The sequence below is a fragment of the Chenopodium album genome, chromosome 16 (assembly GCF_948465745.1).
Source record: "Chenopodium album chromosome 16, dcCheAlbu1.1, whole genome shotgun sequence".
Taxonomy (NCBI): domain Eukaryota; kingdom Viridiplantae; phylum Streptophyta; class Magnoliopsida; order Caryophyllales; family Amaranthaceae; genus Chenopodium; species Chenopodium album.
In genome coordinates this window covers 39,134,557-39,278,735 of record NC_137849.1, presented here as the reverse complement: position 1 = coordinate 39,278,735, position 144,179 = coordinate 39,134,557, and the positions used below count along the sequence as shown (strand labels likewise).

General features: G+C 37.3%; 8 protein-coding genes and 9 pseudogenes across 8 annotated transcripts; 10 read left to right on the top strand and 7 right to left on the bottom strand.

Moving 5' to 3' along the window:
- Positions 1-143: 143 nt before the first annotated feature.
- Positions 144-7,638, bottom strand: LOC145584261 (uncharacterized; annotated as a pseudogene).
- A 294-nt stretch (positions 7,639-7,932) lies between these two features.
- Positions 7,933-10,953, bottom strand: LOC145584259 (heat shock 70 kDa protein 18-like). The gene is made up of 3 exons (XM_081641142.1): positions 10,945-10,953; positions 10,616-10,844; positions 7,933-9,747 (listed from the first exon to the last, which is right to left on the bottom strand). Exons 1-3 carry the CDS (start codon positions 10,951-10,953, stop codon positions 8,084-8,086), a joined length of 1,902 nt encoding a protein of 633 aa, XP_081497268.1. The 3' UTR covers positions 7,933-8,083.
- Positions 10,954-18,429: 7,476 nt separating this feature from the next.
- Positions 18,430-19,821, bottom strand: LOC145584258 (uncharacterized). Its single transcript, XM_081641141.1, has one exon. The coding sequence runs from the start codon at positions 19,819-19,821 to the stop codon at positions 18,430-18,432; it is 1,392 nt and encodes a 463-aa protein (XP_081497267.1).
- Positions 19,822-23,681: 3,860 nt separating this feature from the next.
- LOC145584257 (heat shock cognate 70 kDa protein-like) lies at positions 23,682-27,356 on the top strand. The gene is made up of 3 exons (XM_081641140.1): positions 23,682-23,898; positions 24,283-24,366; positions 26,269-27,356. The coding sequence occupies exons 1-3, from the start codon at positions 23,682-23,684 to the stop codon at positions 27,354-27,356; spliced, it is 1,389 nt and encodes a 462-aa protein (XP_081497266.1).
- A 1,181-nt stretch (positions 27,357-28,537) lies between these two features.
- LOC145584256 (heat shock cognate 70 kDa protein pseudogene) lies at positions 28,538-35,331 on the top strand (annotated as a pseudogene).
- Positions 35,332-44,252: 8,921 nt separating this feature from the next.
- On the top strand, positions 44,253-46,763 carry LOC145584255 (heat shock cognate 70 kDa protein-like; annotated as a pseudogene).
- Positions 46,764-48,725: 1,962 nt separating this feature from the next.
- Positions 48,726-55,326, top strand: LOC145584254 (heat shock cognate 70 kDa protein 2-like). Its single transcript, XM_081641139.1, has 4 exons — positions 48,726-48,942; positions 49,802-50,772; positions 52,892-52,928; positions 54,662-55,326. Exons 1-4 carry the CDS (start codon positions 48,726-48,728, stop codon positions 55,324-55,326), a joined length of 1,890 nt encoding a protein of 629 aa, XP_081497265.1.
- A 2,637-nt stretch (positions 55,327-57,963) lies between these two features.
- On the top strand, positions 57,964-60,757 carry LOC145584253 (heat shock cognate 70 kDa protein-like). The gene is made up of 2 exons (XM_081641138.1): positions 57,964-58,180; positions 59,106-60,757. The coding sequence occupies exons 1-2, from the start codon at positions 57,964-57,966 to the stop codon at positions 60,755-60,757; spliced, it is 1,869 nt and encodes a 622-aa protein (XP_081497264.1).
- A 10,341-nt stretch (positions 60,758-71,098) lies between these two features.
- LOC145584252 (uncharacterized) lies at positions 71,099-73,027 on the top strand. Its single transcript, XM_081641137.1, has one exon. The coding sequence runs from the start codon at positions 71,099-71,101 to the stop codon at positions 73,025-73,027; it is 1,929 nt and encodes a 642-aa protein (XP_081497263.1).
- An 8,167-nt stretch (positions 73,028-81,194) lies between these two features.
- On the bottom strand, positions 81,195-106,397 carry LOC145584250 (heat shock 70 kDa protein 18-like; annotated as a pseudogene).
- A 150-nt stretch (positions 106,398-106,547) lies between these two features.
- On the bottom strand, positions 106,548-108,198 carry LOC145584249 (heat shock cognate 70 kDa protein-like; annotated as a pseudogene).
- A 1,260-nt stretch (positions 108,199-109,458) lies between these two features.
- On the bottom strand, positions 109,459-112,272 carry LOC145584248 (heat shock cognate 70 kDa protein-like; annotated as a pseudogene).
- A 6,862-nt stretch (positions 112,273-119,134) lies between these two features.
- LOC145584247 (F-box protein At2g17036-like) lies at positions 119,135-120,298 on the bottom strand. The gene has a single exon (XM_081641136.1). The coding sequence runs from the start codon at positions 120,296-120,298 to the stop codon at positions 119,135-119,137; it is 1,164 nt and encodes a 387-aa protein (XP_081497262.1).
- Positions 120,299-124,305: 4,007 nt separating this feature from the next.
- LOC145584246 (heat shock cognate 70 kDa protein-like) lies at positions 124,306-127,946 on the top strand (annotated as a pseudogene).
- A 2,398-nt stretch (positions 127,947-130,344) lies between these two features.
- On the top strand, positions 130,345-134,397 carry LOC145584245 (heat shock 70 kDa protein 18 pseudogene; annotated as a pseudogene).
- A 2,740-nt stretch (positions 134,398-137,137) lies between these two features.
- Positions 137,138-141,564, top strand: LOC145584243 (heat shock cognate 70 kDa protein-like). Its single transcript, XM_081641135.1, has 4 exons — positions 137,138-137,351; positions 139,424-140,416; positions 140,789-140,854; positions 141,428-141,564. The coding sequence occupies exons 1-4, from the start codon at positions 137,138-137,140 to the stop codon at positions 141,562-141,564; spliced, it is 1,410 nt and encodes a 469-aa protein (XP_081497261.1).
- A 2,346-nt stretch (positions 141,565-143,910) lies between these two features.
- Positions 143,911-144,179, top strand: part of LOC145584242 (heat shock 70 kDa protein 18-like) — an 11,284-nt pseudogene continuing 11,015 nt past the window's right edge.

The following is a 144,179-nucleotide window of genomic DNA, read 5'->3' as shown; positions in this document are numbered from 1 at the left end:
TCTCAAACTTGCTTGAAATATTGAAGAAAATTTAACTATTAAACAATAACAAAGGATGTAATTAAAAAATCCTTGAATTTGAGACTTTGCTATTTAATTGCTACTTTTTTTATTCTTCGAATCAAAACATTACTCGAAAATTAAACTTCTACATGGTTATGTTGAAATAAACATTATAATATTCATCCCTCATTTCCAATAATGGTTCAAGAATATAACTCCTTCTCAACCCTTTAGCCACAAAGCTGATAGGGCTGTACTTCTTGAGACCTTCGTTCCACACAAAGCTCACTGCATCCCTAAATGAAGGATCTGAAGTCCCATTTTCGCAACTTAACTTCAAACTTAAATCAGTTTTGGAGCTACTATCACCATACACAAAGCAACCTTCTTTGGTTTTCAAAGATACCGTTCCAACTCTGCCATTCAACCCTTTCTCTATTAAAAATTCAGCAGATTGCTTATTATGAGTTGCCCCTGTAATAGTGAGTACTTTGTCTACCCCTTGATGAGCGACCACCAAGCCTGGAAGATCAAAAGGCTCTAACATGACCACCTTACCAATAAGACTTGTTGATCCCGTACTTTTTATCTGACTCAGAGATGGGTCTGTCAAGATGAGTCTAAATGTAGACTGAACATAAGAATCATTCATAGCTTGATGAGTCCTAACATTGTCAATGCTTGGTTATATTTCGAGACGAAGAATGTCGTGTTTCCATTCTCTTTAGCGAAATAAACCAGATGGGAATTATAGTCAGCTGGAATAGGGGTTATCCAGTCTGAAATAGATTTCGCTGATCTTGTTTGAATGTCATAGTCACCATTTGATAGACCCACCAACAAGTAAGGTCCATATAAAATTGCTTGAAGTGAGGCATACTCAGGACGATCATCTGAAATGTCATTGAAAACTATTAGTCAAAACAAACTAATCCATTTCCTTTTCCTTTGATATGTGAATACGCATAAGAACAATTTTCTTAACAGATCAGTTTTCATACTTAGAGTCTAGTTTTGATCAGTATTATAAATACGGCTTAAAACACATTCTCATATTTTCACCTTTAATTATTATTCAAAAGTACGAAAGATATGGTTTTGCAGGACGGAAAAAAATGTTGTACATGCAGAAAGAGGACGCATGTTAAAAGCTTAATTATATGTAAAGAATTACCTTTAAGAAACTATGTTCTAAGTATTAGCGGAAACTCCAGTATAATTTCATCGCCATTGACCCAACTCTTAGATATGTTTAGAAAACTACATGGCCAACAGAAGAAAACATTTGAGCAGGAAATAAAAAGTATGTTTCCCTTTCTTTGATGTACTCCATTAAAAAGTCAGTCTCCCCTTTCTTTGATGTAATTCATGATTTTGCATTATCTAATATAATGATCAGTAATGATAAAGGGTATAACATAATTAGACCTGGACTTGGCAAAGGCAAATTGTTTCCATTGAGTGAGGCTTTTGAACAACTCGATGATGTCCATGAAGGTATCCGCAAATTTAGAGTAGCTATCTTTGAAGCCTGAATAATGGAATCTGAATTAGAATGTCTTTCATAGTGCTAAGAAGTTGATACAACATAGTGTTGAATTTTTTTTTTTTTTTTTTTCAGAATATGATGATACCTTTTTTGCAGAAACTGTGAGTTTTACTTTGAGGCTTTGATTCAAGGAAGTAACATCATCAACAACTTGGATTAGGGAGATTTGTGCAGCAGTCCAATCGAGTGAGCTAGGTATGTACTGAATAACATAGAGCCCAGGTACATTCGTCGTCTCCTTTAAGTATATGGAATCTCCTAACTTAGAGAATGACTCAATTCCTACGCAAAAGATGGGCACAAAGAAAATCACATTAGTTAACCCTTTTGTAAAAAAATTCACAATGAAAGCACTTTAAAAGTTCGTACCTGTTCCATAGCAGCACCAGAAAGAATTGAACTGATCACCCCAACCGTGCAAACTTTTTCCTTTGGAAACTCCATGCCCTAGAGGAAGCATATAGATCATGACACCAGGCTCGGTTCCTTTTTGAATACCCAACACACCATTTGTGAGTGCTCGTTCATAGTAATCTGCATACATCACTTGTTTGGTCCATCTAAACAGATTACGCGAAACCTAAAAATCAAATTCCCAGAGAGAATTTTAGAAAGACTAGCATTGAATTGATTAAAGCATTGAGTTGCTACTGATGTCCACAAAAAGCTAAAGAGCACTGTATTACACAAAGAATACCTTTAGCATATTATAAGTTGTACAAGACTCTTCATTCTCAACGTTTAAGATGTCACCTAACCTCATTGGGTCTTGCCTGGTGGTAAGGACAAATACTACTAATAAGAAATCACCATTTTATGAATAAGCAATTATTATGAATATGCAATTATTAAAGAAAGACAAAGGGATAGCACGTGTACCAGGCCTCATTATATGAAGTTCCCCAGCTGCATAACTGTGGGTAGAGTTTACAACATCCAAAAAAAATGTCCCCATTTCCTAAATGATCAAAAAATTATTGATATTAGAAACGAGCATTGCCAATAAATATATCATGCTCTATGCTCAATGGAAAGCAAACCTTTCCTTATAAGATATCTAGTAACTAAGTATAGCAACCAACTGCAATGCACGTAGCCACTAACCTTGTATAGTTCATCACCGGTAATTTCATACCGATTTTGAGCCCCAACAACAATCGGAATATGAGTATTTGAATGAAAACCAGAGAGATCATCAGCCTACACAACAAAAAATAGGAACAGTGGTGTGAGCAATCTATTCAATAGATAAATGCACACAAGATAGAGAAAACCTCTAACAACTTATTTAGTACCTTCATTGCAAGTAATCCTAAAGAGCATGGTTTATCAAACAGATGAGCCAGCAATAAGTGCTTCTGATCATCCTGTAAACAACCCGAAAAAGTTAAAGAGTTAAGATCCGAGCAGCAACGAGTGAAGAAATGGATTGTAGAACTTCACAACAACTTTAAATCTGTAATATACAAACGTTATGAGAAACCAACTTTCAATAATTAAATTATCTTACTTAAAATTAAATTATCTTAGCTTAACATTTGTATCCTTCTCACTCTTTGTAAGGAGTATATGTCAGCCACAACAAATAATCAACAAATTATAGTCGAAGCAAAATTATAAGGCACATTATTGTTCTAATAAGAACGCTCCTTAATAAACATCAAAAACCATGTTAAGCTTAATTTTGCTTTATGTTTTCTCTTTTAGTAATAACTTGTGCAAAAAAAATCAAAAATAACCAACCGTGACGGTGTATAGCTTGTAAAGGACATCATTCATGCCACCGGTCTCTTCATTTTGTGCATCATAATGCCGTTCAATAGTGTACTGCTTTACTACATTTTGAACCCGAAGGTAAAAGTAATTGGCCATCGACGTGACCATCTGTAGGGCTTGAGTGTTATTAGCAAAGTTGTATTGATCCAAGAGCCCTGCCATAACCTGTCAATGATATAAACAATTATCTACCGTTAGGAGGGATTAAATGAAAGAATTTATATCATCTTATAAATCTATAAGAACATGCAATCCGTACCTTGTGAATAGTGTAGTACGGTGCCCAAACGTATTGCAAAGCTTCATATCTGTCAAAGAATTCAGTTGGAAATGCCGAAAGATATCCTGTTTTCATTGCATCTTGACACTCCTTAAGGGCAGACACTAATGCACCCATATTTGCTCTAATAGTCTCATTATGAGTGCTTGCCCACATATGCGCAGACGCGCAGTTGCACTCAAGTAATGACCTTCACTATGAATATCAAAAATTAAGATATAATGGCCTAAAAATTTCAAAAACAATCTAAAATGTAAATAAATATTATATGACAAATTTGCTTTATTTTGTAAGTAATTGTTCATGGATTAGTAGTGAGCCCATTTGTCAAATTTAAAATCCAAAGGGCCCTAGATTAGGAGTTCAATTCACTTCACCCTTTTTTTTTTAGCTCCCATGTTATATTTTTTTTGTAATACTCCGTAACTTGATTTGGAATAATGGCAATTTGGCAAACTGCTTACATGACAAATAATTTATATTGTTAATCATGATTGAAAGGTATGTAACACCCCCTAATACTCATCCGAAAATTTCATCAAATTTTAATAAATGCACTGTTTAATAAATTATTTATTTATTTAATATATAAAAATAAAAATAAAAATAAATAAAAAAACTTTAGATAAAGACATTTATCATATAGTCTTTCTAACAAGTTTTCAAGGTAAATGGTTAAGCTTTATGCATATTTTAAATGGAGTATGTGGCTATTTCATTTGGCAAATATTTTACGCAGTATAATAAGAGTTTTGATAGGGAAGTGAACCTGAAAGTAAAGTTATTTGGCAAATATTTTACGCAGTATAATAAGAGTTTTGATAGGGAAGTGAACCTGAAAGTAAAGTTATTTCGAAGTAAGTTTTGTTTGATACTGTTAAGTATGGAACTTATTTATAATATTTCAACTCGATTATATAGAATGTGGTAAAACTTAATAAGGGTCATAATTTCATAAAGCACTCGTTAAAATAACCGTTTCATATTGTAAATGGAGAAACAGGAAATTCGCCTTGTCTTTTGTTTTGCCGGGTCCATAAAATGTCCCCAGATGATTAGTAACGAAATTACTATTATAAACTCATGATTAATGATATGATAATATGATATATATACATTACCCTTTATAATAATTAAATTCTTCCATTCCTCCACATCATTCAGTTATTTACATAACCATTATTAAATTAAAAAAGGTGACGTAACTTTCATGGACATTCATAAAAGAAACGTGACTATTAATTCCGTACAAAGAAAATACTAGTACTAGTATATGATAATATTATAACATGTTCAAATTACTCTGTGCTCACACTGTCAAACACACACATTCATCACTCAAAATTGGTAAATCGAATCATTGTCATTAATGACTATACCACTTCAGTAAAAACAACTTATCATACATATAATGAATAACAGATTCCAAAAACATATAATTAATAACAGATTCCAAATGAACAAGATGAAGATAATATGAAATCATATACTGACCTACGAAATGGCCTCGAAGCTCGCTATTAGGTGCTTCCCAACCACCATAAGGAGTTCCTGGTGTAGGCAAACCAGCAGTTTTTCTGAAACTCCATACCAAGCTATCGACATTCAACAGCAACAAATACTCCAAATTCGTTTGTTGTGCTCTCCCATAAAACGATTGAGGGTCTAATCTCACATTATGAAGTGGAATTTCGTTAAGAAAATTACGGAAAATTCCCTGTTTCTCATGGTGAGAAACAAAATTTGTTTCTCATGAGGGCATTTTCGTGAATAAATCAACAACTTTTTCAATATTGTGGGCTCCACAGTTGAATAAAGTTGTTGATTTATTCACAAAAATGCCCCCATGAGAAACGAATTCGTTTCTCACGGTGAGAAACTAGGGCTTCCTCGAAAATTACCCTTTAAATTATGTTTAGAGTACTTAATTTTCTTATACAAAACATTCCAATTAAATTCATCTTCTTGCCTCAATAATAATTTCCTAGGAATCAAATTAGACCACGCAACTTCATCAGTTGGGGTTAAATGATTATGATCATGATGATCATGAGACATAATTTCTCGCTTCCAAGTCTCATTTTTTGATGTTAAAAATTCATATCTTAAAGTTTTTGTTGATAAATTGGTGATAGAATTACCACACTGCTTTACGGAGCTAAAGCTAAACCCAGGTAACAAAATCAAGAAACAAGCTAATAAAAAGTGATTTTTTAACAAAAAAACCCATTTTTTAAAAAATCAAAATCAAAACTAAGATATTGAATTTCAAAATGAGATACCCAGCTGTTTATTTATATAAAAAGATTTGAACTTTAATTGAATAAAAACAAAATATGACGACAAATTCAAGCCAAAATCCAAAGAACAGTCACCCAATTGGGATAATTGCAGTCCCGTGAAAGCTAAGAATGATTTCTTGTGAAGAATTATAAGAAAAAATAAAAATGGGAAGAAAAACAAGAGCAGTGGTGTAGAGAAGAGAGAAAAAGAATCACGGATCACTGTTACTTTTTGATTAACTAAAGTAATTTTTCAGTAGAATGTTACAATACATCACATTATTTGGTATTTATAGTATAACCAACTGATTACATTACAGTAGTGTTATTAGTTAATTTATCTTATCCTTTTATCTAATTTATCTACTAACTTAATGAGTATATGATGACATGTAAAATAGGGAAATGCTATCTATATCTATAAAAAAAAAAAAAAAAAAATTATATATAAAAAAAAATTATATGATGGATAACATGGATTTTTAAAATGTTTATTCTATTTTTTAAAAATATATGTATCTTGAAGATAAAATAAGTACAAATCATTTTAATGGATAAATACATAATTTTATTTATTTATTTATTTATTTTTTTTTATAGATGACACTATTTTATCTCATTTCTTTCATAATTCTTTCTGTGAAAATTTATCTACATTGATTTAAAATATCTTAGATATTGGTATATTAGTTAGGAAAATGATATTTTCTTAATATCTTAATTGATAGTGTTAATTTTATTGTACAGAGTAGATAGACTCAAGATGAAATAAACTCACCCAATATTTAAAGTAGAGTAAGAGAGTGAAAAGATGGAGCTTAATAGAGTTAGCCCGAGAGATTGTAAACATACATTCTGTATACTTTTGGTTCAATATCAAGAATACTTTGGTACTCTTAAATAGAGCTACGAGTTAGCACGAGAGATTATAAACATACGTCCAATATACTTTTTGTTCAATGTCAAGGGTACTTTGGTACTTTTAAATAGTATTACTAAATTCAAACTTGAAGCTTACTAGCATTATTATTGTATCGTTGTGTCTCTTCCCTCAATCATGCACCACTGAAGTTGACATCCTAGAAATATCACAATCTTCTTCTCTCTTTGCTTGAAAGAAATGATTTCTTAAATTCCTATCTAATGGCAAGTTTTACTTTTTAGTTTTTACCCCTTTAGATCGAGATTGATAAAATAAATAAAGTAATGTGTTTATTGAATGTCAATGCTTCGTATATACGTAGTAGTTGAAGATGAGCTCGAAAGAAATGACCGGAAGATTCTAGAAATTCCTCACTCATTATTGATCCATAATATTCTATTCACGAGCAATGTATTCTAGATGCTTTCAATTTCAATTATTCTCCGGAATATTTAAATAGATAATTTTAGAGAAAATATGGCTTGATTTTCCCGAAAACTCCTAAAATGTGCACAAATACTCCATCAAAATAATAGGTCTACTAAATTTGGAGCACACCCAATATTTGATACGGAGTAATAATTTCCTCAATTAATAGTTAAGCTAGTCGTATAAAAAAATTCCGCAAACAAGGAGTATGAATCGTGTGATGATTTAGCTTTAACCAAATAATGAGCTCTAATAGTTAAAACTTTTCTTCAAAAGTGATTAAATTTTAACATACTAATATTTTTTTGATCATTAAGCAGCATAATAGAAATGCATCTTTAAAAAGGTAGGAAAAAGCAGCAATGACGACTTACCATCTATTTAATTGCCCTTTCATCTTATTTTCACTCTTAGCTTTGATTGTTTCACAGTAAAGTGTACTCAAATATAGCAGTGTAATGCTTTAGGGGCTGCTGCCTGCTGGGCTGTGAAAATTCAAGCCAAGTTGTAAGAATACAGCATATCTGCCTGAATGTGATGAAGGAAATTGATCTTAATTCCATAGCAATTATTTATAATAAGACACGTAAGAATGTGTTTTATTATACAAATATAAGCTTTTATTTATTTTTAGGCATATGAGATTGTATGTTTCATATCAATCTGTCTGATTGGGTAAGGTGTTAAAATATTAATTCTACAAGCTCCTGGTAGTAGCTTAAATTCGGAAATGGGTGTTAAAAGTCTTGTTTTAAACGCAGGAAAATAATTCTAGCCTAGGAAACTGGCATACTGCCTTGTTCAGCCACTAAATTATAAGTTTGCAATTTGCATTACAAAAACTAGTTATGAAGGGACATCTTTGAAGCAAAATGTCCGCAAATACTTTCTAGCTCCACCAATTGTTCCTCGAACTCAGTAACCTCAGCAGTATCAGCATTTAACTCCAGCCATTGCAATGTTTGGTCAATGGCTTCTTTCATCTTCTTCTTCTCCTTTGCTCCAATCTTGATATTCCCATGGTTTTGCAATGCGCTCCATATATTACTGGCATAGTACTCTAACGTATTCTTAGCTTGAACCATTTTTCTACGCTTCTCATCTTGAGCTTTGTACATTTCCGCTTCTGTAACCATCCTCTGTATCTCCTCCTCTGAAAGCCGTCCATGGTGATTGATAATTGTAATCTGATTTCTCTTTCCAGTACTCAGCTCTTCTGCTGACACGTTCAAGATGCCATCCACATCTATTTCGAAGCAGACATTGAACTTAGTGTCGCCTTTGGGAGCAGGAGGAAAACCAGAAAGCTTAAATTCTCCTAGGAAATTATTGTCCTGTGTTAGGGGTCTCTCACCTTCATATACAGGGAATGGAGCAACAGTCTGATTATCATCCACAGTTACAAATCTCTTATTCTTTTTCACTGGGATGGTAGTATTTCTTGGAATTACAACGGACATATAGGAACCATCTACCCATATACCAAGCGATAATGGGGTAATGTCTACAAGAACTAAATCTTTAGTACTACTACCAACACCACTTAAGGCAGCAGCATGTACAGCAGCACCATAGGCAACAGCCTCGTCAGGGTTAATGCTTTTGGAGAGTTGCTTTCCATCAAAGAAATCCTGCAGCAGCTGTTGAACCTTAGGAATTCGGGTTGAGCTACCAACAAGGACAACATCATGAACATCATGCTTTTCCATCCCTGCATCTTCTAAACACTCTTTGACGGTGTCCACGCAATTCTTAAACAAATCCATATTCAGCATCTCAAACCGTGCACGAGTTACTGTTGATGTAAAATCAATGTTGTCAAAAAGAGAATCAATTTCAACTGTGGTTTGGAAATTCGAGGAAAGTACCCTCTTAGCTCTCTCTGAAGCAACCCTCAGTTTTCCAAGAGCTCTGGCATTCTTACTAATGTCTTTCTTGTGCTTCTTTTTAAACTCGTCCACAAAATGACTCACTAGTCTTATGTCAAAGTCACCTCCACCAAGGTGAGTGTCTCCACTTACTGCTTTGACATTGAATTCACCTTTTTCAATGGATACCAAGGAAACATCAAATGTTCTACCACCGAGATCAAACACTAAAATGTTCTTTTTGCCGGCATTGCTGCTTGTACTGTCTGTGTCAAGACCATAAGCCATGGCAGCAGCTGTTGGCTCGTTGATGATACGAACAACATTAAGCCCAGCAATAGTCCCAGCATCCTTGGTTGCCTGACGTTGGGAATCACTGAAGTATGCAGGTACAGTAACAATAGCATTTTTTACAGTGCTGCCAAGAAAAGCCTCAGCAATATCTTTCATCTTCATAAGGGTCATCGAAGAAATTTGCTCCGGAGTAAATTTCTTCTGCTCACAATTGTAAGTGACCTCAAACACAGGCTTATCTTCTTGGCATGAGTCAGGGTCTGCAATAATCTTAAATGGCCAGAACTTCAAGTCTTTTTGTACCGTTTCGTCACTGAATCGTCGACCTATTGGCCTCTTTGCCTCTGTGATCAATTAGCACATAAAGTGGGAAGTTAATTTACAAGAGCCAAAACATGGCTGTATACTACAAGTCTACAACAAGTCAACAAGCACAAAATCTACAACAAGCACAGAATCAGTACAATATTTTGCTGTAAAAAAGTAACAAAATTGACAAGAAAAATGTTTTAAGGTATCCACAAAACTTATAAATAAAAAAACAAGTAAAATGTTCTAAGTTACCCACAAAATTAAAGGTAGTTGCTTGAGTCCTAGTATATGAATTACCCACAAAATCGATGATATCAAGCAATGATTGATAATTTTGATTAATTGTTTCATAGTTTTGATTTTATGTTGTCTTTAGGACAAAATTATGTGTTACAGAGTTGTCTAAATGTGGCTGAAGTACCCTTCTATATATCTAGAGCATATTAATAGGTGATTGAATTTATTTTTGTACAATATATTAGTATAGCAAATTACCATCCCAAAGCTATATACTCCGTATATACTTACTACAACTCTAATGATAAAACAAGAATTGGAGTATAGCTTATTTTAATGTAATCAATATCACATCTCTAACTGATGTGATCATTCACCTTTAATAGATCCGTCTTAAAAAAAAATAAAAATAAAAAATCTTTTATAGATCCATTAATAGAATAGAATATAATAATGTGACGAGCTCTATATATTTAATTTAATTTCATGGTCTAATTTAAAAACCTACCATTCAAATCATCTAACAAAAATAAAACTGTTAAGTCTGTTTTTATAAATTATAATCAGAAGAACATAAAAAAGCCAAGTGAAACAAAAACAACTAAAAAGCAATAACTAAGTACGAGTGAACTTTAAATTGTACGAGTAGAAATGAAATCAAACCAAAGATGGTGTTGGAGGGATTCCTGGTAGCTTGGTTGAGTGCAGCTTCACCAATGAAGCGCTCCGAGTCGTTAAACGCAACCCAAGACGGGGTGGTTCGGTTACCCTGGTCATTGGTAATAATCTCTACACGATTATGCCGCCAAACTGCTACACAAGAGTAGGTTGTCCCGAGATCGATTCCTATCACCAAACCATATTTTTCCAAACCGTAAACCAAACCAAACCGCTAAAATGCGGTTTGGTCTGGTTTGATTACGGTCCAGACCAAACTGTGTACAGCCCTAGCAAAGAGGGTACTAATGTTTCAAAAGTTGCAAAAAGGACACCGAACCCATTATTGTAGGTAAACATCCCGGTGGGACTTGCCTGTAACCGGTTAATACCTTTTTTCAATTAAAAAAAAAAACCTTATTAAAATGCTCCGCTGTAATTTGGGAAACGAAATTCATCATTACACTGACGTTGGCGTGAGAATTGAAAAGGTACTCTTATTAATTTGCTCCTAAAAAATTCTTCATTTCTTCTCAATTGTATCTTTCAGTCTAGTTCTTGCTTCTATTTCTCCCCATTTAATGGGATTAATCAATTTTTAAAAAAAAACCCAGAAAAACCAATGCAAAAAAAAAAAAAAAAATCAATTAAAAATTAAAATGACTCAATAAGCAATAAAACAATAACAAATAGATCTCTCAAATTCAGATCAGAAGAAATAAAATCCATTTGAAGAACAACAATTGGGTTAGATCTGCACACTTCAAGAATAAATAATCAAAAAAAGAGATTAGAAGGAAAGAGACAGGATTTACGAATTGGATTAAGAGAGAAAGAAACAGAGGAATAAGGTTTATTTAATTGGACAAAATAAACAAGAACCCCAGAAGAATTAATTTGGAGCAAATTCAAAATCCAAACAAAGTGCTGTGATTTGATCTGAACTTCATTTTCTTCAGCGAATATGTCGAATTCTTGGGGCGAATTATGGAGAGGAAGGCAAGGAATTTGGAGTTTTGGGTGGCAATGGTGTTTGTCATTGGATTTGACGGTGAGGGGGTGACGGTGAAATTGGTGGTGGTCTAGTTGTTTAGGCAAATCTCAACAAGGACATATGAGAATCTGCTAGGTTTGAGGGGTAACAACAATCATACTACCAAAAGCGCATAAAATAGCAATAAAGCAATGATAAAGCAATAGATAAGCAATGAAACTACAATAAACAAACAGAATGAACTCTACTATGAAAAGAGTAAGTTTAGAGATACAATACTGAATAAGGACTAGCCTCCTTCTTCAGTAGGGACGAAGCTCCGTAGATGAATGCAGAGTAATTCTATTATATTCAGAGTATATGTGCGTACATGTGTGCTAAAAATGTCTAATTACACTTATTTATACCTAGGGATCCCTAGGGTTTACAAATATTTTCAGAATATATTCAAAACGAAGAAGATCTTCTTGATTTATCTTCTTCCCTGTTCTGTAGGTGTATTTTTGGCAAGTATCCTCTTGATTGATACGTATGATGGTGCTTTCCTTGTTTACTCCAATCAAGCCGTTTTGCCTATTTTTGCTGAACCATTGATCTTGGACTGATGCCCTAGATGTTATGGATCGTATTACAATACGGGCCCAACAATTGCCCCTAATTTTTATTTCCAAGTATTTGGAAGTGAAAATTACCTAAAGAAAATTCTAGAAATTATTTTGAAATTCAGAAATTGCTCCAACGGTTAGCAACATAGAAAGTGGTGGCGGTTTTAAAGCAAGTTCCTCGATAACTGTGAAGGGCGGTTTTATTTCCGTCTTTGGTATTTATTGGGTGTGCAGGCTGTTGTCTAATCACTTCAATTGCTTTGCCCCTAATTTCAATTTCATCAGGTATTTTCTCTCTCCTCTCTGTTTGCTCTGTTTTACTTTGTATTTTTCTTTTCTCTTGTTTTTGCGATGGATGATCATGTGAGAGTGGTGTTTGCTGGGGTGGATGAGGGTGTGAAAAAGCCGAACTTGGTGGCGCAGAATGTCTTTCCTGTCAAGGATACCTATCCTTCCACTGTTACGAAGGAGGAAGTCCAGAACATCGCTGCACTTGCACGTTTTCCTGATGGGGTTGTGGTGAAAATTCCGTCAGCCAGGGAGAGGGCTGACTGGATTGCCCCTGGTTGGGTGTGTTTCTTTGAGTACCCTTTTGTAATTGGGCATACGTTTCCTTTTTCTGCTCTTGTTCGTCAATTTCTTTCTAGAGTTAGGGTTTCGCCTTGTCAATTATTGCCCCAAACTTGGAGGGTATTGAGAATTCTGGATTTGCTGAGTGTGAAATTGGGTATAGAACTTGATGTGAGGGATTTGTGTTACCCTTACACTATCAGGACCAGTGGTAAAGGTCGGGTTGGTCTTCGCCTGAAGGATGGTGTTGGTCCTTTGGTGACTGATTTGGAGAAGGCGTTTGACAAGAAGTGGTATCACAAGTTCTTCTTTGTGAGGATTGATTCGTTGGGTGATGATTGTGATTTTTTGATTGACACTGTTGAGGCCGAAGGTATTTTGTTTTCTTATTCCTTTATGTTCTTCTCTCCTTCTTTGTTGATTTGGGCTTATTTGCCTGTTGGTTGCAGTGAGTAAATTGAAGCAACGCTCTCATTCTCCCTCTTTGATAGACAAGTTATACGAGTTGAGTGCAGACGAGAGGTCTTTCATCAAACTGACGCAGCCTGAGGTAGTTATTCAAATTAAGTCTTTGGACGAGTCTGATTCTGAACAGAAAGTTGCTCCAGCCATGTCTCAAGGTTTGTTTTCTTTCTCCCTTGTGAGTTTCGATGTTTTGTTGCGCTTATGCTTTTGTGAATGCGTGGTTGGTTTTTAGTCTGTGTGTTTTTGTTTTTGAATTGGCTGTTTCCTTGTTGGACATATTTGCGCGTACTTGTTGGTCTTGGTTGTTTGTTATTAGCGTCCTTGCTGTATATATTTGATGTGATCCTTGTACAATTTTTGAACTGACTGTATTCCTTGTAGATACATCAAGGTCACCGAGGTCTCATGATCTTCTTAGCTCATCTTCCATCTTGGGCCGTCTTAAGTCTCGTTCGTCCCCCCAGACTTCTGAAGCTGTTCCCATCAAGATGGTTGCTCCTAGGGGTGCTGCACCTCCGCCTCCGCCTCGTGCTGGTCTTAAGAGGAAGTTGGAGATACCCATTGATGTTGACGCTGCTGAGTTTTCCTTTGATTCTCTTGCTCCACATGTGGATACCTTGTTGTTTCCTTCCTTCAAGGATCGCCAGTCTTCAATGACTTTTTCTGATCTTTCACAAGAAGCGACTGTACAGTCCTTCCAGGTATAGTGTACTCCAAAATTTTTTTTGCATAAAACCGACCTTATTGAAATATGCTTCTTACACTTCATCTTTGTTGTGCAGAGCCTCCAGTCCTGCCTTGGTGTTTTAGGCAAGGTGTCAGAATTTTCTCGGGTGTATGAGGCTATGAAGAAGGAGCGTGATGCTCTGTCTGACAAGTACAAGGCTGCTACTGAGGCTTTGAAGTCTGAACGGGCTAAGCATCGGGACTGCATTTCTGAGCGGGACGGGTTGAAGAGTACCCTGAAGGAAGCTTCTAATGAGTCCATTGATGCTGCTACGTACTATTATGGGAAGGCACGTCTTGAGATGATGGAGGAGTTTCAGCAAGGAAAGCATGAGGCTTGGGATTATGATGGTGACAAGGCTTCTTTTGAGAAGGCGTTTCCTAAAGGGACTGCTGCTCCTGGTTCCCTACTGCTGAGCTTTGCTGATGAGGAAGTGAGTTCTCCTCACAATGAAGAAGTGAAGGATGCCCCAGAGGTGATGAAGCCTGTAGCTGAAGAAGCAGCCCCTGCTGACAACACGGGAGAAAATTAGTTTAGCTGGTGTTGTGTCGCCTTTCTTTTTAATCAAAAATGTACTACTTTGGATGCTGTTTCTGTTTACTGCCTTAGTGCAGTCTGGATAATTTGTTTTTATTTTGTGCTACGCTTCTGTAGCTGGATGCTTTGTTTAATTTTGTTGCAATGCAACTAAGTATTTCTGTCTTTCTTGCTGTGTGATTGTCCTTTCTGCATAGTGTGGTGTGTTTGCAGTTGTATCACGAATGTATTACAGTTGTATTACAGTTGTATTACAGTTGTATAGTAATGGTGTTACTTACGTGTGTTTGTAAGTTTTGTGAGGGTAGTAGGTCTGTTCTTTTCAGGAATGCCTTGCCTTTGTTCTATAGTGAAGGGACTTGTCGCATCCTTGTTCAGTAATGTCAGTCGTGTTCCTTGCAAAACAGAAGAAGGTGAGGGGTGGCCGTGGGTTTCCCCAACGGCCCTCCGATGCCAAAGTCAGTACTCGTAATGATCATAAAGTAAATTGACAAAAGATAAAGATAGATGAGTACCTTTCGTGCTGAATCTGGCTGTTAGAGATTTTTGTGTTTTTCTGTTTTTTTTTTTGCGTTTTCTTGAAATACAAAATAGAAATAACAATTGCGTACCTTCTTCAGAAATGATATAATTTTAAATGTGCTGCGTTCCAGCTTCGCTGCACTTCTTTCCCTTCTGCATTCCTGAGTCTGTATGCTCCATTACCTACTACCTTGGTGATTTCATAGGGTCCTTCCCAGTTGGGTGCTAGCTTTCCTGCATTAACTTCCTTGGTGTTTTCGTATACCTTTCTGAGGACCCAGTCTCCTAGCTTGAAAGCTTTGACTCTAACGTTCTTGTTGAAGGATCTTGCTACTTCCTGTTGGTATGTTGCCATTCTCATTTGTGCGTCTTCCCTTAGCTCCTCTACTGTGTCTACATTGTGAATTAGTTCTGCTTGGTTTCTTTCTTCTGTCATCAGTCCGTACCTTGCTGTAGGCACTTCTACCTCTGTCGGTATTACTACTTCACACCCGTACACCAGTGAGAAAGGGGTGTGACCTGTAGCGCCTTTAGGAGTTGTTCTGTCTGCCCACAATATGTTGGGTAGTTCGTCTGCCCATTTCCCTTTGGCTCCCTCCAGCCTTTTCTTCATGTTGCCTATAAGAACTTTGTTACTTGATTCTGCTTGTCCATTCGCTTGTGGGTATCTTGGTGTAGATGTGATAAGGGAGATGTTCCATTCCTTACAGAACTTGGTGGTTTTGTTGCTGATGAATTGAGACCTGTTGTCTGTAATGATCTCCGCTGGTACCCCGAATCTGCTTAGAATGTTCCTCTTTATAAATGAAATGACGTGCTTATCTTTGATCTCCTTGTACGCTTCTGCTTCAATCCATTTGGAAAAGTAGTCTGTCATTGCTAAGAAGTACACTCTCTGCCCTGATGACGGTGGTAATTTTACTATATCCATTCCCCACTTCATAAATGGCCACGGTGTCAATGTTGGGTGTAACTCTTCTGATGGCTTGTGTGTCAAGGGCGCATGTTTTTGGCATGCTAAGCATTTCTTGGCGAACTCAACTGCGTCCTTTCTCATACTGGGCCAGTAGTATCCCATTCTGAGTGCCCTGTTGGCTAAATTTCTTCCTCCGGAGTGATTTCCGCATTCTCCACTGTGTAAGGATTGTAAGACTTGTTGAGCTTCTTTTCTTTCCAGGCATCTTAAGAACGGTCCTGCTGCAGATTTCTTGAAGAGTACATTGCTGATTAGGCAGTACTTGGAGGCTTTCTGAGCGAGTGCTTGAGCTGTTACTTTCCCTGTTGGTTTCGTGTTGCCCAGGAGGTATTCCTTCAGGGGTGTTATCCAACTGTTGTCTTCTTCTTCTGTAGGGCCTGTTTGAATTTCGTAGACACTCATGGTTGATTCCTTCTCTATGGCTGGTGAGAGTACATGTACTAGAGGGATTGCCCCAAATTCTTCTGGATTGATGTTTGATCCCAAATTTGCCAATGCATCTGCTTCGGTGTTTAGGTTCCGGGGTACTTGTTCTATCTTGACCTCCTTGAATTCCTTGATGAGCTTCTTTGTGACTTCTAGGTAGGCAATCATTCTGGTGTCTTTCGCTGCATACTGCCCGTTGATTTGGTTTACCATGAGTAAAGAGTCAGAGATTACTTCTAGGTGTTGTATCTTCATATCTCTTGCAACGGTTAGTCCTGTAATGAGCGCTTCATATTCGGCTTCATTATTGGTAGCCTTGAAGTTGCACCTTATTGCCTGTGCTATCTTGTCTCCTTGGGGTGATGTCAGTACTACTCCTAAGCCCACTCCTCGTATGTTTGCTGCACCATCTGTATGGAGTGTCCATTTTTGTGCAGCCTTTGGTTCCTGTAAGGCTAGTACTTCCTTTTGTGCTTCTTCTTCAAGTGTAGGGCTGAAGTCTGCCACGAAGTCTGCTAAAGCTTGAGATTTGACTGCCGTCTTGGGTTCATACTGTATGTCGTACCTGCTTAGATGTAGGGCCCATTTTTCCATCCTTCCTGACATTTCTGGTTTTCTCATGATAGCTCTGATGGGGTAGTTGGTCCGTACTTGTATGGGATGACTCTCGAAGTATGGACGTAGCTTTACTGAAGCAGTGAACAAGGCTAAAATGATTTTCTCCAGTGAGGCGTATCGTGTTTCCGCACTGAGCAGGGTCTTGCTGACATAGTAGATTGGAAATTGTTCCTTTTCTTCTTCTCTTGTGAGGACTGCGCTGACCGTCCCTTCAGACACTGCAAGGTACAGCTGGAGTGGTTCCCCTTCTTTAGGTTTGGAGAGAATCAACGGGTTGGCTAGGTATTCTTTCAGCTTCTGGAATGCTTCATCATGTTCTTGTTCCCATTTAAACTCCTTGTTCTTTTTCAGTACCTCGTAGAAGGCTCTGTTCTTTTCTGAAGACTTTGAGATGAACCTGTTTAATGCCGCGATTTTCCCTGTTAAGCTCTGTACATCCTTCTTGTATTTTGGTCGTTCTAGATCTAGGATAGCTTTGACCTGTTCTGGACTGGCTTCTATTCCTCTTTGCGTAACCATGTATCCCAAGAATTTTCCTGACTGTACTCCAAACGTGCACTTTGTAGGGTTCAGCTTCATGCCATATTGTTTCAGGATGACGAATGCTTCTCTGAGGTCTCTGACATGATCTTCTGCCTTCTTGGATTTAACTACCATATCATCTATGTAGACTTCTATCGTGTTCCCAATTTGTTTTTCAAACATCTTGTTTACCAACCTTTGGTATGTTGCTCCTGCGTTCTTCAACCCGAAAGGCATCACCTTGTAGCAATATATTCCTTGACTGGTAATGAAGGCTGTCTTTTCCTGGTCGTCCTTGTGCATGAGGATCTGGTTGTAACCACTGTAGGCGTCCATGAAGGATAACAGTTTGTGTCCTGCTGTGGCGTCTACCATGGCATCAATGTGAGGTAAAGGGAATGGGTCTTTCGGGCAAGCCTTGTTGATGTCTGTGAAATCTATGCAAATCCGCCATTTCCCATTCTTCTTTCTTACTACCACCACGTTGGCAAGCCACTCCGGGTACCTTACTTCTCTGATTTTTCCAGTCTTCAGTAGGTTTTGAATTTCTTCGTTAATGATCTTGTTCCTTTCTGGCGCGAATTTTCTTCTTTTTTGCTTCACTGGTGTATGCATTGGGTCTACGTTTAGCTTGTGAGTGATAACTTCTGGGGGAATGCCTTTCATGTCCTCGTGGGTCCAAGCAAACACATCTTTCTCTTCTTCTAGAAAGTCGTGAATTTGTTGTCTGATTTCCGCTTTAAGCTCTGACCCTATTCTGACTTTCTGATCTGGATGTAAGGGGTTCAGCTGGACTTCAGTAGCTTCTTGCTCTTCTGATATACTCAACTCCTCTTGGCCCAGCTGATCCTCTGATTGCTATGCTGAACTCTTTTCCGCAGATGTTGCTTTCAGTGCTATCTTGTAGCATTCTTTGGCTTCCCTAGGATCTCCTCTGATTTCTTGAATTCCCCATCTAGTAGGAAACTTGATGACCTGATGGTACGTAGAAGGGATGGCTTTCATTTCGTGTATCCAAGGTCTTCCCAAAATCATATTGTATGAGGACAGGGTATCGATTACTAAGAATTTGACTTGCAGGTTGATCCCTTTTGCATATGTTGCCAATGTAATCTCTCCACTTGTCTTCTTGGTTTCCCCACTGAATCCCACTAGCATTGTTGACTTGTTAACTATATTCTTCTCATCTATGTTCATGTGCTTCAGGGTATCCAGCATGATGATGTTTGCAGAACTTCCATTGTCAACTAGGATTCGCTTAATCATGCAATTTCCAACTGGGAGTGAGATTACTAGGCCGTCATGATGACCTTCTACTGCGTCGCTTTCTTCAAACATGATAGGGATGTCTATCTTTGATTTTTCCCTCTTGTCTGATTGCTCTTTATTACTTTCCTTTGCGTGCCGCTTCGCTGCTGAATATGTTAGGCCGCATACTTCTGACCCTCCTGATATGAAACAGATGGTTTTGACAATTGGAGGTGGGGGTGGAGGACCTCCTTGCTTGGACTCTCTATCCTTCCCTGAAGCTTTAGATCTGTCTGACAAGAGTTCTTTGAGGTAGCCCTTCTTTAATAGGTATGCAACTTCCTTTCTGAGCGCGACACATTCGTCAGTAGTGTGACCAATATCTGAATGGAAATCACACCATCTGGATGGATCCTTCTTCTCCCCAGGCCTATCACTCCTTCTAGGCCACTGAACAGTATCTCTCATCTTGTTCAAGGTCCTTATTACTCCTGCAGGATTGACATTGAAGCAATACTCGTGCAACTTTGGTGGGAGCTCAGGATCTTCTCTCCAATCAGAAAACTCTCCTTCGACAACGTTGACTGATCCTTCATCAAAGCGGGAACGCTGATACGGCTTGAATCGATTATCTCTCCTGGGGAAGTTGTTGTTCCTTCTTGACGGGCGATCTTCATCCTTTCTGAGCTCTGGAGTCTTTCTTGCATATGCATCTTCTTCGAATCTGACTTGAGCCATTGCCTTAGCTTGTACATCTTCAAAGGTTGTGCATGGATATTTGGTCAATTCCTTGTAGAGCTCACTGTGATCTAGCAATCCTCTTCTGAACGCTTCAATGGTTGTAGGAGCATCACACTTGTGTATTCCAATCTTTTCCCTGTTGAACCTATTAAGGTAATCTCTCAAGGATTCACCGTGTCTTTGCACAATACGGTACAAATCCGATGACTGCTTTTCTATTTTCCTGCTGCTGGCGAACTGGATCTTGAATAGGTTTACCATTCCTGCAAAAGATCGAATTGTCCCATTATCTAAATTAATGAACCAAGTTAAGGCTGGACCTGATAATGTGGCTCCAAAGCCTTTGCACATGATGGCCTCCCTGATGTCTCTAGGGATTGAGCTGGTCATCATCTTCTGCTTGTAAAGGGATACATGCTCATCAGGATCTGTTGTTCCATCGTACATGGCCATGCTGGGTGTGCTGAACCTCTTTGGCACTTCTACCATGTGATAAGTGTTTTATTTGTCCACTTATCATGGCTTTTTAAAACACAATTTTGTACTCTTTCCCCTACTTCAATCCCTTTTTCTAACTCTTTTTGTGCATACTTGCATCTTTTGGGTTTCCCGTTTCTTTTTATGTGTGTGCTCGTGTTTGTAGGTTCAATGAGATTATGGTTAAGTAGCGTGAGCATGAAGACTTTCTCGAGGGAGCAATATCAGGCAGGAGCGGGCGTGCACCCTTAGAGGAGCGGCCGCTCCTCATCCCAGCACCACATTCTGCCTCCCCCTGCACATATAGGAGCGGGCGTGCAGCCTCCAAGGAGCGGGCGCTCCTCCCCGATCCTCTACAAACTGCCTCAAACTGGTGCAAGAGGAGAGGGCGTGCAGAGAGCCCAGGAGCGGGCGCTCCACGCCCAGGAGCGGGCGCTCCACGCCCAGGAGCGGGCGCTCCTACTTACTGGAGCGGGCGCTCCTCCTGTTCTGAAGACTAATTTTGACGGATTTTACGATGTAATTTCTGGGCATATAAATAGGACGACTTAGCTTCAGTTTTGGATCTTCTTTTGCCCTCTTAGTTTTCCTAGGCCCTTAGTTCTTCTCAACCCTCATTAATTAGCTTAGATCTTCTCAAACTCAATCATTGTAGTAGAATTATTGGAAGTTTGTTCCATCAATTTCAACAATTTTCCCAACTTTGAAGTTTATTAAGTAATCTCTTTCCTCTATCTCTTGCTCTTAATTTTTAATTTTAATTGCTTTGAGTTGATAATTTCTCCCTTAATCTTGTTTATTTGTTCTTGCATGTTTAATCCATCCTTGTTTCATCTCTTTCCTAGCTTATTTGAATTCATGAAAACCCTAGATTTAATTGTTAGAGTAATTTCCACCATGTTTAGTGAGTAGTCTTTTAGTTAGGGGTTGGGTGAAGACCCAACCAAGCTATGGTTAATTGACTTGGAATTATTCATGTGCTACCTTGGATTGATAGTTGTTTATGCTTGAATTGATAATTGCATGTGTATTTTGTTGGCCACATTATGCCCATGTGTTCATCCCTTTTCTCACATCGAAAGATGGGGCTTCGGAGTGAGTCTTTTCTTGTGTAATTAGATTATGCTACTTTCATGATTTTGGATGTTTGGTTTCATTGACTAGGTTGCTTTAGTATGGTAATTAGGTGAGAAATCCCAATTATCCGAGCTTCATGCTAGTTCGGAGCGATCGAGAGACAAACTCGAGCTAGAAACCCACTTCCTATCCTTGAGACTTAATCCTTATCGTGTTAGTGCTTAATCTAGGGAGTACTTATGTTGTGACTTTGAAAGAAGGCAATGTTAAGTTCCTTTTCTATCCTCTATGTGTATTCATGATTTGTCCCTGTTATTGATTCCTTGGCTTTGGTTGGTGTTGAATCCCGTTTCCCCTAGCGTTCTTTTATATAGTAGCTTACCATTCAAAACCCAATTTGTGACCGAACTAGATTGCAACCGTTTCATACTCTCGGTGTACTTACCCATTCCCTGTGGATACGATCCTCTACTTACCCTAGACTTGTTTTAGGTTGGTTTAGGTAGAAATATTGTTGGTTTTAGGGTGATCGTCCAACGACCGAATATCCCTCTACCACCATGGCGATCTCTTCTGAGAAAGGGGACTCTATATAGCCATCTGATGCTTCTTCCTCCATGGGCTTTGGCATTCCAGGGATCTTGGCGATCTTGGCTTCTATTGCCTTGAGGTACTCTTTGACTATCTTTTCTATCTTTCCCTCCTCAGATCCTTCTTGTCCATTCTGCTTAGGGGTTCCTGCATTCAAAGAGTCCAGATCTAGGGTTGTTTCCCTAGTGTTAGATCCTTTTTCCCCGTTAGGGGTATGAAAGACACCTGACATATCGAGCTGCATGGCTATACTTTCAGTGTTTTTTCTGGTATTAATGGTTTTGGAAGCGACTGACTGTATTTGGCTACGGAGGGCTTCATTTTGCTTGGTGAGACTGGTAAGCTTGGCTTCAGTTTGGACTTTTTGGGCCAACAATGTTTCAATTTGGCTTTTTTGTTGGTCTAAGGTTTGACGGAATGCGTTCATTCCCCCATTGATTTCGGCCATGGTAAAGGGTACTTGGTGCCCAGACATGGTGTTTGTATTGGTTTTTTGGCGAATTGGTAGGTTTATCGATTATCAGCCCCACGGTGGGCGCCAAATTATTTAGGCAAATCTCAACAAGGACATATGAGAATCTGCTAGGTTTGAGGGGTAACAACAATCATACTACCAAAAGCGCATAAAATAGCAATAAAGCAATGATAAAGCAATAGATAAGCAATGAAACTACAATAAACAAACAGAATGAACTCTACTATGAAAAGAGTAAGTTTAAAGATACAATACTGAATAAGGACTAGCCTCCTTCTTCAGTAGGGACGAAGCTCCGTAGATGAATGCAGAGTAATTCTATTATATTCAGAGTATATGTGCGTACATGTGTGCTAAAAATGTCTAATTACACTTATTTATACCTAGGGATCCCTAGGGTTTACAAATATTTTCAGAATATATTCAAAACGAAGAAGATCTTCTTGATTTATCTTCTTCCCTGTTCTGTAGGTGTATTTTTGGCAAGTATCCTCTTGATTGATACGTATGATGGTGCTTTCCTTGTTTACTCCAATCAAGCCGTTTTGCCTATTTTTGCTGAACCATTGATCTTGGACTGATGCCCTAGATGTTATGGATCGTATTACAATACGGGCCCAACACTAGTGTTTGTTTTTGAGTGAAGAATAAGATGTGAAGGGAGGAGAGAGAAGGTGAATTAAAAAGGTTGTGAGGTTATAATTGGAGTAAACATCAATACCCTCTGCATAAAATGTCAGAATTTTATTTTTCCTTTTTTTTTTAGCTTGGTTAACCTGTTGTAGTAGGTTGATTTTGTGATGAGTACTCTGCCTGCAACTTTTGAAACTTGAGTACCTTAACTGCAACTTATGTCAAACATTAGTACTCTCAATTACATATTACTCCATACAAAATACCCCAACATATAAGAAATCCTCAAATGACAGATTCATTTATTCATTTAATTAGTTATCTACTATGCTCTAATCAATTACGCACTCCATCCATGTAAAATTGATAAACCAACACTATATTATTGTGGGATTGAAGGAAGTAATTAACTTCGAAATACCATCAATGATCTGGTCTTGCTTAATTACACGTACACGTAAAATTGATAAACCAACACTCCATATGTGTTATTGCTGAATGTACGAAGAGACACTCAAATTTGTTGACTATGTATTTTTTATTGGACTCCAAATTGTACTCGTAAATCGTAAGTAGGATTAAATTAAAGTTGTTTTACTTTAAAAGTTATTTACTTCAGTTTACGAAGAGACACTCGTCTTTTCCCAATCTTTGTGAAAGAGAAAAAGACAATTTTATCTGCAAATCAAGATACAGGGAATTTCAGCGGTCACAAAATTAACTTTTCTTGAGATATTAACAACCTTACTTTGCTATAAAATGGCAACTTAACCAATATTAAGAACTTCAGAACTCAAACTTCATTCAAAAACTTTATCCCTTGTTTTCATTTCTGCTTTTCTTCAGAATTAAAATTACACAAGTGAAAATGGGAGGAAAAGGAAAAGAATGGCCTGTGATCGGAATCGATCTTGGCACAACTTACTCTTGTGTTGCTGTTTGGCGTAATGACCGTGTTGAAATCATAACAAATGATCAGGGTAACCGTACCACACCATCTTGGGTTGCTTTCAATGACTCAGAGCGTCTAATTGGTGAAGCTGCCCAGAACCAAGCCTCTGTTAACGCCTCGAATACTATCTTTGGTTTGTCCTTAATCTCTTTTCCTGCTCTTGTATTATGTTTACTTGCTGTTAATTGTAAATAGAGTGAAAGCTTAACACAAATAAAAGTATTTAGTAATTATGTTTAGTATATGATTAACTTAATCAAATAGATCAGATATGAAAGTGTTTGAACAAGCATGCTAATCGGTGTTTAAATTAACTAATTAAGTATTGATGTTAAAGATGCTCTATAGATATTGAGATGCCGTCTTATTTTATTATTCATGTGCTTGGATTTTTTTCAGACACACTGTAGTATTATTATTATTCGGTCCTTTTTATTAAGGAATTGTATAATTATATAGACTCTTATTCTAAATTATTCACTTCTAACAAAATTGTGTACATGCTGATTAATGGCAGATGCAAAGAGGCTTATGGGTAGGAGATTCAGCGACGAATCTGTACAAAATGACATGAAACTGTGGCCATTTAAGGTAAAACCTGGTACTCGTGCAGGGAAAAAAGATAAGCCAATATTGTTCGTATCATCAATGAGCCAACGGCTGCTGCCATGGCCTATGGTCTTGACACAGAAGACTCTTGTAGGAATACTGGTGTGAAAAATGTCTTAATTTTTGACCTTGGTGGTGGGACATTTGATGTTTCCTTGGTTGCTATTAAGAAGGGTGAAGTTAAAGTCAAGGCCGTAAATGGAGACACCCATCTGGGTGGAGGGGACTTTGATTACACAATGGTGAATGATCTTGTGCAGGAGTTCAGGAGGAAACACAAAAAAGATATCAGTGATAATCCTAGGGCACTTGGAAGATTGAGAGCTGCTTCTGAGACAGCTAAAAGGCAACTTTCTTCAACTACCCAAACAACTATTGTTGTTGATTGTCTTTGTGATGGAATTGATTTTATGTCAACTATAACTCGTGCACGTTTTGAGAAGCTGAATATGGATTTGTTTCAAAAGTGTCTTGGCATTGTTGAGAATTGCTTAAGTGATGCCAATGTGAAAAGGCATGAGGTTCATGATGTGGTACTTGTCGGTGGATCAACTCGAATACCAAAGGTTCAGCAGTTGTTGCAGACCTTCATTGCAGGAAAGAAGCTCTGCCAAAGCGTGAACCCAGATGTGGCTGTTGCTTATGGTGCAGCAGTCCATGCTGCTGTGTTGAGTGGGGTTGGTAAAAGCAATAAGGATATTGTTCTTGTTAATTACATTCTTTCCTAGGCAGGGGTAAGGGAATGGAATACCATGTAGGGGATTTAGGTTTGAACACAAATTTCTTGCATGAGACTCACTATTACTCATTTTTTGATACTTGAGCTGCATGAATGTGGCATAAACTTGACATCTTTGCTTTTCAGTTAAAGTAGTATATGGAAAGCTTGTGTAAATTTGCACAAGTGAAATTTATAGTTTTTAATTATGTTTAAACAAAGATGCATAGTGTTTTTAAATAATATTTCCTCTGTTATTACAACATGGGTGGGGGAGTGAGGGACACAGATTTTAAGAAGAGGAGAGAGATATAGATATGTACCCATGTGAAGAGGAGAGAGATATAGAGAGATAAAGATATGTGTCCATGTGAAGAGGAGAAAGAAGGAGAAACATATGCAAATAGGAAAATAGGGAAATGTTGCAAATATTTGTGAAACTATCTACAATGATAATTTTTGCAATATTTGTGGAACGGAGTAAGGGCCTGTTCATATTCACTGAATTGAGCTGAACTGAACTGAACTGAACTGATTGAAGCTGAACTGAACTGAACTGAATTGATTGGAACTGAACTGAACTGAATTGAGCTGAAATGAATATTTTATGTGAGAGGGAAATTAAGAGTTGAACTGAACTGAACTAAACTGAACTGATTGGAACTGAACTGAACTGATTGGAGCTGAACTGAACTGAACTGAACTGAAATTAAGTAAATGTGAACAGGCCCTAAGTATTAATATGTAAGAGGTTCTTCAGAGAACATAGGTTACTGCAGTTAGACACTTTTGGTTTACCATTCACTAGGTTTGTTAATTGTTAGGGACTCTTTCAACATTTGGATGATCTTTTAAAATATCTTTACATGTAACATATATTTTTATTTAATTTATTTACGTTTGTGTGTGTAATTCATGACTACTCTAATAGTTAAAATTAACTCCTTTGTGCGTATTTCTTGACTGCTTTAAACTTTTAAGGCTTAGATAGTTGAAATAATTCAAATTAATTCAATTTAATTGCAATTGATTGCTCTCATTTCAACTTACTCTTTTTCCCTGCACGATAATCAATGACAGATGCAAAGAGGCTTATTGGCAGAAGATTCAGTGATGAGATTGTACAGAAAGACATGATGCTGTGGCCATTCAAAGTTGTAGCTTCCACTGATTCAGGAAAAGATGCTAAGCCTATGATTGTGGTCACCTATAAGGGCGAGGAGAAGAGATTCACACCCGAAGAGTTATCTGCAATGGTCCTGATGACGATGAAAGATATTTCTGAGGCTTTCCTTGGCACCTCAGTGAAGAATGCTGTCGTCACAGCTCCAGCATATTTTAATGATTCCCAACGTCAGGCAACAAAAGATGCTGGTGCCATTGCAGGGCTCAATGTTGTTCGTATAATAAATGAGCCTACGGCTGCTGCCATGGCTTATGGTCTTGACACAAAGGCTAATGGTAGTGACACCGCTGAAAAAATTGTTTTAGTATTCGACCTTGGTGGTGGAACATTTGATGTCTCCTTGGTAGCCATAAAAAAGGATGAATTTAAAGTTAAAGCTGTCAGTGGTGACACCCACCTTGGTGGAGGGGACTTTGACAACATATTGTTAAGTTATCTGGTGGAAGAGATTAACAAGAAGCACAAAAAAGACATTAGTGGTAATCATAGGGCTCTCCGAAGATTGAGAGCTGCTTTGGAGAGAGTCAAAAGGGAACTTTCGTCAGCTCCCCAAACAACTATTGCAATTGATTGCCTTTTTGAGGGTATTGATTTTACTTCAACCATAACTCGTGCAAGGTTTGAGAAATTAAATATGGATTTGTTTAGGACTTGTGTGGATACAGTTGAAAAGTGCTTACAAGATGCTAAGGTGGAAAAGCACAATGTTCATGATGTTGTCTTAGTAGGTGGATCAACGCGTATACCAAAGATTCGGCAGTTGCTGCAAACATTTTTTGATGGCAAGGAGCTCTGCAAAAATATCAATCCAGATGAGGCTGTTGCTTATGGTGCAGCTATCCAAGCTGCTATAATGTGTGGTGTTGGTAGCAGTTTTAAGGATATCAGTCTTGTGGATGCAACACCTATTTCCCTTGGTCTTGAAAATTGTGGTGATGGTCAAATGAAAGTACAGGATGCCATTGAGCAGACACTCCAATGGCTAGAAGAGAATCCTGATGTTGCCGAGGCTTCTAAATTTGAGGACAAGCTAAAAGAGCTAAAACTCGTATGTCAACATTTTCCTTCAAAGACTTAATGATTGGCGCCAAGTTATGCAGCAACGTTAGTACTCTGATATGATCTGGAGATCCAAAAGTGATTGGTATATCAACTTTTGTCTTTTTTATTTGGAAACTTACTAATATTTGAACTACTACTAGTAGTTGAAATTGGAAATCTGCAATGTGGCCTAGAATTTTACATTCCATTATTTTCTGAGCATTACTTGTCAGCTTGGAATTAAGCCAATATCTCACTAATTACTGCTTCTTGTGATTTAGTAGCTTGGTAAAATTTGGTAATGTTGGTTTTTGTATGTTCAATCACGCAACTCTGTTTTCATACTTCTCTGTTCCAATAATTGTCATTTACAAAATTTCATTGTAGTACATTAATTCGACTTGTGTCAGTTTCTTCCTCGCTACACAATTAACTCCTTTTTTGCTTCCCTGTAACTAGTTTTTACTTCTGGATGCGCAGCAGTATTTCATGAATATCTGATAATTCCATTTTCTTTATTATGATCAACACTCACAGCATGAATATCAGATATTTCCATTTCCTTTTTATGATCAACATTCACAGCATATGATACTTTTATTTTTGAAATTGTATTCATTTTCCTAAGTGATTTCAAAATACTCCGTATAAAATTTTAAACTGCATGCAATCCATTGATATCCTATGCAATGAACAGTTCTATAAGATTTAATTGTGTAACATGAGTGATTAATTCTTCTGTATATTCAAAAAAAGAAAAATCTCCTGTATAATTACATAAAAAAAAAAAGTACTTCCTCTGCCTTAAAAAGTTAGACTTACAGTAGCTTACTCATATGATATGAGTCATATGACTGTGTAATATACGAAGAGTCACTCCCCCTTGATTATAAAAACATGAAATTTCCAAGAAATTTTATGAACATTAATTATAGTATGCATGATGCTTAAATGATTTTTGTTATCGAGGAGTCATTCACTCATTCTCCCTTCTAATCTTTGAAAAATGTGAAGAAGTTTTTAGGTCAGATTTTTTTTTAAAGTTTAGATTCAGCGGAATTTTGACCATCACAAATTTACCTCTTTTTGAAATGCTAACATCTTACTATAAAACGGCAACAATACCATAATGAGAACATTTGAGCTCAAAAGACATTAAATTTCCCTTTCTTCTTTAATAGAACTGCCCTTGGAACAGTTTTGAGGGCTGAGTAGGAAATGGGTGGGAAAATAGAATGGCCAGTGATCGGAATCGATCTTGGTACTACTTATTCTTGTGTTGCAGTTTGGCGCCATGATCGTGTTGAAATCATAACAAATGATCAGGGTAACCGTACCACACCATCTTGGGTTGCTTTCACCGACTCTGGGCGCCTTATTGGTGAAGCTGCAAAGAATCAAGCCTCTTTGAACCCCATCAACACCATCTTTGGTATGTTTCTTACTCTATCTTTCCCAGCTTTAGCTTGTTTTATTTGCTTGCCTTTTAGGGACGGAGGGAGTATATGTTATGTTACTTAGGTGTAAGATTAATATGAGTATAGAAACAGGACTTCTCTGGTTTTCTGTCCCTTTTGCTAAGATCAAGAGTATAGCTAGAATTTGTAAGATCAAATGAGATAATGAAATTAGTATACATCAACGCCACCCATAGCCATATTACCCTAATCACCAACATCATATAAAGCGATTAATTAAGAAAGCAGATGACCCACAAAGCTAAGTAAGGTATTTGCACTTATTTTACAAATATAAGGTTGCACTGTTACAATACAAATTTTAAAGTAACACGGAATGACTGAAAGAGTTATGCTAATGATTTTGAACTAGATAACATGTGAAAGTTAACGAGGTTTATGCACATCAAATAAATTAATACTTTTAAAGGCTTGCACGCTGAGGAGATGAGAAGCCGTATAGCTGAGTCTGATAATCTTACCCTGAGGATGGGGGTTTTACTCAGGAGAACTGAAGGTAGAATCACCTTTGATCAGGACCAGAACCCTTTCTAAAGCTAGGATTGTTGTGGTCTTGTGAATGATGCCAATGTGATTTTTTTTTTTTTTTTTTTTTTTTTTTTTTTTTTTTTTTGTGAATAGAAACTAATGTGAATTTTATTTTTCTTTTTTTTTTTAACAATTATGCCCCTGGCATTTTCTCATTAACAATTTTGTAAAATCAGTCATCATTTTTTCTTAGAGTGCTTCACAATTGTAAACACTAAGCTAGTTGGGCCGGTTGAGTGAAATATAGGATGTAACTTCTTTTCAAATTATAATTCATGATAGTATAATATTTCACTCCGTTCATTTGTTGTAATTTGCATAGTAAATGCTTATAAATGGAAGTTAGGATATGTATAAAAATGAGCGAGATTTCCATCAGCTTTGAAATTCCTAACTTAACAAATAAGAGGTTTTAGGTTTAGAATAATTTCATGCATAGAAATGAAAAATCCTACTGTTTGGTTTCATTTCCTGAAGTTGTAGTGAACAGTATTCTATTGGATTTTAAATCAATGTTTAAGAGATTTTAAGACTTAACTACAACTTTCCTTACATGCTTATCAATGGCAGATGCAAAGAGGCTTATTGGTAGAAGATTCAATGATGAAACTGTACAAAATGACATAAAAATGTGGCCATTTAAGGTTGTAGATGGTGCTGATTCAGGAAATGAAGATAAGCCTGTACTGATTCAAGTCACATATAGAGGTGAGGAGAAAAGGTTCACACCTGAGGAGATATCTTCAATGGTCCTTATGAAGATGAAAGATACCGCGGAGGCTTTCCTTGGCACCACAGTAAAGAATGCTGTTGTCACGGTTCCTGCATATTTCAATGACTCCCAGCGCCAGGCGACTAAAGATGCTGGAACCATTGCAGGACTCAATGTTGTTCGTATCATTAATGAGCCGACAGCTGCTGCCACTGCTTATGGCATTGACACAAAGGCTATAAGTATTGATGCCCCTGGAAAAAACGTTTTAATCTTTGACTTAGGTGGTGGGACATTTGATGTTTCCTTAGTAAGAATGGAAAAGGAGGAATGCAAAGCCATAGCAATAAGTGGAGACACCCACCTAGGTGGAGGGGACTTTGACAGCAGAATGGTAAGTAATCTGGCAGACGAGTTTAAGAAGAAGCACAGGAAAGACATTAGTGATAATCCAAGGGCTCTTGGAAGATTGAGAGCTGCTTTGGAAAGAGCCAAAAGGGTACTTTCCTCAACTGCTGAGACAGTAGTTTCCATTGATTGCCTTTTCGAGGGCATCGATTTTACATCAACCATAACTCGTGCTCGATTTGAGAGGCTTAACATAGATTTGTTTAGGAGTTGTGTGGATACTGTTGACAAGTGTTTAATTGATGCCAAGTTTGAAAAGCTTTATGTTAATGATGTGGTCCTTATTGGTGGGTCAACCCGAATTCCTAAGGTTCAGCAGTTATTGCAAGAGTACTTTGTTGGAAAGGAGCTTAGCAAAAGCATCAACCCAGACGAGGCTGTTGCCTATGGTGCCGCAGTCCATGCTTCCATGTTAAGTGGTGTTGGTAATAGCAAAAGCATCATTGAAGTATGTAAAATTGCTGATGAGACCAAGGTTTTTTGGATAAAGAAAGGTTTTTGGCTTTTTTTTCTAATGAATTTAACTTTAAAGTATTCCGCCATGTCATTAGCTCAATTTCATACGGAGTAACATACCCTTTATTTGACTTAAATAATAATGGAACTTTGTTCGTTTTTGCTTCTCCTTTGTAATCCCTTTATCTCCTACTCCGTAATTAATAATTCTGTTGTGAGAAATAATGATGTGTGTTGCTTCTTCCGTTCTTTTTTTATTGCATTACGAGAGATTTTACGCTTACCAATGCATTATTTTAGATATTAATATTTTTATTTATGCTTTTGTAAAAATTATAAAACTTTGATATTTGAAAAGATGATTTCGAGATGAATCTAACTAGATCCCACGTGACTATATTTTTCCTAATGAATAAATCACAAATGTGGTTAAATAAGATTAAGTTAAATAGTATAAACGTTCTAATGGTGCAATAATATAAAAACAGAGGAAGTAGTATTTTGTAAATTTGCAAATAATAGATTCTATCTAAATAAATAAATACGCAATATTTTTCTTAGAAAAAAAAAAAGGCAGTATAAATTTTATTAAAATACGAAGTACTATAAGAGTTTTGGATACAATCTCTTATTATTTCTCTGATTAGATCTCCACCTTGACTTAACTTAGACTCTGTTACAAACTAGTATGTAGCCCGGACTTTGTTCCGGGAGATACTTTGAATAATTTTATTTTTATATTAGACGCTTTAAAAGACTTAATAAGTTTTTTTACGTAGTAAATTAGAATACAATGACAAAAATAACTCATTTTGGATTTTTATTTGTTTTTGTTTTTATTCTACATTATAATACTTGTTCAGTATGTATTTATACATAAATGTGGATTAGAAGATTATAATTTAATTCTAGCTAACATGGTAATGCATGTGGTTTGCATTTAAAGAGGTTTGGGTTTGAATCTCTTTACATGCATTTTTAATTTGGATCATTGAATGATGATGTGGCATAATAGTAGAGGTTGTTGAATGATGACATGGCGTAATATTGGTGCAAGAAGGGGTACACGTGGCACATAAACAATTTTATGAACGTCTTTTAAAATATAGTATAGAGTATAGATTTAGAAGCTAATGATATGTAGATGCATGTGCATGAGCTAGAAGGTTAGTTAAACAAAGATTTTCACCGATGATTGATAGAAACTAGGATTCTTTTGAGTGATCTAATTTATGAAATTATAAAATTGTTATTTTACATTTGAGTCTATCAAATTTCCGAGAGTACCCAAATTTAAGGCTTCCCAGGAAAACAAAACGGAAAAAAAAAAAAAATACTCCCTCTGTTCTAAAATACTTGACACAGTTTCTATTTTCGTTCGTCCCAAAAATACTTGACACGTTACTAAATATGGAGACTGCTAATGAAAATTTATTTTTCTATACTCTCTTTAGGCCCACAACTTTTTGGAATGCTGTTAGTTTTAAATGAACCTTTTTGTAGTTTTCTTAAACTTCGTGTCCATCCCAACATATCAAGCATTGTGGGACAAAGAGAATAAAAAATTATTTGGTACTCGAGGTTCTCATCTTACGGCCCATTACTTGACCAAAATTCGAGGTTTTTAGCGGGTTGGGTAACCGACTCTTAAAAATGGGGAAAAAACCAATAATTACTTGTTGGGTAATTTGCCAGTCTTTGGGTTTTCGGATCAGTTTTTTTAATACCTCTAATTGCAACTATTGTAACATTTTCATTTTATATAAGTGTTGTAACTATAAACAAACCAATGGATGTATATTTTTTTCTTTATAAATTATCCTACACATAAGGTCAAAGTTTGGACAAATTAGACAGTCAGATCAAATCAATCTTGGACGTAATTATTTAAAAGTCTAAAACGACGTCGTGAGAGTGTGTTGGACAAAGAATAAACTCATTTTGGCGCTAATTCATGTACTATCACGTTACTCCGTACTTCACTAGTTCACTGTTTATATCTTTGATAAATTAGGGAAAAGAGTGAATAGAATGGCTTGATTATTATTCATCAATAGGTAGAGTATTTATACAAAATCTACGAACATAAAATTGGAAACAATATTTTTAAAAGATATACTACTATAATCATAAATTCTAAAGATATATTCTCTAAATAGTATCTTAACATAAAATAAACCTAAATATATTATTATCCTAATAAGATCAATACGAAAAATATATCATTCATATATTTTCCGATATCTCATATCTCAAACACCCTCCCGCAATCGTAACGACAGTAACACGAACATTGTGATTGGAAATTCTTCAATTTGTTGAAGCCGAGATGCACACTCTTGTAAATTTTTTTTTTCTTCAATGATGAGAACGTTCATCTTTTCGAACTTATCAGTCATCAATCAAACAGGAACATCATTTTTTTCGAACCTGCAAATATAACAATTTTTGGTTTTTCCAGAGCAAAACCGAGCTCCAATCAAATACTGGTTTTTCAGAGTAACAACACTCAAATTTCTTATTGGTTTTTCAGAGTTAACAACACTCAAATATCTTATTGGTCTTTCAGAATAAACCATACTCAAATCTCTTATTGGTTTTTTTAGAGTAAACCACACTCAAAACATTTAAAACCCTTGTCTCACAGCACAAGGAGAACCAACACATGAACCTTGTCTCACGGCATAAGGACAACCAATATATCTTGTCTCACGACACAAGACACCCATTTTTTTTTAATCAAATCAAAGTCCAAGCTCGGACCCTTATTCATCATCACCTCGTCAACTACAGAAAACTCACAAAAAAATTCCTCATGCATGATCATCAAGTGATCAACATACACTCAACAAGATCCTTAGGTACTTAAATAAAAAAATTGTAGTTTTGGCTAAAGGTTTATCCCACCGGTGGGTTTAAGTTTCTAACCCATCGGTAGGGGGAAATTTTTCGTAAATACTCCTAAGATCTATCCTCTTGATACCATGACAAATTAGAGTGATAGAGAATAGAATGACTTAATTATTATTCATCAATAGGTAGAGTATTTATGCAAAACCTACGAACATAAGATAAAACCTACGAACATAAGATTGGAAACAAATATTCCTAAAAGATATACTATTATAATCATAAATCCTTAAGATATATTCTCTAAATAATATTTTAACATAAAATAAACCTAAATATATTATTCTCCTAATAAGATCAATACAGAAAATATATCACTCATATATTTTCCGATATCTCATATCTCTAACAATCTTCCTTTAGAAGCCAGAGTATATTTGTTTCCTAAAAAAAAGAAGAAAAACAGAGTATATTTGTGGTTCTTCTCTATTTTCCTTAACTTCCTTAGCTTGGAGCCTTGGAAATAAGCCAAAGAAAAACTTTGCAGGTAAATTCTGCGCATAAGGTAGGTTGTTTATCTAATGCTTTCTAAATTTCTATACATTACTCCGTATTTGTTATAGCTCATTTTTATTTGTTTGTTTAACTGCTTAGTTCAGGGCTATGATTTATTTTTATTTTTTGGACAAATTTTTTAATTTTTGCATTATTGTATGTTGTTTATCTGATTTCTTTTCACACGTCATTTTTTATAGTTGAATTCTATTTATTTGTTTGTTTGATTGTTTGTTAGTTGCTGCTTAGTTAGGGTTTTGATTTTTGATTTTTGATTTTATTGTTTTGCCAAAAGTTCAATTTTTACGGCAAAGCTCAGCTTCATTTTGCAATGCTAATATCCTATTATAAATTGGCAACTAATACTATGTTAGGAACTCTGAATTTCAAAAGTTATTCAACTTTTTTCCTTCCATTTTCTGTGTAGTTACTTTTTTTGGAGCTTCTTTGTAAATGGGAGAAACAGTAGAAGAATGGTCGGTGATCGGAATCGATCTTGGTACAACTTACCCTTGATTTGCAGTTTGGCACCATGATCGTGTTGAAATCATAACAAACGATCAGGGTAATCGTATGACACCATCTTGGGTTGTTTTCACTAACTCCAGCCGTCTTACTGGTGAAGCTGCCAAGAATCAAGCATCCTTGAACCCCATTAACACCGTCTTTGGATTGCATTCGAAAGCAGGAAGTTGAATAATGCTGAGGGAAGGTATGCAGCACAGGAAAAGGAGTTATTAGCCATTGTGCACTGTCTAAGAGGATGGAGACACTACTTGTTAGGATCAAAGTTTACCGTCCGCACAGACAACACTGTGGCGAGTCACTTTCTCACCCAACCCAAACTAACGAGGAAACAAGCTCGGTGGCAAGAGACCTTAGTCGACTTTGATGTGGAGTTCACTAATAGAACAGGATCAAGCAACAGAGTAGCTGATACCATGAGTAGGCGTGCTGATCTTGCTGCAATGTACAAGCTGGCACTAATGACCGCAAGCAGTATTGTCACATCTGTTAGAGATTAAGTACGTGCTTATCTAGCTGATGATCCGATGACAAAAACAATAATGAAGATGATTGAAGAAGGGAAGACTAGACGCTTTTGGATGGAGGATAGTCTCATCTTCACCAAAGGCACGAAACTTTTCATTCCTAAAGCAGGGAGATTGAGAAAAATGTTGTTGAAGGAATGCCATGACACGTTATGGGCGGGACACCCAGGATGGCAGGGACCCTTAATCTACTCGCGATGGGGTACTACTAGCCAGGAATGAAGGAAGATGTGATGAGCTACTCCAAAACTTGTCTTGTGTGCCAGCAAGACAAGGTTGACAGACAGAAGCCCAGGGGCCTGCTAGAACCACTTCCAGTACTCACTTGACCCTGGAAGAGTGTTTCAATGGACTTCATTAGTAGCCTTCCGAAGGTGGATCAGTTGTCATCTATCATGGTGGTGATACACAGGTTCTCCAAATATGCCATGTTCGTACCCATGCAAAAGACTTGTGGAGCAGAAAAAACAGCATCGCTCTTCTTTAAACATATTGTGAAGTACTGGGGATTGCCGAAGAGTATAGTGAGCGACAGGGATACCAGATTCACGAACATATTTTGGTCTAAGCTATTCCAAATGATGGGATCTGATCTCAACATGTCGTCAAGCCACCATCCTCAATCTGATGGATAGACGGAGAGATTCAATAGGCTGCTTGAAGAATACTTGCGTTACTTCGTAAGCGCCAACCAGAAAGATTGGGTGAGACTTTTGGATGTGGCACAACTTTGCTTTAATGCTCGAAGGAGCTCTTCCTCCAACAAAAGCCCCTTTGAGCCGATCATGGGTCAACAACCTCTTCTCCCGCACAATTCTTACTCTATCTTGTTAAGACTTATTAAGATATATATTTTGGGAGATTGTTTCCTTAATTATAGAGATTGATTGGGTACTGATATTATTGTGGATATCTTTGAGTTATAATCGATCTTCCAAAAAACAGGGTTTTATTTTTTTAAATGTCTTTATGTGATGAGATTCATATAAGGTATAGAATCAGGAATTGTTTGGTTTTCAATCCCCTTACACCTTTAGCTAAGGTGTATGGGAAGCTAGAACTTGTAAGATTGTATGAGATGATGAAATTGTTTTCAATCCAAAAAATTATTTTGTATGATGCTTTTACTATTTTGAATGGCTTGTCCCAGGCCTTTTCCCATTGAAACTTTTTGTAAAATCAGTTCACATTTTCTCTTTGGTTATTAAGTGTGCCTTAAGCTCTTGACATCTCGGCCCCTAAAAATGTGAAAACCTTTGATTACTTGTGGCTCAGCTTAAGTAAAACATACTAAAATTTAAATTCATAAGTTATGTATTCCATACATTTTATTTGATATTATTTGCTGAATATATGTAAGGAAATGGATGTTGGGGATATAAAAAAAAAATGAAAATTTCCATGAGCTTCAAATTCCATTACCACGCAAAAAATTTAAGGGCTAGAATAATTTTATGTCAACCTTCATCTTTGGTAGTAATAAAATAACTACTCTGTACCTTATTTTTAGTTTCATTTTTATAATAATGTTGGAATCTCTTTTAAGTAGCATTTAATATATAGTGTTGGATTTTTACAATCAATCTTTTTTTTTATAGTATTTTCGGACTCTACTAAGTTGTAACAACTTTCCTTACATGCTTGTCAATGATAGATGTAAAGAGGCTTATTGGTAGAAGATTCAATGATAAAAGTGTACAAAATGACATTAGATTGTGGCCATTTAAGGTTGTAGATGGTGCCAAATCAGGAAAAGGAGATAAGCCTGTACTAGGGGTGAAAGTTCGGTTTTTGGTTTGGTTTTTTACCCAAACCGAAACCGAACCACCATATTTCGATTTCTTGATTTTGCAAACCACACCGCACCACTTTATCTTTGAAACTGAACCAAACCAAACCACCTAAATTTCGGTTTTCATAAAAAAAACCAAACCGCATCGAATTTTCCTATCAAGTATCATAAACATCAAATTTTGCAAAAAAACCAAACCAAACCACACCAATCAAAACCGAACCAAGCAAAACCAAACCCACAATGAACCAACAACCCACCCCCACCTATAACCTTAACCCACAACCGAAACCAACCCAACCAAACCCCACCCACACCAAACCGAAACCACCACCACCAAACTTTTACCAAAACTAATGAAATTTACCAAAACAATTCAAGCACATCAAAAATTACCAGAAATCATATCATATTAATGGATTTATTAAAAATTCAAAAAAAAAAGAAAGAAAATTAAAAACAAGAAAAAACATACCTTTTAAACCAAAAATGGCCTTGAATTTCATCTCGAATTTGGTTTAAAATGGTCAAATTCGACCACGAAAACTCTCTGAGTTTTCATGGTTGAATTTGACCATTAAAACCTTCGATTTGGCAAAATTTTGTGAATTTTGTTACGAAAAGTCGAAAACCTTCGTTTTGACCATGAAAAATCTTTGCTTTGATATGAAAACCTTCGTTATGGATGGCGAAATTAAAAGAAGTTTGCGACGAATAGGAGTAGAGGCAAGGAGAAAGACAAGAAAGAGGAGTAGAGGCAAGGAGAAAGACAAGAAAGAGGGAAAGAAAAAAGGAGATCAAAGACGAGATCGAAGAGGAGAGAGAAAGAGCAAAGAAGAGGAAAGGAGAGAGAAAGGGCTGAAAGAGGTTGTTGAATGATTAGGGTTTTTTTTTTCCTTTATATACTAGGGTTTTTTGGGGTTGGGCCAAAATTTCCTTTTGGTTTCGGTTTTTCATTTTCCGAAATCGAAATCGAACCACATAATTTTGGTTTCTTGATTTTGCAAACCGAAACCGAACCACTTTGAAAAAAAAACCGAACCATATTTGTTATTCGGTTCGGTTTTTGGTTCGGTTTGGTTTTAAACCGAGTTTGTTTCACCCCTAGCCTGTACTGATTCAAGCCACTTATAGTTGGGGATGTTTTTTGTAGCTATTGTTTGATGGGCATGGATAATTGAACGAGACTGTGTCTCCAATATAATAAATTTCTACTTTTATATTTCCATGGAAGGTAATTGAAGGAAGATGAAAAAGCCGAGCAAATTTTAGGTGACAAAAATGTAAAGATAAAATAGAATGGCGCCATTAGCTAGCATCGGTAACTGATGGGAAAGGATGCAACTGTTAATTAATTGCAAGGGTAATAATTACCTTGTACTGCTTACTTATGTTTTTAATATTATTCATTTTTATATTGAAAATATAAAATAATCTAGACATCATTAATTCTTAGGGCTACATATAACATTTGCCTTCTTTTTTATAACCTTTAATTAAGTAATAGTCAAAGATTAACTCATATATTTAATTTCTCTTATATTTTTTTTAATAAAAATATAGTATAAAACTACAAACCGCATTAAAGTGTTGTTTGCGATGCGGTTTGGTTTAAATATATTTGGAACCGCAAGTCATTTTCGAAAACCACACCGCAAATTTTAAACCACAAAATTGCGATTTGGTTTGAAGTTTGGTACTCTTTACGACTTTATGTACAAGTGGTACAACACCTAAATGTTGGACAAAGAATAAAACTCATTTTGGCGCTAATTCATCTTATAGTCCCCTGTTTATATCTTCCTTTAGAATCCAAGTATATCCGTGGTTCTTCTCATCTTCTTTAGCTTGGAATTAAGCCAAAAGATAATATTTTGCAGGGAAATTAATATCTGATGATAAGGTATGTTATTATTATTTAATTGCTTTATATAAATGTTAAGCCCGTATATAATTTATTGTATTTAGTTTAACGGGCTAAGTTTAGGCCCTTGGCTTAGGTTGTATATATATACCGAATTAACAATCAATACAAACTAAGAATACACATTCTTGACATGGTATCAGGCCTAACTAAATACAAACCCTAAAACACCGAATTTTGCTTTCCTCTCCACGATCGTTCACAGAACAGAGCATCCATGGAAGAAGGGAAACTCGATCCTTCATCTCCTTTCTATCTTGGTACTGGAGATCAACCAGGAAATTTGATCACTCACGTGGTCTTGAAAGGCGACAATTACCTGGCTTGGTCGAGGGCAATTACATTGTCTCTTCGATCTCGTCGAAAATTTGGATTCGTCGATGGAACAATCACGACGCCAACCGAAAAGAAGAAATTATTGGATTGGGAAACAGTCAATTCAATGCTCGTTTCATGGATATTGCGCTCTATGGAACCTAAACTAGCAGCATCTCTGCCCTTCTTTGATGAGGCTCAACGTCTTTGGGCTTATTTAGAACAGAGGTATTGTGTCTCCAATAGACCGAGGTTGCAGCAACTTAGGTCGAAGATTACCGATTGTCGGCAAACTAAAAATATGTCGATTGAAGATTATTATACAACGCTCATGTGCTTGTTTGATGATTTGACCTGAATCAAACCTCTCCGAGGCTGCGAATGTGGGAAGTGCTCGTGTGATGTTACGGGTAAACTTGCGGCTGACAGAGAGGAGGAGATACTCCATCAATTTTTGTGTGGAATTGATGATTCGAAATATGCTGTGGTGCGTACGAATTTGTTATCACAGCAGCCTATGGTTGATCTAAACCGTGCATATCACACACTCCTTCGGGAGGAGGAATCGCGCGGCTTTGTTAAGGGGAGGGCTGACAGAGAACAGGTGAAAGATGCTCACGTGTTTGCCATTTCTGCAGCTCGCTCGAAGGGAATCCCGGATAGGCGGGATAAATCGAAACTATTTTGCTCACATTGTAAGAAAACAGGACATGACAACGAGGGGTGTTTTGTTTTTCATGGTTATCCTGAGTGGTGGTATGAGTTGAAGCACAAGGAGGGAACTACCGGGGGTAATTCTGCTCGTGCCAAGGCTGCTGCCTCTGATGGTAGTTCGGGGAGGCCTGCTGCTGTTCGCGCCAATGCAGTGATATGGGCAGCTTCCGCAGGTGGGGACAATGTGTCCCTGAGTGACCTCAAACCCGAAGATATTCGGGTTTTGCTGAATATGGCTACTTTTCAACAGGAGCGAGTGCAAGATGAGCTTGTGACTAATTGGATAATTGATACGAGGGCATCTCATCATGTCACCGGGAATGATTCTTGCTTGGTAGATGCTCGTTTGATATCACCGTGCCCTGTGGGTCTACCAAATGGAGAACAAGTTGTTGCTTTGAAAGAGGGTCGAGTCATTTTGACCGACAACATAATTTTGGAATATGTTCTTTTTGTTCCTAATTTACAATGCAATTTAATATCGGTGTCAAAAATGATTGATTCCTCTAAATGTTTTGTACGATTCACTGACTCTTTATGTGCTATACAGGACCAACGTTCGGGGAGCCTGATTGGAGCCGGTGAACGAAAGGAGGGACTCTATTATTTTCGGAGAATTCCTACAGTATGTGCGGTTCAAGCTACTTCGGTGTTGAGCTGTGGCATAGAAGACTCGGGCATCCGTCGGAAAGAGTGGTTAAGTTGATTCCTCCTCTTTGTAGTAGTTCTACTAAGAAAAGTTTGAATAAAGCTTGTACTGTGTGTCCGCAAGCTAAACAACATAGGGATAGTTTTCCTACTAGTGATAGTAAAGCAACTCGCATTTTTGAATTGATTCATTGTGATTTATGGGGGTCGTATAAAACTCCTTCCACTTGTGGTGCACGTTATTTTTTGACTCTAGTTGATGATTATTCAAGAGGTGTTTGGGTTTATTTATTAAATTCAAAAACAGAAGTTTATTCCGCATTTTGTTCTTTTTTTGCTATGGTTGCACGTCAATTTGGTGTGTCTGTCAAATTGGTGAGAAGTGATAATGGTACTGAATTCAATTGCATGCTTCCATACTTTAAAGAACAGGGAATTATTTTTTAGACTTCGTGTGTTGGGACTCCCCAACAAAATGGTCGTGTTGAGCGTAAGCATCAACATATTTTGAATGTGGGGCGGGCTTTAATGTTTCAAGGGAATTTGCCTATTGGTTTTTAGGGAGAGTGTGTTCTTGGGGCGGTTTATTTGATTAATCGAACTCCTTCTTGTTTGCTACAAAACAAAACACCATATGAGATTTTATTTGGTAAAGAACCTATGTTTGATGAGTTACGTGTTTTTGGCTCTCTTTGCTTTGCCCATAATAAAAAATCCAAGGGGGATAAATTTGCACCTAGAAGTCGAAAGTGTGTGTTTTTAGGCTACCCTCACGGAAAAAGGGGTTGGAAATTATATGATCTTGAGACGGGTGAGATTTTTGTGTCTCGTGATGTGAAGTTTTTTGAGAACGAATTCCTATTTGCTTGTGATAAGGAGTTGAATGTTGGCTCCGAAAAGAATGTTGTGATGGATAATACGAATGTTGGTAATGAGGGTGTCGACTTTGATTTTTTGGATGATTTGGAGGCGGTTTTAGAGGTAAGTGAAGCTAGCCGAGACTCACAACAGGGCACCACAGACCCTGCTGCTGCTGGCAGTACGGACCACGGCCCTCCTGCGGCAGGCGCTAGTGGCCGCAGCCAGCCTGCGGAGGGCTCTGCCTTACACAGCCACGATGTGGCAGGCAGTAGCTTTGGGCAGCAGAGTAACGCTGCAGCAGGCAGCAGCTTCGGGCAGGGGACAGACCCTGCTGCTGGCAGCGAGAGTGGCAGCAGCCGCTGCTGGTGGCAACGAGGGCAGTGGCGAGGGTGGCTCTTCCCTCTCTCTTGACATTGATCGTGGGGGTCGTGTGCGACGTCCACCGGGTTGGCATAAAGATTATGTGGCACATACTGTACAAGTGACGCGTCCTCCTAGTTCACCTACTCCATGCTCCTCAGGTACTCCTTATCCTATAGCACGTTATGTGAATTGTGACAATTTTTCCATGCGACACCGTATATTTCTTGTAGCTGTAATTGCAGGCACTGAGCCCCGTAATTTCAAAGAGGCTATGACAGATGCAGGGTGGCGAGATGCAATGCAAAAAGAGATTACAGCATTGGAAGATAATCAGACTTGGGTAATGGAAGTGTTACCACCAGGGAAGAAGGCTCTTGGTTGCAGATGGGTTTATAAAATCAAGTATAATTCTGATGGCACTGTTGAACGATTCAAGGTTCGTCTTGTCATATTTGGTAACCATCAGGTTGAAGGCATTGACTATAATGAGACGTTCGCTCCCGTGGCTAAAATGGTCACAGTTCGGACTTTCTTAGCTGTAGCTGCTGCAAAGAACTGGGAATTGCATCAAATGGACGTTCATAATGCTTTTCTCCATGGTGACCTTGATGAGGAGGTATACATGAAGCCACCTCCCGGGTTTCATTGTAGCAAACCAGGAATGGTATTTCGTCTTCAAAAGTCACTCTATGGTCTACGTCAGGCACCTCGTTGTTGGTTTGCCAAACTAGCCGGTTCACTCAAAAGGTATGGCTTTACACAGTCGTACTCTGATTATTCTCTATTTACTCTGAATCAAGGGAATGTCCATCTTAGTGTTCTGGTGTATGTTGATGATTTATTGATTTCTGGCAATTCTACTTCTGTGATTTCTGCTTTTAAGGTGTATTTGAGTGATTGCTTTCATATGAAAGATTTGAGTGTGTTGAAATATTTTCTGGGTATTGAGGTTGCTCGTAGTCCGGAAGGCATATTCTTGTGCCAACGGAAATACACTCTTGATATTATTGCAGAGTCCGGATTATTAGGGGCACGCCCGGCAGGTACTTCTATTGAGCAAAACCATACTCTGGCAAAATCAGAGGCCCCTTTTATTGATGACCCCGAGATGTATCGGCGTCTTGTTGGTCGTTTGATCTATTTGTCTTTTACTAGACCTGATTTGGCATACACAGTCCATATTCTGTCCCAATTTATGCATCAACCCCGTCATGATCATTGGGAGGCCGCTCTACGAACGGTGCGCTACTTGAAGGGTTGTCCAGGTCAGGGAATTCTATTGCGCTCAGATTGTGACTTACAGTTGACAGGTTGGTGTGACGCGGATTGGGCTAGTTGCCCTCTTACGAGACGATCGATTACAGGTTATTTGGTGTTTCTTGGCAATTCTCTTATTTCTTGGAAGACTAAGAATTGAAGCAGGATACCGTTGCTAAATCTTCTGCAGAATCTGAGTACCGTACGATGTCTAAGGCCACTGACGAGTTGAAATGGTTGAAGGCTCTTCTTGACAGTTTAGGAGTCTCGCATCCGCAAGCGATGAGTTTATTTTGTGATAGTCAGTCTGCGTTGTATATTGCGCAGAATCCGGTCTTTCATGAGCGTACTAAGCATATAGAGGTTGATTGTCATTATGTTCGGGATGCAATTCAAGACGGTATTATTAGACCATCGTATGTGAAGACCACGGATCAATTAGCGGACATTTTCACTAAGGCATTGAGCAAGCAACAATTTTTGTATTTACTTGGCAAGTTGGGCATTTGTGATTTGCATGCTCCAACTTGAGGGGGGGTGTTAAGCCCGTATATAATTTATTGTATTTAGTTTAACGGGCTAAGTTTAGGCCCTTGGCTTAGGTTGTATATATATAACGAATTAACAATCAATACAAACTAAGAATACACATTCTTGACAATAAATCATTTGTCATACTTCAATTTTATATGTTTGTTACTAAGTAATAACTTCTTAGTTAGGGTTTAGGGTTATGAATTTTTTCCTTGCCAAAAGTTTAATTTTTGCAAATTGTATGTTGTTTATCTAATTGCTTTCTATACATCATTTGGCATAGTTCAATCCTTCAATTTATGTGTTTGTTTGTTAGTAGCTGCTTAGTTAGGGTTAGAGTTATTAATTTTTAATTTTGCCTATAGTTCAATTTTTAGCAAAATTCAGCTTAATTTTGCAATGTTAACATCCTACTATAAAGGTATTAAAGCCTTTTTCCCCGCTCTTTTCTCTGTGTAGTTACTGGTTTTGGGTCTGTCTTTGTAAATGGGAGAAAAAGTTGGAGAATTGCCGGTGATTGGAATTGATCGTGGTACAACATACTCATGTGTTGCTGTTTGGCGTCATGATCGTGTTGAAATCATAACAAACGATCAGGGTAATCGTACGACACCGTCTTGGGTTGCTTTCACCGACTCCGGCCGCCTTATTGGTGAAGCTGCTAAGAATCAAGCAGCCTTGAACCCCATTAACACCGTCTTTGGTACGTTTCTTACTCTATCCCTCCCTGCTTTAGCTTGTTTTATTTGCTTGCTTTATTAGGGATGAGGGAGTAGATGTTATTGTTACTTAGTTGTGAGTCTTGTGAGGTAATATAATGAGTTTAGAAACAAGACTTTTCTGGCCTTTTGCCCCTTTAGATAAAATCAAGTGTATATATAGCCAATATAGGAACTTGGTACTTGTATAATTAAACAAAATGATGAAGTTCTTTCGTTGTTATCAATCTGGCTACAATTATTACATGCACTCCTTATATTAAATTGTCAAAGTTGATGAAGTATTCCTTGTATTGTGCTACAGTATATGTATTAATGTGTTTTACTGATTTCGAAGATATATTTGAGTACGAAAACGTGAATGTCTATAACCTGAGATATATAAGAATACTTGAGAGATTTATAGAGTTAAAAGATTAATTCATGTCAAACTTCTCTTTTGGTAATAATAACAAGAACATCTATTGTTTAGTTTCATCCTATATTAATTTTTGAATCTTCCCAAGGTTGCAGTATATATTACTCCGTATTGTATAAGCTTTTTCAATCAATTAATTATCATGTTACATTTTCTACACTGCTAAATTATAACCACCTCCCCTGTGTGCTAATCAATGACAGATGCAAAAAGGCTTATCGGTAGAAGATTCAGTGATGAATCTGTACAAAATGACGTGAGATTGTGGCCATTTAATGTTATAGATGGTACTGATTTTGGAAAAGAAGATAAGCCAATGATTTCAGTCTCCTTTAGGGGTGAGGAGAAGAGATTTACTCCCGAGGAGATATCTTCAAGGGTTCTTATGAAAATGAAAGATACTGCAGAGGCTTTCCTTGGAAAGACAGTAAAGAACGCTGTTGTGACTGTTCCAGCATACTTCAATGATTCACAACGTCAGGCAACTAAAGATGCCGGAACAATTGCAGGGCTCAATGTTGTTCGTGTTATCAATGAGCCAACGGCTGCTGCCATGGCCTATGGTCTTGACACCAAGGCTACTAGTGGCAACACTGCTGCGAAAAACATTTTAGTTTTTGACCTTGGTGGTGGGACATTTGATGTTTCGGTGGTAGCCATTGAGAAGGGACAGTTCAAAGTCAAAGCAATAAGTGGAGAGACGCACCTCGGCGGGGTGGACTTTGACAACAGAATGGTAAGTAGTTTCTTGGAGGAGTTTAAGAAGAAGCACAAAAAAGACATTAGTGGGAATTCTAAGGCTCTTGGGAGATTGAAGGCTGCTTCAGAGAGAGCTAAACGGGTGCTTTCGTCAACTTCTCAAACTACTGTTGAATTTGATTGCCTTTATGAGGGGATTGATTTCACATCAATCATAACTAGTGCTCGTTTTGAGAAGTTGAATATTGATTTATTTAGGAATTGTGTGGACACTGTTGAAAAGTGCTTAAGTGATGCCAAGATAGAAAAAATTGAAGTTCATGATGTTGTTCTTGTTGGTGGATCAACTCGAATTCCAAAGGTTCAGTAGTTGTTGCAGAACTTCTTTGATGGAAAGGAGCTCTGCAGAAGCATGAACCCAGATGAGGTTGTTGCTTATGGTGCAGCAGTCCATGCTGCTGTGTTGAGTGGGGTTGGTAAAAGCAATAAGAATATCGTACTTGTGGATGTCACACCTTTATCACTTGGTCTAGAGGATAAATCAGGGGAGATTTCAGTCTTTCTTCCGAGGAATACAACCATTCCAGCAAGGATTAATCTGGTATGGAAAACTAATAATGACAATCAGACAGCCGCCACATTCTACATTTATGAGGGCGAGAGATCCATTGCTGCAGACAACAATTTGCTGGGCAAGTGTAGAATTTCCGGCTTTCCTGCAGCACCAAAAGGTGACATCGAGTTTGATGTGTGTTTTGATATTGACATTGATGGCATACTGACTGTTTCAGCAGTAGAAACAACACAAGAAAGAAAAACCAAATCACTATTCTCAATCACCAAGGGCGGCTTTCAAAAGATGACATAGAGAGGATGATACAAGAGGCGGAAATATACAAGGCTCAAGATGATGAATACAGGAAGATGATAAAAGCTAAGAATGCACTTGAGAATTATTCTAACTCCATGTGGGAAACAGTTTCTGATTAGGGAATAATTGAGAATGACAGTGATAGGAAGCTAAAAGATGTTATAAAGGCGATCGAGCAAACAATGCAATGGCTTGAATTGAATGCCGATGCTACTGAGGCTTCCAAGTTTGAGGAGAAGTTGGAGGAGCTGGAAAATGTTTGTCAACATCTTCCTTCAAAGACATACTAGCTATTGCACGTAGAAAAAATGTTTGTTTCTTTTTTATTTGTTTTACTTGGAAACTTATTTAATTTAATTTTTTTTCACATGGAAACTTATTTGATTTGAACTTTGAAGTACTGGTGTAGATTAAATTGTGTTTATGCTATTTGAACTACAAAACTAGTTATTGGCCCGGACGATGCCCCGATACATCGTATTTTATAATTAAGTTTGATCAAAATTAATTAAAACGGTTAATGTTAAACAATACAGATTATAATCAAGTGAGTGATGAAAAATATAATAATCTATATTATGTTTTATTAATATATATATTTAAAATATATACATGTCAAATTTAAATATGGAGGTTATACATATGAAAAGTTTTTCATGAAAATTAAATATTATTTAGAGAATTAAAGTTATAGAGTAATATTAATTAACTACACATTACTATAGAATTCAATGCAGTGAGAAAAAAATGATATACATAGGATGATACATGGCGCACATGTGGCAATAAAATATGCGACAGTAGTAACTGCTCTGCCCAAAAGCTCAAAAGAACAGGACCTTAGTCAGTATTCTAGTGTTAGAGTGAGGATCATGAGCGAAGAGAAAAAAAAAATATTATAATGTAGGTTGCTTTGCCAAAAAAATAGAGTATAACACTATAGAAAAGAAAAACTGCATTATTAAAGAATATTCAGTTATTAATTCTGTATTAAAATAAGGTACAAAGTATTGCCTTTGTTTATTTCAGGGATTAGCTTTTAGGACTTTTCATCTAAGAAATTATTTACAGTTTAAGGACTATAGATTAAAGTCAAATTTTTAAAAATTAATTACTTCCTCCCATGTTTTTTACTAGTACGGAGTACTTTTTTAAGTGTTTTATTTTGACTTTTTTAAGTATCTCATTTTAATTTTTCCTTTATTTACATACATCAATTCAATCAATTTTAAATTTTTAATGTTAAGTACGTAAGATAAAAATATAATTTTGAAAAAAAAAGATAGTATTTTTTTTTTTTTTTTTTGAGGAAATATTAGGCCGACAGCATTATTAAATCATAACAATCTATGCCAAAATAATACTCATAAAACTTTGAGGAAAGGAGAGTAAAATGTGTCAATTAAATTGAGGCACCTATAAACATGAGGAAGTAACTCTTAAAAAGCTAATCCCTTAACTTGATTGCCGTTATTATTTGTTACGAAGTACTGTATTTTTTTTAAAGGCAAATGTTGAATATGATTGAATTTTTGAGTCTTTAATTTTTGAGTCTTTGACATGAGTAACTAAAAGTCAAACGACGTCGTGAGAGTCTGTTGGACACTTGGACAAAGAATAAACTCATTTTGGTGCTAATTCATGTACTATCATGTTACTTCACTGTTTATATCTTCCTTTAGAAGCCAGAGTGTTTGTTTCCTAAAAGAAAAAAACCAGAGTATATTTGTGGTCTTCTTCATCTTCCTAACTTCCTTAACTTGGAATTAAGCCAAAGATAAAACTTTGCAGGCAAATTCAGCACATAAAGTATGTTGTTTATCTAATTGCTTTCTACGAAGTATACATTATTTGTCATAGCTCATTTTATTTGTTTGTTTAACTGCTTACTTGCTTAGTTTAGGTTCAGGACTTCAGGGTTATGCTTTTTTTTTGAATTTTCAGACAAAAGTTTATTTTTTGCAAAATAGTACTCGTATGTTGTTTATCTGACTTCTTCTTAATTATACATCATTTTTTATTGTTGAATTCTACGAAGTATTTTTTTTGTTTGTTAGTTACTGCTTAGGGTTTTGATTTTTGATTTATTTTTTGCCAAAAGTTTAATTTTTTACGGCAGATTTCAACGTCATTTTGCAATGCTAACATCCTGTTATAAATTGGCAACTAATACTATGTTAGGAACTCTGAATTTCAAAAATTATTCAACTTTTTTCCCTCCATTATCTGCGTAGTTACTGTATTTGGAGCTAATGGGAGAAACAGTAGGAGAATGGCCGGTGATCGGAATCGATCTTGGTACTACTTACTCTTGTGTTGCCGTTTGGCGCCATGATCGTGTTGAAATCATAACAAACGATCAGGGTAATCGTACGACACCATCTTGGGTTGCTTTCACTGACTCCAGCCGTCTTACTGGTGAAGCTGCCAAGAATCAAGCATCCTTGAACCCCATTAACACCGTCTTTGGTACAATTCTTACTCTATCTTGTTAAGACTATTAAGATATATATTTTGGGAGATTGTTTCCTTAATTATAGATATTGATTGGGTACTGATATTATTGTGGATATCTTTGAGTTATAATCGATCTTCCAAAAAACAGGGTTTTATTTTTTTAAATGTCTTTATGTGATGAGATTCATATAAGGTATAGAATTAGGACTTGTTTCGTTTTCAATCCCCTTACCCCTTTAGCTACGGTGTATAGGAAGCTAGAACTTGTAAGATTGTATGAGATGATGAAATTGTTTTCAATCCAAAAAATTGTTTTGTATGATGCTTTTACCTGTTTGAATGGTTTGTCCCAGGCCTTTTCCCATTGAAACTTTTTGTAAAATCAGTTCACATTTTCTCTTTGGTTATTAAGTGTGCCTTAAGCTCTTCACATCTCGGCCCCTAAAATTGTGAAAACCTTTAATTACTTGTGGCTCAGCTTAAGTAAAACATAAAATTTATCATATTTCAAATTTAAATTCATAAGTTATGTATTCCATACATTTTATTTGATATTATTTGCAAAATATATGTAAGGAAATGGATGTTGGGGATATCTAAAATATGAAAATTTCCATCAGCTTCAAATTTCATGACCACGCAACAAATTTAAGGGCTAGAATAATTTTATGTCAACCTTCATCTTTGGTAGTAATAAAATAACTACTCTGTACCTTATTTTTAGTTTCATTTTTATATTAATGTTGGAATCTCTTTTAAGTAGCATTTAATATATAATGTTGGATTTTTACAATCAATCTTTTTTCTTTTTTATAGTATTTTCGACTCTACTAAGTTCTAACAACTTTCCCTGCATGCTTGTCAATGATAGATGTAAAGAGGCTTATTGGTAGAAGATTCAATGATGAAAGTGTACAAAATGACATTAGATTGTGGCCATTTAAGGTTGTAGATGGTGCCAAATCAGGAAAAGGAGATAAGCCTGTAATGATTCAAGTCACCTATAGAGGTGAAGAGAAACGATTCACACCTGAAGAGATATCTTCAATGGTCCTTCTGAAGATGAAAGATACTGCAGAGGCTTTCCTTGGCACCACAGTAAAGAACGCTGTTGTCACAGTTCCTGCATATTTCAATGACTCCCAGCGTCAGGCAACTAAAGATGCCGGAACCATTGCAGGACTCAATGTTGTCCGTATCATTAATGAGCCAACAGCTGCTGCCATTGCTTATGGTATTGACACAAAGGCTATAAGTATTGATGCTCCTGCAAAAAATGTTTTAATCTTTGACTTGGGTGGTGGGACATTTGATGTTTCTTTAGTAGGCATAGAAAAGGAGGAATTTATAGTCAAAGCAATAAGTGGAGACACCCACCTTGGCGGAGGGGACTTTGACAGCAGAATGGTTGGTAATCTGGTAAATGAATTTAAGAAGAAGCACAAAATAGACCTTAGTGATAATCCAAGGGCTCTTGGAAGGTTGAGAGCTGCTTCGGAGAGAGCCAAAAGGGTACTTTCCTCAACTTCTGAGACAGTGGTTTCCATTGATTGTCTTTTTGAAGGCATTGATTTTACATCAACCATTACTCGTGCTCGTTTTGAGAGGCTAAACATGGATTTGTTTAGGAATTGTGTGGATACCGTTGAAAAATGTTTAGTAGATGCCAAGTTAGAAAAGCAGTATGTTCATGATGTGGTCCTTGTGGGAGGGTCAACCCGAATTCCTAAAGTTCAGCAATTGTTGCAAGAATACTTCGATGGAAAGGAGCTTAGCAAAAGCATAAATCCAGACGAGGCTGTTGCTTATGGTGCTGCAGTCCATGGTGCTAACTTAATTGGAGTTGATGATCTGAAAAACTCTATTGTTCTTATTGAAGTTACAGTGATGAAGAATCATTGTTTGATCATAGTTTGATTGAGAGAAAAATGTAGAGGAGAAGAAGAGGAAATTATTGTTGAATGATCAAGTAAGTGATCAGAAGAGAGGATACAGCTATATATAGTCTAGGCAGTTATAACAACCTGCACTAACTAATTATTACATCAGAAGGAATCTGTTATAACAAAATATCTCTAACAAACTATTATCTAGTCATCATCTGACGTGGCATAAGCTATATCATCATCAATATCCCCCCTCAAGCTAGGAACTGTATCAGAATACATTCCTAGCTTGGACATGAGCTTGTTGTGCTGGAAAGAACTCAAGGCCTTAGTCATAATATCAGCTAGCTGTTCTGCTGTAGGAGTATAAGTCAACACAATCAAACCTTCCAACACCTTTTCCCTGGTGAAATGACAATCAAGCTCTATGTGTTTAGTGCGTTCATGGAAGACAGGGTTCTTCCCAATGTGTATAGCACTCTGGTTGTCACAATGTAAAGCTACAGGCTTCAAATGCAGGACATTCATCTCTGTAAGCAACCTTACCAACCAAGTAGTTTCAGAAGATGCAGCTGCCATTGCTCTGTATTCAGCCTCACTTGAACTTTTTGAAATAGTGGGCTGTTTCTTTGATTTCCAAGAAACTGGAGATTTCCCCAACAATAGAACATAACCTGTCACAGATCTCCTTGTGTTGGGACAAGCAGCCCAATCTGAGTCAGAATATGCTGTCAGGCTGAGCTGATCAGTAGCATAAAGAATAATTCCCTGACCCAAAGTGTGAGCTATGTATCTCAATACATGCTGTAAAGCTTTTACATGTTGTAGTCTTGGCTTCTGCATAAACTGACTTAAGGTCTGAACTGAGAAGGCCAAATCAGGTCTTGTATGTGAAAGAAAATTTAATTTCCCAACAATCTTTCTGTAATGTTGTGGATCTGAGTACAGTTCTCCTTCTTCTGCAAGTAACTTCAGATTTGCTGGTAAAGGAGTCTTTGCAGACTTTGAAACATCCATATTGCATTCTAGCAACAGCTCCTTTGTAAACTTCTTTTGTGTCATCACTATTCCAGCTTGTAAATGACTGATTTCAATACCCAAAAAATAATTCAAGAATCCCAGATCCTTTATACTGAACACATCATGCAAATGATCCTTGAACCATTTAATTTCTGCCTCATCAGTACCAGTTACTATTATATCATCCACATACACTACAGCAAAAGTGATCATACCATTAAGCCTTTTAATGAACAATGAATAATCATTCTTTGATTGTTCATAACCCATCTTCTGTAACTCTGAATTCAGCTTGGCAAACCACTGTCTTGAGGCTTGTTTCAAGCCATACAGTGATTTATTGAGTTTGCAAACCTTATTTTCAGCATTTGCAACACCTTGAGGAACTCTCATATACACTTCTTCAGTGAGATCCCCATGCAAAAATGCATTGTTAATGTCCAGCTGATACAAATTCCACTTTCTGCAAGCAGCTACAGCAAGTAGACACCTCACAGTTGCCATTTTTACAATAGGTGAGAAAGTTTCTAGGTAATCCACCCCATATTTCTGAGTATATCCTTGAGCAACCAACCTTGCTTTCAATCTCTCTATACTCCCATCAACTTTTAACTTCACTTTATACACCCATTTGCAACCAATGGGTTTCTTACCCTTGGGTAAAGACACTAGATCCCAAGTTCCATTCTGAGCCAGAGCATCCAGCTCCTTTTTCATAGCTTCAACCCAACCTGCATCCTGAGAAGCTTCTAAATAGCTTGCTGGTTCTGAAATTACAACAGTCTTGTTGATCAAAACTTTCATAGGAGAAGGCAGCACATCAAACTCAACAATATTACACCAGTGAGTACTTATTGTGTCTGTTACACAAACATATTTATCCAGGTAACTAGGTCTTTTTCTAGGTCTGCTTGACTGTCTCAATTCTGCAGATTGAGATGTGTTTGGAACAACAACTTCTTGTTGAATTTGAGGTAAGGAAATAGAGGTAGGTTTAGACATAGGTATAGATCGAACATCATTTTCATGAAATGGTTCAGGTTGTACAATTTCAGAATCAAACTGAAAAGGTTCAGGAATTGTATATGTTGTGTCTAGGTCAAAAGGAGTATGAACTGGTAAGAAAATTGGATATTTTGTGGGTTTATCTTGTGTTTCAAAATGGTAGGGTAAATGTTTCTCATAGAAAATGATATCCCTGGAAATAAGCACTCTTTTGGATTCCAGATCAAAGACTTTATAAGCCTTTTGATCTGGTGGATAACCTAACAGAACACATGGTGAAGATCTTGTATCAAACTTTGTTCTACCCATTTTCAAAGTAGATACATAGCACAAGCAACCAAAAACCTTTAAATGCCCTAAGTCTGGCTTCTTTCCATTCAGCAACTCATATGGAGAAACAAACTGTACAGAACTCAGAGGCATTCTATTTATCACATGTGTAGCAGTCAACAAACATTCTCCCCAAAACCTTTCTGGAACTCTTGACTGAAAAATCATTCTGGAACCTTGAGAATAGTTCCTGTAATTCTTCTTATAATCCGCAGCAAAAACCATAGATCTATTATTTATCTCCTCATCAACCAAACTAGCTTGTCTTTGCTTCTCTTCTTGAACCAGTAACTTGTAAGCCATAGAAATCGTTGGCAAGGGCTGCATCATCAAGATGTTTGTTCTTACAGCTGTGAACTTATTGTCAAGCTTCATCAACAGCTGCACAAGTCTTTCTTCTTGCTGTTGTTTTAGAAAAATCTGAGTACAAGTACAACCAGAACTAGTACAGGAAGGCAGAGGATTCATTTGATTAATCTGATCCCATATTGCCTTGATCTGAGTAAAAAACTCTGTAATAGAAGTATCTGAACCTTGTTTCAGATCTGTCAAAGACTGTTGTAGTGAATACAACTGAGGTCCAGAAGTTTGTGAAAATCTTTCTTCAAGATCTTTCCAAATTTCTTGAGAAGTAGTCAAAAACAGAACACTTCTAGCAATAGAATTCTCAAGAGACCTTAAAATATACGAAATGATGATAGCATCACAACGTTTCCAAGCAGCACAATTAGAATCAGATTCAGAAGGTTTTGGAAAAGTACCATCCACAAACCCTAGCTTATTCTTAGTAGCTAAGGCTATCATCATACTTCTTTTCCATTCTCCATATCCTTCACCAGAAAACTTCTCAGAAACAATAGGTAACGCAGTATTTTCAGAAGGATTGATGTAATAAGGTGAAGTAGGATCAGATGTTACTGGAATTGAATTTGCTGCCATTTTCAATCAAAAATTGAACTGAAAATTGAAATGCAGACAAAATCGAACGATCGAAACAATGATATTATCAAAGAATTTGTTCAAACTCTCAAGATTTTGATTAAATCCGCAGAAATTTGAAACAAGAATAGCGATAAAAATCGATGAATTATCGATGAAAATACGCTGATTATCACAAATTTAGGAATAATGCGGAAGAATTCAGGCCAAAAACTTACTGAAATCACTGTAAAACATCGCAGAATCTTCACAAATCTTCAAGAAATTCCTGCTCTGATACCATATTGAAGTTACAGTGATGAAGAATCATTGTTTGATCATAGTTTGATTGAGAGAAAAATGTAGAGGAGAAGAAGAGGAAATTATTGTTGAATGATCAAGTAAGTGATCAGAAGAGAGGATACAGCTATATATAGTCTAGGCAGTTATAACAACCTGCACTAACTAATTATTACATCAGAAGGAATCTGTTATAACAAAATATCTCTAACAAACTATTATCTAGTCATCATCTGACGTGGCATAAGCTATATCATCATCAATAGTTCTAGTAGACGTCACACCTTTATCTCTTGGTATAAAGGACGTTAGTGGTGACATGCATGTTATAATACGAAGGAATACATGTATTCCCGTCAAGATGAAAACCACTCGTTATACTGTGGAAGACAATCAGAAATGTGTTGATTTCTGCCTGTATGAGGGTGAGAGGCCTATTGCTGAGGATAACCATTTCCTGGGCAAGTTTAGTATCTATGGTTTACCTCTTGCACGCGAAGGTGAAATTGTTTTTGATATGTGTTTTGAAATTGATGTCAATGGCATTCTTAAAGTGTCTGCAAAGGAAACAAGATCTTTAAGAAAGAACCAAATCACCATCACGAACCACCAGGGGCGGCTTCAAAAGGAGGAGATAGAGAGGATGGTGCATGAGGCTAAAATATACAAGGCTCAAGATGAGGAACAAAGGAAGAGGGTGAAAGCTAAGAATGCTTTAGAGAGCTATGCCAACATAATGTGTGAAGTATTTAATGATCACAGTAATACGGAGATTGGAGATGATGAGGTGAAGATGAAAGATGCTGTCGAGCAGATATTACAGTGGCTGGAGGGGAACTCTGAACATGCCGGAGCTTCTGAGTTTGAGGAAAAATTGGAAGAGCTAAAAAGCTTGTGTACGCCTTATCCTAGCCAGAAGCGCCGAAGAGGACTTTAAGCTCGGCTCTTGAACTACTTGGTTATGCTCAAGAAGTATGCTGAATTGCTGATCTGACTGGAGATTTTATTGTCCTGTAATGAATTATATCTAATGTTGATTGTATGTTATCAGTACTCAGTAGCTCAATTTATTGTTTCTACTTACGTGCTGTATTTTGAGAACCTCCTCTTTATGTGATTTTGATGAACGGAGCTTCATATTATGCTTTATTCGTGAGTCGTGACTCGCTTTGAGTCCATCTTGTTATCCTTTCCGTGAGCAATAGTGCTGTCTTTGGATAGAAATCTTCAATTAGCAGTATAATCTTCAATCAGCAGTTTTAGTGTAATATTCAATGTTGTACTGTGGCTGTGGGTGGCTTGTAGCGTTGGACGATTTGCTAGGAATTAGTGGGTTTGGCTTTTAAAATCACTAATTTATAATTACCAACATTAGTAATGTTTAACAATTAATTGACAAAAAATTTTAATTACTAAAACCATTACTATTACTTCATTACTATTACTTCGTACTACTCTACTAACAGAGTACTGCTAATATTAGTAGTTTAATTTAATACTTAAGTGGCTTCTCAAAATGCATCATTTTAACTGTGTATATTTTGTTAATGTTCTTCTTTCACCATTTAAAAAGTAAGTTTAATAACACTATAAGTAGTATGGTATATTAGATTAACCCAACAACCATTAAAATAATGGATTTTATTTATATATATGTAGTATGAACAACCATTATACTACGTAGTAGTGTTATCAATAAAATGTGGTTTATGAAAAATATAAATTCCCTTAGTCACTAAAAGAACGACCTTTTTAGGGAGTTTTTACGGGTATTCAGAAAATTAAGTTGGAAGTATAAGTGTATGGTAAAACTAATAAAAATACTACCACTGTTAAATGTTATGTGTAACTTTGGGGTATTATTTGTGAGATATAAAATATTCCAAATTTGCACATAACATTTAACAGAGGTAGTACTCCCTTCGTTTTTAAATACATGCTTCATTTCTCCCTACGCAGAGTTTTAGGAGAAATTGGAGAAAATAATAAAATATGGAGGTAGTGGGGGAGGGGGGAAGAATAAATAATTGTAAAAAGCAAAAGTAGTTGAGAAAATTGGAGGAAAGAGAGTATGAAATTAATATAATATGATTTATGTTTGGTCCACCAGATGAGAGAAATGAATTAAATATTATAAAAGATTTCCAAATAAGGAAATTAAGCAAGTATTTAAAAACAGATGTAGTATATTGAAAAGAAAATTTTACATGAGATTTGTAAAAAAGTAGAGAGATTAAGTGATAAAAGTACATAGAAAAAACAAATTTTACATGAGGAAGCTAATTTTGCATAAATATTATTGCAAATTGGAGGGTATTTAAATGCAAATGAGTTGAACATTTTGGGACTAAAATTTGGTCAAAAGGGTTGCTCTTTTAGGGACGAAGGGACTATTCCCTTTATTTTATTTGCAACGATTAGATATTTTATATTCACGTTTTATGTCAAACTGTTGCAAATAATATGAAACGGAGGTACTTAATATGGTGTAGCCTTTACCCTCCGTCCCTTAATACAAAACATTTTTTGGTTTTTGCATGGAAATTAAGAAAGTCGTAAATTTTGTAAAACTAATGATTAGAAGTATATATGTGCATGTGGGGTTAGAGAGAGATAGAGAGAAAGAAAAAATATTTGGAAAAAATTGCAGAGACAGGGAGAGAAAGTGTTGGGAATTGATGTTAAAAGTACAAAAAAGTAAAGGAAAAAAATATGACAACTCATAAAAGAGGGTAATAATGTCAAAAAATACAACCTTTAAATAGAAAGAGGCATTGTATTTTGGTTTACCCAAAAAGGAAATGATGTTTTGTATTAAGGGACGGAGGGAGTAGTATAAGAATAAGCTCAAAAGTCAATATCTGCATCATTAAGAATCGGAAGAAATAATAATATCTATGTTAATATTTCTAGTTGCAGTTAAAAATCAATGCATACAGTTGTGAGAGGAGATAAACTAAAACGTTAATCTCATAAATTAATCTGAGCTCCCTCGTAATAATAATAATAATTTGCAATAGCTAGAGGAGTGGGGGCCCAGATTGTATCTCAGCTTCCCACTAATTTATTGTAGGTTGTATGGCTTTTGTTTTTGAGATGATAATAATAATAATAATAATAATAATAATAATAATAATAATAATAATAATAATCTCAAGATATTGGTGCTCGTGCATTTGTTCACATGTTCAACGGGATCGAGTTCGTTATTGCTAGAGGAGTGGGGGCCAAATTGTATCTCGGCTCCCCTCTAATTTCTTGTAAATTGATGGAGTATGTTGGTTTTTGTTAATTTATAATAATAATAATAATAATAAATTTTTGTGTCAAATTTCAACTCAATTCAGATTTACATCACATCAGGTCATCAGTTTACACCAATTCAAATTAATTCAGATTAATACAGTAGAACTATAGATAAAAAGGTACTCCTAGAGTATTGACCAGTTGACTGTTGACCAAACCATATCCTACATTCATAATTACAAACTGGAAAACCATTAAACTTTCCACCTTTTCTACACCCTGTTCATCTTTAAAACATCCTGCTGCTTTAATTGAGTGTCATTTGAAAATGACAGAAAATGTTGGAGAGTGGCCAGTAATCGGAATCGATCACGGCACAACTTACTCTTGTGTTGCTGTTTGGCGGCACAACCGTGTTGAAATCATAACCAACGACCAGGGCAACCGTACGACGCCGTCTTGGGTCGCTTTCACTGACTCCCACCGCCTTATCGGTGAAGGCGCCAAGAACCAAGCTTCCGTCAACACCGCCAATACTATCTTTGGTTTGTTTTTATTTTATCATCTATTTTCCTGCTCATTTTTTTAGATAAAACACTTGTTTTTAGTTGTTACTTTATTAATTAGGATATTTATGATGTATCTTGCTTAATTATAGTATTATGCGAAAATTTATTTCCATTATTACCACTATGGCACTATGCATATAAATGTCTAACAAAGGGATTGTTAGAGGTTTTAGTATCAAATTTATTAGTAATTGCTTTCCAAAAAGAGTTCTTGATTTTCGGGTTAGGGTCTACAATTTAAGGAAATAGTTTAATTCTGTATAAATGAGGGTGTTCAATTAGGGGTAATTGTTCAGTGATTTAGCTGAATGTTTTGGACCATTGCTCATTTTATCTTTTGCAACGAGACGTCATTTACTTATTTGTGAATCACTTTCCTTGGAAGCGCCTGCTCATGTTGTAATTTTCCTCTGAAATCTTACACAACACCCACCTGCACAATAAGTGCCTAACAAAAGACGCGCACAAGGCATAGGCTGTTGATAGTAGATGCGTTCAGTTTATGGTTCAATGATGTTACTAATTGCTCTTATGCTAGGTTCCCTATCAGCTGTTTAATGGTCTTTTTGAACTTCATTTGCTGTAAAGATTGTGTGTGTGTGTGCGCCCGTGCTACAATGGCTGTATAATCAGTTGGTTTGGAAATAATTTAAATGCATAATGATACTATACTCTTTCCGTTTGATCTAAATCATTCATGTAAATAATGATGTTGAGCTCATTTGCTCAAAACATTCATAATTAGTCCAGAAGCTTAGATGATTATATATTTTCATGTTAACCTTCACATTTACAGGTTTGTTCTTATTTGCTCTGTTTCCCTTACTACTTAGTTTTTCTCTTTTAGAATATTAGAAATTTTAGTCTTTTGATAACCTTCCCTACATGATATCAATGGCAGATGCAAAGAGGCTTATTGGTAGACAATTCAGTGATGAAAATGTACAGAAAGACATAAAGTTGTGGCCGTTCAAGGTTGTAGATAGTAGTGATCCAGGAACAGAATCGAAGCCAATGATCGTGGTCACCTACAAGGGTGAGGAGAAAAGATTCACACCTGAGGAGGTATCTTCAATGGTCTTGATGAAAATGAGAGATACTGCCGAGGCTTTCCTTGGCACCTCAGTGAAAAATGCTGTTGTCACAGTTCCAGCATACTTCAATGATTCCCAGCGTCAGGCAACAAAGGATGCAGGAACTATTGCAGGGCTCAATGTAATTCGTATTATCAATGAGCCAACGGCTGCTGCCATGGCTTATGGTCTTGAAACAAAGGCTAATGTTGTTGATGCCCCTGCAAAAAATGTTCTAATATTTGACTTAGGTGGTGGGACATTTGATGTGTCCTTGGTAGCCATTAACAAGGGTGAATTCAAAGTTAAAGCTGTTAGTGGTGACACCCACCTAGGCGGAGAAGACTTTGATACCAGAATGGTAAGTTATCTTGTGGAGGAGTTTAAGAAGAAGCACAAAAAAGACATAAGTGATAATCATAGGGCTCTTGGAAGATTGAGAGCTGCTTCAGAGAGAGCCAAAAGGGAACTTTCCTCAATTCCCCAAACAACTGTTTCGATTGATTGCCTATTTGAGGGCATTGATTTTACATGTACCATAACTCGTGCAGGTTTCGAGAGGCTGAATATAGATTTGTTCAGGATGTGTGTGGACACAGTTGAAAAGTGCTTAGCTGATGCCAAGGTGGAGAAGCACGATGTTGATGATGTTGTCCTAGTTGGAGGATCAACCCGTATTCCAAAGGTTCAACAATTGTTGCAGACCTCTTTTAATGGAAAGAACCTTTGCAAAAGCATTAATCCAGATGAGGCTGTTGCTTATGGTGCAGCTGTCCATGCTGCTGTCATATGTGGTATTAGTAGCAGTAATAAGGATATTGTTCTTGTTGACGTCGTACCTTTGTCACTTGGTCTTGAGGATTATTTAGATAACATGGTTGTTGTGATCCCAAGGAATACAACCATTCCAGCCATGATGAATAAGAAATGGATTACTAAATTTGACAATCAGGCGAGAATGAGATTTTCCGTGTTTGAAGGTGAGAGGTCCATTGCCAAGGACAACAATAAGTTGGGGGAGTTTGTTATTTCGGGTCTTCCTCCTGCACCGGCAGGTGCCATCAACTTTGATGTCTGCTTTGATATTGATGTTAATGGCATCCTTAACGTATCAGGGGTGGAAACAAGCACTGGAAACAGGAAACAAATTACCATCCTCAATTACCAAGGCCGGCTTTTAAAGAAAGACAAAGAGAGGATGATAAAAGAGGCTGAAAAATACAGGGCTCAAGATGAGGAGCATAGGAAGATGGTGAAAGCTAAAAATGCACTTGAGAATCATGTCAACAACATGTGGGAAACTGTGTATATTTCTGGGAATATTGGGACTGTTACTTATGAGAAGAAGATAAAGGATGCCATCGAGCAGACGTTTTTATGGCTGGAAGAGAATTCTGATGCTGTTACAGCTTCAAAGTTTGAGGAGAAGTTGAAGGAGCTGGAAAGCATTTGTCATCAATTTGGTTTATTGATGCTCTAAGCCGCTACAAATAGCGTATTCTGTAGTGTGTACTAGTATCTATTACATGCTGAAGCTGCTACTTTCTACTCTGCCAAATTTGCTTGAAATTGCAGTATTTTGTTGTGAACCACTAGTAGCTGAATTGGAATGAAGAATGTCTTCTATACTAGTAAATAGTAGTTTACTTGTTTATTTCCTTTGATACGAAGTATTTCTCAATTTGGCTCATCGAGTAGGCAATTAGCCAATATCACTCTTTGTGATTATGAACCATCTGCTGTGTTGAGCTTGATCAAGTTTCTGGAAATGTTTGTCTTTTGCATGTTTCGTAGGTAACTATGCTTTTGTGCTTCTTTTGCATTTTTTTCACCTAAATGTCTTGTATTGTTTTCAATTGATTAGTTATCCTGTGCAATATTCAAGCATGTAATGGAATGACTAATCAGATACGTTTTGCTTTTATTTCTGAATTTTTAGTCTTCTTACCAATTTGTACTTATTTGTAGCAAATTCTAGCCTAGAAGCTGTTAAATACTGTATATAGAATCATGAATTATGGCTGTGAATTGTGATGTTAGAACTGACTATTTTGTTATAGCCCAATCTGTCCCGTATTATACACATGAGCTCGTAGCAATTACCATTTACTTAATTAGGATTAATGGTTAAAGGGCCAATGCCGTCAATCTATGCTCATCTTTACTCAACTTAACTAGTTCAAGCTTGGCTACAAAAGGTTGATGTTTTTAAAATATACATTGGAAAAAAAAATCACTTAATAATGTTTTTTGTAGCCAAGCACAAATTTTAAATCTGAAAATAAGAGGTTCTAATAAATGAAATAACATAGTGTTAATTCTATTACGGTGTATGGCACGGACACTAACATAGTGTTAGAACTAAGTAACACCGGCAATGACTTGGATTCTTGATTGTGGCCGTCGAGACCTTGATCATCGACAAAATTCATCTTATTAGCAGTGGAATGGCATAAATTGTGAAGTGCTTGATGTACTTCTTGGGTGAGATGAATTTCTTTTTTATTAAATTTATTCATAAGATTTGAAGAGGTTAATTTAATTTTAAAAATGACATTTCAATAGCAACAAAAAATATTGTACTCATTGCATTATTTTATTCTTCATAGCTGTTGATTTTCAATTTTTATGTTATATGTTTATTAGTTTGACTGTCCATTTAAACAAAATAACCTCTAATCACTCCTTTATCTGATTGCATCCCCATCAATCATGAAAATCAATAATATTATCAAAAATTTACTCTATTGCATTTACCTAAAACCAATTTGTTCATTAGAATTCTTATATGACCAGCCACACAATCAAAGCAAAGCTCAAATGAACCGGGCATTATTTTGTATACATTTTTTTTTAAGGAATGTATAACGTTACTTGTATAATAAACTAATTTAGGTCCCGTACAACGCACTTTTTTTTTTTTTTTTTTTTTTTTTTTTTTTTTTTTGGTATTTAAAGATGCACAAGGGCGGGGTGAGAATCAATCCTAAGATCTCCTGAAATCGGGAAGGAATCTTTAACCACTTGAGCTATTCCTCACTCCCAATGCACATTTATTCTAAACTTAGGGTACGTTCTATTCACCTGATTTTTACTTATCTTATCTGAATTTATTTGAACTTATTAGCCCTTATTAGAACTTATTTTAGTTATAAATTAAACTTGGGTAGCGCTGATTAACCCTTATCACAACTTATTTGAACTTATTTTTCTTAAACTTATCTTATCTGAACTTATTAACCCTGAAATAAGTGAAAATAAGTTGAACATAACAAAGCCTTATTAAGAAATTAAAAAGATTTTGTAGTACAACCCCTTTTTATAAAGTAATTTTTGTAAGGAATACCTTGATCAAATTTAATTACTCATATAGGCGGTATAACTCATGATTGACTTTATGTAATCACAAATTGTCACAAACTTTATAGTTTTTCAAATCACATTCATGTCATTCTCTAAAGTACAACAATATTTTCCACTCACTCACGCCTACGCTTAATTAAACTTTCGGGAAGAAAGAAAATATAATACTCCCTCCGTTTCATAATGTTATTCTTATTTGGAATCAATCACATAAAATAAGAAAAGAAATATATTTGGAATTTAACATTAAAGTACAACATAATTCATAATTAGTTTTCCTTATTTAACTTTTTTAATTTTTTATTAGAAAAGCACAAGTCGTAATTGCATAATTTAAGGTAAAGATTTCCTTACTTAGAGTCATGTCATCAATCCACAAACAATTAATTCCAAAAAATCAAGTTATAAATAAAAAATATTTAATATGGGTATAACTTTTTGAAACGCCCAAAATAGTATATGGGACTAACATTATGAAACGGAGGGAGTATAAAAATATGGATTTTGTAGCCGTGACCACTAATGTCACGGTGTCACCACTAAAATTGAGAAATCCTTAATTTAAAAAAAAAAAAAAAAGAAATTTTATTTTATTTTATTTTTTTGTCTCAAAAATAATATGAAGGAAAATTGGATAGTTTTCAAATGGTCACAGTAAAATTAAATCACAGCCATTAATTTTTTTTGACTAATGTAAACCGTTGATATGATTTACTTTTTATTTTATACTCTATATTTAAAAAAAAAAAATATTGACAAAAAATAAAATAAAAACAATACACGTTCTTATCAGTTTTTCTTTATTTATTCTGTATTTTTTTTCTTACTTCTCTTCCATCTTTGTTTTCTAGTTTCTTGAGGTTATTTTTTTTATTGAAATTTGTAAATAATTTAATGGATTTGAGTGTCGCTGCATTCATTTTTCATTGCGTCCATTAGTTATTTTTGGGTTGCGGATGTTGTATAAGATTATTTAGGAAAAATGCTGGAGAAATTTGATTGTTGTCGAAGATTAGGTCGAGATTGATTTGCAGATCCTTATATTCAAAGGATTTAATGGTGGCCAATTGGTTTGGATTATATAGATGCCAATCAATCTGTTACTAGGGTTGATAAGAATCTCTTCTTATTTTTAGGAAAGGGTTGATAAGAATCTAATCGAACCTAGACAAACAGACTTTGATGAACCTGATTAGCTCAGATATAATTCCATTCAATTAAATTTGGCTTATAAAATCCAAAATTGATCTACAGAGTATGATTTAATTGATTCTTCAATGCCGAATGTGGTTTTTTTTTTTTTTTTTTTTTTTTTTTGTCAATTTTTTTTTTCTAAAAAATAAAATAAAAAGTAAACAATATCAATGGTTCATATAAGTCATTTAAAGTGAATGGTTGTGATTTGATTTAATACAATGGCCACAATTTTAGTGTGGCCACTCAAAAGTCATCCCAAAAATGCGGCATAATATGTTCTTATTTTCACTTATTTCAAGTCTAATAAGTTTAGATAAGAAATAATTTCTAATAAGAGTTATCCAAGTACACATTACAACTAAAATAAGTTTTAATAAGATCACATAAATTTAAAAAGTGAAAATTAGGTGAATACACACCCTAAGTAGTAGTGCTCTTTTCCTGTCGACTACTTAAGGATGAAACAAAATGCAAACAAAACCTGATTTTCACACACAAGAACCACATATTTATTATTACATTGTAATCTAAAACATATTCCTGGGCCTCAACCATCAGTTTAAGCTTTTGGTTGAGTTGGTCCTCTAACATGGTATTAGAGTCAGCGTGACACAAAGGTCACGGGTTCGAATCGCATCCGCCCCTCTTTCAAAGTGGAATTAATTCGCACCAGGTATGGGTGGGCCTTATAACGAGTATTTTGGCTAAGCCAGCATCTGAAAGGCTATTGGAGCCGACGAGCCCTAACAAAAAAACTTACAAGAACAAACTTATGATTATCATCTTTCAAATGAACGCTCTAGAATTTTCATTTAGTTAGGGTTTAAATATCATAGCCATTACATCAAAGTTGCAATATACATAACCTTACCTTCAAACTAATTTTTTTCCAAGAAACATCAAACTAATTTTTTTTTTTTTTTTTCCCTTTCCTAGAGAATCATCAAACTATTTGCTCAAACTAGCTCGACGCCTTCCCTTAAGGTACGGAACACTACATTAGAGCGGACATACGTTCGACAAATAGGACAAGTACAATGTTTACTAAGCCATTCGTCGATACAATACCCATGAAACTTATGCCCGCATTGCTCCAAAACCTTAACACCACCATACTCATCATTATCTTCTTTTTTGCCGACAAAACTATCCAAACATATGACACAATCAGCGCAATTCTTAGAAATTTCCAGTAATTTCTCCACGTCTATTACTACCGATTCTTTAACATGGTTGGAACTCAGTTGCGCTTCCCCTTGATTTCGATGTTCTCTCGGGATGCCTGGTACGCGTTGAGTTCTCCCTCGACGTTGAGGTTGTGCTAGGTTGACCGACACACGGACAGGCTGGCGGGGAGTTGTTGTTGTTACATCGACTGCAGGATGGCTCAAACTATCTCCATTGCCGCAACAGCTACGATGACATGCTCTTATGAGCAAGGCAATGAAAAGAAAAATTAAAACGGCGAAGGGATATGCAAAAAAACTTGCAATCATACCCAAAACGTCTAGATTAGCCATAATCTTTGATTCTGAGTATAATGACCGAAAGCGAACAAGTTATATATACAAGCAGTTAAGCAATGCTAAACTTTTAGCTTTGAATTTAATCTAATTGATTAGAGTTCTAGCTCTTATATAGTTGAATAAAGAGTTGTTTCTTTAGACTTTCCTAATATGTTGTACATATATACTAAAGTTATAGTTGAGTACACGCTTTGCTTGGGATACAAGTTTTAAGATTAGGAGAAAATTTCCATAAATTTATGACCTAAGACAAAGATTTTAATAATAAACCTAGCTAGTATTATCAAGGGAAAATATCATAATTTGGATAATTTGGATTTGCAATTCAAATCGAAGAACAAGGTTAGAAAAAGGAATTAAATTGAAAAAAAATCCGTCGGTGAGGCTCACAATAATGTCATGTAGGCAATAAGAGGGGAAATTTTCATTTTTAAAAATAGTAGGTGGTATAAAAAAAAAAATTATTTATGATGATTACTAAAACACTAACAATTGTAGGTGGTTATTGTCAAATTTTTCTTTAATTTTACTTTTGTGGTACTCAATTTATATAAATCTAAAAGAAATCGCAATTTGTTTCCTTTTAGCTATAAGTTAATGATTTTCTATGCTACAATCTAAAATCTTAGCAAAAACTTATCATAACAAAGTGTACCGTGTATATAACTTCTCGTTCAAGTAGAACTCTGATTAACGTGATTAACTCTTAATTCCTAAACTTTTAGAAGCACTAACATACAATATAATCCTTAATCCTTTTGAATCTAGTCATTAAATTAAACCTTCATGTTTCATACACAGCACTCCAAACTAAACATAGTACAACAAAAATAATGGCCTTATCAAATTTATTTGTAAGTGTAATTGCATATTTTGCCCCCGGTTTAATTTTATGGTCCATCGTTTTCTTTGTGAAAGCATGCATTAGATGTTGCTGCGGTGAAAATAGTACGAATCATGACGCTACTGTCAATGTAACAATTCCCCGGCCTGCCCGTGTATCGGCCAACCGAGTACAACCTCGAGGCGTAGCGGGATCTTCTCTAACTGTACCAGGCAACCCAAGACAACATCAAAATCTAGGTGAATCACAATTGAGGCCGACTAACTGTGATGTGGAATCAGTAGTTATAAACATCGAAAAAATGTTGGAAATTTCTAAGAATTGCGGTGATTGTGTCATATGTTTGGATAGTTTTGGCGTAGAAAAAGAAGATGAGTGTGGTGGTGTTAAGGTATTGGAGCAATGCGGGCATAAGTTTCATGGGTTTTGCATCGACGAATGGCTAAGAAAGTATGGTACGACGTGTCTGATTTGTCGTACGTATGTCTATTCTAGTGTATTGCTTACCATAAGGCATGAAGTTTAAGCAAAGAGTTGGATTATTATGTATAATTCGTATGAGTGAGCATACGTGTTTATATTCGTATTCGGGTTTTGCTTGTAATCTTAGAGAGGAGATTATCTGTGGTTTATGGATGTGAAAATTGGGCTTTGTTTGCTTACTAGCTTCACGAATCTGTCACATTGCAAGTTTTTGAGACAGTTGTAATTTAAGAACGAATGATATATGAACTTGGGGAAGCAACTTTGTTAGTAATTCAAGCCTTTGGGACTCCTTTAAGACAAGTGCATAGTTTGGTTCTTGTAAGGTTGATATTTTTTTTATCATGTTCATTGAAAAAAAAAAAATTGATAAAAATAACATTACGCTTGTTAATGTTTTTTTCTTTGTACTTGTAAAGCACAAATCTAGGTAGTATATAAGAATTTTTGGCAGAATTTTTATTTTTTTTCTCTAACAATCTAATTCGATCTCCATTCTTAATTGGGGAAGTTGAACTTGATCTCAAACGAAATACAGAGGTATAAAAAGATAAAATAAATAATAAAAAAAAAAATCACTTTTAAATCTAAATCAAATCTTCATCCCATATTCCCATTAAAAGATAATCCACCAAAAAAATCCTACAAAAAATAAAAGATATATACTTGCTTGATCTGAAAATAAAAAAATCAAGCAAGTATATACTTGCTTGATAACCGTATTGTATATTTGTATTAATTTTAAATTACTTAAAATTTTTTTTTTCTTTTTTTTTTTTAGTGAATGATATACTCATATATAATATAATATAATATATTATTATTATTATTATTATTATTATTATTATTATTATTATTATTATTATTATATATACTTGCGTGTAAATGTATTTCCCTCAATTATTGTAACAACTTTTTTTTCCTCTTTTTTTTATGTTACAAATTGTGACCTTTTGAATTAAGAAATTAAAGATTTGATAGAAACTCTTAATTCAAATAGAAACTCTAATAAACGTGATTGAGTTCAAGATTAAAATTTAGCAGTGCTAATATAATAGATTCCTTTTTATATTATCAAGTCATTAAATCTTCGTGTATCATATACATAGCACACAATTAGTATCTATCAACATAAAACTCCCGATGTTCCCCGTCGTGGATGTGCTGCCGATTCCCTTGGATGGCCTCCTTCCCGTTTTTCTTGTTTGTTTACTCTTAATGTTCATAAAATCATGCTGTAACGATTTCTTTCCTGAATATGAACATAGTTCGAACGATGCTGCTGTCAGTGTAAGAGCTCCTCAGCCTGCCTGTGTGTCGGCGCCCAACATAGCACACCATCAAAATAATCTAGAGGATGTGAATTCAGTAGTAATAGACGTGGAAAGATTACAAGAAATTTCTAAGAATTGCGCTGATTGTGTCATATGTTTGGAAGGCTTTGACGCCGAAAAAGAGGATGATTGTGGTGGTTTCAAGGTTTTGGAGCAATGCGGCCATAAGTTTCATGGGTCTTGTATCGACGAATGGCTAAGTAAGCACCATACTTGCCCTATCTGCAGGGGCGTAGCTACAAGGCAGGCTGGCAGTGCCCCGGCCCCTGTAACCCAACCCCGCGGCCCATGCTCTTGGTATATCGATTTTGTTCTTTATATTTGTTTTTGTTTTTGCTTTTTGTTATATTTTTGGGTTTTAGCCCCTGCAAATTCTTAATAGTTCGTAACTTTTCAGGAAGATATATAATTAATGTATGTGATATTAAACCCTGCGAATTCTTGTAAGGGCTTTTGTTGGCTCTGATGGGCGATAGCCTTTCGGATGCCAATATTAGTTGTTTTCTCATTTGTTATCAAGATCTGTTAGTTATCTAAACTCGGCCTTAAATTATCTTTTCATGGTCATTAATCAGAAGAAAGACGGCAGTGTTGAATTATCATAGCCTTTTAATTTCTGTTAAGCACGGTGTGTATTATTGTTATGGGTAAAAATTCATGGACGTAAGTCAACGACAGTCAGAGTGAGGTCAGGCGACGACGACTCTTCGTCAAGGACGAAGGACGAAGCTGTTTACCAGCAATCCTATTTTTCCGCAAGAAGATAAGCTAGAAGACTTGGTCTCATTCATCCTTCTCCAGTCCGTTGAAGATCAAAGCAGAGAGTATATTTCATTAACCGAATTCCGGGAATCAAGGATTGGAATTCTATCTCCAAAGCAACGGTTGTGGTAAGTGGGAAATAATCGGTCGTTGGACGATCACCCTAAAACCAAACAATATTTCTACCTAAACTAACCTAAGACAAGTCTAGGGTAAGTAGAGGATCGTATCCACAGGGAATGGGTAAGTACACCGAGAGTATGAAACGGTTGCAATCTAGTTCGGTCACAAATTGGGGGTTTCGATTAGATAACTACTATGGAGACAAACACTAGGGGGAAATAGGGATCGACTCCAACCAAACCAACGGATCAAAACAATAGGCAAGCATGAACACAAATTGGGTGATAGAGAGGGCACTCAATGTTGCCTTCTTTCGAAGCCACAACACTAAGAATTCCTAAGCCAAACTCAACTAACAAGATGGGCCAACCAAGTCTTAACAATGAGAAGTAGACTACTAACTCGGGTTTGTCTTTCGATCGGTCCAAGAAAGCATTAAAGCACAAGCAATTGAGATTTCTCACCTAATTGTTGCAACTAAGACTACTACATCATTCAAACAAGGAACCATAATCAAGAGGAGATTAGCATAACCATATAAGAAAAGGCTCACAACTAGACTTCATCTCTCAATGCAAGCATAGGAGTGAATACATGAGCAATAAGTGGCCATCCAATTACACATGCAATTAACCATCTCTTTAACAATCAATCATCAATCCAAAATGAACATGCAAGCACAAACATCAATCAACCCATGGCTTGGTTGGGTCTTCACCCAACCCCTAGCTAATTAACTACTCACTAAACATGGTGAGGGACATCAAAACAACAAGTTCTAATCCAAACATTAAGTTAATAAGTTAAGAGGAGTAGTAGGAATAAGGTAGATTGGACATGCAACAACAATTAAGCAAGATCAAGAGAGAAATTAACAATTCAAGGTAAATAAAAACTGAAATTAAAGAGTAAGAGATAGAGGAAAGAGATTACTTAAAATGCTTCAAAGTTGAGAAATTGTTGAATTCAAGAGAACAATCTTCAATTAATCTACTACAATGATTGAGTTTGAGAAGATCTAAGCTAATTAATGAGGGTTGAGAAGAACTAAGAGCCTAAGAAAACTAAAAGGGAAAAGAAGATCCAGAAAACTGAAGCTAAGCGTCCTATTTATATGCCCAGAAATTACATCGTAAAATCCGTCAAAATCGGGCTTCAGAACAGGAGGAGCGCCCGCTCCAGTAAGTAGGAGCGCCCGCTCCTCTGTATGGAGCGCCCCGCTCCTGGGCTCTCTGCACGCCCTCTCCTCTTGCAACAGATTGGGGCAGAAAGTAGAGGATCGGGGAGGAGCGCCCGCTCCTTGAAGGCTGCACGCCCGCTCCTATATGTGCAGGGGGAGGCAGAATGTGGTGCTGGGATGAGGAGCGGCCGCTCTTGTTAGGGTGCACGCCCGCTCCTGCCTGATAGTGCTCCCTCGAGAAAGTCTTCATGCTCATGCTACTTAACCATAATCTCATTGAACCTACACACACGAGCACACACATAAAAAGAAACGGGAAACCCAAAAGATGCAAGTATGCACAAAAAGAGTTAGAAAAAGGGATTGAATTAGGGGAAAGAGTACAAAATTGTGTTTTAAAAAGTCATGATAAGTGGACAAATAAAACACTTATCAGGCTGCAATTAAGGATTGGAACGTGTGTATATAAAGGGGAGGACACCTACGACTATCGACACATTGCAACCTAGTAACTCATAAGCTAAACACATCTATTGTACTCAAGTTATACATTTTTGCCATAGTGGAAGTTTGGTAGATCCTCATTCTACCCGCGGTTTTTACCTTTATTGGGTTTTCCGCGTCAACAATTCCTTGTGTCGTTTCATTGCTTTCGTTATTACTTGCTTTCGATTTTATTTAGTTGATTCGTAGCCTAGATTTTGATATTCAATCCCACCTAACGAAAATTAGCATAAACAATTTGGCGCCCACCGTGGGGCTACAACTAGATAAGATCCAAAAAACCCTATTTCAACCTCAAGATGTCAGCCAGCGAAATGACCCCAGAGCAACTTAGGGAGGCCTATGAGAGAGCCCAGGCGGACCTTGAGGCAGCCAGGGAATCTAATGAGCGTCTCAGCAGGGAAAAGGAGGCGTCGGAGTCCGACGCAGCTAAGCTCCGTCAGCAGTTGGAGTCTCCAACAGCACTCGTCGCCGCCAGCCGAGGCGGTTGGATATGATCCCTAGAATGCCGCCGTTGGATATCCTTGAATCTCCATATGATACCGATACCGAGTCCAGCGACGGAGAGAGAGACCGGAGTTCCCCAGTCAGGAACGTCGGGCAAGGAAGCCTTCAGACGCCAGGGAATGAGCAAGACAATCAGCCACCGAATCAAACAGAGATCCTGCTCCAGAGGTTGGTCGCGCTGGAAAAGCAGAACTCCAGGGTGCTGTCAATGATGAAGAGGATGCCAGGTGTCCCGATCCCAGTCCAAAGAGAAGCCCCCGACGGGTTCACCGCAACGCCATTCTGTGACGAGTTGGCCATGGCCCGGATTCCAAGAAGAGTGTCGCTTCCGACGTTTACGTCACTTTATGATGGGACGACATGCCCGGAGCAGCATGTGGAGTATTACAAGCAGCGGATGTGGCAGGCCTCGATCCCGTTCGATTGCTGGGAAGCATGCATGTGCAAATCATTCGGCGCGACGCTGACCGGTCCCGCCCTCAAATGGCTCGGCAAACTCGAACCAGGTAGTATAACCAGTTTTGCTATGTTAGTTAACAAGTTTTATTCCCATTTTGAAAGCAGCAGGCAGTTCGACAAGCAAACCAGTGACCTGTACCGGATCGTCCAAGGGCCCAGAGAGAGCGTCAGAACCTATTGGTCCAGATTCAACAAAGAGAAGGTGTCGATCAAGAACGTCGACAACAGGACTGCCATCGAAGCCTTCCTCCGGGGATTGCATACCGATTCAGATCTGTACAAAGATATGGTCAAGTACCCCTGCTCAACTTTCGAAGAAGTCAGGACAAGAGCCGTGGCCCAGATGCGCTTCGACGAAGATATCGCCAACCGCAACTCCTATCCGAATGCCAGAAGCCCGTCCGACCGCAAAGCTCCAAGCAACGCAAGAGGATCATGGCGACGCCAGCCCTACGAGGCATCAGGTAGATCACGCTCTGTTAATGCTGTGCAGGTAGAACAGGTCCTCGACGCCCCTCAATACCCCGAAATATCGGAGTATGGATTCGACATCAACATAGTAGCGGTAGTCAAAGAGCTGGAGCCCTTAGGCAACAAAGTGCGCTGGCCGATGAAGAACAACAAACCCGAATCGGAAAAGGATATGAGCAAGTGGTGCGAATTCCACAGCGATCATGGCCATAAGACGGAGGATTGCTACGCCCTGCGTAGAGAGGTCGCCTTCCAGCTGAAGAGAGGTAACCTCAAGCATTTGCTGGGAAGAAAAAAGAGCGCCGATGCAGGTCGCCCCAAGCCAGGAAATGTGACGAATGGTCCTCCAAAACCACCCGAAACCAAGGTAACAGTTAACGTTATTACTTGTGGTTCAGATATTTGTGGACTAACCTATTCTGTAGCCAAAAGGATCGCAAAGTCTACCATAGATAATGCAGATGTCCCGGAAGAAATCAAAGATCCCCAGGAAAAAGAATTGGAAGCAATGGCAATCACGTTCGACGACGACGACATCAACAACATCAACCGAGAGCATGAAGATTCTTTGGTAATTTCGCTGATCGTCGGGAATTGTCTGCTTCGAAGGGTGCTGGTCGACGGAGGCAGCTCCGCAAATGTCCTGTTCCGGAGCACTATGGAAGTCATGGGGTTGAAAGATAGCGACATCACCAGAAGGTCAACGACTTTGGTCGGCTTCAGCGGCGAAAGCATGTCGACTCTCGGAGACATAACCTTACCCACCTATGCAGGAGGCCTAAACCCTCAAACAAAGTTCAACATCATCGACTGTCCCTCAGCCTACAATGCCATAATGGGCAGACCATGGATCCATCGACTAAAAGCCATCCCCTCAACTTACCACCAGTCAATCAAATTCCCAACCCCATGGGGAGTCCAAGAAATAAAAGGAGAACCCCGTGAAGCCAAACACTACTACAAAACAACCCTAAAACCTACCATGAGAACTGCCTAGCAATTGCAGCATGGCCCGACACCAGACAATCCAGGTGACCTCGAAATTGACGAAGTACCATTAGACCCTGAAAAGCCAAACCAAACCGTCCGTGTCGGAGCCAACCTTGCACCTGAACTAAAGCAAACCCTCCTAGCCTTTCTCCGAGAGAATAAAGATTGTTTCGCCTGGTCTCATGAAGATATGACTGGAATAGACCCAAGCATCATCTCGCACAAGTTGAACGTCGATCCAAATCACAAGCCTGTCAAGCAGAAGCGTCGAAAGTTCGCTCCTGAACGAAATAAAATCATCAACGACGAAGTGCAGCAGCTGATCGACACCGGAAAAATCAGGGAGGTCAAATACCCAGACTGGCTCGCGAATGTGGTAGTCGTCAGCAAAAAGAATGGCAAGTGGAGAGTATGCATCGACTTCACCGACCTGAACAAGGCGTGCCCCAAAGATCCGTTCCCGCTCCCGCATATCGACGCCATGGTCGACGCCATGGCTGGTCACGAACTCCTAACCTTCATGGACGCCTACTCCGGATACAATCAAATCCTAATGCATCCAGACGATCAAGAGAAGACGGCCTTCATGACTGATAAAGGTATATATTGTTATAAAGTTATGCCTTTTGGACTAAAAAATGCAGGTTCGACGTACCAGAGGCTAGTCAACAGAATGTTCAAGGACCAACTAGGGGACACGATGGAGGTATACATCGACGACATGCTGGTGAAGTCAAAGAAGTCAGAAGACCACGTCGGGCATCTTCGTCAAACCTTTGAGGTATTGCGTAAGTACGGTATGAAACTAAACCCCACTAAATGTTCGTTTGGAGTATCTGCTGGTAAATTTTTGGGCTATGTAGTAACACAAAGGGGAATTGAAGCTAGCCCCGACCAGGTCAGGGCCTTAATAAATATTCAATCCCCCCGAAATGTTAAAGAAACCCAAAAACTGACAGGACGAGTGGCAGCATTAAATCGTTTTATTTCACGATCGTCAGACAAATGCCATCTTTTCTATAATGTTTTGAGGAAAAATAAAGGTTTTGAATGGACTGACGATCATGAAAAAGCGTTACAAGAATTAAAGAAATACTTAATGACGCCACCTCTCCTGTCGAAACCAAAAACTAACGAAACCTTGCAGCTTTACATTGCCGTCAGCGCTGTAGCCGTCAGCGCAGTTCTAACGAGGGAAGACGACGAGGCTGGGCAGCTCCCAGTTTATTACGTAAGTAAGACACTGCTCCCAGCCGAGGTAAGATACACATCCCTAGAGAAATTGGCTCTTGCTCTAATTACTGCCGTTAAAAAACTCAGGCATTATTTTGAAACCCACCACGTAGTGGTGATGACTAACTACCCACTTAAGTCTGTTTTGAGAAAACCAGATTTAACAGGTCGACTAGGAAAATGGAGCATTAACCTGAGCACAATGGACATCGAGTACCAACCTAGAAAGGCGATAAAATCGCAGGCCCTAGCAGATTTTGTGGCTGACTTCAGCCCCGACTTACAGGCCATCGCCGACAAGGAGGTAGAGGAAATCAACAACGTACAAAGAAATAGAAAATGGATCCTATTTGTCGACGGTTCGTCCAACCAACGAGGAGCTGGCCTGGGATTGGTGCTAAAGTCGCCACAAGGGGACATGATAGTAAGGTCTATATCTTGTGATTTTAAAGCAACGAACAATGAAGCAGAATACGAAGCTTTGATTGCAGGAATGATTGTCGCTAAGGACCTAGGAGCAACAGCCCTAGACGTATACAGTGATTCCCTTCTGATCGTCAGCCAGATGACAGGTGACTTCGCAGCAAAAGATTCCAAAATGACGGCATACCTCGAAATAGCCAAAGAAAAAGCCAAACACTTCGATCCATTCACCATCTCACAAGTCCCAAGAGACCAAAACGCCCAAGCAGACGCACTTGCAAACCTAGCCTCCGCCCTCAAAAAGACTACCTTCACAAACATCCCCTTAGTCCACCTGCAAAAACCCTCCGTCGCAACTAAAGAAATTTTACCCGTCGACGCAATCGCCCAAGACGACGACTGGACCAAACCTATCATAGACTACTTAACCAAAGATATCCTTCCCAATGACAAAACAGAATCCCGAAAGCTTAAATACAAAGCCTCTAGATACCACATGGACGACGGAGTTCTATTCCACAAATCCGCGTCAGGACTATCCCAAAGATGTATCCAAAAACATGAACAACGGCCCATCCTCAGCCATTTGCACGACGGAATATGCAGTAGCCATGTCGGGGGAAGGAGACTAGCCAAAATTGCAAAAAGACAAGGATACTTCTGGCCGACGCTCCACGAAGACGCAATGCAATACGTAACCAAGTGCGACAGCTGTCAACGGTTCGCCAACACCATTCACAAGCCTTCAGAACCACTGCATCAAACGTTGACGCCATGGCCTTTCATGAGATGGGGAATGGACATCGTCGGGAAGCTCCCTGCGGCACCAGGACAGAGAGTCTATATTCTAGCACTAACTGATTATTTTTCTAAATGGATCGAAGCAGTTGCTTTGAAACAGGTTACAGACAAGGAAGTTATTGTGTTTATATGGACTAACATTATCTGCAGGTTTGGGATCCCGTCAGTAATCGTCTGCGATAACGGATCGCAATTTATTAGCGACAAAACTCGTTCTTTTTTGCAGAAGTTCCGCATAGAGTTGAGAACATCCACACCTAGGTACCCACAAGCCAACGGACAAGCTGAGTCTAGCAACAAAGTCATCATGGAAGCCATAAAGAAAAGACTAAAAGCAGCTAAAGGCAAGTGGGCCGACGAACTCCCAGCAGTCCTGTGGGCCAACCGAACGACGCCGAGAGAGGTAACGGGGCAAACACCCTTTTCCCTCGTCTATGGATGCGCAGCCGTCCTCCCAGTAGAAGCTGAATTCCCAACGTCAAGGTTCGGCCTCATGACGGAAGAAAGAAACCAGGAAGAGATGGAAGACAGCCTGGACGCAACCGAAGAACTAAGAGAAACAGCCCTAATCAGAATGGCAGCACAACAACAGATCGTCGCTAGAAGCTTCAACAAGAATGTCAAAGCCAAGACGTTCCAGCTAGGTGACTGGGTACTCAGAAAGGCGTTCCAGAACACAAAGAACCCAGCAGACGGTAAGTTAGCCCCTCCATGGGAAGGGCCATATGAGATCACACAAGTCGTCGGCAACGGTGCTTATCGACTGACGGACCAACAAGGTAACCCCATCCCAAGGAGTTGGAATGCAACCCATCTCAGGAAGTATTACTTTTAAAGATGTAACGCTCTAACAGATTCTCGTCGACAAAGAGGTAACGCTCTAACAGATTCTCAAATTCATTTTGTTCATTCGAATTTTCTATGATTAAGTGTACTGACTTAAGCATCGGAGGGCCGTTGGCCACGCCAACGGCCAACGGTACTCTAACCATGTTGGTTTTGCAGAACGACGACGAAGTAAAGCAAAAGCAAAGCAACAATAACCGTTCGACGACGATTAAACTGCCGACAACCGTAAAACAACGAAAACCCGGGGCAAATCCGACCATAGCGTCCGACGCCAAACACCCGATACCTGAACAACCGAACTAGACTTCAGTGTTCAGCGTCGACGCTGGGACGCAAGGGGCATTGGCAAACATCGCAACGAAAGGCCTAAGTCACACAACGATATCGACAAAGCATGACCAACAGTTGTAAAATATGATTAATAAAAGCTGAATTTTTCCAAAGTTTCCTATAAATTCCTGACATGTCAATATTTTAAACGTCTTTTTACATACTTATATTTTGAAAAACTGTTAGTCAAAATTTCTTATTTTACAGAGCACAGGATGAACGAAAAACAAAGTCACAGAAAACAAAGATATACTTAGCACACAAAAGCAAGATGCACTGAGTATCCTGCATACAAGAAAGTTCAAAAGCCACTTGCCCTCAAGTGGAACAAAACACAACGACAAAGTAACATTGTTTGCAAAACATAAGAAATAAAAGTTCATACATCACAGAAAATAAAACCATCACAGACGATGGCCCTCAAGCATCAGCTCCGTCGACGGGAAGATCGTTGACGACCTCCTTGACGATGTCGTCGATTGAAGCATTGTCGTCGACACCTTCGACCTGCAACTCCTCTGCACCTTCCAGAAGCTGACCCACGTCAGTTCCAGGTTGACCCTCAACGATAGGAAGCTGAGCCTCGTCCACAACAGCTGGTGGAGGAACGACGATGGAAGGCCCGGGGCCAGAGTCAGCAGTCGATGCCACTGCCGTATCCTCCTCTAGCTCCTTGAGATCACCACCGTTAGCCAGAAAACGGTCGATCACCTCCTGGGGACGCCACTCTGAAACCTTCCCATCCAGAAACTGCTTCATGAGCTTCGCCTTCAGCTTTATCTCCAGCTCTGCGTAGTCGTCCAAGGCGTCCTCCAGCTCCTTCTGGACGGTCGTCAGATCCTCATTCACCTTCGTCAGAGCCTCATCCTTAGCAGCAATGACCCCGACCTTATCCTCTAAACTCTTGGCTTGTTCCTTCAACTGCCCCCTCAACTGACTAGCTTCCTCCTCAGCCTTCTTTTGCAGGTTTGACACTTGGCTCTCCAAAGCGTCTACCTTCTTGGTAACGTCGTCCAGCTCCCTTTTCGTCCTTTGAAAGGCATTGACAGCAGTCCTTCGTTGATCCTCAGCATTTTTGGCAGCACTGTCTAACCTCTTCATCTCCTTAGCCAAGCCAATCACCCTGTCCCTTAACACCAGCGAATTTTGCAAACACTGTCCAAACACATCCCAAGTCACCAACTGGAAATTCTTCGATTTAACAAACCAAACAAAACAAAACCACAATGAACTTACATAGAGATGAGCCGACGCTGCTTCAGAAGCTAGATCCAATGCAGAAGTCCCAGCCAAAAGCTCCCTAGACTTAGGGAAGAGCAGTTGATTCAAGGCAGGAAAGAGAGAGTGCTGATCGCCCTTCCGTATCTCCAGAAAGTTGGCAGGGAAGCGCGCCATGATGTCTGGCACCGGAGGCTCGTCGTCAGTCTTTCGGTGCTTAGGAGGAGGAGACGGCGACAAAGTTATAGTCCCCTGGTCGTCGACAGTCCTCTGAGAGACTGGAGTCGACACCGTCTCCACCTTCTCAGGCGCGGACATTGGCTGCTGATCTGGGGGAGGAAGACCCCGCTTCCTCCTCATGCGCAGGTCGGCCTCTTGTTGAGACAAGCTTCGTCCTCGACGAGCACCTGGGGCAGCAGATTCTGCCAAAATCACGAAACACCGCAAATGAACACACGAACCAAGATGCAAAAAATACAAAGCAAAAGCCAAAAGACAATGTAGAACTTACGAGTTGACATCGTCTTTTCTGAGTCGTCGACTCGTTGAGAAGTATTCGTCGGCGTCCCTTGTTCCTGCGACGGCTGCGCAGACGTCGTCTTCTTCTTCTTCGCGAAGGTCCTGACTGAAGGACTAAGGGAGAGGAACTTCTTCACGTTCGCCGATGATGTCTCCGACGATTCCGAAAACCCAAGATCCAATTCTGTAAAAATAAAGCCAAGATCAACCCATTTAGCTAATTCAAACTTAACAAACGACGATTGAAAAATAAACACTTACCCTTCAACGGCCAACCTTCCGTCAACCATGAGCCTTCGACACCCAGAGATACTTTCTTTACAAAAAGAAACCACTTCTTCCATCCCCTATCATTCACGTCCGTGTTCAAAACTAACCTACTTCCTTTCTTGGTCAAACTGACGAACCCATCTTCCCCCATTTTCATCCCATATCCTATAGCTAAGTCCGACAATGTAAAAGGTTCCTCCCAATCTTTGGTCTTTTCTGCGATCAGAGAAATAATTCTCCAACCCGAAGGCATCAATTGACCCGGAGTGATACCTAGAACCTCTAAAAATGACCTCACTAAAGGCGGGAAAGGATATGTGATCCCCGTCTGTTCAAATGGATACCTATAGAACACCACGAAACCTTTCGGGCAGTCGTTCACTGTCTGACCAGGGCCCGGAATGTGTGCAAAGGTTGTGTCGGGAAAACCCGCCATCTTGATAAAATCGTTTCTCATCTCCGGCGCCATGGGTGATCTTGATTGGGCCATCGATTTGGTCTGCGGAGGAACCGTCTCTCTTTTTTCAACAATACAAAGGGAAAACCTAGTTCTAGTTTTGGGGATTTTGCTCGACATTTTGCCCAAGAAATTAACAAACAAAGAAAGTAAGTTGAAGAAATTACCTGGCAAACGAAGACACCTGAAAGCTCTGAATCGCCGCCGCACGCTACCACCGGAAGAATTCTGTGCCAAAGAGAAAGAAAAAGCAAAGAAAAGAAGAAGAAATGGTGTAGAAATTTGGGGAAGGAGGAAGCGTGCTGCAGTAATTAAGGCAGAGAAGCGACGGTTAGAGTGAGAAAGTGGAGAAGGGAGTAACTGCTCATAGGAGAATGTGCTTCCATACGAAATGACGGAAACGCCCCCAAGTAAACCCACGTTTGTTTGTATTCTTTGATTTTCCTTGTTTCTTTTCTGCTTTTCGTTGTTTGTTTATTTTTTAATTGCCAAACGTGTATGTGGCAATCCACATTTAGCAATTAGGGGCAAATTGTTATGGGTAAAAATTCATGGACGTAAGTCAACGACAGTCAGAGTGAGGTCAGGCGACGACGACTCTTCGTCAAGGACGAAGGACGAAGCTGTTTACCAGCAATCCTATTTTTCCGCAAGAAGATAAGCTAGAAGACTTGGTCTCATTCATCCTTCTCCAGTCCGTTGAAGATCAAAGCAGAGAGTATATTTCATTAACCGAATTCCGGGAATCAAGGATTGGAATTCTATCTCCAAAGCAACGGCTGCAATTAAGGATTGGAACGTGTGTATATAAAGGGGAGGACACCTATGACTATCGACACATTGCAACCTAGTAACTCATAAGCTAAACACATCTATTGTACTCAAGTTATACATTTTTGCCATAGTGGAAGTTTGGTAGATCCTCATTCTACCCGCGGTTTTTACCTTTATTGGGTTTTCCGCGTCAACAATTCCTTGTGTCGTTTCATTGCTTTTGTTATTACTTGCTTTCGATTTTATTTAGTTGATTCGTAGCCTAGATTTTGATATTCAATCCCACCTAACGAAAATTAGCATAAACAATTATGTTTAAGTTTGAACATTTCTTGTATTTTGGTAAAGAATTAGTTACCGGATGTGAGAATCGGGCATAGCTTGTAAATTGAATTGGATTCACCTGTCAAGAGGATGGGAAAGTGTTGTTGTAGTTACAATAATCTGAAGTCATGATCTAAAGCTTGTTACCTTGCATATTTTTTAAGATAGACGTCAGAACAACTCAATCGGACTTTCTTTTGAGTTATGTCCACAAAGTTATACGAAGTACCTCTGTTTTTATGCGTCCAAGAACAACAACATTAGCTCGATCTGTAAGCAATATTAGTGGTGTCTATTTCGCCTTAATATGCTTATGTTTATGTCCTGTTAATGCTAATGTTAGTGAATTTGTAATATTGGCTATTAGCTATAATATTGGAGGGTTTATACATTAAGTGGTTTTACTAATCATGAATTAAAATAAATGTATTTTGATACTCTATATTTTGTCTTCGTATTTTTTTTCTCCTTTTTATGAGAAATTTGATTGACCAGTTGTCGTACTCTTTGATTTCCTCGATCAGCTAATATGCCTTGTACCTTGATTAGGGTATGAATGATCTGACTCTCAACAATTTTATATTTTTACAAGTAACAATTTTGATGCATTGTAACTTCGTACTACCTCACGCTCTGGTTTTGCTTCCCTCCTGCTTTTGATCTTAGCCACAATTAAAAGAGATCAACATTCGTATCACCAGATGACAATTAGTAAGACGCGACAATGGCAAGGCAAATTCAGACTGGTTATGACGGTAAATTGGTTTAGCTACCTCAAAACCCAGCTTCAACCAACCTTATGTTAAACGCTGACCTATTGACAAACTTCCAAGTAAATTGGTAGGTAATTAAAAACTTGAAAAAGTTCTACATTAATAGAATATCACAAGTACAGCCTTACAGCATTCTCAGCTCAATATATGTTTTATTCCACACTTAAAATCAAATTAAAGTAGCTCCAATAATTTAATAACTTTCACTTTCTTTGTTTTGGAAATATATGTTTCATCCAATTAGCAAATTTTTTGGATCCGCCACTGTCTGAATCCACTTGATCTGAGTGCACATGGCCGCACAGGCTTTGAAGCTCTTCTAACTTCTTCTCAAACATAGATGCCTCTGCAAGATCTGAGTTCTGTCCCAGCCACTGTAATACCTGCTCAACAGCATCCTTAATCTTCGCCGAATCAATTCCTATCTCCTTGTTACCGTAATTCACTTCTTCCCACATACTGTTAGCCTAGCTCTCTAAAGCATTCTTAGCTTTCGCCCTCTTCCTGTTATACTCGTCTTGGGCTCTATATTTCTCAGCCTCTTGTGTCATCCTACCTATCTCGTCCTTTTGAAGATGCCCCGAGTGTTTCTGAATGGTAATTTGGTTTGAGTTTCCAGTAGTTGTTTCCTTTGCTGACACTTTAAGAATACCATTAACATCTATTTCAAAGCATACTTCGAAGTTTATGGCACCTTTGGCTGCAGAAGGATAACCTGATATTGTGAACTGACCGAAAAAATTGTTGTCTTTGGCAATGGATTTCTCACCCTCATACACTATAAAATCTGTATACTCCCTCCGTGTTTTTTTAAGTGACATACTTTGACCGACACGTAGTTTTAAGGAGATTTTATTGACTTTAATAAAATAAGATGTTAGTGGGGTAGGTTGGAGGACTGAGAAATGATAAAATAAAAGAATGTGAGAGGAAGTGGGGACCATGAAAGGAGTGAGAAATGATAAAGTAAGAGATAGTGGGGTGAAGATATATTATTAAAATGTAAGGAATTTCTAAAAGAGGAAGTGTGTCACTTAAAAAAAACGGCCGTTTAAGGAAAGTGTATCACTTAAAAAAACACGGAGGGAGTACGTTGAATTCAATTGCAGAATGCCAAATCGAAAATCTCTTAGCAGGAATGGTTGTATTTCTTGGAATTTGAACAACCATACCCTTAACATAATTTTCAAGACCAATTGATAAAGGTGTGACATCAACAAGAACAATATCCTTATTACTTTTACCAACTCCGCTCAGCACAGCAGCATTGAGTGCTGCACCATAAGCAACAGCCTCGTTTGGGTTCATGCTTTTGCAAACCTCCTTTCCATCAAAGAAGGTCTGCAACAATTGTTGAACCTTTGGGATTCGAGTTGATCCACCGACAAGTACCACGTCGTGGATTTCATGCTTTTCTACCTTGGCATCACTTAAGCACTCTTTAACAGTGTCCACACAATTCCTAAACAAATCCAAGTTTAGCTTCTCAAAACTTGCATGAGTTATAGTTGATGTAAAATCAATCCCCTTAAAAAGACCATCAATTGTAACAATAGTTTCAGTAGTCGAGGAAAGTACCCTTTTGGCTCTCTCAGAAGCAGCCCTTAATCTTCCAAGAGCCTTAGGATCGTTACTAATGTCCAATTTGTGCTTCCTCTTAAACTCCTCGGCCAAGTAACTCACCATTCTATTATCAAAGTCCTCTCCGCCAAGGTGGGTGTCCCCTCTTACAGCTTTAACTTCACATTCACCCTTTTTAATGGTTACCAAGGAAACATCGAATGTCCCACCACCAAGGTCGAATACTAGAACATTGATTGCAGGCCCAATTTTACCAACAGCCGCCTTTGTGTCAAGACCATAGGCCATGGCAGCAGCTGTTGGCTCGTTGATGATACGAACCACATTAAGCCTTGCAATGGTACCGGCATCTATTGTTGCCTCGCGCTGGGAATTATTGAAGTATTCTTGGAATTGTGACAACAACATTCTTGATAGGCATACCAAGGAAAGACTCAGCAGTATCTTTCATCTTCGAAAGGACCATCGAAGATATTTCCTCGGGTGTGAATCTCTTCTCCTCACCCTTATAGGTAGTGACAATCATTGGCTTATTATATTTTTCATCCGAAACTATAACCTTAAACGGCCACAATTTCATGTCGTTTTGAACTGTTTTGTCCTTTAACTTTTTACCAATAAGCCTTTTTACATCTATCAACGATCAACATATAAAAGAATTAAAAAAAAATATTGTTTAAAGTTCAAAGACTAAGCATAATTCTTTTAATTCAAAACAGAACTAACAAATACAATTATACATAAAACATTAAAGTATGATTGCAATTGAAAATATACAACAAAACAAAGAGTGTAAACTAAAACGTACCGTAGATAGTGTTTCGGGTACAAACAATGGGACCTTGCCGAAGGTCCTGTGAAGTGGATGAAGACTAACTCGGTCCAAAGAATGCTGGGCCGAGGGTTTCCTGCACAGCAAACACACGTAAACTGGCCTCGGGGGTTGTGCCGAGGAATTAGGCCCCTCTGATGCCGAAGTCAAACAGTGTTTAGAGAGAGAGAAAGCTTATGCAAGAGAATTAATTGCTTGAGGGTCTATGTGAATGAATGTAAGAAGGTATAATTGTTGTCTTTTATACTTGAACTCAACATGAGGATTGGGCCCAAAGCCAAATGGGCTTGCCATGTTGACCGGACCTTGACCTGATTCTGACTTGGCATGGAATAGAGAGTTGAACCTTTGACCTTGGGCTTGTAATTGAATCGTTTATGGGTCAGGCCCAATTGAGACTGAATTGGACCCAAACAACTTGCCCCCCCAGACCCGATTTGGAAGGATGACATGTCGGGTTTTGATTGACGAAAAGGAGGGAAGTAAATGATTTAATTAATCCAAAAAATTTGAATTTAAACTGTAATTAAGGACATAACGGCGGTTTAGAAGATAATGGAGGAAGTTGAACGGATGCTGGGCAGTTAATTTGGAGGGAGTGTGTTTAACGGTTACTTAATGGAGGATTAATGAGAAATTGAAGGCACGGACTCCCAAAATTCCCTTTTCTGGCAATATACACCGTACTTCACACTCTCTCTCCTCATTTCTTCACCAAAATCACACTCCAAACTCGCGCAAAAAAAACCCTTGATTCCGACTTGAAACTTCACTGAATCTCCAAAATTAAGGCTCCGAAACTGAAATTTTTTGCTCCAGACTTGTGGATCGGCAACTTCCGCTTCGGATAAAGGTAATTTTCCTCGAATTTTCTTTGATTTTTCTCGAATTTCAAAGTGCTCTCTTGCTTCGACTTTTCTTCTCGAATTTCTGCCATGGCTCGAGGTCGAGAACGACACCCACGAGATAGAATTAGGCAGACCGGGCCGCTCTTGCGGAGAAGGGGGAATCGTCGTCGTCCCGCTGAACATGGTGCCTCCCCGAGAAACTGGGGAGGCCGGTACCTCTGGGGCGCCGCCGCCTCGAGGGACAGAAAAGGCGAGCTCCTCCGGCCAACAGGAAGAGGTGGCCGCCGCAGTCTGGGACTTACCCCCTGAGGCTGCTGAATGGGGGAGTCACGAAGATAATTGGGGTCTGATGGAGTATCCCCCATACTATTGGTGGACGAAGAACGATTAAGCTTATTGCTTTGCCGAACAACTCGAGATCTTCTATGACATCCTGGAGAATGATGGGTACTGGTGCCGAATGCCTGCCTAAACTGACAGGATCCATCGTCCACCCCCGGGCTATGTGGGGGTGTACACTCGACAATTGCAGTATGGGCTTCAGTTCCCACTACACCCCTTTGTTGTGGAGTTGCTGAGCAATTATAACATCTCCCTATGCCAGCTGACGCCCGTCAGCATCCGAAAGATCATGACCTACCTCTGGGTGTGCCTGTTCTATCGTCTGCAGCCGAGCATCCACTGTTTTAAAAAGCTACAATCGGCTGGTGTCGAACACCCAGAGCAGGTATGGTGAGCACGACCCTGGCTGGTGGAGAATTGAGAGCCTACCTGGGTATTTAACCATGTGGCCGAACGATAGTTCGGATAAGGACTGGCGAGGCCAGTGGATCTGGGTTAGGGCCCCCTCAGACCCTGGGCATCCGAATGTCTTCAGCGTGCCCCGTTACATGTCGCGGCCTCACCCTAAGATGCAAAACCTAAGGCCTGAAGCAGCTGGTGGTGAGGATGACAGACAACTGAATTATTTCGGGAAAATGGAGAATCCCGGGGAGACTAGCCGAATGAAGTTCGTGCCAGAGACCTGGCTGCCAGACTCTCACTACGTCTTTCAGGAGCGCATACTCGCTGTTGTCGGCCTTAGCTGAAATATAAAGACAGTAAGTACCTTCGGCTGGAGCTGATGAACCACTTAGCTGCCCCTTTTTTTTGTTCCTTTCAGCGCTTCAGCGTGTTTTTTGCTTTGCACTTATGCTTTATTTTTCTTTTTCTTAGTTTTTCACGAGGGCAACGTTAGCGTAGACTACCGGCGGCTCGGGATAAATGCTGGGAGGATCGTGACCAACAACAAGCCCCCATCACCGACTCCAAGGATCGACCTCTGCACATTCACTCAAAGAATTTTGTTATTACCCAGGCCTTCGAGTATCTGAAGCAGAAGCCTTGGTGGCAAAAAGAGGATCCACTCTTCCTCTTAACCCCTGAAGAAGCTGAAGCTGCTGCTACCGCCGCTGAGGTGTCTCGGGTAGCTAGGGCCTTTGACGGCGGAGAGGGGACTTCCGATGCTGCAGAGGAGCCGAGGGAGGACTAGGAAGATGCAAGGTTGCTGAAGACCACGGTAAGCTTTCTAACCTAGCGGTTTTCCTTTTTTCTCTTCTCTTTCTTTTTTTTTTTTTTTTTAGTTCTCACGTCTTGCCCCCCTGTCCTCTTCTGAAGCAGGACGAGGAGGAAGAGGAGAGAAATTACCCTGAAGGGGAGGATCAGCCCGGACAAGAGGAGGTTCATTTTGAAAAGAAGGTCCCCTCAGACGAAGAGGGACTGATGCTGAACCGAAAAAGAACTGTTATCAACCCTAGAAGATTCCGGGAAGCACCAATTTTGAAGAGGCCTCGGATTGATGATGACACAATCAATGACCCTCAGGCGGCCGGTGCTCCGCCGAAGACTCCGATCGTCGAAGGTGGCGACCCTGAAAAGACTCCTCCCCAGCCTGAAACTCGTGGGGAGGAAGAGGTTATCTAACAGACCCCTGAGCAAGTTGCTGAAGCTCGGGGGGTTCTAGATACCGTGCCTTCCCCTCAGCACATGGCGACCTCCTTCTCAGCCGAAATTCAACTTGAGGCTGAGAAGTTAGGGTCTACAGCTGAGGAGGCGAAGGGAGATGATCCTGACATGGAGGTCCTACCCGAGGCTCCGCATATTTTCACTGAAAAGGAGATTCGGGATGCTGCCGAAGCGCAGAGGGCTATTGAACAGCGCAAGACTTACATGCCCTCCTCTTCAGCGGCTGGCTCCTTTGGGACTTTTCACTCCTCTAAGATGGGGTTTGGCACCGCTCCGACGGTGCCTTTTCCCCACCAGGCTCGGCGCGTGCTGGATGAGTGGCGCCCCCATGCCCTTGTTTACTTTGGGGACCCTGCCAACAACTCAGAGTTGGACATGATGAAGTTTTGGACTTATGGAGCTGCTGCTGGGGCTCCAGAAGTTGCAGATAGGGTCCCTGACCCTTTCATCGACAGCCCTTTTGCTTTTCACAGCTATCTCATAACCATCTGGTCTCTATGGCCATGCGCGACGAGCTGGAGGCCAAGCTGGATGCGGCCGAGAAAAGGAAGGCTGAAGCCGAAGCTCGAGCTGATGGGATTGTCACTGCCTTCGACGTCTTCTGTGATGAAATAGAGAAGGACGTTCTCCCTTCCTTTATTGAAGGAGAGAAACTGCTGAATGAGTATGGGGCAGTTGACATCCCCACTTTCTGAGCTCGGATTGAGCGAAAAATTAAAGCTGAAGCCAATTCTCAAATGGCCAGCCGAGAAGCAGAGCTTAATCAGAGAACAAGGCACTGGAGGATGATACATCCCGACTGAACCAGGCCATTGCAGACAAAGACCACCAGCTCTCTGAGGCTCAGCTCGCTGGTGAGACTAATGAGAAGAAGCTGCAAGAGCTGGAAGGCAAACTGAAAGGAAAAGAGACGGAATTGTCTCAAGCTCAGTCTGCAACAAGCCTTGTCCAGAACCAACTGAAAGATCTGAAGGATGGGGCTGCCAAGGTTCAGCTCCAGCTTGAGGGGACTAAGAAACGGATGGCTAAAGCTGAGGAAGAGCTGAAGGTTAAGATTTATACTCAGGACGAGTATGACGTGGACTTTAACACTGGTCACAAAGTGGCTCGGCGTCTTTCTATTCACGTCAATCCTGAGATAAAATGGGACCAAGCTGAAGAATGGGCCTGGAATGGGGATAGCTGTTACTTGGATAACTTCCATCCAGCTGAGAGCGAATTTCAAGCTCGCTGGGATGCCAAACTGGAGAAGATGGCGGCTGAAGCTGAGGAGAAGGAAGCCGAGGCCCAGGAGAAGAGAGAATCTGATAAGGTTCCTGCTCAGGATGCCTCGTCTTCTGCTGGCACTGGTGGTCCCTTGGGTTCCAGCTTAGCACAGCCAGACATCCCTGAAGCATAGGAACTCGGGCAGTCGTCCACAGAATCTTGTGGATCGACATATGCTTAACCTCCAAATTGCCGCAATCTGATTTTAGCCTTTTTGCCTTAGATGTTTTTTGCTTCAGCTTGCCTTCGTGTACAATCTCTTAACTTGTTTTTGTTTAGTTGTACTTAATTCGGCAGCTGTAATTTTCCACTTGTGGGCGGCTGCCGACTTTTTATTATATTCTGAACACTTAGTTTGATGTAGCTCGGAATCCGAGCGTATTTCTCACTAATCTGATGTTTTTTCTTCCATTTCTCTTACTTTAAACTTGCGCATTAAAAAATATTTGCTATAATAAAAAGACTTTGTCTTCGGATTTTTGAGATGACTGCTTGTCTTTTTTAATTTTAGACGAAGCTTTTAATATTTTGAAGAATTTCTAACAGTTATGCTATTATTCTTGATTTTCTGTCTATCTGAAAGGATGGATATCTGAGACACAAGGCCAACTTAAGGCAATGCCTCAGATAATAACCTTCTGGGATACAAGGCACAGTTAAGGCAATATCCCAGATTCGTCCATGGACTCATTGCCCCGGAGAACAAGTCTTACCGAAGCATTTGCTTCGGCTGAAAGACTGATGTTCTTTTTTAGGCGAGTTTATCGGCAATCTGAAACCTGGTGCCTTTAGGGCGAAGGTTTCAGATAATGCTGAATAAAACCCTTAAAGAGTAGATAGAATAAAGAAAAATGAAATAATAAAAATTTGCAAATGTTTATAGAAATGGTGGCTCTGAGGCCTTTCATTAATAATTGAAGACGTACTTACAAAGACTGTTCTGCCCCGAAGGGCTTACACATGATATTTCTTAAGTACATCAGTATTCCAGTGAATTTTCAGCTCCGTTCCATCCAACTGCCGAAGTCGGTATGTTCCAAGCTGAATCTCATCATAGACCTCATAGGGTCCCTCCCAAGTAGCTGAGAGTTTCCCATGAATTCGGTTTTTCTGAACTGCAGCAGCATTCTGAAGGACGAGATCTCTAATTTTGAGAGGCCTCGTATGAACCCTTCGGTTGTAAATTTGCTGATTCTTTGCTTGTATGCAGCCATTCTATCCCGGGCTGAGTCTCTTACTTCGTCAAGGAAGTCGAGTGACTCCTTCATAAGTTGCTCATTCTCAGCCGAGAAGTGGTGCACTCGCAGACTTTCAGAACCGATTTCTACTGGAAGAACGACTTCGGCACCATACACCAGCTCAAAAGGTGAGTGGTCCGTTGCCTCTTTTTCAGTTTTCCGAAGTGACCATAGAGTTCCGGGGAGTTCCTCTATCCACTTGGAATTTTGATCTTCAACCCTCTTCTTCAGAGCATTGAGGATATGCTTGTTTGCAGCTTCGGCTTGACCATTGCTTTGTGGGTGACACACTGCTGAGTATGCCAACTTGATGCCAAACTGGTCAGTGTAACGTCTTAGTGGCAAATTGTCAAAATTGTCTTCCATGATCAAAGACAAAGACCTTTGGAATACCGAAGCGAGTGATAATACTTTGCCAGATGAATTTTCTGACAGTTTTCTCTGTGATATTCGATGCTGCTTCGGCCTCAATCCATTTTTTGAAATAGTCTATGCCGACTATCAACCATCTTTTTTGGTATGGAGCATCTGGGAAGGGACCCAAGATATCCAGCCCCCATTGGGCAAATGGAAGCGGATTCAGGATCGGCTGAAGAGCTCTAGCTGGCTGATGGATAACTGGTGCGAATTTTTGGCATTTTTCACACTTTCTGACCAGTTCCTTAGCATCTGAGATCATGGTGGGCCAGTGGTACCCTGCCCTTAATGCTTTATGAGCTAAAGCTCTTCCCCCGATATGGTGAATTTCCCGAAGGATGTAATTAGCATCTGTTGGACCCACGCATTTCAACAATGGGGCTGAGAAGGATTTTTTCAGAAGCTCTCCTCTGAAGACAATGAACCTTGAGCCAGTTCGCTTCAGTTTGGAAGCTAAGATTTTGTCTTCGGGAATTTCTCCCTGAAGCTTGAAAGCTAGGATGGGGTCCATCCAGCTTGGTTCGTGGTCAGCGCTTCACACCTCAGGTGCTTCGTCGACACTTCTTTCTCAGTGCACTTCCACATATACAGATCGGTTCAGCTCAGTGAGAGTTGAACTAGCAAGTTTGGAGAGTGCGTCGACTTGAGCATTCTGACCCCTTGGGATCAGCTGAACTTCGAAAGTTCTCAGCTTTGCGATGACTGTTTTGATCTTGGCGAGATAAGCTATCATTGAGGGCTCTTTGGCCTCATAGTCGCCCTTGATTTGATACGCAACTAGCTGAGAGTCTGTCTTCAGACAGACATGCTCGGCTTCCAAAGAGATGCATAATTCTAGGCCAGCTACTGCTGCCTCATATTCGGCTTCGTTGTTCGAAGCTTTGAAAGAAAATTTGAGTGCATACTCAAAGGATTTGCCTTCAGGAGAGGTTATCACTACCCCTGCCCCGAACCGTTCACGGTGGAGGATCCATCCGTAAAAACGGTTCAGATTTTATTTTCTTCGTTTAGCGTCTCCTGGTACGAGCATTCGGCCAGGAAGTCCGCTAGAGCCTGAGCCTTGATGGCTGCTCTCGGCTGGTAGCTAATGCTGAACTCCGTGAGCTCGAAAGCCCGTTTGGCTAGCCTACCAGATTTTTCAACTTTGCCGAGAACTTTTTCCAGCGGCTGATCAGTTAAGACCACTATTTGATGGCAATCAAAATAGGGCCTCAGTTTCCGAGCGGCTACCACTACTGCAAATGCAACTTTTTCGAGTAGGGGGTAGCGAGTCTCGACATTCGTCAGAGTGTGGCTGACGAATTAGATCGGCTGCTGAACTTTTTCTTCTTCCCTCAGCAGCACTGCACTAATGGTGGCTGGGCTGACAGCCACGTATAAGTACAGAGGTTCTCCTTCGACTGGGCAAGCCAGCGTCGGGAGTTGAGCCAAATGCTCTCGGAGCTGGTTGAAGGCTTCTTTTTGCTCGTCTCCCCAGATGAGCTCTTTCGTTTTTGGGAGTTTCAGGGCTTTGAAGAAAGGTAACCCCTTGTCCGAGGCTCTAGAGATGAACCTCGACAGGGCTACCATTCTTCCGGTGAGCCGCTGAACGTCCCTCTTTGTTTTCGGCTCGGGAAGATCGAGCGCCACTTGCACCTTTGCGGGATTGGCATCGATCCCTCTTTTGCTAACCATGAAGCCGAGGAATATCCCGGACTTCACGCCGAAGACACACTTCTTCGAATTCAGCTTCATTTTGGTGCTTCCTTAAGGTGGCGAAGTTTTCAGCCAGGTCCTTAATATGGTCTTGATCTTTTTTGCTTTTGACGATAGAATCGTCAACATAGACTTCCATGTTTCGGCCTTTTTGATCGGCGAAAACCTGATCCACCAGCCTTTGATAAGTTGCCCCCGCATTTTTCAATCCGAAGGGCATCATCTTGTAATTGTACCTTCGGGCTTCTTTTTGGCTGCCCTCAATTCTTTCGGAGTAGCCGGCGTCTGAAACGTAGATCATAATCTGATGATACGTGGAGACTACCCCTTGAATTTCGTGAATCATAGGCCTTCCCATGATCACGTTGTACACTGAGGGAACGTCAATGACCAAGAATTCGGCCATGGCGTTCCTGGCTGCTTCGTCGCGGCCGATGGTAACAGGAAGTGTAACCTTCCCATTTGGATAAGTTGAAGACCCGTTAAATCCAGATACCGGGTAGAGTACCGGCGTGAGGTGCTTGGGCTTCATCTTGATTTGGTTATAAGCCTTTCGGAACAAAATGTTTGCTCCGCTACCACCGTCGACGAGGGTTCGCCCCACGTTGTGGTTGGTCACCGTGGCGACAATCATCAACGGATCTTTGTGAGGGTACGTCACCCCCCGGCATTCGGCGGATGTGAACGTCATGTTCGGCACCGGCGACTGGGGAGGTTGGATGTCAGCATTGTTCACCTGGTGGGTCAGAGCCCTAAGGTGACGTTTGTGCTCCCTCCGAGGACATGTCCCTCCAGAAATAACATGTATCAGAGGAAATTTATCCTCCAAATCTTTGTTGTTGTTCTTCCGGGGGAAGTCTATCTCTTGCCGAGAGTCTTTTTAAGACTTCTCAGCCTCTTTTTTCTCGCGGTGATCCGCGATGTATTTTTTCAAGTACCCCTTCCGGACCATATCTTCAATCTGGTCCTTCAGCTGGATACATTCCTCGGTGTTGTGTCCCAGTGACTCGTGGAACTCACACCAAAGGTTCTTATTTTTCTGCTGATACCACTGGGGAAGTGGTCTCGGCTTTCGATAACTCTGCTCTCCCTTCGTCACGCTATAGATCTTAGCGCGAGGGAGGGCGAGCGGAGTGTAAGACTCGTATCTGCCCAGATGAGGAGCAGATTTGTCCTTTTTTGGCTCGTTGGCTGAAGATTATTCCGAGGCTTTCGCCTTTCCTTTCGACCTCTGGCCTTGGCCTTCGGTCGATTGTTGTTTTTGTTTCCCGCCCCCAGTTTGAGGTTGGGTTTTTGTTTTGTTCCACTCCTCGGCTCGGATGAATTTATCCGAAGCATTCAGAGACTCCTCCAAGGTCTGAGGGGTATTCATGACCATGAAGTCGGAGATGTAGGAGTTTATAGGTACTACGCAGCGGAAACAATATGAATCATATTCAATAAAGTACCTAAACCAAGGATCGCATGCATAACACACAAGACACATAATCATACCTTTAAAGTGTGAATTCCACGTAGCTATTCGACAGGCAAATCAGGGAGAGAATAGAGCCCCAAGTGTTGCTCCTCTACTTAGTCCACGAGATTCGAACGAGACGTCCACCAATACTAGATTGGTCGAGTGATTGAGGAAAACCGCGATCACCACCTTTTCGGACAACCGACCACCGCACGAACCACCACCACCACGAGACACCACCGGCGCCTAGGAGGAGGAGAGACCCGTGAGAGAGGGGAGTATGAGAGGGGTTGGGTTTCTTGTTTGCTAATTCGGTTTCGATCTAAATGATCAGTAAACTTCTTACTTGCAAACCTAGGCACCTAGTCTATTTATAATCTCATTATAATTAGACTAGGGCACGAAGCCCAAAACCTCTTCTAATCCCCATATGGCCGGCCACCTAGAGTGATGAGGCCCATGATGGGACTCGTCCTCTAATGCTCGATCTAGCCCCTTTGTGTGACCTTATAGGATCCGTCCAATTGGGCTTTGGCCTATTTTACTAGTCCAAAGATCGTAAGTACCTCTAGCTATGGCAAAACGACGACCCAAATGTCCGGACTTAATTATCTCCATAATTTGACCCATTTATATATCTAGTAATTGCACACGACGAAGACATAACTCCTTCAATCTCCTACTTGTCTGAGACAAGGGTGCAATATTCAAAATTTCTTAAGTCAATGTATATGTCGATTTGATAATATGATTGCATCACATGTCGAGATCATATTGATCTACAAATCGTTTCTTGAAATCTGAGTTAGAATTACAAAACCAAATGATTACTGAGTAATGCATTTGAACGCGGCCACGTATTTTCTGAATTCTCCCTCTTCAAGCGGCCATGACACATTTCCTAATTTAATAGGTAGACTCTATCCAATCTTGTGGCAACAAGCCTCCCACTCAACTTCTGAAATGACCGGGAAACACCCTTTATAATCTCCAGTTACGGGCAGACGTTTGAGTGTACCACAGCCATAACATCCATTGAATGAAAACAATGTTCCACTCATGTCAAAGGAATCCACTAATATATACAGAAGCTCTATACTTGAACTTCAAAGTAGGTCAATAGTTCGATCATGCATCATTCATGCATATCCAAGTGATTGACCGAGCATCACTATGCTCCTATAGCCCATGAAACTGCGCTATCTAGTCAATCTTACATGCTAGTCCATTTATTGAAATCATTTATGTCCACTTTAATGATTTCGAACTAGGAACTTAAATAATATATGAATTTTTTTCACCTGTGGGGTTTCATTCAAAAGGTCATCAACCTAGTGAGCCCATCAATTCATAATTATTTTTGGACATATTATTTAATTTCAAAACCATAATTAAATAAGAGAAATAATAATTTCTATTTTAAACATAATTCTGCAAATTGATGTATTTCTCATGTAATATGTTTTCTCAAACATACACAACTTAAATTACATAATTTGCTTCAATCCAAGACTTTAATATGACTTTCATACCTTTGTCTATGGAAGGGGTTTAGTGATTTCTCACTCATAATAAAACTTTGCAGAACGTGACCTCCCGCTGGTCAATGATCTCATAACTGAGGCGATATCTCATATCCATTTGTTTGGATTTGTGATGTGACACTGGCTCCTTTGTTCTTGGGCAAAGGTGACCCTTTAGTCACATGACATTTTAATCCGAACTTCCTCTAAAACTATCCGACTATAGCTTAATACACATATTTTGACATTGAGCATGCAATAGTGCTCTGCTTTGAACTCTTCAAGCTCACTATATTTCTCCATACTGACAAAATTGTGCATCTAGATCAAAATCTAGAGTCATCTTGCCTGTTTGGAAAAACTTGCATTTGTAAAACTTTTGACAACTTGTTTATCTTTAACACCATAAACTAGAAAAATTCCTTTAGCGCTTCTCAAGTACTCAAGGATTTGTTCTTGGTAACTTTCCGTATGCTTATTCTGTATTTCTTGAAACTTGCTACACATGCACAAGTCATATGTAACAACTTGCTTTGTACATTTCATGGCACATGTAATGGACCCTTTTGCAAAAGCATAAGGTACACTACCTTTACAACTCAACTCTACTAGCTTTTAAGGCAATGAGTTTTACTGAGTGTAAAACCATGAGGCATGGGAAAAGATCCTCTCTTAGAATCTTGCATCTTGAACTTGTCAAGAACCTTATCAACATAAGTCTCTTGATTAGGTCCAGTCATCCTTCAAGATTCACTTTGTGGATTTTGATTCCCAATATGTACTCAACATCTCCTAAGTCTCCCATATAGAAACAATCTTTCTAACCATTGCTTGACTCATTCAAGCATTGATATATCATTTCATATGAAATGTATGTCAACTACATACTAGACTAAGAAGACCAATTGCTCCCACTAAACTTCTTGTCTCTACAAGATTCCTTTTCATTCTTCCAAGGTAATCAAACTGTTTGATTTTCTAATGAATGTTCCAACTCCCTGATGCTTACTTCAATCCATAAATGAATTTCTGAAGTTTGCAAAACTTTCTAGGAATTTCTGGATTTCAAAACTCTAAAGTTGTATCATATGCATACCATCCATCAAGAACATTTCATGAAAGGTGATTTTGATTTCCATAACTAGAAATAATCCGAATAGGCTTACATAACTAATAGGTTTGACCCTATTTGTAAGACTGTCATGGACTAGCACATCTTTACAGACATGGAGTCTGTTCTGGATTTCTTGGCTTTAAGCCACTTCTTGAGTTGGCACTTGTCCAAAGCCTGCTTGTAGATATGGATTCCAACTATTCCAATAGGAAAATTTTAGAATCCACCTTATACTAGAATTCCAACAAACTGTTTGTTTCGATCCTAAGTAACCTACGATAGGTGTGAGCGACAATAGAATTATTCTCTTCAACTCTTTGAAGCCTTTCATTCTAGTAGGACGATAGAAGTCTCGCTAGTTGAATTAGCTTGCTTCGACACATGTTTTATCAAATTAGCTGATTTCATGCGCCTTCGTCTCTGATGTAGTGTTATCCACATCCCTTTGTTGCTCGTCTCGAATCTCATCGAGATCTAACTTCATCGAGATCTAACTTTACTCCCACTTGGCTTTGTAGGAAGACATTTCTTTCTATAAAGACACTATCGCGAGCAACAAACATTTTGTTTCTACGCGATTGTAGGAATAATACCTCTGATTTAGGGTCTATCTTTGTAAAAATTTTACGTAGATTTCATACTCCCTCAATCCTGTTTAGAAAAGATTACTTTGGAACATTTCCAGTCTATAACATTTATGACATCTTTTCTACTGCTTTGGTTAAGTTTCTGTTTAGTATATTCGCAATTGTTGTTGTTCTAATGCATATCCTCAAAACGATATTTGTAAATCATTAAATCTTGGATCGAACCATGGCAAGCACAGTTTGATTCCTGCTTTATACATACATTTTAATTGTAATGTTCTGGATTGTGAACTAATTCAACAATTCCTTTAGATGATCATTTGTTTTGAGTTAAATATTTATCACAACAATCATATTGTGGTGCTAAATTGTTTATCTCAAACTTGATTTTACATTTCATTTTGGAATTTTGAACATTTCAATGATTCCAGCCTTTACTTCATTAAGTAATTATCGACATATTTACCTAAATCGTTAATAAAAGCAATGAAAAATTAAATCCGTTTGCTAAATCTTGAACTTATGGTACACACACATCATATGTTTGTGTTCCAAAAGGTCTTTTTAGCTTTTTTACCCTTTCAACTAAAATGCAACTTGGTCATTTTACCTTATCAAGCATGACTTCTAATTCTCAAGTGATTCATAATCATATAAGAGTAAGAGTCCATCAATAACTTTGGATGTGCAAATGGTTTATGTGTCCTAACCTTACTTTGTTACAAGTAAGTTTGCTTTGAATCATCTAATTTACTTTTGTGATCTACTTATATCAATGTCATAAATAAAATTAACTCATATCTAGCAAAAATGAAAATAATTTATTACCTTGGTCATGGATCAACATTTGTCCAAGCAAAGTAAAACCAAATCAGTATTCAAAACAAGAAACTGAAATATTATCTCATCAAAAACTGGAAATTGTTCTAAATGTCATGATAAAATAATCAGAAAATAAAACTATGAAGCTATCTCTGGCCACTTAAATACTCCTAGTGCACCTTCAAGCTCCATCTCCATGCTAGCTTCACTTGTTTGCAGTTCCTGCGCAGCATCATAATGTTAAGCTCTGCAACTTGGTATCATATACCTTAGTGAAAGTTAAAATGTTTATAACATAATACCTGAGGTTGATGCTCCATTCTTCTTCTTGAGGAAATCAAGGTATTTCTGGCAATTGCGTTTCCAATGCCCCTTCTTCTTGCAGTAAAAGCATTCACTCTCACTTGCAGCCTTGGGTTTTGGATTCGCCTTAGGCTTTTCAGGAGCCTTGGCAACTTGCTTGCCCTTGCTCTTGGCACTAGCCTTTTGCCCCTTCTTCTTGAACCCCTTTCCCTTTTGAATCATAAGAACTTCCTTCTTAGGTTCCTTAGGATTTGTTTCTCAGCACTAACCAGCATTGCATGCAATTGATTCATAGTCTTTGCATTGGCAGTCATGTTAAAGTTCATGATAAACTGGTTGAAACTTTCTGGAAGTGAGTGGAGAATGATGTCTGTTGCCAAATCATCACTATATGGGTACCCCAGTTTCTCCATACTTTGAATTAGGCCGATCATTTTGAAAACATGATCATGAACTGTGGCACCCTTCTCCATTCTACAATCCAGAATCTCACGATGAAGCTCAGACCTTTCAACTCTAGCTTGTTTCTTAAACAAAGCTTTGAGTTCTTCCATGATTGAGTAGGCATCCTGGTCCTCAAAACGTTTTTGAAGACTAGGTTCCATGGTAGCAATCATTAAGCAAGTGATAGGCATAGCTCTATCATGAGCTTCCTTGTGCTTCTTGAGCTCTGCCGCAGTTGGATTTTCTGGCAGAGGTCCTGGTAATGGGGTATCAATGACATCCTCCTTACCTTCAGATTTCAGAACAAGCCTTAGCATTCTTTCCCAGTTGGAAAAGTTTTCCCCTGTCAACCTATCCTTCTCAAGGAATGGTCGCAAATTGTAAACGTTGTTGTCATTGTTATTACGGCTACCCATCTATGTCAAATAAGGCAAAGTTTAATAATTATGTTTTAAATAAATTAAAGTACCACAAAAAAAAACATTCATTTGGTAACTTTAAAACACTTTATTCAATAATTAAATGATCCCAATTGAATTTTAAGTGATTCCAAGACCCTTTATTCGTGCAATAATTGACCGGACTTTGGCCCTGCCATCAACCATTACAATTTCAAGGTGAGTAAACTCTTTACTGATTACAACTCTTGTAACTCTTGGTTGAATAATTAACCATCACATGTTTAATTATTACCCTTAGCTTCAAGGTTCTAAACTTTATCTTTAGGTAACCTTGTTGAGTATAATCAATTAAAAGTGTAGAATTTGTCCTACCCCCACTCCCCAATGAAAAATATGATGCCCAGCTTTGGCATGACCCATCATAAATGTCAAAGGTTTCATCGGGTTTTTAATTGGAAAAGCTGCCTCAATATTACTGGGACCTAGATTTATTATGTTGTGATTATTTAGTGAACTCTAGCGCATCATCAATCAACATAAATAAACCTAAACATGCATAATCAACTAATGCAATAATATAAACATGACGTAGTATGGCCCCTTAGTCCTAAGAAAACTAGAAATGAAAATGCTCCCACTTGAATCATCATGGATCTTTATCCACCTTGCTCCTTTGGGCCTTCACTTCATGGGCTTCTTTTGGGCTAACACCATTTAAATAACTATTCTATTTACATTAAATAAAAGTTATAAAAATACTTAACGGTACGCAGACTGTATTTAGATTACAAAAATACTTCACGATGCGCAGATCGTATTTAAGAATCTATGGGCCATACTAGTCTATATATAACAACATAATATCATATAATAGAAAAGTGCCATATAATAAATCACTCAACATGCTTGTCTAAACTATAACATCGAATGATCATAATAAAAACAACGCATTTCCTAAAATATTTTATATTTTAATCATAATTAGATAATATCATATATTATTCATGACGGTTCATAAAATATCATATATTTAATTTAGTCATGAGATAGAATCAAATCATATTTTAATCTAGAAAGATAAATCATATTTAATCTTCCATGATTATCCTAAGTAATTTAGGAGATTCTATCCTAATTACTAGCCAATCAAATAATTTTAAAATCAATTACATCCTAATCTAATTTATGGGATAATCACATTATTTAAATCAATTATTATCCTTTTGGAATATGCTCAGAATATTCTAATCAATCTTATCCATAATTAACCACTTTAATTTAGGATAATTACCAAAATAACTAACTAAATATGGATAATATCAAATATAACAACTTTTGAATATTTGATTTTATCCTAAAATAAAAGATTTTATCCAAATAAAACCAACTTTATCTTTTAAAATAAAAGATCATATTTTGAAAATATTTTAACTTATCCAAAATAAAACTGATTTTATCCCAAAATAATTCATAATTATCTTGAAATAAATTTTTAAAACAGAATTTTTTTTTTTTTGAAAAACCGCATCCACCATCGCCGGCCACCGTGGTTGGCTAGCCGAAGCTAGCCACGGTGGCTGGCTGCCGTGACAGCAGCCGCTGCCGCAAGGGCAGCAGCGTGGCAACTGCTTCTGCCGGGCTGCAGGCCACCGTGGTTGGCTAGCCTTGGCTAGCCACGGTGGCTGGCGGCTTTGCAGCAGCCACTGCCGCGCAAGGCAGCAGCCGCAGCCTTGCTCCAGCCGTGGCAGCAGCTGTGCAACACTTGCACGCTGCTGTCCACGGCCACCGGACCTCCGCCCTCCCCTTCCCCTCCCTCTGGACTGACCACCTGGTCGGCAGCCGCCGTGGCTGCGCCACCCAGCCGCGGTTGCCGACCTTAAATAAATTTTTTTTTGTGTTTTAATTTAATTAAAATATCACTTATCATAATTAAATTAAATCAGTCCATAAGATTAAAATTAAATCACATTCAACTTAAAATTAGGGTTCATCATAAAATTAATCCCAATTTAATTCTAACTTTTAAAATTAAATCTATGATCATTCATAAAACATTTTTATGCATAAATCAATCCAATTAAAATTATGAAACATAAAACAAATCGAATTAAAACAAAATCAAGCACAAAAATCATATTTTAGGGCTTAGGATTTTTGAAAAATTCGAAAATTAGGGTTAGGGGTTCGAAATTTTCGAACATATTAGGGCATAAATTCGATCCTCTTTATGGCTATTTGAGCATAATTAAATCACATTTAATCGATTCCAAAAGTTTAATCACATTAAATATAATAATCGAACCATAATTAAATTAATTTCTCCCTCTTAATTGATTATAAAATTAATGTGGACATCAAATAATCGTATTATTATGATCTAGCGCGTTCATGCAAGAGGCTAACTGATACCACTGTAGGAGTTTATAGGTACTACGCAGCGGAAATAATATGAATCATATTCAATAAAGTACCTAAACCAAGGATCGCATGCATAACACACAAGACACATAATCATACCTTTGAAGCGTGAATTCCACGTAGCTATTCAACAGGCAAATCAGGGAGAGAATAGAGCCCCAAGTGTTGCTCCTCTACTTAGTCCACGAGATTCGAACGAGCCGTCCACCAATACTAGATTGGTCGAGTGATTGAGGAAAACCGCGATCACCACCTTTTCGAACAACCGACCACCGCACGAACCACCACCACCACGAGACACCACCGGCGCCTAGGAGGAGGAGAGAGCCGTGAGAGAGGGGAGTATTAGAGGGGTTGGGTTTCGTGTTTGCTAATTCGGGTTTGGTCTTAATGATCAGTAAACTTCTTACTTGCAAACCTAGGCACCTAGTCTATTTATAATCTCATTATAATTAGACTAGGGCACGAAGCCCAAAACCTCTTCTAATCCCCATATGGCCGGCCACCTAGAGTGATGAGGCCCATGATGGTCCTCGTCCTCTAATGCTCGATCTAGCCCCTTTGTGTGACCTTATAGGATCCGTCCAATTGGGCTTTGGCCTATTTTACTAGTCCAAAGATCGTAAGTACCTCTAGCTATGGCAAAACGACGACCCAAATGTCCGGACTTAATTATCTCCATAATTTGATCCATTTATATATCTAGTAATTGCACACGATGAAGACATAACTCCTTTAGGAGAACGGTCCAGTCTGAAGGCCGTGCTGAAGAGAAAAAATGGCCAACCCTTGGTCCAGCCGAGAGATGCTGGACGACTCGTTGCTGAAGCGAGTCAGGTAGTCGCGGAGCCTTTCGGCCTCCCCTTGTTGCAGGCCCATGAGCTCGGCAGTTGTCTTCTCCCTGCGGTTTTCCGTAGAAAATTTGCTCTTAAACTTGGTGGACAGATCGTCCCACCTAGTTATGGAGCCTTCCTTTACCCCCTTGGAGATCCACACTTGCGCGACCCCCTTGAGAGTGGTGGGAAAGTATTTGCACCAGGTCGCTTCGGACCTGGGGTTCAGATGTATATGCCCCTCGTAGGAGGCAATGTGGTCCTTCGGAACCGAAGTCCCATCATATGTAATGTGCGACGGGATTTTAACTGTCGGCACATGCTCTTCCAGAATCCATTGCTCGAATGGAGAACTGGTGGGATGCATTATGGCTTTTCCTTTATTCCTGACCGAAGGGACCGCACTCCGCCCTCTCAGAGAGGTAGAAGTGGTTTTTGTCCCTGGCTGGGAAGATTCAGGATGAGCCTCGGCTTGGTCAGGGAAAAAGAGGCGGCTGTGCACACTCGGTTCCCTTACGCTGAGACGGTCATAAACGCTTCGGCGGGCAGTCTCTCGCCGAGAGGCAGAACTGCTGCTTTTGTTGCTTTGGTAGGCTTGGGTGTTGGACTCCCTGAAATAGTGCGAGTTTCTTTTTCTCTCTCGCTCGGTTTTCCAAGTGTCCTCCTCCCATTCGCCAGCCAGCTCCTTAAGAGAAAAGGGCTTTCCCCCTTTTTGATCGATTTTCCTCCGCTGATTCCTTGTTTGCGAAAGGGTTCGGTTGCGCGGGGGTGGCATGACTTGGGCTCTCATGGCGTCCATGAGTACTGCAAGGGCTCTCGCTACCTCTTCCGAATTGGGCCCCGTTAAAGGGGTCCTCGGCTGAGAACGAGAGTGAGAATGAATACTCAAAGGCTGGCTTCGAGCATTAGATTGAGTCCTAAGGTTGGACTGAGCTGCAGCACTGGACCGAGGAGGACTCGTCCTATGCTGAGAACGGATGGAGGGAGACTGAGATCTCCTTTGAGATGCCCCTCCTGAGCTGGCCTCCTCGGAGGATTGCCTACTCGGGGAAGGCGACGGTGACGGCGACGGGGAAGGAGGGTCTAAGGGCCTCTTCCCCGGCGTCATTGCCATGCGACCTTTCTTAGTTGGAGAAGGGCCACTTTTGGACTTTTTGTTCTTGCGGTTCTTAGCCATTGATACTAAGGTGAGAGCAAGATTGAGATTGGCTTAAAGATTCTTGAAAGTTATCCCCATAGACGGCGCCAAATTGTTTCGGGTACAAACAATGGGACCTTGCCGAAGGTCCTGTGAAGTGGATGAAGACTAACTCGGTCCAAAGAATGCTAAGTAGAGGGTTTCCTACACAGCAAACACACGTAAACTGGCCTCGGGGGTTGTGCCGAGAAAGGCTCCTCCGATGCCGAAGTCAAACAGTGTTTAGAGAGAGAGAAAGCTTATGCAAGAGAATTAATTGCTTGAGGCTCTATGTGAATGAATGTAAGAAGGTATAATTGTTGGCTTTTATACCTGTACTCAACAGGAGGATTGGGCCCAAAGCCAAATGGGCTTGCCATGTTGACCGGACCTTGACCTGATTCTGACTTGGCATGGAATAGAGAGTTGAACCTTTGACCTTGGGCTTGTAATTGAATCATTTATGGGTCAGGCCCAATTGAGACTGAATTGGACCCAAACAGATAGTGTTGGTGGGGTTCAAGAAGGCTTGATTCTTGGCAGCTTCACCAATAAGGCGACCAAAATAGGTGAAGGTGACCCAAGACGGTGTAGTACAATTGCCCCGATCGTTTGTTATGATTTCGACACGATTGTGACGCCAAACAGCAACATAAGAGTAAGTTGTACCGAGATCGATTCCGATCACCGACCATTCAGGTTTTCCTAGTCCCATTATCCCTGATGATACTGAAATTCTAAGAACAAGAAATCTTGAGAGAGAGAAATAACAGTCAAAAGTGTTTCACACACCAAACAAGGGTTCTTTAGATTCTCAATTTTTTTAACACGTAGGAGTACAAACTTTTAGTTAGTTTTAAATAAATTTAACCCTTATAAAGATATGCAATCCCTAAAAATCTAAGACTCGATTTTTTTTTTTTATTATTATTTTTTTTTGAATAGTACATCTAAGACTCAATTAGGATAAGGATTAGGAAAGGGTGCTGATATTGCCAAGGCAAAAAAAACCATTTCCAAGGCAAATTATCTACCCGCTGCCCGTAATATTTGAGAATCTAGATATGTCAAACTTATTATATCAATAATATACTTTGTAATATTTTATTGCCTATAATGTTGCCAATTATATTATCATAAGAGAGTGCTTGTTTCCCTATCTTGAGATGTATCTATCATTTTATTACGCCTGTCCCGATATATGCCGCCCCTATCACAACCAATAGTCACATAACAATCCTTTCGAGAGTCCCTAATTGAGATGGCATATCCCTTTGACTTGTAAAACCTTCTAACAACATTAAGGAGTTCTTCACGAGTTTGATATTGTGTACTAAACACAGCATGCACATCCTCGTCCATCATTATATGATTAGCAATAATCTGTCAAAGAAATAGATAAATAATTAAGATGCACAGTTTAGAAAATCTTTGTCTACCAATCCTTAAGATCGAATGCCCAACAATTAGATTTTAATTACAGTTTGAAGAATGAAGTATCCCAGGTTTATATACAAGCATAATGCTAATTTTTTTTTTTTTTTGTTTCAATGGAAAATTTTATAATAAAGGCAGACCATTCATACGTATAATGTTGACAGGAAACACTTATACTAATAGTCATTTACAAATTAATTAAGCACTTGATAAATAAATAAAATTAATTAATAAACAAGTTTAGAGGTAGCTAATACCTGTAAAGCTTTGATAACCTCTCCCAATAAAATGTTAAATTTAGTGAGTATATGGTGATGAATAATTTAATTAATTGCAGATTTTGACGAGAATAATTAGTAGTTGGAGTTGGAAAGATTTTAATTGGAATATTTAGCTACTAAAATTATAGGCAATAAAATATTACAAAGTATATTATTGATTTAATAAGTTTGACATATTTAGATTCTCAAATATTACGGGCAGCGGGTAGATAATTTGCCTTGGAAATGGCTTTTTTTACCTTGACAATATCAGCACCCTTAGGAAATTAAAAAAGATTTGTAATCCTAAACCAACTACGAGTCTACGATTTATAGAAATTTAAAAGCGACTAGATATCTATTCGATAGTTATCAACACAGAGCTTAATTATAAGATTGTTTTTTTTTTTTTTTTTGGCTCCTTTGAACCCAATTGATTAATGTTTTTTGCTCATACAGTCATTATATCACTGAGTAATGATTTAAAACTAATTTTTTTATAAAAAGCAAAATCAAACCCGTATTATAGTTGGTAAATACTCAGAATTTATAAGATTTATGAACAAGAACATGAAATGTAATTTTCTTTATTATACCATTTACCTAATTAAGCATAACTATTCCTTAAGTGAAATTTTTTTACAATAAATTACACTATGTAGTCAAAGAATTAACAATCCCTTTTGCATGCACCCGGTGTACAGTATTTTTACTGTACATCGAACATTTTGCGAAAAGTGACCCTTTTTTTGTACAACAGTAACCCTTTTTCTTCTACAAAAGTGCTCCATATTTTCACAAAAGTGACCCTTTTTTTCACAAAAGTGACCCTTTTTTTTCACAAAAGTGACCCCTTTTTTTCATAAAAATAACCCTTTTTTTACAAAAATGATTTTGTTTTTTCACAAAAGTGACCCTTTTTTCACAAAAGTAACCCTTTTTCTTCATAAAATTGACCTTTTTTTTACAAAAGTAATTAAACTATATATGCAAAACAGAGTATCAAAATTAACGAAACAAACACAAAAATTAACAATAGTCATGAAAAAACTATACAATCACTCAAATAAATCAAAAGTCACCGTCGGAACCACCGTTAGCGACGTCGATCGCGTTGAAACCATTGTTGATTCTACCATTTCCGACCATCTCACTGAGCAAAGCGACGAAAAATTTACAAAAAAAGTACAAACACTAACCTAGAGCAGAAACATCAACATCATCAATTATCACCAGAAACTAGAGGAGAGAGGAAAAACAAAAGAAGATGAGAAGTAGAGGAGAGAGAAAAACAAAAGAAGATGAGAACAAGAGGAGAGAGAAAAAACAGAGAAAAAGAAGATTGAAGAAGAAAGATCAAAAAAAGAATCTGTTGAATAAAGAGGAGAGAGAAAATAAGATTTCATTTTTTCCTTGCCAAAATTGGGCCACCAAACTCATGCTTCCTTTTGATTTTCATTAAAATAGTGAACACCCGGTTTAATGAAAAGTTTGTAATGGGTAGTCATTTTTTTTTTTTTTTTTGGCTAATTAGTTTCTCATTGGAGTATAATTTGCAAAATACATAACAATCCTATAATTTGCAAAGTAGCTAATCTTATGTGACATAGCAAGCTTCATATTAAGAAGAAAAACATTTATCTGGTTGTTCGACATTGATATGGGTTTTAGTTTTTTTTATCTTTCATGTGATATTTTTCCAAAATAAAAAAAATTAATTAAAAAACCCATTTGCACACAACGTATTTGCACCTGTCAAATAAATACTCTATATCTTTTGTTAGATCAAATACAAAATTCAACCAATTGTACATTATAAATTGAGCTAAAATTAAAACATTAAAAATGAACCTAAACACGAATTTGCTGGCAAACAATGTACGCTTCTATATCAAAATGCATAAGCAAGACTTCCCTTAGCCCCTAGCCTTCAGCTCTTCACCTTTTTTACTATACATTGCAAAATTCTTTCAAATTAAAGAAGGAAAATTTGTCTGCAAGGGACATATATGCTCACTGTTTTGTTTAAAAGGACCTTATATGTTTAAAGTGGTTTAAAAGGATCTTATAAGTTTGTTTTGTTGTTTGGGAGGACCTTGAGGGCAAAATCCGACAATTTTTTACTTCTTTCACCGACGTTAACCTCTCACGTGACCTTAAAAATGACCTCTTTTTTCTTTTTTTTCCACGAATTCCCTTCAATTCCTCATTCTCTCTCTTCTAATTCCCAAATGACACAAATCAAAATAAGGGAATTTGAGAGAAATCATGGAAGAAAAGAAAAGGAGGTCATTTTTTAGGGTCATACAAGAGGTCAACGTCGAAGAAAAACAGTCAATTATTGTCCGATTCCTACCTCAAGATCCCTCCAAACAACAAAATAAACTTATAATAGGTTCTTCCAGACAAAATAGTGAACATATATGTCCCTTTTAAACAAATTTTTCATCAAAGTATAACCCTTAACAACATTCCGTATGTGTTTTACACCTTAATAACAAAGAATTCAGCATTACTTAGCTGCAGTGTTCTTTCTACCCTTTGCATAACATTTTCGACAGCTCATTAGCACAGTCTTCCAACACGTTCTTAGCATTAACATCGGAAATCATCATGTTTACAACCAACAATCAAAAATGTTGCTAGCAAGAACAAAAAGAAACCAGAAGAATTCAACAAAATTATACTGAGATCACAACAGGACAGTTCCAAAGATTATCAAGCTCCAGAGGTGACAAATTTTTCATACTAAACAACTTCTGAAAACATGGAAAATGTTCGATCTTCTAGCTAAAACGAACTAACAAAAAAAAAATCTCTAATCCATATAGCATACTTCAAATTTCAAGTAGCAGTTCATGAAATTGAAAGTTTTAATTGGCTGTTATGTCCAAGCTTTAATAACCAACTGTCATGCAAATGCTCTCAAGCTCCTTCAGCTTTTGCTTATATTCGGAAGCCTTAGCATGAACGGGACTACATTCCAGCCATTGTGACGTCTCCTCAAGGGCTTTCTTCATGATCTTTTCTTCCTCCTCGGACTGATTTTTGATCTTCACATCATTGTCTAACGCATCCCACACATTGTTCATGTAGCTCTCTAGTGCATTCTTAGCTTGCACTGCCCTCTTATGTTCTTCATCTTGCGCCTTGTATTTTTCAGCCTCTTTTAACATCGTCTCTATCTCAACGCTTGAAAGCCGCCCTTTGTTATTGAGAATGATGAGGTGGTTGCTCATTCCAGTCTCCTTTTCCCTTGCATACAAGTTAAGAATGCCATTAACGTCAATATTAAATGTGACATCAAATTTGGTCTCTCTTTTTGGTTTTGGAGGAAGTCCATTAATGCTAAACTCACCTAAAAAATTATTTTCTTTTGCAATGAGTCTTTCACCCTCAAACACACGGAAAGTCACATTGGTCTGATTATCAAATACAGTTTCAATCCTTATAGTAATGTTTACTGGAACGGGTGTATTCCTCGGGATCACAACAGACATGCCATCATCATAATTCTTAAGACCAAGCGATAAAGGTGTAATGTCCACAAGAACCAAATCCTTGTTGCTACTATTGGTGACACCACTCAAATTGGCAGCATGGATAGCAGCACCATAGGCAACAGCCTCGTCTGGATTAATACCTTTATTCAATTTCTTCCCATCGAAGAAGGCTTGCAACAATTGCTCAACTTTCGGAATTCTGGTAGAACCTCCTACAAGGACAATATCATCAACTTCATGCTTTTCCATCTTGGCATCTAGTAAGCACTTTTCGACAATGTCCACGCATTTCTTAAACAAATCCAAGTTCAGCTTCTCAAAACGTGCACGACTTAAGGTTGATGTAAAATCAATTCCTTCAAAAAGGCAGTCGATTTCAATACTAGTTTGAGCAATCGATGAAAGTGTTCTTTTGGTTCTCTCTGAAGCTGCCCTCAATCTTCCAATAGCCTTAACATTCTTACTGATATCTTTTCTGTGCTTCCTCTTAAACTCCTCAATGAGACTGCTAACTAGCCGGTTGTCAAAATCCACACCGCCAAGGTGAGTATCTCCATTTATAGCCCTGACTTTAAATTCACCCTTTACAATGGTCACCAAGGAAACATCAAATGTCCCACCACCCCAAGTCAAAAATTAGAACATTTTTCGAAGCAGCATTGCTTCTATTAGCCTTTGTGTCAAGCCCATAAGCCATGGCAGCAGCTGTTGGCTCGTTGATGATACGAACCACATTGAGCCCTGCAATGGTTCCTGCATCTTTAGTTGCCTGACGTTGGGAATCATTGAAGTATGCAGGAACTGTGACGACAGCATTTTTCACTGAGATGCCCAGGAAAGCCTCAGCAATATCCTTCATCTTCGTCAGAACCATTGAAGACACTTCCTCAGGAGTAAATCTCTTCTCTTCATTCTTGTAAGTCACCAGAATCATCGGCTTATCTGAAGCAGTACTAGCTATAACCTTAAATGGCCATAACTTCATGTCATTTTGTACAGTTTCGTCACTGAATCTTCTACCAATAAGCCTTTTTGTATCTGTCATTGATCAACATGTAGAGAAGGTGTTTAAGGATGAAACACATAATCAGGCAAAGCATTATTCATAATTAAATAATAAACTTATGGTACAAAAGACTTGGCTAACAATGATGAACATGTGCAAGAGTTCATTCCGATTCACTAAGCAATTTGAGAATGGCCTGAATTTTAATTGCTGAAGCTGATATCTTTTGAGATTTTCAAACATGGCATAATTCATTCTTTATTTGAGATTTTTAAACATGGCATAATTCATTATACAATAATAATAATAATAATTTTTTTAGTAGCAAACTTAAAATAGGCATAATAGAAATTATCAAATGGCAATTGATGCATATTGACAGGTTCGAACATGCCCACGTACAAGGAAAAATCCCTAAAGAATTATGCGAAGTACGTAGTACATACTCTGTAGTCTATACTACAATTTTTGCTTCATATTATCGTTCGAAAAAAAAAAAAAAACACCAAACATGGATTGGACTATGAAAATTGAAAATCAAAAGTCTAAATTATATAAACATAAATTTGTGCCGGTTAAATATAAGGCTGATGGCAAAGTTAGTGAGGGTAAAATTGTAAGAAGATAAGTCACCTTGACTATTTTTTATTTTTATATTTTTAAAATAATCAAAACTTTAAATAAAATATAAGATTGCTAATGGCCTCGAATCTCTATTACCAGCCTAACTTCTAAAAGACCTAAACATTGTAAACAACCTAAACCTTCATAAGATAATATTGTACTATTATTATCTAACTTTTTTTTTTGGTGAAACTATTATTATCTAACATAATTATACAGATTTTTATATTTTATTGTATTTGGATAAAGTCAAGCAATCAACTACTCCGTATCTTGTTTGTGAGAAAATACTAAGTTTATCTTTTATAAAAAAAAATATATTTTCATAAATAAATCAATATTTAAAAAAAAAAAAAAAAAAAAAAGCGGACTCTACAGTGATGATGATTAACCTGATCTTCCTCCTTGTTTTTGTTTCACTCTTCCAGGTGTGCTTTAGGGAAAAAAAAATAGAATATCATCAACAACCTACTCCAAAGTCCAAAAAACATGAACACAAATTAAAACTAAATGGATTATTTTTGCAATACTAATAATCTGGGAATCTCAATCAAAAAATAATCTTAAAAAAGGTTCAACAACCAAAGAAAATACTTCATAATTCACATCTTAAATCTTAATCTAAATGGAAAAAGACTTCACCATAACTTTACTAGGCAATATACAAGAACTGGTTCATCCATTACTTCAACGCAGTTTTGAAACAATAGGCTTGCAAATACTCTGAAGTTTTTCGAGTTTGTCCATATACGTTGAAGCCTCATAAATGTGTTTAGAATTCCAGTCTAGCCACTGTAATATTTCCTCAATGGCATCCGTCATCTTCTCTTGATCCTCGGCTGCAATATTCTTCCCACAATCACTCAACATTTCTGACATCTCATTGGCATAGTCCTCCAGCGCGTTCTTAGCTTTAACCATCTTCTCATGATCCTTATCCTGAGCATTGTACTCTTCAGCCTCCTTCATCATCTTCTCTACCTCTTCTGTTGACAGCCTGCTACGGTTGGTGATCGTTATTTTGCTCCTACTCCCAGAGGTTGTGTCCTCAGCTGACACATTCAGAATTCCATTTTTATCAATCTCAAAGCAAACATTTATCAATGTAGAACCTTTGGATGATGTTTTGATGCCAGATAGCTCAAAAACTCCCAAGTAATTGTTGTTTTCAACTTTCGGTCTCTCACCCTCGTACACAGCAATTTCTAAAACAGGGGAGGGGTCTTCATTCTTTGTTGATACAGCTCCATAGACGCGCTGTTGTTTGACAGGGATGGTTGTGTTTCTTGGAATAACAACAGACATATAGCCACCTCCTACTTCTACACCAAGCGATAGGGGAGTAACGTCAACAAGAACCATATCCTTGCCAGGAATATCAATTACATTGCACAAGGCCCCTGCATGAATAGCTGCTCCTGATGCAACAGCTTCATCAGGATTGATTCCTTTACAAAGCTCCTTACCATCAAAGAAATCCAGCAGCATCTGCTGGACCTTGGGGATACGAGTAGATCCGCCAACAAGCACAACCTCATCAATATCACTCTTTTCCATCTTAGCATCCTTCAAACACTTGTCAACAAGGTCCACACACTTCTTAAATAAATCTATGTTCAGCTTCTCAAATCGAGCACGGGTTATGGTTGAAGTAAAATCAATGCCTTCAAGGAGGCAATCGATCTCGATTGTTGTTTGAGTAGTTGAGGACAATTCCCTTTTAGCTCTCTCAACAGCAGCTCTTAATCTCCCAAGACACTTAGGCTTCTCACTTATGTCTTTGTTGTGCTTCCTCCTGAACTCCTCCACCAAGTTACTAACCAATCTGTTGTCGAAATCACCCCCACCAAGGTGAGTATCTCCACCTACAGCTCTCACTTCAAACAAATCCTTTTCGATTGAGACTAATGACACATCAAAAGTCCCACCTCCAAGATCAAAGACCAACACATTCTTCGTGGAGCTACTTGAGTTCGTGTCAAGACCATAGGCTATGGCAGCAGCTGTAGGTTCATTGATGATGTGCAACACATTGAGCCCAGCAATTAAGCCAGCATCTTTAGTTGCTTGGCGCTGAGAATCATTGAAGTAGGCAGGTACAGTGATAACAGCATTGTGTACAGGTGTGCTAAGATAGGCCTCCGCAGTTTCTTTCATCTTCCTAAGGATCATTGATGAAATCTCCTCTGCAGCAAATTTCTTCTCTTCACCTTTGTATGTCACTGCAATCAATGGCTTTTGATCTTCACCGCAATCAGAACCAGCAACGACTTGAAAGGGCCATAACTTCATGTCATTCTGAACACTTTCATCATTATATCTCCTACCAAGAAGCCTCTTTGCATCTGTAAGTTATTTAGGATGCACCATACAATGTAAGAAAGGCCAATTAGAACTTAGAAGTAAAAGATAAAAGAGTTTTTAAGTCTTTCAAAACCCAATTTAATACAAAATTGAAAACGTTTATTCTAGCACAACTTTGCAAGCCCCCTCTTTACAATTGTTGGGAATAGACTGAAAGCACAGCATACAGTAGGCTTCCTCTTAACACTCAATAGTAGTACCAATGTACCATAAGAAAACTCGTAAAAAAAACTCGAAAACAGAATAATGCCAGGCCAAAAGGGCAAGGTATATACATGTTTAAAGCAAGTCCAGATCAGAACTCGACAGCGTTCAACATAAGACCTCATTATAATCATCATTATAATTAAAACAACAAGCAAATATACTCCATTATTGAGCTTCAAAGTGAATGTCCCAATCACAAATAATTCGTAACACTCAATAAAAATTTTAAAAATCTGCCTACTCTTGTAATACCAAATTACCAAGTACATAATTCACAATGAGAGACTTCTCAACATTTTCCTAATACTCCCAAGATGGTATGACGCATCTACCAAGATGCATTAATTTATTTTTCCATATATATTAGTTGTATTATGTTGTCAAAATTTAATCAACAAATTAAGTAATCAACTGACATAACAACCTATACTTGTATTATATGACGCATCTAAACCCTGTTAATTGTCAATTAATCAACTGAGCAAAGGTAGACTAATGAACAAAATAAGTCATGCTAATCCTTGAATACAAAAAAAATCAGAATTTTGACAAATTCAAGACCGGCAAATAAGGCAAGATAGCACAATAAATCTAATCATTCAGATGCAAAAGTCTAATTGTTGCAATTATAATTAAACAACGAGAAAAAAAAAAAAAAAAAAAAAAAAAAAAAAAAAAAAAAAAAAAAAGAAAGAACAAACCAAAGATAGTGCTAGTAGGGTTTCTTGACACTTGATTTTTAGCAGCATCACCAATAAGACGTTCAGTTTCGGTGAAGGCAACCCAAGACGGCGTCGTTCTGTTACCCTGATCATTGGTAATGATTTCGACACGGTTGTGATTCCAAACACCTAAGCATGAATAAGTGGTTCCGAGATCGATTCCTATCGCCGGCCATTCTACCTCTTTCACTCCCATCTTTGGGAAATTATACACAAACTAGCGGGAAATATGAAGAGAGATTGAATGAATTTAGAGAAAATTGCAGAGAATTACGAAGTAGAGAGTTTGTAGTATGTGTAAAAATTTTACTCTATTTTTTTTTAATTTTAAATTTGGTGACTCTTGAAATTCCCAATGTAAAAGAATTGGGATGGACTTTTCGAAATCTCTAATTTTATCCCAAAACTAGTTCTAGATTTTTTTTAAAGGACTAGGATTATATGATTAGAGATTATTTTTTAATTTTTTTTGGGTGTTCCACAGTTCCACCCGTTTCACCCTTTCAGTCCCCTCTCAATTGTTGTTGCGGGGGATCAAACACAGATCAACCTTACCAAGTGTAGACCCAATCACCACTACACCAACATTCAATTGGTATATGATTAGAGATTATTGTGTAATGTGTAATCCACTAAAGGGTTATTTGGTTTATCAGATATTATTGAATTGGTTTGGAATCTTATACTAAAAGATATGGATTTTTAAATCTCATACTAGTCTAATGTTGTTTGGTTTTTTGTTGGAAAGAATTATTTTGTATACTTCATGAATAAAATAGAATGGATTATCATCGAAGAACAAAAATCTAAGCAACTATAGCTCAAACAAGCTACATCCTTGACTGAAAATATACCAAAAAAAAAAAAAAAAAAAAAAAAAAAAAAAAACTCTACTCATATTGTAACATCATAACATGTGCACAATTATTTTTTTTTTTAAAAAAAAAAAAAAATATTGTTTGCAAACTACAAGATGTTAGTTGTAGTTTACCAATGGAACACATTGTTGCTGAAAAAGTGTTTAGCTTAAAAAATTGATGTGGCAAAGCAAGCTACAAGCTACAAAGCATGTAGCTTGCCATTGATGCTCTTAGAAACCAGATGATTCTAATATAGGGCGTATTCACATTTACTGAACTGAACTGATTGGAACTGAACTAAACTAAATAGAGTTTAAATGAGTATTTTATAATAGAAGGAAATTAAGAGCAAAACTAGACTGAACTGAATTGAATTGATTGGAGCTAAACTAAATTGAACTGAATTGAAATTAAGCTGAAGTGAACAAGCTCGTAGTCTTATATATGAGATTCCATTACTAAAAAAAAAAATCAACAAACCAAAAAATAGATAGAATGGATTCTAACTCCATTCTAACTAATCCAACCAAACGATCTCTAATTATGTTACAAGAAAATACTTGTGCAATACACTAAATATTCTTGTAAAAATTCGTATATTGTTAATCACCCTTCACCATTTCACACATAACGTATTAATTTTTTTTTTATGAAACCAAGATAACATATTGAATTTAGGGGTGACGTACAAAAATTTCAGGGACTCGACATTGAAACTGGAACCAGTAAAGAACCGACGGGCCCATAAATGGAGTTAGATCTAATGGTTCTAATTTAGGGTAATAGATGAAGGAACCAGTTGCAAACGGTTTCAATTTCAATTCTCAATTTTTTGGAATTGGATTGAAATTGGTTGCAAAAGGTTTCAATTCCAATTCTCAAATATATGTTGAATGTATCTTATTAATAATATGGAAAAAAAAAAGTATTATGAATAACCTTAATAAAATAAAGTAGCTTAATAATGCTGATAAAAATATAAGTATTACAAGCTTATACTCCCTCCGTCCCCTTTTGATAGTCACTTATGCCATTTTTGGTGACTCAAAATATTAGTCACATTTTCTTCTTTCAAGTACCATTAATATTATTTTCTTTACCAAAATTCTCTCCCATTTGCAAAAATATTTGTGCAAATTTAACTTTCGCATGTAAATTTTACTTTCTCATGTAATTTAATTACTTTCTCTCTCTACTTTTTTGCATACCCAATGTAAATTTACTTTTTCAATGTACTTTTGCTACTTCTTATTCATGTTTATTAATTCCCGTGATTTTCTACCAAAAGTGACTATCAAAAGGGGACGGGGGAGTAAATGAAATAGACCAAATTAATGTAATATACTTTGTTCTTCTTTTTAAATATATATATATATATATATATATATATATATATATATATATATATATATATATATATATATATATATATATATACACTTTGTTCTCGTATTAGTTTTCAACAATTATTTATATAATCGTGTAACCGGAATCGGAACCAATATTCAATGGTTTCATTTCCAATTCCAAAATTTTAGAAACTGATTGAACCGATTCCGAATTATTAAAAATCGGTCCCAACCAATTCCGGGTACGGTTCCAAAATTTTTGATTGACAAATTTTAGAAACTGATTGAACCGATTCCGAATATTAAAAATCGGTCCCAACCAATTTCGGGTACGGTTGCAAAATGTTTGATTGAGCACCCAATTTGCTCCCCCCAATTGAATTACAAGGTCTATATTCTCACTTTAAACATTAGTATGAACCCATCGCCAATTATTTTTGATAAAACTTATCTACAGTATATCTTAATACTAGACCTCAACTATCCCAATAATATCAGATACTCCCCTTGTTCTTTTTCTGTCTCCAATTAACACACAGCTATACATAGATGGGAAGAACCAGTGAAAAAAGGTAACAGAACGACGCCGTCTTGGGTTGCCTTCACTCCTACTCAGCGACTAATCGGAGAAGCTGCCAAAAACCAACTCACTTCCAACCCCACTAATACTATCTTTGGTATGTTCTTTAAACCATTTAATTGAATGCGGTATTGAATAAAGATAGTCTTATCAAATTAAATTATCATCAATTAATATTCTCAATAGCTTATACTGTAATTATTTCTCTGTTATGAGTTATGAAATTATCACGAGTTATGAAATTTGGTATTGATCGAGTGGTATTATGATTAATTTTGGACCAATTGATCTATAGATGAAGACTACCAATTTGAGTATAATACAACTGAAACAAATTGGTGTTTAAAAGAATTTATCCCTTCCACATTAAGGGGGTGTTTGGTATAAACATAGTAAATGAAACGGAAAAGATTCAAATATGTGCAATAATGTACATTTATTTGTATTGGACAATTTCTGCTTTATACATGAGATTGAATCGTATTATGGCCTTTAATGGGAGACCCTGGGAAAAGGATGGCGGGGGGGGGGGGGGGGGGGGGGGGGGGGGATGTAGTACGTGTAGAATTCAGATACATAGTGTCAAACACTGTCGATGTGAATCGAATATAAAAGAACCTATGCTTGGAGGTCTGGGGGGAAAGATTATAGATTATACTGAGGATTGCATAAGAAGCTAATGTGAGATGTTAGGCATTGAAGATAATACTCATTGCAAGAGATGAGGAAACAAAGGGGAGGCCTAAAGAAATGTATTGATACTACTTCGTATTAATTAATTTATTTTATACAATAATTAAATGATCATGGATTCATGGAGCAGGCAATCGCTCTAATCCAAATGTTAATTGAGTCTGCGGCTGAGTACCATCCTGGCTATGTTGTCTACGTAGAGCTTGAGGATTAACCAGCACTATGACAAATTTTACTGTGAGATGGTGTGGAAAACTTGAAAGACTTTAAGAAAATGTAGTTTAAGTATGTCTGCAGTCAACTGTGGAGATGTTCTGCAGTCTTAAATACATCTTGTCCGTAAATGCTTCCTGCTTTCATATCAATCCTTCCATCAAACTTTCATTTGTAACAAGCGGTTTGCTTTACTGCACTGGCAACTCTGACCTTGTATTTGCCAAACCCTAACATTTACTTCTTGATTAAGGACCTTTTCTTTGTATGCTTCATAGAAGTTAAATTATCCTTGACTTGAAAATTATCAGTTTAAGCTAATCTTTTGTTTAAAAGTCACCTACAACTGTCTGGAAATTTACAGAAATTATTACCTGTTAAATGAGGAAATAGTTGTTTGTGTTACTGTGTAGTGTGTACTCACTACTCAAATTTATTGCTCGATTTGAGAAGTTGAATATTGATTTGTTTAGGAAGTGTATTGATCCAGTGGATCAGTGCTTGAAAGATGCTAAGATGAAGAAGAGTGATGTTCATGATGTAGTCCTTGTCGGAGGATCAACCCGAATTCCTAAGATCCAGCAGCTGTTGCAAGAGTTTTTATGTTGTGCTACTGTGCTAGTTATACAAAGCAAATGATGTAAACGAGATTTTATTCCATACCTTGAATAGTACCACCTCTAAATATTTTAGATTTGAGGATTTAGGACCTTTAGGTTGGCAATGATTTTGTGAAAAGTTGGTACTTGGTGACAAGTGAAGTAATGATGATGTGAAACACAAGCTAGTGATGACTGCAGATATTTTGATTTCTTTGCTAGAAAGGAGATCTTGTTCATAATATGTGGATGATTTCCATATCCTAGCTGTTCTGTATGCATGGCATAAGTTGATAATGCATTAGAGCTTTTATGTTGTGGATGGCTCATTCTATCTTATTTGTTTATTTTTTATCCCGTTTGAAGAGTTCTATTATTATTTATTTGCTGTACCATCTGTGTATGCGAAGTATTACTCTGTACCAAAAGTGGTTAGTTATCATTATTTATGCTCTATCTGACCCTCTCTGCATTAATTGAGAAACTACTCTTATATTCGTATTGCAGTGTTGAGAACTCTGAACATTTCTGATCTTCTAAAGGGACGAAATATTTCACACAATGTTCTTAATGCAAGACCGAAGGTAATATGATTTGATTTATCTTTCACACACACATAAATCTGTTTCCTGGCTCAATATTTTCTCAAGTTTGTTTTTTTCCTTTTGATTTATCTTCCAGTATGCTGCTAGGGAAGCTGAAATAGTTGCCCAGGCAGGGAGGAAACATGCTATTACCATTTCTACAAATATGGCTTGCAGAGGCACAGACATTATTTTAGGGGGAAACCCAAAAGTAAGTGCTAATATGTTTACAGAGGTTTTTAACGTTTCTATGCAAGTGAAATCTCGGTACTGGACAATGGCCAGGTATTGAGTTTTATCTGATCTGATGACTGCTTGTAAATGTGAATTTACTTCCCTTTATCTAAAGTGCACTTTCCACTTTTTAAGGCAATGTCAAAAATGGATATCAGTCCATCAACATCAGCGTTGCTTGAGAGGGCGTCCTTAATTGGATTTTTTTTTTTTTTTTTTTTTTTTTTTTTTTTTTTGTCATTGGTGCAACACATTTGTTATTCTGATTTTAGTTCAAAATTGCCATCTATAACATATTGCAAAACTATGCAGCCAAATATGTGGGAAAAAGTGAGGGTAAGGGTTGGGAATTTCTGCAGGTGAAGTCTACGCTTTCTGAGTCTGTCCAATTGAGTGAGTCAGTCAACTCTAAGGAGCTACAGAGGCTTGCTGAAGAAGAGTCTGAGATTGGGAACTTATGGAGGGTGCGTTTGGGGAAAACCTAGAGAATTTATAGGCTTGCTGCATCCCATGCTTCTTGCTCTTTGTCGTCCCAAAGGTATTTGAGCTAATAGTGAAGTTCTGTTATGGCTGGAAGGTAGAGCTAGAATTGGTGGTTTGAAGATGTTGGCCCGGGTCACCCACCTTGGCGGGTCGTACGCACACTCCACTCCACATTAGTATGATATTGTCCACTTTGGGACTAGTCCGCATGGATTTGTTTTTGGACACCTTCTCAACGGCCTCATACTAGTACTGGAGTTTGCACTCACTTATGCCTTCCATGTGGGACTTGGGATGAACAACCCCAATAGTTGCTTCATTGCTTAGAATTGATCATTTTATTGAAGTAATTACTTTGATTAGGAAGAAAGGACGGTTTTGGGGTCCTGCATAGCCTACTGGACTGCTAAATGGCTATCGAGAATCTCATTTGGGGTTCGGATACCAACCCACAAAAGCATAAACCATCAAGTAAGAAGGGTTATTGTTGAGAGCTTGATTAGGATAATACCTGTTGAGGATAAATCAATGCCAGTTTATTGTCTAATCTGGAGAAAAGAATCGCCTCAACCCTGGAGAACTGTCAACCAGTAGACCCCTTGGTTAAAAATTATGGAGAAAGTGAGACTTTGTATGATGTTAACATTGTAGCAAGGATAGTGGATGCCTATGTATCACTTTCTTCTAGAAATTCTGCGTCGAAGATCTTTGTACGTAGTTGCGAGGCTAGTGGATGGCTTTCTGGCACTTATAGCAAGGGACAGGACTCTTCCAGTTGATGGTTTTCGAATGCTTGCTGAATTGTTCCCAAAGAATGTTCGATACTCTGACGACAATCTCTACAGAGCTATAGATAAATACCTCAAGGTATGCTCTCAATAACATCTTTTACTCAGTTTGATTCAAAGGCCTTTTTTTACACTTTATGGTTAAGTATGGAGTACTGCCTCTGTTTAATTTGCAATGGTATGTTGATTTGAGTCGATTATGTTTGAAATGCAGGCACACCCAAACTTGTCCGAGGAAGAAAGGGAAGGGTTATGCAGAGCCATGGAGTATCATAAGCTATCTCAAGAAGCACGTGAGCACCCGATGAAGAATGATAGGCTGCCATTGAATATGAACGCACAATTTATGCTGCTTCAGCAAGTGAACATGGTGAAGTCAATGGCTAAATTTCTGTTTATGGTACTTTGATCTGTCTTTAAGCAACAACATAACGAGATAATTCAACTTTATACGTTTTGTCTAATAAGGGTGTGTGTGCTAATGCATTGGTGAAAAGCATTATTCGTAACTAGTAATTATGATCAGAACATAAAGTGATAAATATAAGACAGGATCAACAAAAACAATGAGTTTAAAGTACTATTATATTAATAAATTTAATATTTATATATTCTTTAAAATCGAATTACATCATGTCTTCAAAAACAAAAAGAAATACAACAAAGGCATCTAGCTTAAAATTTGGGCATAAACAATGTAGGGGCAAAAACCCTAGACATGGTATCGTTGCCTTGGTAAAACCGTTTGTTCTCTCTGGACGCCATGTCAAACATACTCATGTTCTGTTCTTCATCACCGGTAAAGTAAATAACATTATGTTGACAATTAGGGAGCTTTGATTTATGAACACTCATGGCAGAGTTATTGCCAACGAATATCATATAATCACCTAAATCTTTAACATTGTACCAAACGATCGTGTCTCTATAATCAAATCTAGTCTTAGGCAAGATGTCTCCCAAACGACTCAACTTATAGACCTGAAAATCACGAGTGAAACAGGGTGAACCAAAATTGCGTTGCCAAATTGTAAACATATTTCGTATTACTAATAAAAAATCACCGGCTAACTCAGCCATATAGCAGTCTTGACGAATACCCGAACTACCGTCGATGTCCAAAGGGAAAGGAACGCAACTATAAGGCTTATTGGCATAAACAGGTTGAGAAGGGCTAAAGTTACGAATTGTGCTAACATCACAACAAGTGAGAAATTCACTGTGCATGATCAACACTAATCCCTTCCAGGACAACACATCAAGAACATGACTACTACGAGTCATGGCTTTTTCGCCAATGCTTGTTATAACCTTTGTCCATGTTTTATCTCCAGGTCGAGCCAATGATAATTGGTGATGATTATAGGTCACCATTACAACAAAGTCATCTTCGTCAATTTTTATAACAAATGCCTTGCGCACTTTAGTAGCACATTCACCAAGTCGTGATTCAAGGGATGGTAGGCTAAGTTGACCTTTAGTGATTGGATTAAATAACGAGACTTGCTTGTCGTCGTAGCCGCCTATCATCACAATCCATCCATACCTCGAACCCCAACACCGCCTCCTAGAGGCTTGTGGTATATTCAATTCCAAACACTTATTTTTGCGAATGTCAACGATTTTCCTACAACCCGAACAAACCTTGTGTTCGTGCTCGTGCTCGTGCTCGGCTAGTAGTAACCAAGGTGTGGTTGGCATCCACTTTCGCTTAACCATGATGAAAACATCATTCCATGAACGACATACCGCGGAGAAATATATTAAGTCCTCAATTGAATCTAATTTCAGAGCAATTGCATCGAGAAGATCATTAGGCAACATAGACCAATCAGCCATCTCTCTTTTTCTTTTTTTTTTTTTTGAGGGAAACACGAATAATCACCCATCTTAATTCTACCAACCAATTAACTTCTTTCACTCGAAAAAATATATTAGAGATTATCAAAATCAAAGATGAACAGAACTTCTATACAAATTGAAATCCACCCCACAATCAAATATATAATCAAATAGGCGATATTCCATATGAGCTAGGATTTATCAAAGGCATATATTAGGAAAGAGAGTCCTTATTTTAGGAAATCATTACATAATAATTACCTTAATCAACCGTATAAAATAAGTATGGAGTAATGATATTTTACATTCTGTAGATTCTTTCAAAAAAAAAAAAAAAAACATTCTGTAGATGGATATGCCATTATGCCTATCTAAAATACATGTTTTGGGACTTTTGGCAACATAAAATTACTTTAATCTTGAAGTTTTTTTTTTTTTTTTTTTTTAAGAATATAATCTTATAACTCCCTCCGTTTCATAATGTTAGTCTCATATATTATTTTGGGTGTTTTAAAAAGATCTACCCATATTGAATATATTTCATTTATAACTTGATTTTTTTTTTTAATTAATTGATTGTGTATTGATGACATGACTCTAAGTAAGGAAATTTTTACCTTAAATTATGCAATTATGACTTGTGCTTTCCTAATGAAAAATCAAAAAAGTTAAATAAGGTAAACTAATTATGAAATCTGTTGTACTTTAATATTAGATTCCAAATATATTTGTTTTCTTATTTTATGTGATTGATTCCATATGGGACTAATATTATAAAACAGAGGGAGTACTTAATAAGAATCATACACAAACAACCTTATTTACTTTTTTTTTTTAGGAAACTTCTTCTACTATATATTTACTATACAACAAATAAAGAAAACTTTACATACAAAAACAAAAAAAATGGAAATTTAATCGCAATGATTAAAGATATTCAATCTTAATTTTATTTATTTATTCTTTTTTTTATTATTTTTTTTTATGGGAATGAGGGAAGATCCCAAACAAAGAAAATATTCAATCTTAATATGACTACCCATCTATTTTTCTTACAAAAAAATGTTGTCCAACATAATCTACTGTAGGGTAAAACATCCGAATTGGAATTTATAAAACAAAACTGCATAATATTTAAAGATAAATTAAAAACAATTAACTTTAAATACTGAATATTTACAAAGAAAAAAATCAGAGACATTAATTAATGAATAACATAGGATTTGTTATTGTGAAAAGCTATTTAGATCACATTTCACTTGGTTGTGATTAGATACATGGTTAGTCAGTAAACAACATACAACCCTAAACGTTCTTGATCTCAAGAAAAAAGGGTTATTTATTAATACCAAAGTTCAATTCTATAAAAGTCTCACTCTCTTACAATTATATATTTAACTTTAAACTGCTCCTTTGATTTATATATAGTAAGTAAACAATACATCAATTTGTCATTGAAATATCAAAATTATCCCTATGATCAACGACATAATTTTAAAATACTTACTAGCTTAATGCCCGTGATATGCACGGTAATTTTAATTTTATTAAAGAAAATTAATAATATTCAACATAAAATTTGATTAAACATATACATCAAATATATATAAATTATAATGTCATATTATATATTAATAGGCAAAGCAAAAAAATTACAAAAATGGATTTTTTGGGCTGTCCAAACCCGAGAATTTTTTTAGGTGGAGCTTGGTTTGATCCGGTCTAGTGGCCATATTAGTATAAGTACCAATTTAAAAATGTATTTTTATTAAAAATCAAAAATTAATCAAACAACAAACTAAAATCTCCACTAAAACCATTAGCAAAACTGCACAACATACACATGATATATATTAATTACAAATAATATATCACCTTTTTGCATCTAAAAAATCATTTTATTGGGAAAAAAAATATTACTCTATCACTAAAGGCAAGAACAATCAATAATTGGGCAACATTAATCTATATCATTACAATTTCTGTTTATGGATTGATGCTCTACATATACTATATCATCATTCTTCATTGTTTTAAAAAATGTGTTTGAAGCTATCTAATAATTGTAGTTTAATCCTTTTTGGTTATTGTCTTAAAGTTTAATTGATATTTTTGCTTGCTCTAGAATTCGATATATGATATAATTATCAAACACAACATTTATTTTATAGTTACACCATACTCTATAAATCCTTAAATTGTGATAATATATACGTAGTAATAAAATTTCATAAACAAAATTGTAATTAATTACAATATATAGTTATATTAAAATTGAAATAAAATATTAGCTAGAGGTATTTGGAAAAAAAATTAAATGATAACATCGAGTGATTTCGCAAAATAATGTAATAATATAAACTAATTCCTTATATACATTGGTTTAAAAACTATTTCCCACAATACCGTCCACGTAGGCTTGGTTTCAAGGTTCGGTATTTGCAAGTATGAAACCGCTAACATTGTTGGTGGTTTTAACTAATATAGAACCTCTATTGGTATTAGGGATTCTATGCATAGAACCTCTATTGGTATTAGCGGTTCTTTACATAAAACCTCTAATACCATTAGCGGTTCTATATAAAGAGCCGCTAGTAAAAGCTAAAGTAGAGGTTCCATGCACATATAGAACCTCTTATGGTATTAGCGGTTCTATAATAGAACCTCTTATGGTATTAGCGGTTCTATAATAGAACCTCTAATAGTATTAGCGGTTTTATATATATAGAACCTCTAATGGTATTAGCGGTTCTATATATAGAACCTCTAATGGTACTAGCGGTTCTATATATAGAACCTCTAATGGTACTAGCGGTTCTATACTCTCAAATTCCAAACCTGGTAACCGATCCTACGTGGATAGTATTGTGGGAAATAGTTTTTAAACCGACTTATATAAGGAATTAATTTGTATTTTAGCATTATTTAGGGAAATTACTCCTTAACATCTATTTGGAATAATTATTTAGGTATATAATGTGTATAGAAAAATTATGTTGACCAAGTAAAAAGGAATATATATTATTATAAAATCAAATATTAACAACAACAACAACAACAACAACAAAAGGTAAAAAGGGAAGGGGGGTTTGGAGGGAAAAAACAGCACCAGGATGTGACACGTGTCACTCCCGGTGTTTGTTTTAGCATTAAGTTATTGATTCGACTAAACAACTCTTATACATAATATTCAATGTTTATATTTTTGTAAAGACATGAAATTAGAAGAAATTAATTAAGGTCAAAATTTGTTCACAACTGTTTTAAATAATTTTTAATTTTTTTAAATAAATATAACACTAAATTAACAATGAATATTAAATTATACCACATTATCGTGTATGACACGAGACCTAACTTACTTCAAAATATAAGAAAGATCATACTTGAATTGGTCATTCAACCCATACACATAAAAATGAAAGTAAAAACTAGCTAGCACACCTCAATAAGTGTCTTTACAAGACCAACCCGTGGTATGTAGGACATTGTTCAACTAGTGAATAGTTGACTAAGAGAAAGAGAGCTGAAGAGGACTTGTGTTCGATCCCCGCAATAAAAATTGTAAGGAGACTGAAACCCAACCACCCATAAGATCATAACTGATCTCGAATCCGGATTAATCCAAGGGGTGAACTGGGTGAAGCAACAAAAAAATAAGAAAGAGAGGTTCATACCCATTTTACTATCTTACTCCTCCAATTCAACCCCATAATAATTATTACACCTTTTCAAACTCTATCTTTTACTTTATTCACCTTTTATTACACAAAATCAACTTTTTATACCGTTCCAGCCCTCAAACCCACCACATTTTACCCAAAAGAAATTAAAAATAAAAATAAAAAAAAAAAAATTTGGAAAGAAGGAGCATTTGTATAAATATAAATACATTGAAGCAAAGTGCAGCTCTCCTTAAACTTCTCTCGCTCTCTTAAGCTTGTACAAAAATTACTACGTATTTGCATTCAATTAATCAATAAACTGCTTTCTTGGTAGTTCACATGGAGTTTGCCGATGAAATTCCGTTGCCGGCAGTTGGAATCGATCTCGGGACGACGTATTCACGTGTTGCAGTTCAGCAAAATGGAAGAGTCGAGATTGTTCCCAACGATCATGGTAATAGAACGACGCCGTCTTGTGTTGCCTTTACACCGACTGGACGCCTTATTGGAGAAGCTGCCAAGTATCAAGCTGATGTCAATCCTTCCAATACTATTTTTGGTAACTTTATTGTTCTTTTTTTAAAGATTATATTCAGTTAGATTTTACAATTAATTAATTGCTACAATTGTTATCTTGAATATGGAGTAACATTTATGAATAGGTGTTTTTGATGTTGTTGAATTTTGGGTTTATTACTTTATTGTTCATTCAACAATTCTAGCTATTAAATTATTTAATCTTCTATCTTGATTATTGGATACCAGTTTTGATAATTTTGTCGAATTTTGGGTTTGATTTATTTTATTTTTTTTAAATTATTTTTACAAAAAGATGGGATTTCTTGATGATTAATGATGCTTATGTAGCTAAAATATTGGGTTTGATCATTTAGTGTCATTAGTGAATAGTGATTTTAGTTTTTTTATGAGTTATTTACTCTGCTATCTTGAATACCATTTTTTGTTTTTGATAATTTTGTTGAAATTTGGGTTTTGATTTAATAATTTTGATCTTTTGTTGTGGGATTTATTGATAATTAGTGCTTAGGTAGCTAAACAATGTAACATGTTCTTGATTCTTGAAGAAATAAATAATTATGGGTTTTAATTATGAAATTTTTTTGTTGCTGCCCTTCTTAAAAAAGTGACAAAAACATTTTTTTTGATGTGGATACGTAAAGATTGTGAAATTGGGTGGAAATGCATTCCAAAATCATTAAGGAATTTACGAAATCACTTGGATAAGTTATGTTTGCCAAAATTAACATTTACTATCAATTACACTATAATGAGTAGCAAATTCAGCTAAACAAGTTTTTTTACACTATAGTCAGACCCGTTTATGGTTGTCATGTCAGGAGTCAGGACATTTTGAGCTATATGTTCTTGATAATCAAATTTCGTCGCACTAGCATTCATTTATTGGATTGGTTCGGTTATGTTCCTGATCTCTTCTGTTGTTGACATATGGTCGTTTGGACAATAATGTTACAGAACTTATGCAATAGAAAAGAAGCTAAATTGGATGGTTTGTGAGTAATCTCTTAATTTTCTGATGTTGTGTGAGTGATTTGAAGATTTTGTATACTATAGAAACCTTAATATGAGACCATGTATTACTGTAAGTTGTTTACTTGTATACTTTTGTTCAATTTGCTGTATGTTGTCAAAGTTCATTGATGTTCATATATGTCTTGATCTGGACCAGAGTTTATTTTGCGACATTATTTACCTTTTTCTTTCCACGATACAAGAATTGATTGAAACTACTACATAGAATGTAAAGTCCATAAGTATTTATTGAATAAAATTTTTTAGGATGGATTCAAGGCTTTATGGTTGTCATGAGTTAGCCCCTTCAAGTTAAGTCAGAACATGTTGAGCTGATGTTCTTGATAATCAAATTTCGTCTCACTAGTTTTCATTTATTGGATTGGTTCGGTTATGTTCTCTATATCTTCTGTTGTGGCTGTTTGGACAATAATGTTTCAGAATTTATACAATAGAACAGAAGCTAAATTGGTTTTTCAGTAATCTCATAATTGTCTTATGTTGTGTGATTGATTTGAAGATTTTGTATACTTAAGAAACTTAATAGGTGACAATGTATTACTGTAAAGAGTTTACTTGTATACTTATTGTTCAATTTTCTGTATGTTGTCGAAGTTAATTGATGTTCATATATGTCTTGATCTGGACCAGAGTTTATTTTGCTGCATTTACCTTTTTCTTTCCGCGATACAAGAATTGATTGAAACTACTCCATCAAATGTGAAGTCCATACGTATTCATTGAATAGTAGCTTATAGGATGGAGTTCAAGCTTGATTATCATCATCATATATACTCTCGATGGAAGTAATTAACTGTGATATTTTGGTGTTGGCAGATGTAAAAAGGCTTATAGGCAGGAGCTTTGATGATGAAGCTCTACTGAACGACAAGAAGTTTTGGGCATTTAAAATCATTGGCGAAGAAAACAAACCCAAGATTGTGGTGACATACAAGGGTGAAGAAAGGTCATTTGCACCTGAAGAGATTACAGCTACGTTCCTCTGTAAAATGGTGGAATTTGCCGAGGACTATCTTGGCACTATTGTGAGGGATGTTGTTGTTACTGTTCCAGCTTGCTTCAATAATATACAGCGTCAGGCCACTAAGGATGCTGGAACAATTGCTGGACTGAATGTGATGCGCATTATCAACGAGCCAACGGCTGCTGCCATTGCTCATGGCCTTCACAGGGTGATAAAAGGGAGAAAAAATGTGTTAGTGTTTGATCTTGGCGGAGGTACTTTTGATGCCTCTTTGATTGTTATCGAGGAAAAGACTGGGTATTTAACCTTTGAAGTAAAATCAGTAAGTGGAAATACCCACCTGGGAGGAAGAGACTTTGACAACAGAATGATCAAAATATTTGTGACTGAGTTTCAGAGGAAGCAGGGAAAGAACATTAGAGAGAACTCTAGGGCTATTGAGATGCTAAGAGCTGCTTGTGAAAGGGCAAAGAGAACCCTCTGTTCAGAAACTTCAGCTAATATTGAGATTGATCACCTTTTTGAAGGCATTGATTTTTCTTCAACCATCACTCGTGCTCAATTTGAGAAGTTAAATATGGATCTGTTCGAGGAGTGTATTTAACACACTGATAAGTGTTTAAAGGATGCAGAAATGGATAGAAATGATATCAATGAGATTGTTCTAGTTGGTGGGTCAAGCAGGATTCCTATGGTTCAGCAGCTGTTACAAGCTTTTTTCTGTGGGAAGGAGCTTTGCAATAGCATTAATCCTGATGAGGTTGTTGCCTATGGTGCTGCCACACAGGCTGCAGTCCTGAGGGGTACATTTTACTCAAGGACTTTGCTTGTTGAGGATGTCACTACATACTCTCTTGGAGTTAATTCTAATCATGATGCTACATACATGAGTGTTGTGATTCCGAGACACTCTCCAATCCCGAGCGCTGTAACACTTTCTGATATACCATATGCACAAGTTAACCCAGACTTAATGGCATTTCAGGTATATGAAGGTGAAAGACCAAAAGTCAGAGACAATGTTAGTTTAGGTGTTTTTACACTCCATAGTATTCCTCCTTCACCTGGAGGCGTTACCAAACGAAATATTCATTTTGAAATCGATGCTGATGGAATATTGACATGTTCTTTCTCTGAGTTGGAAACTGGATATAAGAACAAATGTTCAAGGGAAGAAGTTCGTAAGTTGCATATGGCTCCTGAAATTTTCAAGCTCAAGGATGAGTGGCGCAGAGAAACTGCTAAAGCCAGGATAGATTTGGAGCATTACATACAAACTGTCTCTGACATACTTAAATATCAGGGTAAGAAGATTAAGCACTACGACAGGCAGACATTGAGGGATGTTATTGTGCAGACTAACAAATTTATACAAGCGAATCGGCTATATGCGAAGGCACGCAGGTATAAAGAAAAGCTGGAAGAGGTGAAAAAAAATATGTGACCCTTTCTTCACATTCTGCAAGAATGATGGTGCTGATTGAGGCAAGTGCTGAGGCAGGAAAAGTTAGGAAGATGTCAAGTTCATCTTAAGGTTTGCAATCTGTGTGTTAGAAAAATTGGCTTAGAGTTTTTTTGTGATCATGTTAGAATTGACTACGAATATTAAATGAACTATGTAGTTTTATGGGCAAAACAATGTAATGTTTGGATTAATGGTAAGCTTGTTTTGTTTTTTATTTCTCATCTCAAAGTTTTCTCAAAACTACTTTTCAGGGTACAAAAGTATTTTATATCATAAGCCAGGTACTGAAACTAAAGGAAACTAAGCATATGTTTGAAAGTGTAGATTAAGATTATACAAGAGCCAACTGCTAGAAATTGATAGGATAGCAATCAGAAGGAGGTCCGGTGAAAGCACGTTGAGCAAGTATAGCATTCACAGCTTCTGTGGTGTGATAAGCATCCCAGAACAGATACTACCGAAAATCCTGCATTTACGTATTGAAATTTGGGTATTAGACTAATTGGTTAACATAAGCAATTGTATTTGGATAAAGTCAAGCAATCAACTACTCCTTATCTTGTTTGTGAGAAGATACAAGTTTATCTTTTAGATAAACAAGATAGGCCTCCACAGTTTCTTTCATCTTTGCAAGGATCATAGATGAAATCTCCTCTGCAGCAAATTTCTTTTCTTCACCTTTGTATGTCACTGCAATCAATGGCCTTTGATCTTCATTGCAATCAGGACCAGCAACGACTTGAAAGGGCCATAACTTCATGTCATTCTGAACACTTTCATCATTATATCTCCTACCTCGAAGCCTCTTTGCATCTGTAATTTATTTAATTAGAATGCACCATACAATGTAAAAAAGGCCAATTAGAACTTAGAAGTAAAAGATAAAATAGTTTTGAAGTCTTTCAAAACCCAATTAGATACAAAACTGAAAGCACAGTATACAGTAGGCCTCCTCTTAACACTCAATAGTAGTACCAATGTACCAAACGAGCAAGGTATATGTTTAAAGTGAATGTCCAGATCAAAACTCGACAGTGTTCAACATAAGACATCAATATAATCACCATTATGATTAAAACACCAAGCAAATATACTCCATAATTCAGCTTCAAAGTGAATGTCCCAATAGCAAATAATTTGTAACAATAAACAAAAACTTTAAAAATCAGCCTACACTTGTAGTCTTGTAATGCCAAATTAGTAAATTACCAAGTACATAATTCACCATGAGAGACTTATCAAACATTTTCCCTGTGCCCCTTAATGTTTGTCTCATTTGTTTTTACACGATATCTAGGTAACACATGTCGTCAACATCTTAGGCTACATGTAATTAAGTAAAATATACAAAGTATAAAACAGTTTGAAATTATAACGATGGTATAACGCATCTAGCAAGATACATTAATTTATTTTTCCATACATATTAATTGTTGTAATTTATATTTATTAATAATAAAATATATTATTGTAAAAAACAAAAACAAAAACAAAAACTTTACCTTATAAATTTGTTATTTTTACATCTTACAACATAAATCATGGAGATTATCAACATCAAATTAAGTGAAGGTTTTAGGTGGTGGTGTGGTGGTAGGACTGGTGGATCTCATTCCCTTTGTTTTTAAAACAAACAGCATAGCAAATTTAAGGTACTTTCATTCCATTCATCTTCTTTCCCTTTCTTCATTCCATTATGATTACCCTATGCGAACCAAACGGCCTCTTAGGGCCTGTTCACATTTACTGTACAGAGCTGAACTGAACTGATTGGAACTGAAATGAACTGATTGAAGCTGAGCTGAACTGAACTGAATTGATTGGAGCTGAACTGAACTGAACTGAACTGAACTGTACTAAACTGAGCTGAATTGAATATTTTATGAGAGGAGGAAATTAGAAGCTGAACTGAACTGATTGCAGCTGAACTAAACTGAAATTAAGTAAATGTGAACAGGCTCTTAGTCTTTCACAACTATAGACGATAAACATATAGTATTTTTAAACCCAAGCTGTCCTTAGAAAAAATAAAAAAAAATGAAATCCCTTTAGCTTCCAATCCAATTAAACTCCAATAAACGAAACAACTCTCAAAAAAAAAAAAAAAAATAACTACTGAACCTTCAATTAATTTGAGCATCACCTTATCAAATTTGGATTAGATTCGATAGACCTAACACTCCTAATTTAACGAGAAATTGACTAAATTCAATTTATCCAAAACAAATAGAAATTTGATTTTATCCCGCTCAAAAATGAACATTGAAATGTCATTTAAATTTCCCAAACAACCTATTTATAATCACTCTACTACCTTACCCCATCCATCTTCTCCTTGTTCAGTTTTTCTCTCAAATTTTCACAAAACTCTTCCAAAATGGAAAATTCAACAGAGGAAAACAACGAAAAATGGCCGGCAATAGGAATCGATCTCGGGACTACCTACTCTTGCGTCGGAGTTTGGCAGCACGACCGTGTTGAAATCATCACAAATGATCAAGGTAACAGAACGACGCCGTCTTGGGTTGCCTTCACTCCTACTCAACGACTTATCGGAGAAGCTGCCAAAAATCAAGTTACTGCCAACCCCACTAATACTATCTTTGGTATAATCTTCTTTCCCTTGTTAATCTGACCAATTTATTATTCTTTTCGAGTATTTTGTTAGGATTACCATTTGGCTTTATTTAAAATGTGGGTTTTGTTTAACATTGAAATTGAAGTTGAAAACCTTGAAATAGAGTAATGTGGGACTTAAGTTGGTTATTCACTTATTCATACATTATTTGAAGAAATGTTTGGCAAAATGTGACTATTTGTGGGGTTTGGATACCCTTTTAAGGATATGGAACCATATTCAGTATAATGGAGAATTTACTTTCCCCGATTTGTGACTTTGTGTAGATGAAGAGAAATCAAAATAATATCTTTGTTTTCAAGGTCGGGTTGTGTTAAGATCGAGTTATAATGTGAACAATTGGTATTAAGAATGGTGGAAATAGCATTAGTTGAAACAAATTGGTGTAATATTGGTATTAAGAATGGTGGAAATAGCATTAGTTGAAATACAATGAGTGGTCTTTAGTGAATAGTAGTCCCCTCCTACTTTTTTGTCTAACCCCAATTATCCTAATTTATACTTTGTAGTTTGTTACCTTTGAAAATTTATGACTATCTTAATTAATCATTATTGTTCTGCTATGAGTGCTATCTATGTACAATCTTAGTTTTCTGTAACCCTTCATAAAATGTGAGTTTCATCTACTGTCCACTAGTACTTGCTAGGTAAAGTGGACAGAAGTTTGTTGTATGCCATGCTTGAGGTGCTTCAATGCCTAGTCGCTAAATCCAGCTTAGGCAGTGGCCCAACTAGACTCGAATTTTATAGCATATTGTAAAAGTGATTGACTAACATAAATTGGCTGCAGCAAATGAAAGAGTGCATGAAGAGCTCAGATATTGCTTCAAGAGCTATTATTTGTGTGAACCTTTTTATACAAGATAATGGAAAAGAAGTCTGGGAGGTGTTATGTTATAGTTATAATGAGATTTGATTACAGTAGAAGCTAATCGTGAGATGTAAGACATTGGAAATAGTGGATATCTGAGTAAAGGTCTACTCCCAAGATATTAATCTTATAATGATAAACCGAATTCTATAATAATAGAAATCCTTTCTGACCCAAACTCCTTTGAATCTGCTGAGTAAGCTCCGTAATTTGACATAAAGATTATGATCAATTGCTTAATAACTACTAACAGGGCAAAAAGATGATAATGTGATACTGTGATGGTACAAATTACAAAAGAGTTTAGAATTGTAAATGATGTGGTTTCTGTAAAACAAAGTTGCTGTGAATTTTGTGATGTATGAGAAAGTTTCAGTCTGGACTTCATCTGCATTTTTTTAGTCCAGTTGCGGGGAAGCTATCCTTTCCACTTGAAGTGGACATTTACTCTGTGATGGGTAATAGAAAATTAATCATGGAAAAAGAAATCATCTTTACACTAATTCTAACTGAGTCTCTGAGTACACCTGACTAGTTTACTTGTAGCTTAGGATCAACCAGCATGATAGCTAAAAAACTCGAAAGATCTCTAGAATTTGCATATTCAAAAATGTCGGTAAAGTACTATGTAGATGTTTTGCTGTCCTGATTTCTTCTTGTCTGTGAATGCTTCCAGTTTACATATAAGTCCTTTCATATAGTTTCATCACATTATCCTTTGTCATAAGTGGCTTGCTATATAGCACTGGCAATTCTGGCCTTGCATTTGCCAGACTCAGATTCCTACTTTGTAAGAGACAATCTTAAGCAGACTTCCAAGATTTAACCTTGACAACTAGTGGCATGTACTTCACCATGACTTACTTATTTTCCTGTTCTTTTACTGTAAAACTTTCACTATAGATATCCACTCAACTTTTCGGACTGTGAATCTATTATTAATGTAAGCCCATTTTTCGCTTTAAAGTCACCTGGCATGTAGCTACTTGGAAACTTAAAAGAAAATATAACCATTTGAACTTGCTTGAAGAGAAATCAAAGAGATCCTAGTACTGTGACTTGGTTAGATATCTTATTTTTTTTTGTAGAATTCTTACTGTTTGTTCTGCACCTATTGTTTTCTATATTAAATTTTTTTAATGCTCTGCATATTGTTAATTACAGATGCCAAGAGACTTATAGGCAGGAGATTTAGTGATGAAACAGTTCAAAATGACATTAAGCTTTGGCCATTTAAAGTCATTGCCCCTCCTGATTCATGTGAAGACAAGGAACCAATGATAGTGGTGACTTACAACGACGAGCAGAAGCAATTTACTCCTGAAGAGATATCATCGATGGTCCTTGTAAAAATGAAAGAGATAGCAGAGACCTATCTTGGTTCAACGGTGAAAAATGCAGTGGTCACTGTACCGGCCTACTTCAATGATTCTCTGTGTCAGGCTACAAAAGATGCAGGAGTCATTGCTGGACTAAATGTTATGCGTATTATCAATGAGCCAACTGCAGCTGCTATTGCATATGGTCTTGACAAGAAACTTAATGAGAGTGACATCTGCAAAAAACATATACTGGTTTTCGATCTTGGTGGTGGGACATTTGATGTATCTTTAGTAAGTTTGGAAAAGGGAGTATTTGAAGTCAAAGCAGTATGTGGTGACACACATCTTGGTGGTGGAGACTTCGACAATAACATGGTGAGTTACTTTGTGGAGGACTTCAAAAGGCAACACAACGTAGACATTGGTAACAACTCAAGGGCTCTTGGTAGGTTGAGAGCAGCTGCTGAAAGAGCCAAAAGAACCCTTTCATCTGCTCATGAAACAACTGTTGAGATCGATTGCCTCTATGAGGGCATTGATTTCACGTCAACTATCACTCGTGCTCGATTTGAGAAGTTGAATATTGATTTGTTTAGGAAATGTATTGATCCAGTTGACCAGTGCTTGAAGAATGCTAAGATGGAGAAGAGTGATGTTCATGATGTAGTCCTTGTAGGAGGATCAACCCGGATTCCTAAGATCCAGCAACTTTTGCAAGAGTTTCTCAATGGGAAGGAGCTTTGTAGAAGCATTAACCCAGACGAGGCAGTTGCCTATGGAGCCGCTGTCCATGCTTCTGTCTTGGCTGGCGTGAATACTAAGAAAGATGTGGTGCTTGTCGATGTTGCACCTTTATCGCTTGGTGTTGAGAACTATGGTGGTGGTATGATAGTAATTGTCCCACGTAACACTATTCTCCCAATGAAGAAGGTTTGCAGGGGTACTACTGCTGTGGACAACGTGACCAATGTGTTAATTCCAATATATGAAGGTGAGAGACCAATTGCTAAAGAGAACAACTTTCTGGGCAAATTTGTGCTTTCTGACATTCCGCCTGCACCAAAAAATGTTCCAAAATTGGACATTTGGTTTGAGATCGATGCTGATGGGATCCTTACTGCTTCTGCAGAAGACATTGATACCGGGAACAAGAACCAGATCACCATTACTAATCGGAGTAGATTATCTGAGGAGGAAGTTAATAAATTGTTGGAAGAGGCTGAAAAGTACAGGGCTGAGGATGAAAAATACTTAAAGAAAGTGAAGGCTAAAAATGATTTGGAGAACTATGCGAACAAAATGTGGGATACATTGGGAGATTATGCAAAGAAAATTAGTTTTGAGGATAAGATGAGGATGAAAAATGCCATTGTGAAGACAATTCAGTGGCTAGATTGGAATTTTCAGCTACCTGAAGCTTCCAATTTTGAAGAAAAGATGAATGAACTTCAAGTCATCTGTGAGCCCATAATTGTTGAAGCATCTAAACCTGAAGATGACACTACTTGTTCCGATAAACCCGAGACGGCTGTTGCCAGAAAGAAATTTGATGGATGGACTGGAGTCTCAAGGTTTCTGAAGTTTTTTGGTTTGGGATAGATGGAAGGTGCTTGAGAATGTTTTGAAGGCTTTTCTTAGCAATGGTCTAGTTTTATTTTGGTAGTAATTGCTGCAATGGTCTAGTTGCAAACAAGAAGTATAGCTCTGTTAGAATTTTGAACACTAATTTTAGTGGTAATTATTTCAATGTAGAGGTTCTTTTGAGATATCTTCAATTAAAATGCAAAGTATTGCTTAATTAATGGCTAATCTTTTTGTGACTCCCTTTTCTTTATTTTCAAGGGTTGATGAGTCGACAAGTTCCTAGTCCCCATTCCTCGAAGGAAAAAAAAAAAAAAAAAAAAAAAAAAAACTATGCTCAAATGCCATCTATTGTAGCCAATTTAATTTGCTGTGTTATTGTTTGATTTGTTACCTTACAAGAATTTTTGATCTCTAAAGAATTCTACTATTTTGATGGGAAGAATTGAATGAAGAAATATATTTATTTATTTTTTTCCCAAAGTGAGATGGAGTACAATTTTGATTTAAAGTGATACAATTTTGATTTAGGATTACTCCACCAAGTTAAGGCATGTTCCTCTATAATTTTCAGTTTTTATGGTATTTTGTTTTTTGTTTGTTTGGTTTTTTTTTTTTTTTTTTACTCATATTTGCTAATTTGAGTTTATTCTGATTTTAGGAGAAACTCTAAAAGTCTAAAGTACCCAATAAAGTCATTTTGGTACAAATTATACAACTCACATACATAGTATAAGAGGGTTTAAATACCAACCCAATTAGAGCCGATTCACTTTATCTTAATTTTAGTTTTGTTCATTCAATTCAGTTCAGCTTTAATCAGTTCAGTTTCTAATTTTCTTCTCTCATAAAATATTCATTTCAGCTCTAATCAATTCAGTTCATCTCCAATCAGTTCAGTTCAACTCAGTTAAGCAAATGTGAACAGACCCTTAATTATAAAACATTTTCTTTTTAATTGGTATTTTACACTTATTTATTTTAAAAGTTAATTTTTTCAATGTTGGAAATTGGAAGGACCAAAAAAATATAGAGCAGTAAAAAAAGAAAATGATGTCATAAGCAATATTGACAGAATTTTTTTTCATAGATAATGACACATGTACAAAGATTATGTAAGTTGTAAGCTATTTTTTGGTTTAGTTGTAGACTTGTAGATTTTTTTTTTTTTTTTTTTGATTCAGATAATCAGATGAGGCAAAAGCCAAGGAAGAACAAAACACACACCTAAACAAATTAACAAAACTACAAAGCAGCAAAATGAAAAAAAAAAAAAAAAAAAAAAAAAAAAAAAACTAAGGATGTACTAGGCGTGGGAATGCCACTCCTCTAGTATCTTCCTCTAGAAACTACCAAGACCACTAGGAATAAAACTAAGAATATCAAGATCCGTGTCGTGAATGACTTCACGATTGACCAACCAATTTGCCGCGTGATTTCCCTCTTGGAAATATGAACCACCTTGGCTATTCTTCGTCTTGTTTGACTATTTTATGGCCAAATTAAAGTAGGAAGAATATTTATTTTTTATTTTATTTTATTTTTTTTGACAAAAGGGAGAATATTTATTTAGAGACCATAATTTTACAAAACATTTCATTTGCATTGCAAAAATTCCAAAATAAGAACAAAAAAAAAAATACGGGACTGTATAAATACACCAATATGGTAACTCAATGCTTTGTAGACCGTAAATACGAAAGCCTATGGATTTGAATGATCATCAACAAAGCATTGGTGACGTGTAGAGAGAAATGAAGAGACAGCTTCAAAAATAAAGATCTTTTATAATTAAAAGTCAGGAAGTGTAAGAACGGAGGCATAAATATAAAAGCTCTTGTGTAACGCACTGCCAAAACCTTTCCAAATTTTGGATTCAACAACTTTGCAGAATTGCAGTTTTGCTCATCTTCAGGTAAACAAATTTACAATTTTTCTTATCAATTATTGTAAATTATTCAAATGCCTTAATTCTTAGCTTAAAGTTCTTTTTTTCTTAGTTTTATGCTTTTGTTAGATTTTTGCTTTGGTGTGTTGGGGTTAATTAATTTCTTGCAGGAGTTGTACTTTTGATTTAAACTTGAAATAAATTTCTAATTAAGGAAACTTAAGCTCGAAAGTTTGAATCTTTATGAATGTTCAAGAAAGAATTAGGTAAGGGAATCCAAATTACCCATCACAATTCACAATTTAGATACTTCAATTTTAGAGCTAATAAGTTCATAAAATGGCTAAGAATATGTTTGTTTTAACAGAAAACGGACATTTTCCCTTTTTTAACAGTTTAATTAATTTGGTGCATGAAAATGAAAAACAATTTTCCCCAAAAACGGGAAAATGATTTTGCAACCCCAGCTTCTCCTAGACTTGTTTTGTTCATCTTCTTGAGATGTAATGTAATTCGAGTCTATATTAATTAAAATCCAGTAAATGTGACGTTTTTCAAATAATAACTATAGTGACTTCAAATCAATGGTGTTGAATACTTGAGTTGAATGAAGTTGAATAGATAGGACCCTTAATATAGAATTGGATATATCATATCATTCACATGATTTAAGTTTATCCATTTTGAGCCATTTAAACCATGTTTTCTTATTAGTGTTAATAGAGTTTTTCAAAATTTACTACTCTGTGTGATACTTTGAACAAGTCTCTCTGACGTCGTCTGTCTATCTATGTGTTGTATCATTTAAATGTCTATGGATATTCTGTTTATCTTCAGGTTAAGCTGTTAGGAGACCTATTTTGAAAAAAAATGGTGAAAAATTGGGGATGGCCAGCAATTGGAATTGATCCGGGGGCTAGATTCTCACGTGTGACAATTTGGCAGCATGGTGAAGTTGAGATTATAGTCAGCGATCAGGGCAACCGGAAAACACCATCTTTTGTTGCTTTTACTGATAAACATCAACTTATTGGTGATGCTGCCAAGAAACAAAGTACTCAAAACCCTGCAAACACTATATTTGGTTTGTGTTCCTTTTTCTACCTCAATGTTATGATGATAAAATTTTGCATCATCATAATCACCAAGGGTAGATCGAATCGTCGAGTCTAACGTATTCAACAACCAAGATACCAACATTGAGTGTACAGCCACCCAATCCTCCAATTTCTCACAGTCCGTCGGCTTAGCCACGGAGCCATCAATGAAACCGTATTTCCTCTTTGCCTTCAAGGATGTACGTACTGCTCTTGCCCATTCATCATAGTTATCGCCACGAAGCTGAACAGGAGTAATCACGTTCCCCGGCCCATCACTTGAACGATGTATATGAAAAACAAATCACGAACGATGTATATGAAAAACAACGTTCAAGAAAAAAAATTCGGATCTCACAAGGCTCTTGATACCATAATAAAATACAATGAATTGTATTCTCTGTCATTCTCATTCAACATAAACGGCCATATACAAAATATATAGACTAGGATACTTGGAGGGCAAGACCAAATAACCTAAAGATAATCCAGTGGCGTATCCAGGAATTCCGAACTGTGGGTTCGGAATTTAAAAAAAAAAAAAGATGATCATATATTAACTAAATATTCAATACATAAATTCAATTTTTATTTTTTATTTTTAATTACAAATGGATAGATATCACAATTATAAATAATTTTTTTTTTTTTTTTTTCGAGTTTTCATACTTTGAAAGCGTGCTAATACATTACTACTTCTATAAATCTATAATTCTATTGCAAAGAATCAATATGACACATTTAAAAAAAAAAAAAAAAATTCCCAAGTCCCCAATAAACACAAATTTAACAATGTAAACTTCTTCTAATTATCAATTAAAAGACCAAGTAAAAATCTAAAATTCTAAGTTTCTACAATTCAATTTGTCAACAATTCAAGTATTCAACAATATATCAAAACCAGTTAAACAAATCAGTATGTAATTAAACTAATTATCACTAATTTTAATAAAATTAACCATAAATAAAGATTTAAGAGGAGTAGAGGAATAAGAGGTCTCACAAACTCACGAAGAACGGAAGAACACGAAAAAAAATAACAAAAAAAAAATAAAAACATAAAATGAGATTAACCATTAAATAAAGATTTAAGAATTAAGAGGAGTAGAGGAACAAGAGGTCTCACAAACTCACGAAGAACGGAAGAACTCGAAAAAAAATAACAAAAAAAAAAAATAAAAACATAAAATGAGGGCAGCTAGATTTGAACCCAAGACCTTAGAAGGAGATTCAATGCTCAATCAATCACTCCCTTACCAATGTGTCAGGCTTTCACATTTGATTATTTATCTCACATAAATTTGCTTTAACCCTTTTATTTTTTTCTTTTTTTTGAAAAAAAAAAAATTAAAACTTATAATTTTTTTCCGAAAAATCTTTGGGTTCAATGAACCCCCTTGAACCCCCCTAGATCCGCCCATGAGATAATCACAAGATATTCTAAGATATCTTTTCATAATATTCACAATATTTATCTTTCCTAATATATGATCTTATATATTTACACTGATTGATGTTTGCTTGGTGGAAATAGTTTATTTTTCTTGGTTTGTGTTCTATTGCCCTTCCATTACTTTCTCTTGTGCTTTTTTTGAAGAACCATGTCCATTCTCATCATGCCTTTTTCTTCGTCGACTTTAAATCATTTGCAAACCTCTAACTGTTTATGAGTGACAATAAGAATCAATGAAGCTGTACACCTTACACATATTTGGGGTTGGAAATGCATTACCATGGAGATTCATATGAATCAGAATCACTTTGTCTAAAGAGACACCACAAATTCGTTATTCCCACAATTTCTAATCTCATATCGGCTGTAAATTACAACTTCAGTTTTCCCATAAATTGTTTGTTTATTCATTGTCTCTAAATTAAGCCCTTGGTTTATAGGGTGGAATAAGATTCTCCTCCCCGCACCCCCTTCTCTGTCTTTTTTTTTTTTTTTTTTTTTTTTTTTTTTTTTTTTTTTTATAAAAAAAAATAATTTTGAAGCTCATATGAGTATATATCAATTTGTTCTCTCATACTTGGTGTTGTGCATATTAACATATTGCAGATGCAAATAAGCTTATAGGAAGGACATTTAGTGATGTAACAGCTCAATATGACATCAAGAGTTGGCCATTTAAGGTCATTGCTGGTGCAAATGATAAGCCTAAAATTGTGGTTTCGTTCAAGGGCGAGGAGAAGCAGTTTGCTGCTGAGGAGATATGCTCTATGGTACTAATAAAGTTGAAGGAGACTGCTGAGGCTTATCTTGGTGTGAAAGTGAAGTATGCAGTTATTACTGTACCAGCTTACTTCAATGATTCCCAGCGGCAGGCAAAAAAGGGTGCTGGAATTATGGCCGGGCTCAAATCTGTTCATATTATTAACGAGCCAACAGCACTCACCTTAGCTTATGGTTTGCACAGGAAAATTGCTACTTGCTGTTTGGGTAACAATGTTCTAGTTTTCAACATGGGAAGTAGGACCCTAGACGTCTCTTTGTTAACTATTAATAAGAATATAGTTGAGTTTAGAGCAGTTAATTGGAACTCCCAACTTGGGGGAGATGCTTTTGATAGAAATATGGCAAACTACCTTATCAAAGTGTTTGAATATGACATCAGTGTAAATGCTGAGCATTATGGAAGGCTGGTAGCTTATTGTGAGTGGGCAAAGAGGACTCTTTCTACACGTGCTAAGGCTGCTATTGATCTGTATAGTGATGATCAGTATCATCATTTCTCTTCAACTCTCACTCGTGCAAGATTTGAATGGCTCAATGAAGGTTTATTCAAAGAGTGTATGTGCCTTGTTGAGAAGTGTTTGGGAGATGTCAAAATGGAAAGGAGAGACGTGCATTATGTTGTCCTAGTTGGTGGGTCAACCAGGATCCCAAAGGTGCAGCAGATGTTGCAAGAGTTTTTCCATGGAAAGGTTGTCTGCAATAGCATCAACACTGAAGAACTTGTTGCTTATGGGGCTGCCATCCATGCTGCCATGTTAAGTCGTGTTATTGATAACTCTCCTATGTGTCCTCGTACTGAAAAGGAGCTTCATCTTGGTAAGATTACTATTCGTGGCTGGTTTAGTGGACCAGTAGTGCCCCTTTGTTAGCTGTTCTCAAATTTGCATTGGTGAAACCATTTTGATTGCTAGCGACTTTTGCTCCCCCTCATTAGCACTAGAAAAACTTATCATGTTAATGCTTGGTTTAGCATTTGAACAATGGTTGGAGATTTATTTAGGTTGCTCGGTATCAATCTCCGTATTGTCACTACTATTATTCTGTTAATTTGTTATGATGATTGGTCCAATTTACTCCAGATAAAGGAGGTCGAAAACTTATTATATCAGGAATTAGAAGTTTTCTATTTGTTCAAAATATGAGGTCTCTTACATAATATACTAATAGCTTAAAAATTGAATTGTGTAGGTGCAGCTGTTGAAGAAAGATCTTTGATTCCTTGTAAAAGAACAAGAAGTGCATTGCAATCCAGGGGTTGACACCTTTTCTTTTATACTTCGTACATACTATATATATATATATATATATATATATATATATATATATATATATATATATATATATATATATATATATATATATATATATATATCAATTAACTAATACTAAAAGCGAATCTAAAATGACATTTGTCACAATGTCATTAACTATTTTCCCGCCCATTTCACTTTCCGTTTTTACAAAGATTCTTTAAGGAAAGCATTTTATAATAATGAAAAATATCTTTCTTCCACTTAAAATTCTTAACAATAAAAACTCTCCATATACCCAACTAATTTATTTTTATATTTACTTTTGAATTAATATCATGAGTTTAATTTTTTATAAAATTCAATACAATAATAACTCTTTAAGAATTCAATAACAACCGTGCATTGCACGGGATTTAAACTAGTTAGTATATATATATATATATATATATATATATATATATATATATATATATATATATATATATATATATATATGTGTATATATGACCCTACACTAAAATTTCTGTTAAATTTGTTTTACATTTACTTATGTTTTCAACAATTTCTGTTTCAGTTCAGGAATCTTCTTCGGCTTCATTCTTACAGGACATTGATTCACTGCTGGAGGACCTGTCCAAGGTATCCAAGAAAAAAACCATATCTTTGTCCTCTGCAAAAGCTCGATTCTTTAAGCTTTTGGAGGAAAATTAGGTGCAATCCAAATGACCTTCTATTAACGAAGAAAATGTCTCAATTACTCAAGGACTTTCACCCCTCCCTGCCTATGAATTCGCTGAATGTTATCAAGTCTCTTGAAGAGGATCTTTTGGCTTCACAACATCAATTCATGGAATGGACTAAAAAGGAAGTTGCTGCTCCTCTGAAACTTGAAGAAGCTGGTAAAATTCAATCCCAACTTACTAGGATTAAGACTAAATTATCACATCTCGAGATCAGCTCAGATTAAAAATAGCTGAAACAGAAAAGGAAATAACCAAGTTAATGGATTGCAAATCTCAACTTGAAAAAGATCTCAGCTTGGCAGATCAAGACCTTGATAGGCTGACTCGCTCCATAAGCTCTCAAGTCGATGTTGCCAGGCAGAAGTCTGCCCAGTTGATTCAACTTCGAGAGGTCAGCAACTTTAAGGCTAAGGCTTGGATTTCAGTAGAGGCTGCACTCGATAGCATTGCCAATTATCTAAAGAATTTGTAAGTGCTGCCTTTATTTTTAGTGTAAAAGTGATAATTCCTAGTAGTAAATTAATGAAACTAGTACAAAACTCCCAAGTGAGAACCTTCATCTTATATCATTGGTCATGCTCTTCTTAAATCATAGGGCAATTTCTCTATTAGCCCGTTTGGTATCCCGGTAATGTTTAATTGACCAGTTTTGGGAATGAATTTTTTGTGTAATTTGGCAAGGAAAGTAATATTACGAGTATATTGTTCATAGGAATGTCATCTCATTCCCAAACTTATGTTTTTCTCCATAAAATTGCAATCTTGTTTAGCACCCAGTACCCACCCCCATAATGGTATTGGATAGTATTATTAGTAATAGAGATTTATAAAGAAAAATGAGATACTTGAGATGAATAAAGCATTATCATGGATCTTTGTACACACAAATTCAGTTCAATGTTTTCAATTACCTCCTTTTATCACCAAGTATCAAATGAGCCGTGTAGCCGTTTATGCTCTTCATTTTCGCAACTCGAATTCTCATTATATCAAATGAGCCTGTAGCCGTTTCATAAGTAGTTTGGTGTTACCGAGTTTATATTTGTTCATACCCGATGTTGTGCAACTTGAGGACAAATATGCACTAAAAAGTTCCAAATCCAATTCTTCCATCAGGATAAACTACTAATTGAAGTAAAAAAAATTTACTAGTAACGTAGACTTGAACATTGACTTGGAAGTGGAAAAGTGTAGTACAAAATAAGGCAGCAAAGGAAATGTTGGGTTTGAGAAGTGTGGAGAACAGTTCAAGGAGGCTAAGGGGGTGCATAGCTTAGGAGTTTAAGTTATGGGCTATTGCTTGGTGTTAAGCAATGGTGGATGCCAAAGGGCTGACTTTAAATGGGCATATCTCAAGATCTAGAAGTGATATTGAGATGGTTCAAGTTGGAGGTGATATCTCGTCTCAAGAGCTTTCCAACGACTGGTCATAAGCTCAATTTGACTAAAAAACGAGGAATATATGGTTGTTTTACGAGAAGCTGTCCAGCAGGGGAATATGGAGCGGCCGCTCCTCTCTGGTGGAGCGCCCGTTCCTTCGAGGCTCGTTTTGGCTATTTTCTTCTAGTCTGCTGGAGCGCCCGCTCCTGTCCTTTGGAGTGACCGCTCCGCTGGGTTTCTCGGGGCTCTGTTTTATCGTGCTTGAGCCTCGATTTTACGGTCTTGATTTCTCCTTTGTTAGTAACTTATATTCTTAGCCCTTAGATTATTTGTCTTGTATTTTTAGCACTATATATACTCATGATTTGTCATTGTAAGAGAGTAATAAGATGAAGGGGAAAAGATGTAGAGAGTGAGAGCCTCATGTAAACCCAAACACTTGGGGTTTGATTGTTTGAGAGGGTGAGTTTGGGGTGGGAGCTTTAATGGTGATTGAAGCTTGTAATCTACATTAATCTTCATCAAATCGTTACTCTATAGTGGATTTGTGGGTTTTTCTCCCGGTTCTCGGGTTTCCCACGGTAAATTCTCCTTGTCTCGTTTATTACTTGTTTTTCCCGTCTTCGTTGTTGTTAATTGTCGTTAATCGCAAACTTAGCTAGCACATTCGGTTAATCCCTTTCAATTGGTATCAGAGCCAAGGTTGTTTTGGCGGTTTTTTAGGGTTAGTTTGTGTGTATGCTTGTTGTTTGTGATTGAAAAGTCCAAAGGTTGAATTTTTGGTGTTAAATTTTCAATTTTGGTGTTGTGGGTGTTCAAAATTTGAGTCTTTGGTATGGATTTCAATTGGTTGTTATTGGAATTGAAAAGTCTTGAATTTTGTGTTTGATTAACAATGGAAGACGGGGTAGGAGAATGAAATTATGGAGTGTTGATGTTGGAGTTGAAGGATTTCAAGAATTTCCCCATCTTGATATCTGGTAGTAAACTCAACATCATTGATGGCTATATGTTGTGTGTGAGGGAGGACCATGGAGAAATTGTTGAGGGAACTCGGTTTGAAGTTCATGGGACATTTGAGTGGTGCCTTGAAAGCTTGGGAAACACATGGGTAGTCATGAGGGGTGTGTTCTTTGTGGAGGCATGATTTGGTCGGATTGCCATTGAGGAAGAGCCATGGTTTTGGTGTTTCAATGGTGGAAG

What these genes read in the sequence shown, in the direction of transcription:
- LOC145584254 (XM_081641139.1), top strand. Translation starts at nt 48,726, where the DNA reads ATGGGAGAAACAGTAGGAGAATGGCCGGTGATCGGAATCGATCTTGGT. An exon ending in CCCCATTAACACCGTCTTTG is followed by an intron (nt 48,943 to 49,801) that starts GTACAATTCTTA and finishes TGTCAATGATAG; the next exon opens with ATGTAAAGAGGCTTATTGGT. An exon ending in ATGGTGCTAACTTAATTGGA is followed by an intron (nt 50,773 to 52,891) that starts GTTGATGATCTG and finishes GTACAATTTCAG; the next exon opens with AATCAAACTGAAAAGGTTCA.
- LOC145584252 (XM_081641137.1), top strand. Translation starts at nt 71,099, where the DNA reads ATGCCGCCGTTGGATATCCTTGAATCTCCATATGATACCGATACCGAG.
- LOC145584258 (XM_081641141.1), bottom strand. Translation starts at nt 19,821, where the DNA reads ATGGTAAACCTATTCAAGATCCAGTTCGCCAGCAGCAGGAAAATAGAA.
- LOC145584243 (XM_081641135.1), top strand. Translation starts at nt 137,138, where the DNA reads ATGGTGAAAAATTGGGGATGGCCAGCAATTGGAATTGATCCGGGGGCT. An exon ending in CCCTGCAAACACTATATTTG is followed by an intron (nt 137,352 to 139,423) that starts GTTTGTGTTCCT and finishes AACATATTGCAG; the next exon opens with ATGCAAATAAGCTTATAGGA. An exon ending in TGAAAAGGAGCTTCATCTTG is followed by an intron (nt 140,417 to 140,788) that starts GTAAGATTACTA and finishes TGAATTGTGTAG; the next exon opens with GTGCAGCTGTTGAAGAAAGA.
- LOC145584247 (XM_081641136.1), bottom strand. Translation starts at nt 120,298, where the DNA reads ATGGCTGATTGGTCTATGTTGCCTAATGATCTTCTCGATGCAATTGCT.
- LOC145584257 (XM_081641140.1), top strand. Translation starts at nt 23,682, where the DNA reads ATGGGAGGAAAAGGAAAAGAATGGCCTGTGATCGGAATCGATCTTGGC. An exon ending in CGCCTCGAATACTATCTTTG is followed by an intron (nt 23,899 to 24,282) that starts GTTTGTCCTTAA and finishes GATTAATGGCAG; the next exon opens with ATGCAAAGAGGCTTATGGGT. An exon ending in GCCATTTAAGGTAAAACCTG is followed by an intron (nt 24,367 to 26,268) that starts GTACTCGTGCAG and finishes CCACTGATTCAG; the next exon opens with GAAAAGATGCTAAGCCTATG.
- LOC145584253 (XM_081641138.1), top strand. Translation starts at nt 57,964, where the DNA reads ATGACAGAAAATGTTGGAGAGTGGCCAGTAATCGGAATCGATCACGGC. An exon ending in CACCGCCAATACTATCTTTG is followed by an intron (nt 58,181 to 59,105) that starts GTTTGTTTTTAT and finishes TATCAATGGCAG; the next exon opens with ATGCAAAGAGGCTTATTGGT.
- LOC145584259 (XM_081641142.1), bottom strand. An exon ending in TCCCTCCAACACCATCTTTG is followed by an intron (nt 9,748 to 10,615) that starts GTTTGATTTCAT and finishes AATTGATCACAG; the next exon opens with AGGCAAAGAGGCCAATAGGT.